General features: G+C 45.0%; 3 protein-coding genes, 1 long non-coding RNA gene and 1 pseudogene across 6 annotated transcripts in view; 3 read left to right on the top strand and 2 right to left on the bottom strand.

Annotated features, from left to right (window-relative positions):
• The first annotated feature begins 26,830 nt into the window (after nt 1-26,830).
• Nucleotides 26,831-59,225, top strand: SLC1A4 (solute carrier family 1 member 4). The gene is made up of 9 exons (XM_032177613.2): nt 26,831-26,959; nt 27,416-27,988; nt 39,218-39,260; nt 41,715-41,777; nt 48,297-48,463; nt 54,177-54,410; nt 55,800-55,994; nt 56,273-56,407; nt 58,637-59,225. Exons 2-9 carry the CDS (start codon nt 27,462-27,464, stop codon nt 58,869-58,871), a joined length of 1,599 nt encoding a protein of 532 aa, XP_032033504.1. The 5' UTR covers nt 26,831-26,959; nt 27,416-27,461; the 3' UTR covers nt 58,872-59,225.
• Nucleotides 32,238-32,354, top strand: LOC116484322 (U6 spliceosomal RNA; annotated as a pseudogene).
• LOC131381296 (uncharacterized) lies at nt 36,456-98,708 on the bottom strand. The gene is made up of 4 exons (XR_009209934.1): nt 98,448-98,708; nt 98,071-98,163; nt 90,475-90,734; nt 36,456-37,238 (listed from the first exon to the last, which is right to left on the bottom strand). It is a non-coding gene; the product is annotated as an uncharacterized LOC131381296 (long non-coding RNA).
• Nucleotides 98,709-98,964: 256 nt separating this feature from the next.
• On the top strand, nt 98,965-126,463 carry CEP68 (centrosomal protein 68). Of its 2 annotated transcripts, XM_032177610.2 has the most exons (7): nt 98,965-99,049; nt 111,931-112,333; nt 113,988-115,514; nt 116,816-116,938; nt 120,405-120,501; nt 125,048-125,221; nt 126,144-126,463. In XM_032177610.2, the coding sequence occupies exons 2-6, from the start codon at nt 111,977-111,979 to the stop codon at nt 125,215-125,217; spliced, it is 2,274 nt and encodes a 757-aa protein (XP_032033501.1). In that variant the 5' UTR covers nt 98,965-99,049; nt 111,931-111,976; the 3' UTR covers nt 125,218-125,221; nt 126,144-126,463. The 2 variants fall into 2 exon arrangements, with proteins under 2 accessions (XP_032033501.1, XP_058284255.1); XM_058428272.1 differs by lacking the exons at nt 116,816-116,938; nt 120,405-120,501; nt 125,048-125,221; nt 126,144-126,463 and adding an exon at nt 115,626-116,541.
• Nucleotides 126,464-129,109: 2,646 nt separating this feature from the next.
• Nucleotides 129,110-132,484, bottom strand: part of RAB1A (RAB1A, member RAS oncogene family) — a 47,957-nt gene continuing 44,582 nt past the window's right edge. For both annotated transcript variants that reach the window (XM_032177611.2, XM_032177612.2), the window contains 2 exons: nt 131,438-131,569; nt 129,110-131,195 (listed from right to left, as the gene is read on the bottom strand). In XM_032177611.2, the coding sequence (XP_032033502.1) occupies nt 130,998-131,195; nt 131,438-131,569 (330 nt within the window). In that variant the 3' untranslated portion in view covers nt 129,110-130,997. The remainder of the gene's footprint in view (nt 131,196-131,437; nt 131,570-132,484) is intronic.

Here is a 132,484-nt window from a genome sequence, read left to right as displayed (position 1 = left end):
GACACTCAGTCTGTGCTGGGTGTCTGGAGCCTGCTCTCTGTGAATTTAAACTCAACAGGGAGAATTCTCTCACTGAAAGTTCAGTTATGGCACTTAAAAAAAAATCCAGTACTCAGAGTAGTTCCAGAGGAGCAGAATCTTAGGATGATCTCTTTGAATTGGTTCTGGCTTATCTAGAATTGATTTTCTGATCTGATTAGATTTACAGGCATTAATGAGCCTATTTCTAGAGGTAAAGAGGGCACTGATACTTTATGGCCTGCAATGACAAGACAGTAATGTAAAATTATTACCTTTAGGGACCTGTAATCAAGTTTTATAGAAAGCTAGGCTCTAGGTTACTAAGCATTTGATGCTGTAGTTCCTTTTAATGAAAATAAGGAGGACATGCTTCTCATTGGGCTGGAGAACATAAGGAAAGAAAATGATGAGCTTGCGACTTCAAATTTCCAGTTCAAGGCTCACGTTAAGAATCTGGAAGCTCCAATGACTACTTAAAGAAACCCTAATCTCCTGTAGCCACAGGGAAACTAAATCCAAAGTCTAATTTTGTGGGTGGCTGAATTACAAGGCAAATTGAATTTGCAGCCATGTAGTACCTCTTTTATTAAAGAAAGGGTACTGATTGGGAAGGAGAGGGGCCCTGAGAACTGGAATGGGATATACGGGGAGATTCCAGTGAAGCTGGGAACTTGAACCCCAAGTTCTGCTGAATCTTCTTTGCTAGTAGAAGCAACCCTTCCATCATCTGAGAAGACTGGTTCCCCCTTGTCTAAAGATCCTGTAATAATCCCCTGCAGAACCCACCCCCACCACCTCTCTGTTTCCTAGGTTTGTAACTAGACTTAAGTCCCCAAAAGCCCCAGAAGGTAAGGTATAAATTATGGATCATGAGGAAGTGTATTAGTCAGGGTTCTCCAGAAGGACAGAACTAACGGGATATACCTATATATAAAAAGGAGTTTGTTGGGCTGGGCGCAATGGCTCACGCCTGTAATCCCAGCACTTTGGGAGGCTGAGGCGGGTGGATCACGAGGTCAGGAGTTCCAGACCAACCTGGCCAACATGGTGAAACCCCATCTCTACTAAAAATAGAAAAATTAGCCAGGTGTGGTGGCAGGCACTTGTAATCCCAGCTACTTGGGAGGCTAAGGCAGGAGAATCGCTTGAAACCAGAAGGCGGAGGTTGCAGTGAGCCAAGATCGCGCCACTGCACTCCAGCCTGGGCAACAAGAGTGAAACTCCATCTCAAAAAAAAAAAAAAAAAGAGAAAAGAAAAAAAAAGAAAAAGAGTTTGTTGAGGAGAATTGACTCACATGATCACAAAGTGAAGTCCCACAATAGGCCTTCTGTAAGCTGAGGAGCAAGGAAGCCAGCAGTGGCTCAGTCTGAGTCCCAAAACCTCAAAAGTTGGGAAGGTGACAGTGCAGCCTTCAGTCTGTGGCCTAAGACCTGAGAGCCCCTGGCAAACCATTGGTCTAAGTCCAAGAGTCCAAAAGCCGAAAATCGTGGAGTCTGATGTTCGAGGGCAGGAAGCACCCAGCATGAGAAAAGATGAAGGCCGAAGGACTCAGCAAGTTAGCTCCTTCCACCCTCTGCTGCCTGCTTTTTCTTTTCTTTTTTTTTTTTAATATGTTTGTAATATATTTACAAATATAAAATTTTGACATCACCAGACATAGTACTGAATGTCATTTTCTTGAAAGCTTGCCAGTTTTTGTACATTTTTGCACAAATGTACATGATTGTACATTTAGGCATCATAAGTAGTATCAACACCATAAAAGCATATATGAAATTTAAGATTAATATGCTTTCTGCCTGCTTTTTCTAGCCGTGCTGAAAGCCTATTGGATGATACCACCCACATTGAGGGTGAGTCTTCTTCTCCCCATCCACTGACTCAAATGTTAATCTCCTCTGGCAACACTCAGAAACACTCAGATACACCCAGAAACAATACTTTACATCCTTCAATCCAATCAAGTTGACACTTAATATTAACCATCATGAGTCCACCCTTTGTCAACTTGAACCCATAAACACCTCCTGAAATCATACTTATCCTCCAAATAAAGACAATAATAAGGTCATAATTACGTCTAACATAATACAGCTATTCTTTTACAACTGGAAACACACTAATCCTTAAATGCTATTACATAAAGTTAACAACACTTAAATGCAGATGTGAAGTCAATAAATTTTATGTCACATGATAAAGGAAAAAGAAAGGAAAAAAATGAAGATATTTTATTATTACAAGTGTATACATGCACAAACACATTCTTAACAAAATAAGGAGGAAATACTCATGACAATTACAGTTCTCGTTTCTGCAACTGGTCACGTGGTTGTAACTGGTATTGATAACTACCTTCTTCTACTACCCACTCTGTATTCCCTTTGCCTTCAGCAACACCTCAGTGGGTTGTGGATTTTTACCTGGTGGACTGACCCAAACTTTCATTCCTAAAGGGTCTGGGCCATTTGTGGTCCTGTTTGGATTGGATTGTTGTAGTTTCCCATTGACCTTAATTACAGACATTCCTGGGAGGAAGAGCTGCTGACTCAAGGGGTAAGGGCCTGGCAGTAGAAAGGGCATGCCTGCAGCTACCCCATCCATCTTACTCTGCCCTAGTGACACCCAGGTTCCTGCCTCTCAGAAAGCCTGGTCTTGTGACCTAGGGGACTTTGCTGGAGGTAAGGCGACTTGCTGAGTCACCAGCTCCTGGACTGACACTCTACAGCTCAGTTCCCGGCAATTATTAACAGTTGAGTCCCCAAGATGCAGGTGGTGATCAGCAGGCCCTAGGCAGCAGCCACTGGCCAGGGAAGCAAACTCAGAGCAGAAGAGGGAACAGGGGCAGAGGGAGACACAATTCTGTCTGGCTCTAGGAGCCTCCACCAGATGGTGGTAGGAATGGATTTGCCCCATCCACTTTAGTTTGCAGGTGTTCATAAGCTCCCAGATAAGTTCTGCACATTAGCAGGAGTAGTTAAGAGTTTTGTATCTGGAGTCAGATGGGCTAGATTTAAATCCTGGCTCTGACATCTACTAGCTTTGTGATTTTCACAAGCTAATGATTCTCTCCAAGACTCGGTTTTCTTCCCACACATAGAGTGATCTTAATGGTGTCTATCCCATAAAATTGCTGGGGAAATTAAGCCATATAAAACGTGGTGCCTTGCACATGGTAGGCACCAGTGTAAGGCCCCAGTGTAAGGTAATCATTATTATTATTAGCTTTGATATGTGGGACATATTTTAAAAGTGGTTAAGGGTTTGCTGTCAACATGCAATAAGGAATGTGATAAGATAATTAAGTAACAAAAAATAGGTTAAGATGAACGTTTATCCAAATCATCTTATATTATTACTGATAATAAGGGGATAATAGTTGAAACAATTTAAAAGATGGTTTCATAGAGATTCCTCAGAGGAGCTAAGAACCAAAACATCAACAATGGAATATAGAAACCTATTAGCTAGGCCGGGCATGGTGGCTCACACCTGTAATCCCAGCACTTTGGGAGGCTGAGGCAGGCAGATCACTCGAGGTCAGAAGTTCAAGACCAGCCTGGCCAACATGGTGAAACCCCATATCTACCAAAAAATACAAAAATTAGCCGGGCATGGTGGCATGTGCCTGTAGTTCCAGCTACTCAGGGAGGCTGAGGTGGGAGGATTGTTTGAACCTGGGAGTGGAGGTTGCAGTGAACCAAGATCTCACCACTGCACTCCAGCCTGGGTGACAGAGTGAGATCCTGTCACAAACAAACAAACAAACATACCTATCAGCTAAAAATCCCATTGACATTTAAATTGCTAAGTAAAGAAATATAAGGCCTGGTCACCATAACACTCTGCTTGGAATTACATCCCATTACCAGAAAAGCCTGAATTACTAACGGTAACACATTAGATGACAGGAACAAAATATGAGGCTTTCTCTCTCTTCCTGCACTGAGTCCCCCACCACTGGACAGACTCCATTGACCTGGGCCAGGCAGCCATACAAGGGTCTGGAAGGCCCACAGAGCACAGAACACAGGGACGGAAGCCAGAACTTGACTAAGCCTCAACTCCAAACTAGACTGAACCCACTGACGTGTGGGATCACAAACCCAACCCTAGCAAGCCTCCTTTGTCTCTTACTTGGAGGGGGGATGTGATGTGAGATGTAGTTTAGAAAACTAAGGTTTACTCCTTTTAAAGCCCTAAAGCTTAAAAATAAACTTAAATCATTTTGGGAATGTCTTGCCTATTCTCTTGCCATCTTAATTATACCATAAGAAATCCAGCACTTTGAGGGGCTGAGGTGAGCAGATCACCTGAGATCAGGAGTTCGAGACCAGCCTGGCCAACATGGTGAAACCCCGTCTCTACTAAAAATACCAAAAATTAAGCGGGCGTAGTGGCAAGCGCCTGTAATCCCAGCTACTCAGGAGACTGAGACAGAAGAATTGCTTGAACCCAAGAGGCAGAAGTTGCAGTGAGCCAAGATTGCGCCACTGCAGTCCAGCCTGGGCAACAAGAGCAAAATTCCATCTCAAAAAAAAAAAAAAAAAAAGAAAAGAAAAGAAAAGAAACCTATTCAGCTTCTTTTTGATGTGGATGCATCATCACTTTGAATGTCCATGCCATAAATACAGCAGGCGAGAATGTAAGCCTATTTTTCCTGAAACTAAATGGCTCCAAAATACCATTTGTTCAGACATTCTTTCCTTTGTTTTTGTATACTGTCTTACTGTTTCCTCCTTTGCTGATATGCACCAGTTAATATTTTCTGCTTCTTTTAAGCAAACTGGCCAATATCCCTGGCTTTTACCCCATCGTGTGGCCATATGTCAATAAAATCATGACATCCTATTTATGCCTTTTCATTGTAGATGTATTTTCAGGACCACAACAGACCCTGCATCCTGATGCAGAAGGGAGGTTTGATTCCAATCCCACTCCCATAATCAAGCAGTGTGACAAGTGTTTCAGCTGTTCAGTATTTGCCTTTTTGTTTGGCAAGGTTTGACACAAAAGGGTATTTGGGGTTCTTAAATGTCATTTTTGCCTGAGTTGAAATTACATTCTTTCCCTACATTCGTTTTCTATTGCTGCTATAAAAAACGAACACTAAACTTACAGGCTTAAAACAACACAAATTTATTATCTTACAGTTTTAGAGGTCAGAAGTCCAAAACAGGTCTCACTGAGCTAAAATCAAGGTGTGGGCAGGGCTGTGTTCCCTCTGGAGGCTCTAGAAAAGAATCCATCTGCTTATCTTTTGCAGCTCCTGGAGGTGCCCACATTTCTTGGCCTGTGGCCCCTTTCCAGCTTCAAAGCCAGCAACGACCAGTCAAGTCTTCCTCCCATCACATCGCTCCGACACTCACTCTTCTGCCTCCTTCTTCCTCATTTAAGGCCCTTGTGATTGCACTGACCTCACCTGGATGACCCAGGCTATGCTCTCCCTTTTCAGGTGAGCTGTCTGGCAACCTAGTTTCATCCACAGCCTTCACTCCCATTTGTCATATGAGCTGACATATTCACAGGTTCTTGGGATTAGGACTCAAACATATTTGGGGGACTACTATGCAGCCTACCATAGCCCCCTTTTTATGATAAACATCTTAAAGCGTATTAATAAAAAAAAACTAGAAAATACTATGAAGCAGGCCAGGCACAATGGGTCATGCCTGTAATCCCAGGACTCTGGAAGGCCAGGCCAGGAGGATCACTTGAACCCAGGGGTTCAAAACCATCCTGGGCAACATAGGGAGACCTTGTCTCTACAAATAACTTTTTTTAAGAAAAGTAAAATACAGTGAAGCAAAGTGGAAGGGAACAGTAATTCAACCTGCGTTAGAGCCCAGCTGCACTCATTCTTTTAGGGGCCTGTGAAGTCGTTTTGATTTCCATGAGGTGTAGTTGCTGGCCATCTTTCAGAATGAACTTTAAAACAATGAAATACCTGTAAACCACTATACAGTAATTTGCTATTTTTATCGGAATGGTGCAGGTTAGGAAACCAGATCATTTATTTTGGACTTGTATCAAAAATTCGCATAACAAATATTTACACGATGCTCATCAGGTGTCAGGAACTGTCCTAAGAGCTTTTGTGTATCATTCCAATCCTCTCAGAACCTTCAGAGTATAGGTTTGCTAACCTCCTTTTACAGATAAGGAAACCGAGGCTTGGACAGCTGCTGCTGCTAATTAGCGTGGATTTCCTTTAAAGAATCAACAATCGAGGCAAAAAAACAAAAAACCCTCCTAGTTATCCCATTTAAATGAAGACCATAAGCCATAATATAACTGAAACATGACTTGAGAGAGTTTGCAATTATATAACCCAGTAGTTTGGGGAGCGGTCCCGTTGGCAAAAACTATTGGTTGCTTATCCAACAGCCTCGTCCTCACTCACTCTCACCTGGCACTTCCCTCCCAGCCACTTGGTTTTCTTCCCCTCCTCCCAGGCGCCATGTTCTGATGTTCCTTAAGGAAGGCAGAGGGTGGTTCTTGATTGGCTTGAGCCTATCACAGCTGTCTCATTCCTGGATTTCTGAGTGATGGTTTGGACAAACACTTGGATGTGAGTGGAGCAAATGAGATATGAGGGAAGTCTGCAAGAGGATTTGGGGGGAGAGTTTCCTCACTTTCAAAAGGGAACAGATGATAGGCACAGTTCCTTTTTCTGTGTGGGAATGTCATTCTATGAGTATGTGATGCTGCAGCCATCCTATAACCAAGAGCCAATCACTGAATATGGCAGAGCAGAAAGATCAGGAGAACCAAGGTCCTTGATAGTATCACTGAACTTCTGGGCTAAGACCAGAACTACCTTTACCCCCAGACTTCTTGGAATGAGAGACAGTAAAAATTCTTATCTTAAGCCAGCCTGCAATGGGTTTTCTATTTCTTACTGTAAAAATGATCCTAACTGATACATTATTCAACGTGCCAAAACAAAGTTGTCCCTTAAGGGTAATTCTGAAAATTTTCTGACACAGAACAAAACGTTCTAAAACCAATCATTACCCAGAAAATTGGTGTGTTCTGATACCTGATGCTTCAAAATTAGGGAAGACCTAGATCCCAGCAAATTTATTTCAAGTTTAAAAGACTGAAAACATTTATTTGGAGTGAGATGCAGGATTGGATACCCTGTATCCAGTGTGGCATCGGCAAATTCTTCCTTCAAACCCAAAGTCCCTGAGGATAGGACAAATGAAAGAGAAAGTGATGGCCGGAACTAAGGTGGAGGGAAGGCACAGAACAGCTCTGCCAAGGAAGGCTGAGGAGGACACTGCATGTTAAAACACGAGACAGAGCCTCTGAGGGCTTTGTTTATTTTATGTATTCTTTTGCCTACTCAGAGATCACTTTATTATAAAATGCTGAATACAAAGAGAAAAAAGAATTGAGATCTGAGTACTTATACTAACTCTTCTTTTAAAACCAACAGGGAACAATATTGCTAACAAAAAGAATAGGTTAGCTTAATTTAAAAGTGTATCAATGAGGCTGGGCACGGTGGCTCACGTCTGTAATCCCAGCACTTTGGGAGGCCGAGGCGGGTGGATCACCTGAGGTCAAGAGTTGGAGACCAGCCTGATCAATATAATGAAACCCCGTCTCTACTAAAAATACAAAAATTAGCTGGACGTGGTGGTGGGCGCCTGTAGTCCCAGCTACTCAGGAGGCTGAGACAGGAGAATTGCTTGAACCCGGGAGGTGGAGGTTGCAGTGAGCTGAGATCACACCACTGCACTCCAGGCTGGGCAACAGAGTGAGACTCCATCTCAAAAAAAAAAGTATGTTAGTGAAATGATCCATCCAAAGGAATTCTATAAAGCCCCAAAGTAACAATATGGGTCTTTATATATTAATATGGAAAGACATGCAAGATATATGTGAAATAAAAGTTGCAGAAGTATCTATAATATAGGGGCAACAAATGGTCCAGGTTTTCTAGGGACTAACGGGGTTCCTGGGATATGGGACTCTCAGTTTTGAGACCTGAAAAGCCCCATGCAAACAGGGACAAACTGATCAACCTAGACAATGACATTTCACTTCTGTAATGGTGACAAATATAGTCTATCGATTAAGATTTTTTCAGGTGCAAAACACAGAAAACCCTGCTTATTTGACTTAAACAATGAGGATGTTTGCCATCATGCCCTTAAAGAAGTCCATATTCAACATGTCAGCTTGGTTCTCTGGCTCATTCCCTCATAGACACAGATGGCTGTCATGGTTCTAAGTGTCCAGTTCAAATAAGGTGACATCCAGCAGAGGAAGACAGGCCAGAATTGCATTGTGGGCCCTCTCTTAAGCCAGCCTTTGGCACAGCAATTAGCTTGGATTTCCTGAACAAGATGGGGTTGTTTAGAAAAGAACAAAGGTAGATGTTATATAGAGAGTCAACAATGTCTTTTATGTATACATTTTTATATATCACATATATATATATGCATTGAAAAATTCTGCAAGAATATAAATAATGTTAATAATTATTATGAGAAGGAACTTGTGCTAGTTGAGACATAAATGTGTGTGATGTTTTTATTTTTTTACATAAGCTTGTATTATCTTGGTAAGTAACAGGCATTATTTTGTACATTTAAAAATGAAGTCAGCTGGGCATGATGGCTCATGCCTATAATCCCAACACTTTGGGAGGCCGAGGCAGGAGGATTGCATGAGGCCAGGTGTTCAAGACCAGCCTGGGCAACACAGCAAGACCCCTGTCTTTAAAAAAAATTTTTTTTTAATTAGCCAGGCATGGTGATGCTTGCCTGTAGCCCTAGCAACTTGGGAGGCTGAGGTTGGGGGAAAGATTGCTTGAGCCCAGGTTCAAAGCTGCAGTGAGTTATGATCTCATCACTGCACTCCAGCCTGGCCTGTGCACAGTGAGATACTTTCTCTTAAAAAAAAAATCATTTAGGATTGAGTGCAGGAAAGAGGATTAATTTCACTCCAGATGTGGACGAGTATAGATAGATAGAATAAAAACTGATGGTGGCAGGAAGAGGCCTTCATCTGTAAACCTAAGTCAGTACTGAGGTAAAGAAATACATTCCAAGATGCCATTTTTGTCCTCAGGTCAAATCACACACTGTTGAAACCACATGAGAATGCCAAAACAGTGAAGCAGATACTAAAAAGATTCAGGTGAACAAATTATCATTTTTGTTTTCAGAAGAGTTATCCAGAAAATGTACAATTTGTTACTACTTATCCATTTGGAATTTGGAAACGAAAATTAGTGGCCCTAAGTAGGATACAACAGGTTTGGTACTGAGATATATAAATAGGTTTTTCTTTTTTTTTTCTTTTTGAGATGGAGACTCGCTCTGTCACCCAGGCTGGAGTGCAGTGACGCGATCTCGGCTGACTGCAATCTCCGCCTCTTGGGATCAAGTGATTCTCCTGCCTCAGCCTCCTGAGTAGTTGGGTCTACAGGCACACACCACACCACCACGCCCGGCTAATTTTTGTATTTTTAGTAGAGAAAGGGTTTCACCATGTTGGCCGGGCATCTCAAACTCCTCACCTCAAGTGATCCACCTGCCTCGGCCTCCCAAAGTTCTGGGATTACAGGCATTGAGCCACTGCATACGGCCTATAAATAGATTTTAAAATTTAAAGTTAAATTAGATTTTTAAATTTAAGAGATTATTTAAAGAAATCTTTAAGTAAGTTTTGGCTGAAGTTCAGTGGCGTGATCTTGGCTCACTGCAAGCTCTGCCTCCTGGGTTCACGCCATTCTCCTGCCTCAGCCTCCCGAGTAGCTGGAACTACAGGCGCCCACCACCACGCCCAGCTAATTTTTTTTTTTTTTTTTTTTTTTGTATTTTTAGTAGAGACGGGGTTTCGCCGTGTTAGCCAGGATGGTCTCGACTTCCTGACCTCGTGATCCACCCGCCTCAGCCTCCCAAAGTGCAGGGATTACAGGCGTGAGCCACTGCGCCCAGCCAGTTTGGGGTTTTCTTAATATAAAATACAGCTGTCATTTGGAATAGGTTATTTCTATGACTTAGGCTGGAGTTTCCTAATCTGTACTCTGAAGAAATTTAATACATGTTCCATGAAAATGACAGATGCCAATGCTATTTTTTCCTACCAAAATTTATTCTAGAAAAGCACATATGTGAAAAATATTGTTATTTTAATCACGTAGTAGTCTGTCTTTACCAGAAAGAGCTGGAACAATCCCTGCAGAATGTTTGCTCTGTACTCCAAGGACGGAGCAGTGTTTACCAAATGCCTTGTAAGCTGATGGCGGCAGGCCCTGAGAGGCACCTAAACAGCATTCACTCTCTCTGCCTTCCTTTTCAATAATAGAACCATGATTTTGTTCAAGGTGCCCATGGGACCAGCTACAGGACTTGCTTTTTCTCAGCTCCTTTGCAGCTAGTAGTGGTCACGTAACAGCATTTAGGTCAGTGAGATGTAAGGGGACATCTACTAAGTTGGCTTTCAGAGAAATGTTGTTTTTCTGGTGGATGAGAAAGGCACATTTTGCTTCTTATCCTTGTCCTCCTTCCTCCTGCTTGAGATGCAGACTTGACACCTGGATGTGCAGTAGACAACTGGTGACCATGAGACAAAAGCCACATGCTAAGGATAGTCACCCAGGGATCCAGATGAAGCTGGGGTCATTGATGACATCATAGAGTTACTGCATCCACCCTGGACTGCGCACCTCCAAATTTTTTGTCATAGGAAAACAAACACCCCTATTTAGTTAAGCCATTGGTGTCAGATCCCTGTTACATGCAGCCAAATGCAATTCTAATGTATATGTACCTTGTCACATAATTTTAGCATCTGTTTTAGTATCTGTGATACTGAGCAATGCATATTGAGCACTAAACAAATATATGGCACTAACTTGTTCTCCTTAGATCTATGGCTAAAATAAGAAAGCTTTAAATGAAAAGAAGGGTCTTCACTTGCTAGATGATATCCGAACCAAATGCAAATATAGAATACTTTAAAGTAGAGATGAGCAATTGAGCTTGAACTTTCTAAAAGGAAAAAAAATCTAGTTGTAAATGGCCCAAAATGAAACAATGAACAGCATTTGAAGTAGCCTAATTTAAGAGGGCACAAATATCACACAGCATACAGCTCTCATCCTTGGTCCCTTGGCTGCAGTGTATCTAGGCAAAGTGGACTTTTCCCAACACACTGCACTGAAAGTGTAGATCCAAAGCTGTGCCTCATGCACCTCTTGGCCACAGTGATGCTGTTTCCAACATGGAGATAAGTGATTTCTAAAAGATAGAAAATATTTAAGAAATACATAAAAGACACAAAATAGATTTAAAAACTCATTTTAAAAGTTTTACAAGAACACGTGAAATAAAAGATGTCTTGATTGAATTTTTTTCCTTAAGGAAATTCATCTAGGTGGCCCTTTTCCTGGCCTTCTTTAATACAAGTTTGCATTAGAGCATATGCATATCTGCTGTTGTTCTGTCAATATTGTATTATTTTTAATGTACTCTATGGTCAAGGTTAAGTAAGTTTGGGAAACATCATTCTAAACTGACAGAACTCTAGTCTAGACCTAAAAACAAATTTAAAAACCATAGTCCAAGAATAGGTAGCAGTGTGTCCAAGGAAATCTATTTTTTTTATTTTAATTTTTGGGGGCCCTGTGCTTCCCTCCCTTCCCTTCCCCTCCGTTCCCTTTACTTTTCCTTTCCTTCTGACACAGACTCACTGTCACCCAGGCTGTAGTGCAGTGGCTTGATCGTGGCTCACTGCAGCCTCAAACTCCTGGGCTCAAGCCATCTTCCCACCTCCTCAGCCTACTGAGTAGCTAGGACTATAGATGTGTGCCACCATGCCTGGCTAATTTTTTATTTGTGTATAGATGAGGTCTCCCTAAGTTGCCCAGGCTGGTCTCAAACTCCTGGAGTCAAGCAATCCTCCTGCCTCAGCCTCATAAAGTGCTCGGATTACCGGTATGAGCTACCACACCCAATCCACATTAACATTTATAAGGAGAATCTGCTCTTTCTCACTTGTATTTAGCTTTATGTTGTACTTTTTTTTCATAAAAAATCAGATTTTGAAAGTAGGTCATGTGCGTGGGAGAAAAATTCAAATATTATAGAAGTATCAAAAGCCCTTCCCTGCTGGCCTCTAAACGCTGTGAGGGCAAGCATGTGCCTTTCATTCTCCTCAATCTCTCCAGCCCCTAACCCTGCACACAGTAGGGGCTCAAAGTGGCAGCTCCCCACCCCCAACCCCTTTCCACTTCCTGGAGACAACCTGGGTTAACAGGCTAAGGTGTATTGCAGACCTGTCTTATGCAAAGTTTTAAAAATAAACATTTTAATTTTAGAATTGTCTTAGACTTACATAAAAATTATGGCAATAATACAAAGAGCTCTCATTTTCCCACACCCACTTTTCCCTATTATTAACATCTTATGTTAGTATGGTACATTTGTCACAATTAATGAACCAATACATTATTATTATTAACTAAAGTCCACACTTTATTCAGACTCCCTTAGTTTTTGCCTAATGTCCTTTTCTGTTCTAGGATCCCCTCCAGGAAGCTGCACTACATCCGTCCTCATGTCTCCTTAGGCTCCTCTTGGCTGTGACAGTTTCTCAGACTTCCCTTGCTTTTGATGGCCCTGAGAGTTTTGAGGAGTGCCAGTCATGTATTTTGTAGGATGTCCCTCCGTTGGGATTTGTCTGCTGTTATTCTCATGAATAGACAGGGTGATGGGTTTTGAGGAGAAAAATCGCAGAAGTAAAGTGCCATTCTCATCACATTATTATCATGGTACATATATTATCAACATGGCATCACTGTTGATGCTGATCTTGCCTCTGCAGATTTAACAATTCCTCATTCCTGCTAAATGAAGTCCTTTGCCTTTCATGTCAAGGTGGGGATCTTGTTCCAGTTCCGACAGTCAGTCTCCCTAGTTAGCTTGGACACAGGCAGCCTAAACACGGAGATGACTCAAAAGAAAGACATGTGACCTTCACACTGGCCTTGGGCATGGGAGGAGGGTGTGGGGTGAAGAGTCAGGATGACTTGCCCACTTCTGCCACTTGCCAAACTCACAATGGATGCTTGCCAAGGGCCAAGATTGGCTGCCAAGCAGGGACGAATGCCCATTCCTTTTCCTGTTAACTAGTGATGACCTTTCATAGTGCCACTTGGATTTTTTAACTCCATCTCATCTACACGTGCCTTCTTGCAGATGATGACTTACTCCCCAGCACTCAGCAACAGCAGCAAGAATCCAGGAAAGCTGCGCCAGAGTAGAAGAGAAAGGAAAAAAGAAAACAAGAATTTGATCTGAAAAATTTACCAGAAAATGCCTAACCTTCTCCCATGACACAGCAAGATTTTGCTTGGATTCTTCCTTGCATTATTCAAACATATAATGAACAAGAATTCAAATTCTTTTTCCTTAGATGGAAGTAGAACTTGGAGTATGTTTTTTCTTTATTCTGACACATTAACTAGTTAAAGTAACTGAACTAAATCACACACAACAATAACAAATTTTGTTACATAATTATTGTTTCAGTTAATGTTCATGAAGCATTTGATAATGTATCGGGAACTGTGCTAATTATTTTGTGCGCATCATTCATTTGATTCTCAGCAACACTATGACATTGTCACCCCCATTTTATAGAATATAAAGTGAGGCACAGAAAGGTTAAGTAACTTGCCCAAGATCACAAGGCTCCTAAGTGGCAAAAAAGAGATATGCACACGTCAGACTTTCCACTTCACACTGCAGAGCCATTCGAAAAACCGCATGCCATCCTGCTACACCATTCAATAAACCTGTACATCAGACTGATGCACCATTCAACAAACTATACCATACCGCTAAGCCATTCAAAAAACCCCTATATCATACTGCTGTACCATTCAGCAGACCTCTGCACCATACTGCTACATCATTCAACAAAACACTAAACCATACTGCTATGCCAATCACACTACTCCATACTGCTGTCTCATTCAGCAAACCACTACTCTATACTGCTACACCATTCAAAAAACAACTGCACCACTGCTACACTGTTCAACAAACTTCTATATCATACAGCAGTGTCTACAATGCTCCCAGCAACTTGCAAGGTGCTGAGGATAGCAGGGTAAATGAAACAGGGTCCAGGCACAAAGGATCTCACAGTTGGTTCAGTTATCCCCAGAATGGCCGGGGATCCAGAAGTTCCCACACAACCATGAGCAGACTCAGGGGTGTGGGAGAGTTGGCTGTCTAGAGGAGTCCTCAAGTCAGGATAAAGAACTTCAGCATGTGTTGACTTTGAGACCAAAGGAAATGGCACAGAACATGACCACAATCCAAAATAACCAGTGATATTTAAAGTGTCTAGTAATCAGTTTGGTTCCAGCCAATCAGAAAAGACATCCATCCACCAGGATGAAGGACTGGACAATCTTTCAGTGACAGCTATGGACAACCGGGAGGGGCTGAACATTAGTCCTGAGGCAGCCCCCAGAGATGGAGCAGTAAGTGCCCAAGGGGCCTGCATCACCACAGGGTTACTTAGGTGCCTTCCCCATCCCATCATAAGGAGGATGGTTGGGTGGGTTTTCAGCATCCATGGAGTGCTATTGTGTATGGAGAATGCTAGATGTTACTAATGTTTTCTTTTCTTTTCTTTTTTTTTTTTTTTGAGACGGAGTCTCGCTCTGTCGCCCAGGCTGGAGTGCAGTGGCGCAATCTCGGCTCACTGCAAGCTCCGCCCCCCGGGTTCACGCCATTCTCCTGCCTCAGCCTCTCCGAGTAGCTGGGACTACAGGCGCCCACCACCACGCCCGGCTAATTTTTTGTATTTTTAGTAGAGACGGGGTTTCACAGTGGTCTCAATCTCCTGACCTCGTGATCCGTCCGCCTCGGCCTCCCAAAGTGCTGGGATTACAAGCGTGAGCCACCGCACCCGGCTAATGTTTTCATTAATATCAAATTAGCTTGTAAACCTATAAACCTCATTTCTCTCTCCCTCCCTCCCTCCCTCCCTCTCTCCCTTCCTTTCCCCCTCCCTTCCTCTCCTCTCCTCCCCTCCCCTCTCCTCCTCCCCTCTCCTCCCCTCTCCTCCCCTCCTCCCCTCCCCTCCCCTCCACCCCTCTCCTCTACCCCTCCTTTCCCCTCCCCTCCACCCCTCTCCTCTACCCCTCCTCTCCCCTCCCCTCACCTTCCCTCTCCTTCTGACACAGTCTCACTCTGCCACCCAGACTGTATTGCAGTGGCTTGATCATGGCTCACTGCAGCCTCAAACTCCTGGGCTCAAGCCATCTTCCCACTGCACTCTAGCCTGGGTGACTGAGCGAGACTCTGTCTCAAATAAATAAATAAATAAATAAAATAAAAATTAAAAAAAAACCCAAAAACAAAAAGCTCTTGTTCCTTTTAGTAGAAAATAGAGACTGAAATCTAACTGCTATTGGGATCCATATCAGATTCTGCCCTATGAGTACAGATAGAGGCAACATCACTACTGTACCACTTTGTTGACAGAGAAATGTGTATTTTTAAGAGGTTTCATTGGTCAGTGTCCAGTCAGGAAAACAGAAACCACACTAGGAATTTCCAACAGAAGAGATATAATATAGGTAATTGATTACAATGATGTTAGGTATCTGGGGAAAAAAGCAAAAAGAGAATGCTGAGGCAAACCAGAGATTAATAACCAAAGGGAGAAGCTACCACCTCTAGGACTGGGGAGCAAAAGGGAAGAGGTGGTGTTACTAGAAACCAGGACTTCAGAGGACAGGCTCCACAGGGCTGATGCTCAGACACCTCCCCACACATCTGGTGCTCAGTCTTCCAACGAAGGGTGAAGCTCAGTGTGACCTTGGGCTGCTGAGGAAGGAGTATGTATAGATTGTTTTGTTTATCCATTCATCTGTCAGCAGACACCTGGGTTGCCTCTACTCTTTTGGCTGTTGTGGCTAATGCTGCTATGAATGTGTGTGTACATTTCTCTTCTCTTTTATAATCTTTATGTAGCTTTTTGACCCCCATTCTACAGGAGTAGTTCTACGCCATGGGAGACCTAGCACGTTCTTTCATCCTAAAATGAAGTACTTAAGTAAAACAGCCTACCAACCACAAAATTTCAAGAAAATCAATATAATAAAATTTGTTTCATCATCAGTGCCCAGGAATGATCATGCAGGGCAATTTAACAAAAGCGCCAGGCCAGGAGCGGTGGCTCACGTTTGTAATCGCATCACTTTGGGAGGCTGAGGCAGGTGGATCACCTGAGGTCAGGAGTTCAAGACCAGCCTGGCCAACATGGCGAAGCCCCATCTCTACTAAAAAAATACAAAAATTAGCCAGGCGTGGTAGTGAGTGCCTGTAATTCCAGCTCCTTGGGAGGCTGAGGCAGGAGAATTGTTTGAACCGGGGAGGCAGAGGTTGCAATGAGCCAAGATCTTGCCACTGCCCTCCAGCCTGGGCGACTGAGCTACTGATCGTGCCACTGCACTCCAGCCTAAGCGAGACTCTGTCTCAAACAAACAAACAAACAAACAAATAAACAAAAAAGATCCAGATGCTCCACGTTGCACATGGTGGCCACAGTCACAAATGCAGACTGTCCCAGCAGCACTGCACTGGTGACTCATACACCACAAGTAGTGATGCTTACTGGCATGATTTCCTAAAATAGGTAACCAACACTTAATAAAGTTTCAAACAAAGCACTCTTTTTTCAATATGCACAGCAATTGCAATCTTAGAAATTCAGTGCATATTCATCTTAAGGAAGAAATATTTGATGTTTGTGTATAAAACAGAATCAGATTATTGGCTCAGATAATTTTCAACAGATTATTTCCCTTGTGGATTTCATACAGGACATTGGAAACCCACAAAGGACACAGAAAGATTTGCTGTGCAGGACCGTCCAGTGAATTGCAGGACATCTAACATCCCTGGCCTTCAAACATTGTGACAGCTAAGAGACTCCCCCAGACACTTCCAAAATGTCCTTTAAGAGGCAGTACTGCTCATACTAAGAATCTTCTACGGTAAGTAGTCTCTGCCTGTATCAGTTGTCTTCCCATAATAATGCAGTGCAACTGTGGCAGCCATGAGAAAGACCTTGCAGACTAATTAGTCTAATTCACCAGTTGGTGTGCTCTGAAATCCACTGCCATGTTTGTGTCAAGGCCATGCCTCCCACAGGCTGCTCCCAGCCAATGGCTGAATGCAGTGGGGATTCTGCTGTTCCTAGGAGGCTCAAGACTCCTCTGACAGCTGGCTTTCACTTGAGGTTCCCCAATAGCTTTGCTACACCTTCCTGCAATTGCAGGACAGTCTAGGACATTTCTGTTCAACCTTCCTTCCCTCTTTCCTTCACCAGGGATCAGACTTGCACTGCCTTCTGACAGCATTCCTAGCTCACAGCTCCCTCTCTATTTTCTCTTACATAAGAAAGTCCCTAATAAAATCCCTTGTACATTTTATTCTATCTTCTTTTTTTTTTTTTTTTTTTTTTTTTGGTAGAGACAAGGTCTCCCTGTGTTGCCCAGGCTGATCTCAAACTCCTGAGCTCAAGCGATCCTCCAGCCTCAGCCTATCAAAGTGCTGAAATTATAGGCAGGCATGAACCACTGCACCCAGCTGGCATCTGCTTCTTGGAGAACTTGGACCAATACAGTTAAAAAAAAAAAAAAAAAAAATGAAACCTCTGTGGCATTCAACAATAAGTGTTTCTTTCTCATGTTTCAGGAGGTGGGGTGGGGGGCAGGAACTAGACAGCTCTCCTGATCTTGGATGGGCTTGCTGCCATATCTGCAGGTCTAGAATGACCTCTACTATGATAGCTGGAGGACTCAGTCATGCTCCAGGTGACTCTCATCCTCCATCAGGCTAGTCCAGGCATGGTCTTATGGCAGTGGCACAGGCACAAGAGAAAAGCTCAACATGTAAGCCCATTTCAAATCTCTGCTTGTCTCAGGTCAGCCATATCCACTGGCCAAAGGGAAGCACATGACTGAGCCCAGATTCAGAATTGGAGGGCCCTGAAAAGCAACATGACAAAGGGTCAGGACACAGAGAAGGTTAAAAATGGGACTATTTTCATAATCTATCACAATATCCATGCATTTGTCTTACAAGTGAAACACTCTTCTTTCTCAATTTTTAAAAAATTGTAACTGTCCTTACAACTTTCTATAATCACATCATTGTAGAGTCACTTGATAGAGAGGAAGTCTAAAACACTGTGTATTTACCAAATGACTCAGAATTATTCACGAGGCTCTCTAAGCAGGAAAAGACTTCCTCTATATTCACTAGAGGGTTAAAGTCATTTTCTCTTCCATGCAATGACCCAGGGCCATGACTGCTCATGACAAAGATTAGGTCAGTTACAGATAGCAAAGGATCTAAATTTTCTTTGTACATTCGAATGATTTATTGCATTTTCAAACTCCTTCCACACAAATGTACAGAAGTTAAGACATTATTATTTTTTAAATGAATTTGAGTGAATTCAAAGTTATCCCTATGATAACATCCTTTCCTTGCAGGCCAGCATTCTTCCTTAAGTGGAGAGAAAATCTGTTGTATTACAGGCTGGTAGCCAGGAATTACCTCTAAACCTAGGTCCACCTGTGGCTGTAGGCACTGTGTGTAAACATAATTTGTCATGTGTGCCCTTGGAGAAAATGAATGGCGAACCACAGTTCTGGGCCCCTGTGACCTCTCACTGCTCCGAGCTTCTGTGATACTTACCTTTCTACTAAAATTGCACAACTCTGCTGTGATACAAAATCAAATGTGGAGTCTTTTGCTCTATCATTATTCTTTCCTGTAAAAACAATGTTTTATAATTTTGAAAATTTTGGGCCTGGAGTGGTGGCTCATGCCTGTAATCCCAGCAGCACTTGGGAGGCCGAGACGGGTGGATCACCCGAGTTCAGGAGTTCGAAACCAGCCTGACTAACATGGTGAAATCCCGTCTCTACTAACAATACAAGAATTAGCCGGGTGTGGTGGTACGCACCTGTAGTCCCAGCTACTCAGGAGGCTGAGGCAGGAGAATAGCTTGAACCCAGGAAGTGGAGGTTGTGGTGAGCTGAGATCGCGCCACTGCACTGTAGCCTGGGTGACAGAGTGAGACTCCATCTCAAAGAATAATAATAAATAATAATAATAATAATTTTGAAAACGTTTAAATCTACTTAAAAGTTTCAAGAACAAAACAACACCCATATATCCTCATCTAGTTTTACCAGGTATTAACATCTTACCTCCCCCACTGCATCATTCTCTATATTTGTATACATTTCCTCTTTGCCAAGCCACCCAAAAATTGTGTGCAGGCGCCATGACACTTCACCCCTAAATATTTCTTCATGGTCTGTCAAGAACAAGGCTATTGTGTTAATATCCAGAACACCATTGTCACCCCTTAAAAGAACTCAACAAGAAGTTCAACATATAGTCCACACAAGATTTTCCTTAATTGCCTCAATATTGTACTTTTCTTTTAATCTAGATTCCATTGTATTTGGTTGTTATATCTCATTAATTTATTAACCGGAAGAATAAAATATATATAGATGTTTGGGTCCTATCCCAGAGCTACAGAAACAAAATTTCCAGGGTAGAGCCCTGGAATCTGTCCTTTTCAAATTCTTTCTAGGTGACTCTGATGAAAGTTAACCCTGAGCTCTGAGCTCTACTTGTAAGATGAGTTATCTTTTCAGGAGTCCATATCTTTTTCCCCAAATAGACTTTAGTCCACTCCAGTGAATTCTTACGCCAAGCACAATAAATTCTTGTGAGAACTATAACTCATACTAATTGATACCCATTTCTTCTCCACCCTATCCAATCCCCCTCTCCTCTAAGTCCACCAGCTTCTCACCTTTTAGCATTGCACTTAGTTGGAAGGACTTGACTGGCAGGCTTTAAAGGCCTAGCTCTAGATCTTATTTTGTTCTTTAATGCTGAACTCTGTTCATTCAATGCCCTTATAAATTCTTCTTGATTGAATAATACGGTGTGGGAGGGATTGGCTTGTTGAAATGCAGGTTCCAAGGACCTGCTCCAGGCTCAGGAATATGCATTTTATCAGCTGCTCTAGTAATTCTTACTCCCAAGTTTTGTATTCATTCTACGAGCCCTGCAGAGTGATTTATTCTTAGTAGGAAACTACATAAACATCTGATTGTGTTGTTGAATTAAATCCCTAGCCTTAGAACTGCCACCCACAAAACCCAGACACCAACCTAACTGGCGTTCCCATCTTCTAACTTGTCTTCTGCAGTGCTCTTATTTCACCAGACCCTTCTACAAAGAAAATGTCAGTTATTATATCTTTAGCTAGTCTCTAAAACCATGGAGACAGACACCTTACTTCAGTTTCATCCTGACTTTTACTCCCATTCTGACCAAATTCCTTTTTTAGTATTGACTCAAATTGTTTATCTGAGTCTGTGCCTGACCTTTTGGTTCTAGGGGCATTTCTATGGCCCCTTTTTTTCTCTCTTTTTTTTCTTTTTGGTTTGTAGGGATGATACTGAGGGGAGCCTAGAAAAAGGATTACTGATTACAAAGTCATCAGTACTTTGATGCCAGTATGCCACTCTATACTAAATTATTCACCACAGGAGAAAACGAATTTATTTATTACTTTGGATTTTGTCTTTGCTTGCTTTGTTTGCTAAGTACTCAGATCTATTTGGAGAGCAAATATTCTTTTTTAAAAAAATCACATCGTACTTCCTACAAAGCTGTGTTTTGCTGATATGGAAAGAACTAAACTGGCATTTAACCTTTTTAATATAATTGTTACTTAAACTATCTGGTATCTCTTAGGAAAAGTAAAAAGTACTCCAAAATCCAAATTTGCCTGTGATGAAGGATAAAATTTTCTTTTTTCAGTCCATTCATGGCAGAAAAATAACTCCTGCTCTATGATTTTAGTGATGTTCCTGGTGACTCTAGTGAAATAACGTGAAAAATATGTAAAGGTCATCAGATGTGAAGATAGAGCTGAGACAACGTCTGCTAGCAGAAGCTGGCATGTGAGTACAATACACTATTCGTGGGTACATAAGTATATTGGGAGTGGCAGTCACTTTGACAAGAAAGGAATAAAACTATTGTTATCACTCTGTAAGTAAAAAATCTATAGCCATTCTTTAATGAGGGAAACTGAGTCTCCTTCATGATGGATGATGCAGTCCTGGTTTTAAGAACATCACTAAATCATGACAAAATAACTTTCTTTTATTTTATAAAAAATTGTATGTATTTATGGTGTAAAATATGATGTTTTGATATATGTATACATTGTGGAATGGCTAAACTATTTAACATGCACATTTCTGCAAAGACTTATTTTTTGTGGTAAGAACTCTTTGAAACTACTCTCTTAGCAACTTTCAAGTATATAATATATTGTTATTATCTACAGTCACCATCATGTACAATAGATCTCTTGAACTTATTCCTCCTATCTAATTGAAATTTTGTTTCCTTTGACCAACATATCTCCAATCCCCCCAATCACCAGCCTCTAGTAACTACCTTTCTTTCTGTATCAGTGAGTTCTACTTTTGTATAATAAATTCTACATATAAATGAGATCATATGGTTTGTCTTTCTTGCCTGCCTTAACAAAATATCCTTCAGATTGATCCATGTGGTTGCAAATGACAGGATTTCCTTCTTTTTAAAGGCTGAATAGTATTCCATTGTGCTTATGTACCACATTTTCTTTATCCATTCATCCTTTGATAGACAGGTTGTTTCCATATCTTGGCTATTGTGAATAGTGCAGCAATGAACATGGGAGTGCAGATATCTCTTCAACATACTGATTTCATATCCTTTGGATATACATCCAGGGATTGCTGTTTTCATTTCTAATTTTTTGAGGAACTCCCACACTGTTGTCCATAATGGCTATACTAATTCACATTCCCACCAACAGTGTGCAAGTGTTCTCCTTTCTCCACATCCTCTACAACATTTGTTACCTTTCTTCTTTTTGTTAATAGCCACTCTGATAGGTGTCAGGTGATATTAATTTGCACTTCCCTGATAATTAGTGATGTTGAACATTTTTTATATACTTATTGGCCATTTGTATACCTTCTTTTGAGATATGTCTATTCAAGTCCTTTGCCCATTTTTTAAATCAGGTTATTTGTTTTCTTTCTGTTGAATTGTTTGAGTTCCTTATATATTTTGGATATTAACTGCTTATCAGACGTCTGGTTTGCAAATATACTCTCCCACTCTGTAGGTTGTCTCTTCCTTCTGTTGATTGTTTCCTTTGCTCTGCAGAGCTTTTTAGTGTGACATAAAGCCTGTGCTTTGGGGTCATATTTTTAAAAAAATCATTTCCCATACCAATGCCATGACGCTTTTCTCATATTTCTCACATTTTCTTCTAGTAGTTTAACAGTTTCAGGTCTTAAATTTAAGTTTTTAATCCATTTTGAGTTGATTTTTGTATATGGTTTGAGATGAGGGTTTAATTGCATTCTTCTGCATGTGGATATCCAGTTTTCCCAGCACCATTTATTGAGAGACTGTCCGAAGCAAATTTCTAATAGAGTTGTCTAAAGAAACACCAGAGCTAGGGCAAGTAGTGACTCGTGTGTGCTGCTCTGGCCCACAAAACACAAGTATTTAAGCAGAAATGTTACTGTGGATTGAAGATGGCTGCAAATTCTTGGTTATTCCCACCATGGAGTGATGGGGTCTAATTCTCCTCCTTTGAATTTGGGCTGGCCTTAGTGATTTGCTTGACTGACAGAATGAGAAAGAAGTAATATTCTGGGACTTCTGATGTTAGGTCAGAAGAAGTCTTGCAGCTTCTACCTACATTTCTCAGACACTCACTTTGGGGGAAGTCAATCGCTACGTAAGAGATTTGACTTCACCAAGATTGCCATACTGTGAGGAAACCCAAGCTACCCACACTGAGAGAGCAACAGATGCCCAGCTAGCCCCAGCAGATCCAAACCCACTAGCCAAGGTGCCAGTTGTGTGAATGAAAGAGGCATCTTGGACATTCCAGACTCAACAGATGCAACGTGGGAAAGAACTGAGGATCCTAATAGATAGCCAGAACCTAGGCCACAGGCAGAGGACCCCAAGTGAGCTGTCCTAGCCATCTCTAGCCATTAAGCCACCCCAGCTTGTGGTTTCAGTCATTGTGAAACAGAAATGAGACCTGTTATGCCCTGTCTGAATTTCTGGCCTATAAAATCATGAGCATAAAAAATTGGTGGTTGTTTTACGCCACTCCTTTTTGAGATGGTCATTGCTTTATGCCAGTGTGGTTTAGGCTGGTTTGTTATGCAGCAATAGATAACTGGAACAGATGCTGAAGTGAGCATTTGTATTACTCAGTTATTGCTACAATAATGCAGTATAACACATGACTCCGGAACTCAGTGAGTTTCAATAAGCATTTATTTTTCTCACGCATGGGTCTGTGGGTTGACTGGGGTGTTCTTCTTTAGGCTATGAGGCAGCTGGGTTTGATCAGGACTGCAGGCTAAATTCAGGCACACTCCTGTCTTTGTTCTGGTGCCAGGCTGAAAGGGCAGCATCTACCCAAGGCATGTTGGGTCACACGTATGCAGGAGTCCACATGCGATTGTGTGAAAACATTTTGATGCCACCACTTGCATCACATCCACTTAGTCCACTAGCCAAGGAGCTAAATGGCAAAGCTCAAAGGCAATGGGGAAGGTAAACTCCTATCTAAGTGGAAGAAACGAGGGAATAAATTTTGGCTGAGCAATATTTTAGCCTATCATGGGATCAGATGACAGTAGTGGTAATGCTGTCAGGCTGGATCACTTGTAAGGCGTTGCTATAATTCAGTACTTATGCATCTAGAAACCAGGGAAAACACATATAAGTACTGTGGGGGAAGGTGTCTAACACAGGAATCAACTTTTTTTTTCACGAAATACCTACAAATAGGAGGCATGTAAAATTATCAAAAGACCAAAAAATGCAAAAGGAGAGGAAGAAAGAGGGAAAAAGGTGGCAGAAAGTGAACCCTTTCATAGAGAGATATAGTAATACCACCAAATGTCGCTGAGGCCAGAAGAGGACACCTATTTCTTGGTTTGCCTCACAAGTAGGCAGAGTGGCTACAGGGCAGCCCTCTGGAGATAAAAGGCCCCAAGAGACCTTTTCGCTAATTCAATGACAGATATATGTGGCATAGTATAAGGCACCCCCAAACAGTGCTCTCACACTCAGCACCACACGATGTCTAGTAGTTCAGGGAGTTCCCCACTCCCAATTGAGGGTTGACTGACTATTATTGCAGCTTTGGAGTGCACAGGTACAGCACAAAAAGCTGCAGGCGGCAAGCAGAGTTGGTGCAAAGAGGATTCAGAAAGGCTACGGGAGGAATGTGGTATCTGAACTGGGACTGGATGGAGAGGCAAAACAATGTGGAAGGAGCACACAGCGCCATTTTTGCAGGAGGCATAGAGGGCACAAGGCTAGAGAGCAGGCTGAGGCCAGATCATGGTAGGCCTTGAATGCCAGGATGAGGAACACATTCTTAATTCACTGGGAGCCACTGAAAGCTTTTGAACAAGAAGTGATATGAAGGAGTTGTCCTCCAATATCATTTTTCTGTGTTTCCTTAGTAAGAGAAACTCCTATTTTTTAACTGGGTGCATGCCTGTGTAAAACAAAAATTACATTCCCTAACTTTTCTTGCAGCAAGTTATGGTCATTTGACTAAATTCTTATCGATGAAATATAAGAGAAATAATGTGTATGGCTTTTAGGAAGTGTTTTTAAAGAGAGAAGTCATGCCCTCATTGCTCCTTCTTTCCTGCTAGGCGAAAGCTGAACTTTATCCTAACGTGTATATTACTCATTAGGAAGATTAGCCTGGGGCAAGGCAAAATACAGGATGGTTGGAACAAGAGGAGCATTGGAGGTGGGAAGACTAATTAGAAGAACATTTCAATAGCCCAGATAAGAAGTGAGGAAACAAGAACTGAGCCAGTGTGGTAGCAGTGGGAATAGATGGGACGGGCAGATGTGATAAATATTGTGAAAGGAATCTCTGTGGGACTTGGCAATTGATTAGATGAGAGAAGGCACCACAGAGGGAAGAATCAAAGTTCACTTTGAAGTTTCACACAGAGGTGACTGGGTCATCAATTATGTTTTAACAGAAAGGATGAGCAGGTTTGAGGAAAGCAACCGTGAGTTTGGTTTTGAACATTTCCAGTTGGGATGCCTGCAGGATATTCAGGTGGAGATGTAAAACAGGCAGCTGGAGACTCATTTCTGGAGCATGATTTGAGAGTCTTTTGCATAAACGTGGTAGTCAAAACAAAGGGAAGGGCTGATTGGCAAAACACGGTGTCTGTCTGTAGGAATTACTCTTTCTTCAGTGCACATAGAGAAATGAACTGCATTCTGGAAAGCCAGATACAAATATGTGCAGCTCTTCATCTGACACTACCCCCCCCCCCCCCACACACACACACAATCCCTACAAGTTCTAGCCAATAGCTGGCTGGCTCCAAGCAATAAAATACTCACTGTCTCAAAATTCGGACAGCTCCTTAAAGTTCCTTATGAAGGCATTTTGATTTGCACAAATATGTCATGACATGTTTTAAGATTACTCCTTTTTAGCAAGAAATCTATAGTAAATTGCCTTCCTCCTTAATTGAGGTTAGCCACAATTAAGTCTTCCCTTGCCTGGCACAATGGGTGGTGCCAGCTACCAAGGAGGATCCCATAAGCCCAGGAATTGGGAGACCAGCCTGGGCAACACAGTGAGACCTTGTCCCAGAAAGAGAGGAAAGAAAGGAAAGAAAGGGGAGGAAGGAAGGAAGGAAGGAAGGAAGGAAGGAAGGAAGGAAGGAAGGAAGGAAAAAGAAAAAACAAAAGACCACTCACGGAAGTCTTTAAAGAACAATTCACAAGCAGAATAAGAAAATATAAAAATATAATAACTGTGACACAGTAAAAAGACTCAGCAGAAGTTTCCCTTGTAACTCGCGTGGCCAAAGCAGATATCAAATACAAGATGAAATAAACAGGAAATCCATAGAACGTGAACAATAAGGACCGTTCAGGATGGCCAAACCGCCGTCTGCGCTGTTTTCTCGTCAGGGCTCAGGCCTGGGAACGGAAGAGGTTAAAATCCAGTGGCTTGTGTGTCAGCTTTGGTTACGTGGCAGAAAACAACTGGAAGTGGTGGCGTGAGAGCTCTGTTTCTTCTAGAAGAGTTTTGCGTCTTAAAACACCCATACCGCAGACAGCGGCCTGGTGGGCGACCCAGCCCCATCCTGGTGGCCCCAGGACACACGCCCAGGAGCGCCCCGGTGCGGCCCAGGCGCGCCGGGTTTGGTGGCACCGCGAGCCCCCTTTCTCTCGCGGTATGGCTGCGTTAGAGCCCTAATGAATGCATGCGAAGGCTCTCCTCATTCATCCACATCCTCTGGTCCGTCCTTTGTCTCAAGGCCGGGGCCTTGCTGGGCACCATGGCGTACTTTACCCCACAAGCCCCTGAGGACCCCTGGAAGAAGGGATCTTCCGCAGGAGGGGACGAGGCGGCAGGACCGCCCCGGGCCCCCTCACCGCGCCCGGCCCCCTGGCGGGAGAGGCCGGCGAGCTCTGGAGAGGAGCGCGGGCGGCGCGGGAGCGAAAGCACCACCCGGGAGAGACGGACCCTCCCCTCCCCTCCACTCCTCTTCCCTCCTCTCCCCTCCCTTCCCCTCCCACAGTCCTCAGGAGGAGGAATGCCGCTGCGTTCTAAGTTCTCCCGGGCCCTCTGGCCCCGAGGACTCAGATCCCGGCCGCGGGAGAGGGCCCGGCAGGTGCCAACGAGCCCGGGCGGTCCTTCAGCCCGCACTTCCCCGCGGTCGCCCGGAGCCGGCCTCCGTTAGCCGGACGGGTAGGCGGCTATTGGCGCCAGGATTGGCCGGCGCCGCCCGCGCCCCCGCGGCCTCGGGTGGAGCCTCCCGCCCGGCCGCCCCCCGCAGCACCCGCGACGCGGGTGGGGACCAGAGGCTCCCGGCAGCGGCTCCCGGGCTGTGATTGGCCAGCGCCGCAGAGGGCGGGACGGCGGGCGTGAAGTGGGCCGGCTGGGGCCGCTCGCGCTCCCTCCTCCTTCCCCGTCTGCGCCCGCGCTCGCGGCTCGGGTTTGCATCATCTCCAGCCGGCGGCTGCTCCAGGGAGGCTGGGCGCGATCCTCTCCGCCCGCGGCTCCAACCCGCACTCTGCGCCTCTCCTCGCCTTTCTCACACCTGCTCCTGCGCCAGGCCGGGAGACCCTCGGGGCGGCTTCCCCAGAACCTGCGGAGCACAACTGGCCGACCGACCCATTCATTGGGAACCCCGTCTTTTGCCAGAGCCCACGTCCCCTGCCACCTCTAGCTCGGAGCGGCGTGCAGCGCCATGGAGAAGAGCAACGAGACCAACGGCTACCTTGACAGCGCCCAGGCGGGGCCTGCGGCTGGGCCCGGAGCTCCGGGGACCGCGGCGGGACGCGCGCGGCGTTGCGCGGGCTTCCTGCGGCGCCAAGCGCTGGTGCTGCTCACCGTGTCCGGGGTGCTGGCGGGCGCGGGCCTGGGCGCGGCGTTGCGCGGGCTCAGCCTGAGCCGCACGCAGGTCACCTACCTGGCCTTCCCCGGCGAGATGCTGCTCCGCATGCTGCGCATGATCATCCTGCCGCTGGTGGTCTGCAGCCTGGTGTCGGGCGCCGCCTCCCTCGATGCCAGCTCCCTCGGGCGTCTGGGCGGCATCGCTGTCGCCTACTTTGGCCTCACGACGCTGAGTGCCTCGGCGCTCGCCGTGGCCTTGGCGTTCATCATCAAGCCAGGATCCGGTGCGCAGACCCTTCAGTCCAGCGACCTGGGGCTGGAGGACTCGGGGCCTCCTCCTGTCCCCAAAGAGACTGTGGACTCTTTCCTCGACCTGGCCAGGTAACACTCTCCACCTCGCTCAGGGCCCAGTGGGAGACGCCAGCTCTAGGATGCCCTCCAGTTCATACACCCATATGCTCATATACTCCTAAGAGTTAATTCTTAGCTGGCTGCTGGTGGCGTTTGACGTTTTAAAAATATCAAAATGACGTCTGGAGTCTTTGCGTGCTGACCACACCTTTGCAAACAGCTGGGGCGCACCGCACAATCGAAAGAGGGCCGCATCTTTGAGCAAGAACCAGTCCCCACCGTTAGGTGGGCGTGTGTTAGGGAAGAGCCAGCCGACCCACCTGTTCTTTACTCCTTACACTCTCGCGCTGCTCTCTCCGGTAAAAATGTTCCGACCACGCCCCAAAGGCTTCGCCTCATTTTCTCCCACATGGTGCCTAAAAGCTTCTGGGAGCATTGGTTAAGTTTTGCCTGTTGGGTCATCCGGCTTGCAATCTATGGCCTTCTCTGTTACAGTCCTTGGCTGCGAAGGAAGCTGGCAATTTTCTGCAGTTATCAGTGGACCCACGGATAATAGGGCTGGGGTTAGTTGAGTGAGGCATACTGCCCAGAAATATGCCTCTCCTGAGGACTTGGGGCTTGGGACAGGTTGCTGTCCACCCCAGTAAAGACCACTGCAGAGTGCTGTGTTTCAAAGGCCTTTCTTTGTGCAAAAGTGTGAGTTCTAGAGCGGAGGGAGAGAAGCATCTTCACTTAGTTTTGCCTGCTTTTTGTAATTCTTAGAAGTTGCATTTCATCCTTTGAGATGATGTAGTATCCTTTCTGTGACTTATCCAAAACCTTGGTCTCTCCTGGTTTCTCCATTAGCCCAAAGTTCACAAATGGGGAAAATGCAGCCGGGAGGCATTTACTGATCTAACCAGGTTCAGTTGAGTGAGGAGTCCAGCTGGCTCCTTCTCCAAATTTCTGATGATTTTGGATTCTGAGCCTTGGAGTTATTAATATATTTTGTCTTGAGTTATTGAGGCAAAGCTCCTCATTGCTGAGGTTGTGAAAAACAGCAAACCCTGGGCAAAGTGACTTGCCTTTCCAACTGTTTCCATTTCTCCTTCTGGAAAATGTGATGGCTGTCTGCACTTAAGAGAGAGATTGTTCACTTAAAACAACAACAAAAATCTAGGACATCTGTATTAAAAAAAAAAAAAAAAAAAAAAAAACACTCATGAGGGAGACCAAAAGTTGTTGCCAAAAGGGCAGATAGTGGTGGCCTATTAGGACTTTTAAGGGGATCACAGCTTTTTTTTTTTTTTAAGAGTCTGGGTCTTGCTCTGTTGCCCAGACTGGAGTGCAGTGTTGGGATCCTAGCTCACTGCATCCCCTAACTCCTAGGCTTCAGCGATCCTCCTGCCTCAGTCTCCAGAATAGCTGAGATTACAGGTGCACACCACCACACCCAGCTAACTTTTTAAATTTTTTTAGAGATGGGGTTTCACTATGCTGCCCAGGCTGGTCTAGCTCACACCCTTTGTTCTATGACTGGCAGCTTGATATTTGGAGTCCAAACACTTTTTAAGTTTGGAAATTAACTTTTAGGTGAGTGCTGAAAAAAAGTCTCCTGAGGTTGAGAGCACCTTTAGCCTATTATCTGTAGGATGTCAGTCAGCTCTCTCAGGGAGGAAAGGCAATTATGGGGTTAAAGGATTATTCTTTGCAGGGATCTGTGGCCCAGGGAGGGAGAATGGATGTTCAGCTCTGCCCTGCTAGTGGTCCCGCACCAGGAGCCTCAATAGGATCTTTTTATCTCCAGAAGAGGGGGCAGTGGTGGTAGGGGGTACCTCATTACCTCCAGCTCCGGAAGGGACTTCTTGTTTCCTGATCATGGTTTTCTAGTTTTAGACCCAAGCCCCTTCACCTCCTGCTTCTGACATGGATGGTGACCCAGCATCATAGCTTAGTAGTGTGGGTGGAACTTTTCAATGACTTGGGCTGCACCTGCATAGAGGGCTACGAGAGGCTTTGTTGTGGCTTGTTGGGGATAGGTAGTGTTTCACAATTCTTCCAACAGCCAACTTCATCTAATCCAGCAGCTCACGGATAAAGGTAGGGCAGGTGGTATATCCTATTTTACGACTGAGGAAACTGAGACAGAGATTAAGCGATTTGCTCAAGGTCATGGAGTGGCTTATAAAGAAGAGATTAGAAGGACTGTGGGTCTCCTACTCCATAGTGCAGGGTTCTATTTCTCCTAATCCCTCTTCCTCCAAGTCAACATGCCTTAGTAATGTCACCTGCCTAGTCTAATGTGGCTATCTCAGAAATGCTTTCTCTGGGCCCAGAGAGGAACCAGGTAGGCATACAACTGGGTAAAGACAAATGCCCCTTTCCTCCAGCCAGCGTGGAGGCTGAGCTCCTCAAGTGAAGGAAAGTATGTGTGCACCACTGAGGTTTGGTCTTAGGCTGAGCAGCTTGTGAAAGGAAACTAAGTCCCGAGCCACCCGGAAACGCTTCCTGAGTCTGGAGAGTCTCTGACATCAAATTTAAAAAATTGCTTCCTTCAAGGAAACTTCATGGATGTGGATTTCATGTGACTCTGGGCATCTTCTTTGGAAATGCAGTGCCCCATTCTTTTCTTCCTAGGGGCACATGAATGAAATGAGACTCTGCCAGTAAATGCCTCAGTTATCCAGCAGGCCCTCTCGAGGTAGCTGCTCAGAACTTAAACACCTGGAAGAGTGGGAAAGGCCTCTGATGAGTCAGCATAGCTGCTGTTGAGGCTTTGTGCTAAAGTCCATGCCCTTTCCTGATGGTAAAGTGCCCCCAAATTCCCCAGGGTCTCTCTGTCATGATTTCTAATTTGGTTTTTAAAGCTGGAACTACAAGTCAGAAAGAGATGAAGCTAGTAGGTATTCATTACATGTGTATATGTTTTTTTTTTTAAATTCAGAATGTCATTGCTGAGTGGTTTGATTTCCCAGAACACAATGGATTAGAAATAACAGTGTAGAATAGAGAATCGGGATGAGAAGGCTGGCGCTAGAAGCACTGAGAAGGGATGGCCAATAGTAGCTGGCAGGTGGAAGAATCATAGTCTCTTCCTGAGCAGCCCAGAGTTCTGTGCCTGGGAATCCAGAACAGTATAGGACTTTCAGAACCATTGTGACCTAAGTGGTTGACTTGTGACTTTTCATCCAAAATGAAATGGTTGGGCACCAAAGAGACAGAAACAGGTTATCAGGAAACTAGTCATTGTGGAACTTCTTGGTCCCTAACAATGCTTACTGGTTGTGGAACATGTCCATAACTTTTCCGTTCCTTGGTTTCCTCATCTTTATCATGGGAATCATGATGGTACCCACCTCGCAGGATTGTTCTGAGGGTTAGCTGGGTTGTGTCTAAGAGCTCTAAAGCTCTTCTGGGTTCTAAAGCTGTTAGAACAGTGCTGGCCCAATACACCTGTGCTCTTGTTATAAATAGAGTGATTGGGTTTTCCAGTTCACCTGAGCTAATGGGGATGGCCCTCTTTCCATAACCTGAAATAAACGAGGGTAGATGGGAAGAAAAGGAATGTTTAGGGGAACTCAAGAAGACTTGAAGCTAAGGTAGTCTTTAGGTGTATTGGGAACCACATGGCATCTGGAGGACAAGTGAACAGTAACTGACTATGTTTTAGACTACTAACTAATAGAGTCACACTATGGAAAATTTGGAAAGGGAGAGAAGTCAAAACTAAACACAGAAGAGCCTTCCATTCTGAAATGGGACAGAAGTCCCCACAGATCCTCACTGACATTCTGGTTTCTTTTTCCCCTGCCTTACATGCTTATGATCTCTAGTTGACCTCTGCTGTAAATTGAAGGGATTGAGGCAACTGGTTTCTAACATTCCTTTGGGCTCTAAAGTTTGTAGTTTTCAACTGGAGAACCAGGGTGTAACTGCCAAGGAGGCAGGTAGGGACAGAGCCTAGGCCCGGGGCTCTGGTCTGTGCTGGCAACCAGAAGAATGGCCGAGGGCCACCATCTTGCAATAGCACAGTAGGGTGCGGCCATGTATATGGTAAATACAATTAGGATTTTGTCTGTTGCCCAGTTTTCTAGGGTTTTTTTTACTGCTCGTGCTAATTTTCTTAATAGCAAACCATGCTCTGAGCCTTTCCCTTCACAGAGGGAGGTGTGCTGGACTTACCTCCTTCTCAAGGACTGGTGTGAATACGTATGATGCTTCTCAAGCTGCAAAGAACACACTACTTGAATAGGTGCAAAAAAAAAAACTATCAGAGACTGAGATTTAATATTAGCCTCCTGTGCTTGCCTTGGCAGCACATATACTAAAACTGGAACAATACAGAGAAGACGAGCATGGCCTCTGTGCAAGGATGACACACAACATGATGTTCCAGTGTGAAGCGTTCCATATTTTTAAATTTAAATAAATAGTAATATTAGCCACCAGATGGCAAAGTTGAGGAGTTGTGAACAATTTCTTTACATTATTGACTGTGGCGGGTTGTTGTAACTATGCCCATGTCTCTCTCTTCTATAGGCAAAATGAAGACAGCACATCTAACAAGAATCCAAATTAATGGCATTGTCTCAGCCTCACTAGTGATGAAAGGAAAATAATAGCAGCTTGTAATTTAAAAAAAAAAAAAGGTTTTAACTCTTGACCATTTCTTTTGCCACCCAGGAGGACACCTGAATAGTTTAGAGACAGAAAAAAGCATCAACCTAGGGAGGTGGGTAGTGATGAAGAGGAGACACTAAAGCCAATCACCTGCGTTTGAAGCCCAGCTCTATGACGTACTTGCTGTACATGCATAAGTGGTTTGTCCTCTCTGTGCCTGAGTGTCCTTATCTGTAAAATGAGACTAATGAGACCTACGACCTAGAATGGTTGTGAGGATTAAATGAGTTAATATATGAGTGCTTTGCTAATATTCTAGTGTGTCCCAGCCTCTCAGGGACAGCTGAGGGCTATTTGATATTAAGCATGAGTGCTGCTCTTAACCTAATTTCCCCCAAAAGATCCCCACTTCAGGGGTTCAGGCTTACCCTTTCCAGCTGGAATCTAAAACTGGATGGAGGCCTTAAAGAGAGGATAGATTCACACCCCCATCATCAGAGTGCAAGTCCACCAGCCCCAGCCCTTCCTCAGCTCAGCCTTGTAGGGGGTACCAAGATCTGAAGGGTCACATCCCTGTTAACTGGCTCTGTAACAATAAATACTAGGGATAATAAATATTTATCAGGTGTACATACCATGCCATATCCTGTTGTGAAGAGTCTTTGAAATTTTAATAGATTTGGTAAAGAATTTTTGAAGTTAAATAAAAGGAAATAATTCTGGAACAAAATATGCCCAAGCAAAAGTAAATTGTTTTACATTCTTTTCATATAGAACAGAGAAATGCATACCACCCTTGACAATAGGATCAGAAGAACAAACAGTATCAGATGTTACAGAAAGAACGTTTTTGAAGTTTTTCACTGTGTGAGCTGCATGGGTCTGCACGGCACCTCCCACAGTGGTTCTGCACTGGCCAGTTCAACCTCATTTCATACCAGTTTTTCTGTTTGTTTTAAGTAATATATTCAAAAAGTCTTATAGCACTGGAAAAGCTTGTTCATTCATTATCTCCTGGCTCGGACTGACTTGGGCCTCTAGATTTAGTAGTGTATCTTAGACGTTTCACACGTTTTTAATTTTGACCTACCATAAAAAGTACATTTATACCCACCCCCCAACTCCCACATACTCAAACCAAAACACAGGTTCCACCAAACAATATTTTAAGTGTGATACATACTGATATTTTTGTCTAATGTATTTCATCTTTTATAAAATACTGGTTAAAGCCACATTGATTTAATGGTCTACTGATATTTGAGAAACTTTGGCCTAATACATATGTAATTCAGGTAGATCTCTCAGGATCAAACAACAGAAAAAGGAAATATTTGCAAACTTGAATAAGATGAGGAGAGCTCAGTGCTTAGAAGCATCCTAACACCCAGTGAAAGTGGGTGATGTGCAGAGGCGAACACAGGATGACCATTTGGTCCTCCTGACTTCTGGACTCTGGATTTCAGTACTCTATATCTGGGCTGTCCAATACAATAGATACTAGCCACATGTAGCTATTTAAAATTACTTCAAATGTAAATAAAACTTAAAAATCAGTTCCTTGGTGTCACTAGCCACATTTCAAGTGCTCTATAGTCCAACATGGCAGCACAAATGCAGACATTTCAGTTGGACAGTGCTGGCCTAGATGGAGCAGAAATGGGAGATGCTCAGTGACTGGGCATTGGTGTCTCTATGTGCTAAATGAGGGGCTAGAACTGGATCACCTCTAAAATCCCTTCCAGCTCAATGTCTCTGATTTCGAAAGCCCATGAAGCTACTGTGTGAATGTGAGGAGTTGGGAAAAATGCCTGAAGACAGAGCTCTGGGAAGCAAAACTGCCGGAGAGGCAGCTGATCCTGGATTAGAAGAGAGCTCAGGAGTAAGAACCAGAGTTTACCGCAGCATCTGTGTCTGAAAGCCAAAGGAGAGAGGGAAAGTAGAGGACAGAGAAACATGTTGCTTTATTCTGGCAGCCTCGTCTCCTTGCCCTTGGTGACAGCAGGAGGGCACTGCTCCTGCTCCTGGTCTGTGGCAAGCAGAGGATGAAAGCGAAGGAGGATGCTTTCTATGGTGCTTCAGCTCACTGCCACCAGGAGAGCCCTTCCCAGAGATAGTTATCTGAGAAATGAGCTCTATAATCTAAAAAAAAGTTCAGCCCTCCCATTGAATGTACATATTTTTTAGTTGGAAAATATCAGTTATTACCATACTTTTTTATATAAGTTTTTAAACAATTTCAAGGTATGATTTATATACAATAAATGCACCCACTTTAAAGGTACAGTTCAATGAGTTCTGACAAATGGATAACTCATGTGACCACCACCACAATCAAGATACTGAACTTTTCCATCACCTATGACTCTTCTCAGCAATCCCCATTCTCCACCCCTGGCCTCAGGCAGCTGACCTGCTTTTTATCACTATAAATTAGTTTGGCTTTTTCTGGAGTTTCATATCAACGGAATCATTCAGTATGCACTCTCCTTTGTCAGTCTTGTTTTGCTCAGCACAGTCTTGCTGAGATTATCCGTGTTGTCGCGTATATCACTTGGCTTCTTTTTATTGCCAAGTGGTATTCCGTTGTATGGAGTTTTCATAATCTTTGTATGCCTTCATCTGTTGATGGACATTTGGGTTTTGGACTATTATGAATAACGCTGTTATGCATACAGGTCCTTTTTGCAGGCATATATTTTTATATTTCTTGGGTAAATATCTAGGAGTGGGCTGGGCGTGGTGGCTCACACCTGTAATCCTAGCACTTTGGGAGGCCAAGGCGGGCAGATCACTTGAGGTCAGGAGTTTGAGACCAGCCTGGCCAACATGGTGAAACCCTGGCTGCATTAAAAATACAAAAATTGGCCGGGCGCGGTGGCTCACACCTGTAATCCCAGCACTTTGGGAGGCTGAGGGGGGCGGATCACGAGGTCAGGAGATCGAGATCTTCCTGGCTAACATGGTGAAACCCCGTCTCTACTAAAAATACAAAAACAAAATTAGCCAGGCCTGGTGGCAGGCGCCTGTAGTCCCAGCTACTCGGGAGACTGAGGCAGGAGAATGGTGTGAACCCAGGAGGCGGAGCTTGCAGTGAGCTGAGATCACGCCACTGCACTCCAGCCTGGGAGACAGAGCGAGACTCTGTCTCAGAAAAATAAATAAATAAATAAATAAATTAGCCGGGCGTGGTGGCGCACACCTGTAGTCCCAACTACTCGGGAGGCTGAGGCAGGAGAATCATCTGAACCCAGGAGGCAGAGGCTGCAGTGAGCCAAGATCTGCCACTGCACTCCAGCCTGGGCAACAGAGTGAGATTCTGTCTCCAAAAAAAATCTAGGAATGGAATTGGTGAGTCCTATGGTAAGTGTATGTTTAACTTTCTCAGAAACTGTCAAAACACATCACATTTTTCTTAGGAACTTGATTTTTGGGGGGCAGAAGTTGCTCTTTTGCTTCTGGACCCCTCTGTTCCCATTGGATTTTGTAGACTAGATATTGTAGACAGTCTGAAAACAGGTCGGTGTGCCAGTGGCTGTTAGGTGTAGAAGTTCTGGGTTAAGGACAGGGCCTGTTCTGGGTAAGATGTTACCAGGTTATTGCTTGTATGAAGAGATTGGGCAGGACAGATAGACGGAATTAAACAAATAGTGTTGTGCTCTTTAGAAGAGAATGCATTTCAAGGCTGTGGGAAAGGCTGTGCTTGTACCAATTGAGGAAACAGCTAATCCCTGAAGGATGTGAGGTATTCGCCGGGGAAATTGTTTCCCATGAGGAAAGTGGAGGGCTTCTAACCCAACTCTTTTCTGAACTTCCTGGTCCTCATGGAGAGAGAAACTTAGAGCAGCTCAGTCTGTCAACAACTGAGGATTGTTGTGTGGTGGATACAGAACAGAGAGACGTTGGCACAGGGCCCCTTGCTGCTTCTGACTAGGGCAGAAAATGGAAATGAAATGCCAAAGGTAGCCCCCAAGACTGAAATATGTAAGAAAGTTGCTTTGTAATGGAAATAATACCAAATGTAAGTTGTTATTCATCTATACTCTGAAAACTAGCCAATATAAGTTGCTAGTCTGTTTCTACTTTTTAAAAAGTAAATATAGCTGTGATAAGAATCAAACTTCTGGTCACAGTTTTGCAACAATTTAATTCAGCTAAAGATTAATTTTTTCTGCTTAAATGCAGACACGTACTCTGGTATTCTCTAAATATGCTAAAAGCAATTCAGGTTCTATGGACAAGTTTGGGAAATGCTGTGTTGCAGGCTGTGCATGCTGGCCGTCCTGTGAGAGCACCCTAAGTGTTCTAATGCAGTGATTTTTGCATCTTATTAACTTTGTTGGCTGGTATATTGCTGCATAACAAACTACTACACACTTAACAGCTTAAACAGCTTAAAATCTCACATATTTACTATCCTACAGTCTCTCTGGGGTCAGGAATCTTGGCACAGTTTAGTTGGGTCCTCTGCTTCAGAGTCTCTTACAAGGCTGCAATCGAGGTGTTGGTCAGGGCTAAGTTCTTACCTGCAGGTCCACCTGGAGAGAGATTCACCTCTGACGTCATGTTGTTGTTGGCAGAATTCAGTTCCTTGAAGTTTGGACTGGGAGCCTCAGTTGGCTCTTGGCTGGAGACCACCTGCAGTTTCTAGTCTCGTGGGCCTTTCTAACATAGCAGCTTGCTTCATCAAAGCATGCAAGCAGAAGACAATAAGAAGAGTCAGCTAGCACAATGGAAGCTACAACCTAATGTAACCAAATCGTGGATGTGACATCCCATCACCTTTGCTACATTTGTTCATTAGAAGCAAGTCATAGGTCCACCCAGACTAAAGGGATTACCCAAAGGTGTGAATACCAGGAGGCCATCTTAGACTCTGCCTGCTACAGCTGGGTTGCAGCCAGACCTGCCTACCTCTGAAATCCAATGCACTACAAATAGTTGCCTGGAGATGCTGGTGAGCAACCCAGCTTCTTACAGAAGTAAGAATTAGTGGATAAGTTTGACACAAATTGTTAAGAATGATCCAGAGTCTTTTGCTCTTCTAGACTTACTCTTCTCGCAGGAAGTGAGAACAAATGGACTGTCAGCTGGAATAGAATTTCTTGTATATCGGCCGGGCGCGGTGGCTCACGCCTGTAATCCCAGCACTTTGGGGGGCTGAGGCAGGCGGATCACAAGGTCAGGAGATCGAGACCATCCTGGCTAACACGGTGAAACCCCGTCTCTACTAAAAATACAAAAAATTAGCCGGGCGAGGTGGCAGGCGCCTGTAGTCCCAGCTACGCAGGAGGCTGAGGCAGGAGAATGGCGTGAACCTGGGAGGTGGAGCCTGCAGTGAGCCGAGATTGCGCCACTGCACTCCAACCTGGGCGACAGCAAGACTCCATCTCAAAAAAAAAAAAAAGAATTTCTTGTATATCAAGACCAGCATCCTACACAGAGCCCTCAGTAAAACTATTTGCGTGAACAGATTTTGGGCTCCATCAGCTTGATTGCCCTCGTTTTATAACAAATGTTTATAATATCCTTAATTCTAAGATGAAATCCATAAATAAAATGTCCCTGCCCACATAATTTCAAAATATCAATATGATATAACTGTAATATACAAAACAAAAGGAAAATAATTGTAATAAAAACAATATGTTTCAATATATACATGCTCTAAAATAAAGTGGTTGAATGCTTACTCCTGAACTCGGAATCACTGCTAATGAGATAGTTATAAATGCAGACTGTTACTTGACACTGGGTGTGGAATTAGGGACTCAGATTCTACAATTTGCACTGGTGGTGTGATTTTCCAGGAAGACAAATAATATTTGGAAACATTCTGAACAAAATAAAACAAAAATCACCCCATAATTTACAAGTAGTTACACTTCTGGAAAATTCAGTATATGTTCAAATTGTGAAAAACAGAAACTTGTTTTGGAATTAGTTTAGTCTTGAGTAATTATAGATAAAGTTTTTATCTACAGGTATGTCATGCAAGACATTGGAGGGCCTTGAGACAATTCATTATACAGGACTCTACTGCATTTAACAGAACAAATGTGTGGGGCCTGGCATTTCTCCCCACACATTCCCCCCCAGTTCAGGAATGCCTCAATTTTGCAACAACAAAAACGCCCTTGGATTTCACTAGTGAGCAGCACCACTTGACATTGCAAACCACTGCAATGGTGCCTAACCTCTAGGTGAGAGGAAAGCAATGCAGTTATAGACTTGGTTGGACACAGTTAAGTTCAGATATCAAGGAGTACCATGAGAGAGATGAAAATGAAAATCAGTGGCTTCAAAGTATCTACTGTGGCCCAGCAGCACAGGCACAGTTAGGGTGCTTAAATCAAGCAAAAGATGCAGTGTCAGCTGGGGGTGGAGAGAGAACACCATGTTAGGGTTTTAGAAGTGGACATCTCAAAGCAGATACTTTGCACACCGAATTTTAAGAATACTGATGAAGCCAGGCTCCAGGGCTCACGCCTGTAGTCCCAACACTTTGGGACGCTGAGGCAGGAGGATCACTTGAGCCCAAAAGTTCAAGGCTGCAGTGAGCTGCAATCACACCACTGCACTCCAGCCTGGGCAACAGGGACCTCAACTCTAAAAAATTGTTTTAAAAGAATACTGACAGAATGCTTTCTTTTCCAACAGAAACCTGTTTCCCTCAAATCTTGTGGTTGCAGCTTTCCGTACGGTAAGGCTTGATACTTTGCTAAAAATATGAAACTTTGATGGAAGAAATGTATCAATTACTGCTATAGAGTTAGGTAAGGTAGAACAGGGAGAGATGGTGGTGTTAACAAAACTTGGTAAGATTGGCCTAAACTTTTATAAATGGATACCTAGAGTTAAAAAACAACAACAACAAAATAAATAAATAAAGACTGAACAAACAAAACTTTCCAAAATGTCCCACTGGTTCCAAAATTTGTTTATATTACCTAAGAAATACCCTCAAATCACATTTTGGGGATGTCTTAAATATTGTAGACTTTTTTTAAACAATACACTTTTATATTTTTCTCTGACTATAAAGATAATATGTGCTCACTGCAAAAAAAAAAATTAAAATACAAAGACGTGTCAGAAAACAAAAATCATCCATAGTCACTGTCTAGAGCTACCCATTATTTTGTTATACCTCTTTCAGATATGTTTTTTCTACGTGTGTATACACATACATTTTAAAAATAAGCATACAGGCTGGGCGCAGTGGCTCATGCCTGTAATCCCAGCACTTTGGGAGGCCAAGGTGGGTGGATCACTTGAGGTCAGGAGTTCAAGACCAGCCTGACCAACACGGTGAAACCCAGTCTCCATTAAAGATACAAAAATTAGCCGGGTGTGGTGGCGTGCACCTGTAATACCAGCCACCCAGGAAGCTGAGGCTGGAGAATTGCTTGAACCTGGGAGCTGGAGGTTGCAGAGAGCCGAGATCACACCACTGTACTCCAGCCTGGGCAGCAGAGTGAGACTCCATCTCAAAATAAATAAATAAATAAATGATAAAATAAAGATAAGCATACATAGTATGTACACACACTACACAACGCGCTTCATAGCCTGCTGGGTTTTTTTTTAAGGCAGTATATTGTGAATATTTTCTCTTGTCGGTAGCTACTCTTCTGCATAACACCACGGCCGTAGAGTATTCCATTGTAAGAGCATAACATAATTCTCCTCTACTAGTCCCCTACCGATGGATGTTCAGGTTGTTTCTGATTTTCCCCTATTTTTTGGCAATGCTGCAAGTAACATTCCTGTGACCATTCTTTTTTTTTTTTTTTTTTTTTGAGATGGAGTCTCGCTCCGTTGCCCGGGCTGGAGTGCAGTGCCAGAATCTCGGCTCACTGCCAGCTCTGCCTCCCGGGTTCACGCCATTCTCCTGCCTCAGCCTTCCAAGTAGCTGGGACTACAGGCGCCTGCCACCATGCCCGGCTAATTTTTTGTATTTTTTAGTAGAGACGGGGTTTCGCCACGTTAGCCAGGATGGTCTTGATCTCCTGACCTTGTGATCCGCCCGCCTCGGCCTCCCAAAGTGCTGGGATTACAGGCGTGAGCCACTGCGCCTGGCCTCCTATGACCATTCTTTACACAGAGAAGGAATATAAAGGCCTAGATTATATGGTCTAATCTGATTGCTTTTTACAAGCAAAGACTTTTCTGTTTCTACTTAAACCTCTCTGTTTTGTTTTGTTTTGTTTTTTGATCTGCATATAAGCACAGGAGTGACTTGTATATATAATATGAGGTAGGAAAAAAATATAGGTATATGGGACTTTTTTTAGTGCCTGTCACAGAGGAGGCGGGTGGGTTTGTTTGAACACCTCTGCCTTTCTGTAACACTGATAAAGCTGAGAGAAACCAGAGCCCAGCAAGGGCAGGCAGAAAGCAGGCCTTCGTGTCTATACTTCCTAATTGCCTCCTCCTGACAGTTCGAGGACCAGGTGCCCTTCGAAGGGGCCAGGAAGGACTGTACTAACAGATTCCACTTGTTAGTACATACTGCCACAGGCAGACACCTATGTGCACCATGCAGAAGCATGCGAAATCAACCAGGGGACCAAAGCTAGAGAGACGTCTCACTTCTGATAACTGAGTCCCCCTGAAGGCTCAGTTACATGACGCCATCTTGCCTCACATCCCTGGCTTTCAAGAGTGGAGGCTCAAGCCAGATTAGAAAGAGACGGTAGAAGCAGTCATGCTCAAATAAGTTCTAGAACAAAGTGGGGCATAAATAAATGAATGAAAATAAAATGATACAATGAAAAATGAGCTTTGGCATTATGCAGTTAATGCCAAGGTTATTCAAATAATGACATATAAGGCTGAGGAAATATCAAACTATAAGCATAAAATTGTGCAGCCCTCCTTCTCCAAACCATTGCCCAAAGAACGTAAGGAAATTCTGTTTCCTTGGGACAGTAAGCAACCCAGAGACCTCTTGAAGTATCTGCTGACTTGGTCCTAATGTAGCTTTTGTACAGTTCTCAGAGGCTCTTGTCAGGCCAGCCAAGTGAGGAATGCCCAGGACACTCAGTGTGAACAGTGACAGAAGTAGCGAGAGCGCAGCAGTGCCCTTGGTTCCTCTAGATCGGTCTTCACCTGTGCACTAACAGTGGGTTTTTTTTTTTCCTCTTGATTACAGTATGCAACTGATTATAAAGTTGTGACCCACAACAGCAGCTCTGGAAATGTAACCCATGAAAAGGTAAAGCTTTTTATAAGGTCACTTGTAAAAATATGTCTAAAGCAAATCTTATTTCTTCTTTGAAGGAGCATACAGGACGTGGGCTGAAAACTTTGGGGTTTGAATGGGCTATTGGAGTGAACAGGTTAGGTTTGCTCCTTTGGTTATTTACATGGCCAAATACCATGTTGCTCTCAAAGCACTAGAATCCTGAGAGGATCCGTAAAACATTTTGTTTGTTGATTTATTTGTTGTTTGTTTGTTTGAAACAGGGTCTCGCTCTGTTGCCCAGGCTGGAGTACAGTGGTGTGATCATGGCTCACTGCACTGAACTCCTGGACTCAAGTGATTCTCCTGCCTCAGTCTGCCGAGTAGCTGGAACTACAGGCGTGTGCCACCATGCTCGGCTAATTTTTTTTTTTTTTTTTTTAAATGTTTTGTAGAGACAGAGTTTCACCATGTTGTCAAGGCTGGCCTTAAACTCCTGGCTTCACATAATCCTCCCACCTTTGCCTCCCAAAGTGCTGGGATTGTAAGTGTAAGCCTGTGCCTGGCCCCAGAAAACATTTTATAAAACCTTTTCTACCATCTGGAAATGTAATTAATAAGTGATTTAAACTACCCCTACACCTATTACATTTTTTAAAAAATCAACATAAGGGAGAAATAAAAATAATTTCTAATAAAATAATCCATATTTTACCATGTAAATATACAACTATACTAGAAGACATAATGAAGTTTTCAGATACTTGCATTTACTTAGAATAAATAAATTGACATTTAAAAGCAGTGAGATAGAAGTCGACTAAATATTGTAGGCACATTTTTTGCTATTTTTCTGCACATTTTGAAATACATGCTAAATAAATATTTTTGTATATGTATACAGAATTACCCCAAACACAACAGCTACAAGTGCAGACCAACATTATGTCTCATACTAGTGACTTGGATATTATTCTAAAATGGCAAATAACACTTGTGGAAGTTCGGAACAAAATAAAGTCTTCCTTCAGTTTACATCCACTTGATATTCTTGGAAAATCCAGTGAATACTAAAACTATGCAGAAAAAATATTTATGGGTAAAATGGAGTTAATCCTAGCTCAGTGCATTTTAAACAGCTTTTTCTCCCTATATGACTGTCTGATAGGATGCTCTGAGGCCTGGGGGATGTAGGAAAGTCTGCATTTGGCTGCCTGAACATTTCAGAATGGTTGGCATTCTTAGTACCCTGCCTACTATTTCCCAGTAAGACACCACAATCATTATGACAACCAAAGTGCCCATACACATTCCAAAAGTCCCCTAGTGAATGATATCCCCCCTGTTCATAAATGTGAATCCAGTCAGTGGCTCTTGATTTTAAAAAATGGAGGTCACTTCCCTCTGTCTGGCCAGAGGACGTGGCTGGACGTCCAACTGGGCCCCTTCTGACAGGCCCTGGATTCCACAGCTGGGCACATTGGGATGTGGGTGTCAGATAGGCCTGCTTTCCAGGTCAGTAGCTCACTTCTGCATGCCACCCTCTTGGCACAGACACTTTCCGACGTTATTTCATTTGAGCCCTAGGACAACCTGATCAGGTAGGATTTAGTACCCCCACTATAAATTACTTGAAATGATGGTCTTCCAAGGTTGATCAAGGCCATTTTGGCCAGTTTAAAAAAACTAATTGTTGCCCAGGTGCAGTGGCTTACGCCTATAATCCAAGCACTTTGGGAGGCAGGGAGGACTGCTTGAGCCAAGGAGTTCATGACCAGCCTGGGCAACATAGCAAGACCCCATCTCTACAAAAAATAAAAATTAAATAAAAGTTAGCCAGGCATGGTGGCACATGTCCATAGTCTCAGCTACTTGGGAGGCCAAGGTAGGAGGATTGCTTGACCCTGGGAGGTCAATGCTGCAGTGAGTCATGATCGTACCACTGCACTCCAGCCTGGGCAACAGAGCAAAACTATGTCTAAATAAATAAATAGAAAGAAACCAAGAGTGATGAGTAAATGCTAGAACACTAATTGTCTCTGCAATAACTTTAAGTTTTGGCAAATATGGCTGCTGTGACTTCTCCACTGGAAATACTGGTTACCTGTGAGCATCCACCTCAGCTGACATACACTTGCCTTCACTGTAAATTTCACCCAGGCATTTAAGGAGTCAGGCTTTAAGAAAGAGGCTGGGTGCAGTGGTTCACGCCTGTAATCTCAGCACTTTGGGAGGCCAAGGCTGGCAGATCACCTGAAGTCAGGAGTTCCAGACCAGCCTGGCCAACATAGTGAAACCCCATCTCTACTAAGAATATAAAAATTAGCCAGGCATGGTGGTGGGCACCTGTAATCCCAGCTACTTGGGAGGCTGAGGCAGGAGAATCACTTGAACACAGGAGGTGGAGGTTGCAGTGAGCCGAGATTCTGCCACTGCACTCCAGCCTGGGCAACAGAGCGAGACTCCGTCTCAAAAAAATAAATAAAAAAAGAAAGAGGGGCAGTGTGTCCTCGCTGGTTCCAGGCTTTCCTAAACCCTGTGGTGAAAAGACTGTGTAAAGGCATAGCAGGTGAGGGCCTTGTCCCCAAGGTTGGGATATTGGTGACAGATGAAGTCAAGGACCTAGCCAGGCATCGTGACTCACGCTTGTAATCTCAGTGACTCAGAAGGCTGAGGTGGAAGGATTGCTTGAAGCCAGAAATTTGAGACCAGCCTGGGCAACATAGATATGTATCTAAAAAAAAATTTTTTTTCTATACTAGCCAAGTATGGTGGTGTGTGCCTGTAGTACCAGCTACTTGGGAGGCTCAAGTAGGAGGATCCCTTGAGCCAAGGAGTTTAAGATTACTGTACTCTAGACAGCAACAGAGGGAGACTTTGTCTCTAAAAAGAATGAAATCAATCAAGGACCCAGAGGCTCAAGGACACTTGGAAGGGTGCCTCTGACCCGTGGATCTATCTCCATGGCCACTTTGATCCCATGTAATAACTTGCCACAGACACACTCCTCCTAGGCTTTAGTTGAATCATTAATTCATCAAACAGTGATTTATTTGGCAACAGCCAGGTGCCTTTCCCAGGTGCTGGACTCCAGTAGTGCTCAATACAGTCAAAGCCCTGCTCTTACAAAGCTCATGTTCTAGTGGAGGGAATCATGTAATAAATAAGTATATGTCAGCCAGTGATAGGCACCAAGAAGAACATTAAAGCAGGGCAAATAGGAAGAGTGTGTTTGTGTTTGTGTGTGTGTGTCTATGGTGATGGGTACTATTTTAGCAGAGTGGTCAGGGAGGTCTTCTGATCAGGTGAGGGAGGAGCTACGGGGAGATGTGGGGGAAAAGTGATGTAGGCAGCAGGAACAGAATCTGCAAAATCCCAGGGAGACTGGCCGGGATGCAACTCTGGTTGTTTGTAGTCCCCTAGCCCCACTTAACGCTAAGTTTGCCCAGGTGTGTTACAGCCAGCATACCTTGCTCCAAACCCACCTGCCACCAGCCTCCTCTACAGAAAGGGAGTCACTTCATTGGAAAAATTATTGTAATTGTCCTCAAATCTGAGAGTTGGTTCGAAAGCTGGAACTGCCTGACCTCAAATGTCACACCTTAGAATTGCAGACCCGCTAAAACCAGCTCTCTTAATTGTTAAAACAATTTTCTTACTGATGTAAGAAATTACATAATAAATGTGCATAGTTTGGGGGTACATGTGATAATGTAATACATTCATATAATTTGTAAAGATCAAATCAGTGTACTTGCGATGTCCATCACCTTAAACATTTGTCTTTTCTTTGTGATAGAAATATTATAATTATTCTGGCTATTTTGAAATGTACAGTAAATTATGTAAAATATAGTCACCCTACTGAACTATCAAACACTAAGTGTATTTCTTCTATCAACCTGTACATTTGTATCCATTAATCAACTTCTCTTTGTCCCCTTTCCCCCTACCCCTCCTGGCCTCTAGTAACCACCAATCTACTCTTTGTCTTCATGAGATCCACTTTTTTAGCTCCCACATATGAGAACATGTGATATTAAAACCAACTTTCAAATAATAATTGAATTTTCTGGTTTCATTGAATCTTGACCCTTAATTCCAGTTAGGACTTGGGACATTATCAAAAAGCGTGAGTTGACAGCCCCAAAGTCAACACCAGGTGTTAGCCATCCAGTTCATAGAATCCTAGTAGGCCAGTAGCAGAGCCAGCAATAAATCCCCCAAATCATCTCTCTCCCCCAGCTTTCAGCTGTACCCACTGCACCCAGCTTTAATAAGTCAAGTCCCGGGAGACAGTAGTGATATTCAGAAGTCTTGGCCAGGTGCAGTGGCTCACACCTGTAATAATAACACTTTGAGAGACTGAGTTGGGAGAATCACTTAAGCCCAGGAGTTTGAGACCAGTTTGGGCAATTTAGGGAGATCCCATCTCTATAAAATAAATAAATAAACCTAACCTGGCATGGTGGCACATACCTGTGGTTCCAGCTACTCAGGAGGCTGAGGTAAGAGGATTGCCTAGACCCTGGAGATCAAGGCTGCAGTGAGCCGTGTTCACGCCACTGCACTTCAGCCCGGATGACAGGGTATAACCCTGTCTCCAAAAAAATAAATAAATAAAAACAGTCGTCTTATTGTCTATGGAATTAAAATAACATTTTAAGAGGAAGACACTCCAGACAGAGTGAGCCTAGAATGATCTCCAAGATATTCCATTAATATAATAACAGTTCTTGTTGGTTTTCATTTGCCAGACACAGTCTAAGTACTTTACATATGTTAACATATTTAATCTTCATAGCAACTTTACATATTAGCTATTGTGACTATCTCCATTTTATAAACGGGGAACTGAGTCACAAAGAGGTTAAATAACTTACCTAGACTCCCACAACTAGGAAGTAGTGAAAGTCAGGCTCCAAAGCCAGTGCTCCTTAATTACTATTACTGCTGCTCCTCTGTAAGTGATATCTATCAACATAAACAAAAGCGCCCTATATGGTGAACACTGTCCTCACAATGAAGAGTTGGAAGAAAGGCCAGGCGTGGTGGCTCACGCCTGTAAACCCAGACTTTGGAAGTGCTGAGGCAGGCAGATCACCTGAGGTCGGGAGTTCCAGACCAGACCAGCCTGACCAACATGGAGAAACCCACATGGAGAAACCCCTTCTCTACTAAAAATACAAAATTAGCTGGGCGTGGTGGCACATGCCTGTAATCCCAGGTGCTTCAGAGGCTGAGGCAGGAGAATCACTTGAACCCAGGAGGTGGAGGTTGTGGTGAGCTGAGATCGCCCCATTGCACTCCAGCCTAGACAACAAGAGCGAAACTCTGTCTCAAAAAAAAAAAAAAAAAAAAGAAAAGAAAAGTTGGAAGAAAACGAAAAGCTACTCCATCACAATTTTTATGATATATATGAATCCATGGCTTTTGGTACATTTCATGTGAATCACACCAGCCACCTAGGTATCTCCAGTTAATTTGGAAATTAGAAAAGTATTTAGAAAGAAATTTGTGATGATTTTGAGTACCTATCATTTGCCAGACACTTGGGCTAGGGCCCAGCCTTTGCGCTCAAGCTGCAAGGGCTAGGGAATACCAATGATTATTTCATAACATGTGTTGGTGGGATAAAATGTTTGTCTAATATATGCTTGCAGTAAGGAGATTCAGCATTGCTGGAAAAAATTAAGAATATAGAATGTCTGTGCATTTTAAGTCACTGATTTAGGAAAGAGTATCCTGAAAAAGTCCAAGTTGATCGTGAAAATCTTCTGTGAAGTTTGTTGGCTAGGAGGTCACTGTAAGAGCCTCACAACAAAACTCTGTGGACATTTAGGAGTCAAAGTTACAGTCACTGATTTGTTATCTGAAGGAAATTTTTTTTTTTTTTTTTTTTTTTTGAGCCGGAGTCTCACTCTGTCGCCCAGGCTGGAGTGCAATGGCATGATCTCAGCTCACTGCAACCTCTGCCTCCCGGGTTCAAGTGATTCTCCTGCCTCAGCCTCCCAAGTAGCTGGGATTACAGGCACCTGCCACCATGCCCAGCTAATTTTTGTGTTTTTAGTATAGACAGGGTTTCACCATGTTGGTCAGGCTGGTCTCAAACTCCTGACTTCAGGTGATCCACTCGCCTTGGCCTCCCAAAGTGCTGGGATTACAGGTGTGAGCCACCGTTCCCAGCCTGAAGGAACTTTTGACTAACCAGTTCTTCTTTTAAAAGCAGCCCTTGGAGGTGGTTGTCCAACCCCTACTTAAATATATTTCCATGACAGGGAGCCCACTACCTTCCACTTTAACCTATGCCATTTTGGGCAGCTTTCAGAGTTAACTAGAAGAAATTTTTGCTCGTTGGCTTTCTGTATCCTCAGACTACATCTCCCCTTAAGTTTCCTACCCCTTTATTTGCAGAATTGCTATTGTTAAAGAAAATATGAGCTTTTTCTCGTTCTGGGTACAGTGTTTCAGTCTGGTGGGGACACCAAGCAAATCCATCTTTAATTCTCACTCATCTGTTGTAAACTTGTTCTATCCTCTCTGATCCTGCAGATCCCCGTAGGCACTGAGATAGAAGGGATGAACATTTTAGGATTGGTCCTGTTTGCTCTGGTGTTAGGAGTGGCCTTAAAGAAACTAGGCTCTGAAGGAGAAGACCTCATCCGTTTCTTCAATTCCCTCAATGAGGCGACGATGGTGCTGGTATCCTGGATTATGTGGTGAGTGCTGCCCTGCCACCTACTCTCTCTCTCCTTCCTCCTGCCATCCAGAAAAGAGTCCACCTTGCTGTTCTAGGTACCTGTGTGGGGCCACCTGGCACAATGCTGTGTATGTGGTTGATGCACCACGGGCCAGGCTTGGTACAGGGGATGACGGAAGTGGGGACAGTTTCTCTTCTTGTCCAGGACCTCAGAGAGCCAGGCATGCACCACAGTTACCAGTCATCTCCTCAGTGTTCACACTGACCCCTTGGTGTTTCCATCACTGGGATCTGTTTATGGGTTCCTACCACCAGCCAGTTCATGTGGGTTGCCCATGTCATCTTGTGGGGCAGTGAATTCCATTAGTTTGCTACCTGTTGCATGAAATAAGGTTCATTTATCTGAAAATGATAGACTTGAAGCTTCAAAGGGAGCCTTTACTATAGTAGTTCACAGCATAGAGGACAAGGACAAGTCCATTTTCACCCCATGCATATATAAAGTTGGAATGCTCTTCTTTTATGTAGGCTTTTTTTTTTTTGAAACAGAGTTTTGCTCTTGTTGCCCAGGATGGAGTACAGTGGCGCGATCTCGGCTCCCTGCAACCTCCACCTTCTGGGTTCAAGCTAGGTTCTCCTGCCTCAGCCTCCCGAGAAGCTGGGATTACAGGCGTCTGCCACCATACCCAGCTAATTTTTTTTATTTTTAGTAGAGATGGGATTTCACCATGTTGGCCAAGCTGGTCTCAAACTCCTGACCTCAGGTGATCCACCTGCCTCGGCCTCCCAAAGTGCTGGAATTACAGGTGTGAGCCATTGCGCCTGGCCCTTTTATGTAGGCTTTTAATTTGTAAATGTTTCTTTGTATGATATCAATGAAAGCATGATGGTTAAGTAACAATTCTTAGATTATTTACTAGAAGGTAAAAATTTGACCAGCTCCCTCACTCCAAAATCATACCAATTCCAGTATCAATCTCTCATAAGCTTTATCCTGCTGTTTTACCCAAACCAGACCTCTGTGGCTTCTACTTAATTTTTTTTTTTTTTTTTTTTGAGATGGAGCCTCTCTCTCTGTTGCCCAGGCTGGAGTGCAGTGACGTGATCTCAGTTCACTACAACCTCCACCTCCTGGGTTCAAGCGATTCTCCTGCCTCAGCCTCCCGAGTAGCTGGGATTACAGGCACCCACCACCACGCCCGGCTAATTGTTGTATTTTTTAGTAGAGACAGAGTTTCAGCATGTTGGCCAGGCTGGTCTCTAACTCCTGACCTCAGGTGATCCACCTGCCTTAGCCTCCCAAACCGCTGGGATTACAGGCATGAGCCACTGCACCCAGCCGCTTCTACTTAGTTGTTTTTTTGTTTTGTTTTTGTGTTTTTTTGTTTTTTGAGACGGAGTCTCGCTCTGTCGCCCAGGCTGGAGTGCAGCGGTGCGATCTCGGCTCACTGAAAGCTCCACCTCCTACGTTCAAGCCATTCTCCTGCCTCAGCCTCCTGAGTAGCTGGGATTACAGACAACCACCACCACGCCCAGCTAATTTTTTGTATTTTTAGTAGAGATGGGGTTTCACTGTATTAGCCATGATGGTCTCGATCTCCTGACCTCGTGATCCGCCCGCCTCAGCCTCCCAAAGTGCTGGGATTACAGGCGTGAGCCACCGCGCCCGGCCTACTTAATTTTTAAGAACTAGTTTCTCCTTACATGCACAAAGCATTTTCCTTATTTTCAACCCTTAAAGATCCCAGAACTTCTCTCTCTCAGATAGTGCTGGATGACAGCTGGACTGATTTTAGGAGAAGTTTGAAATTGAATGGGAGGCTAAGTTTAGACCCCCTACCAGTGATGTTTCTCTTGTTCAATCTGAAAATTCCAGAGCCTGACTCTATCACTGCCAATACGATTTCATGTGATTGTTGTTCTAGGGAGAGAACTGATATTTTCAGAAAAGAAAAGGTATTTAGATGTCAAGTTCTTTTCTTGGCTTTTTTTAAGTCTAAAATATTAATATTTTCCAAAGTTTAGACTAAAAAAAAGAAATTGGGGCAGGCACAGTGGTGGCTCATGCCTGTAATCCCAGCACTTTGGGAGGCCAAGGCTGGAGTATTGCTTGAGATCAGGAGTTCAAGACCAGCCTGGGCAACAAAGTGAGGCCCTATCTCTACAAAATATAAACAATTAAATTAAATTAAAAAAAGAAACTGATTGTATTAGTCTGTTCTCACACTGCTATAAAGAAATACCTGAAACTGGGTAATTTATAATGAAGAGAGGATTAATTGGCTCACAGTTCTACAGGCTATACAGGAAGCATGGCTGGGAAGGCCTCAGGAAACTTAGAAGCATGGCAGAAGGCGAAGGGGAAGCAGGCATGTCTTCACATGGCCAGAGCAGGAGGAAGAAAGACAGGGGGAAGGTGGGGGATTACAATTCGATATGAGATTTGGGTGAGGACATAAATCCAAACCATATCACTGATACTCCCATGTTAGGACATTTGCATTTTGTTTTGTTTTGTTTTGTTTGTTTGTTTTTGAGACAGAGTTTTACTCTTGTTGCCCAGGCTGCAGTGCAATGGCACAATCTCGGCTCACTGCAACCTCCGCCTCCCAGGTTCAAGCGATTCTCCTGCCTCAGCCTCCCGAGATGCTGGGATTACAGGCATGCGCCATCATGTCCGGCTAATTTTGTATTTTGAGTAGAGATAGGGTTTCTCCATGTTGGTCAGGCTGGTCTCAAACTCCCAACCTCAGATCATCTGCCCACCTTGGCCCCCCAAAGTGCTAGGATTACAGGCATGAGCCACTGCGCCCAGCCAGACATTTGCTTTTAATCTGGAAACTAATTTAGTCATTCCTTCAATTTGATGTACCAGTCACATAAGCAGGTATTCAGTAGGGCAGATCCTGCTGAATGTCTAACTGCAGCAAGAGAGCGAGAGACCTGTTGCTCAGAAATGTATATTATACAGAATTGAAGTTTAAAATGCCTTAACTAGTTAAGGGATCTCAACCAAGTATGGGAGGCATTGTTAGTATTACCGCTTTCTGCAGTCTTTCCTTTACTAACTACCCACTGCAAAACCCTAGTACCTGCCTACCCTACACTATTCACAGAAATAACTTTCAGATGTATTAAACCCAGAGTCAGCCAACTTTGCAAGCCACATGCTCTCTATTGCAACTACCCAACTCTGCCACTGTAAGAGAAAAGTTCCTATTCACAATTCGTAAATGAAAGAGCATGACTATGTTCCAATAAAACTTTATTTACAAAAACTCACGCTGCTAACTCCTGGATTAAACTAACCAGGGAGGAAGGAAGAAAAGAAGGAAAGAAAGAGAAGAGTCTTCTGAAAATATTAGAAGAAAACATAGAGGCAGGGAAAGTCTTCCTAAACAAGATATAAAAAGCAAAAGCCATAAAAAGCTGCTAAACTTAACCACATCAAAATATAAAAAGTCTGCATGCAAAAGATACTTTGAACAAAGTTAAAAGTCAAGACATTCATTTCTAAAAATTGATACATATATTTGCATACTGTGTATATAGAAAACAAAAGTTCTGATTACTGAAAAACAAAAATCACTGAACAAACTATCAGAAAATAGACAAAGTATGTGAAACCTGAATGACCAGTAAACATTTTAAGGGATGCTCAACCTCATTAGAAATAAAGGAAATGAAAATTTGGTTTTATCAGGCATTGATAATGGTGAGGGTGAGGTTTCTCACCCATGACACTATTGACATTTTGGGCTGATCAGTCTTTGTGGGAAGCTATCTCATGACTGTAGGATGTTTAGCACCATCTGGCCCCCACCTGCATGATGCCACTAGCACCATGCCCCAAAAGTTGTGACAACCAAACTGACTTCCAGACAAAATCGTCCCTGGATAAGAACCACTGTTGCAGAGGGAAGATTATTCTCCTGGACTGCTGGTGGGAATGTGATATGGAATAACCACTTTGGAGAACAATAGGGCAATATCTACTGAAATTTAAAGTGTGCACATCCTATAACTTAGCAGTTCACTTCTTAGCATCTCTACCTAGTGAACAAAGGCATGTGGTTACCACAAAGCATGTCTGCAATGTCATTTGTAATGATAAACCTGGGAACAACTTAAACGTCCACCAACAGGACAATGACAAAATAACCTATGGTATTTCCGTTCTGAAGATAGTATTTAAAGACAATGAGGTAAAGGTGGAAACAACCCAAATGTCCATCATTGGCTGAATGGATAAACAAAATGAGATAGAGACGTACAACAGGATATTATTCAGCCTTAGAAAGGAGTACAATTCTAGCTCATGCTCCAATGTGGATGAAGCCCGAAGACATCATAAGTGGAACAACCCAGACACAAAAGGACAAATACTGTATGATTCCACCTTTGTGTACCTAGAATAGTCAAATTCAGAGAGGAAGTAGAACAGTGATTCTCAGGAGCTGTGAGGAGGGGAAAACAGGCCGTTATGTTTAATGATTTCAAAGTTTGGGATGATGGAAAAGTTCTGGATTTGGATAGTGATGATAGTTGCAAAAGAATGTGAGTGAACTTCATGCCACTGAACTCTACACTTAAAAATAGTTAAGATGGTAAATTGTATGTTATATATATTTTACCACAATAAAAAATGAATGGGGTAGATTTCTATGTATTGATATGAAAAGATTTCAAAGATATAATATAGGGTGAAAAAGAAATAAACACAGATTTAAATACATACCTATGTATCTAATTGCATAGGAGGTAGGAGTGGTTATTTGAGGAGGATCCTGGCTTGAGGACGGTACTTAAAGAGGATTTTGGTGTCATCTACGTTTTAATTTTTTGAAAGGAGAATGTATTTATGTATTACTATCGGGTTTTTAATTAATAATTACTGCTTAGAATATCTCTAGAAAGAAAACTCAAGAAACCAGTGACATTGTCTCCAGGGAGGGGAAATCTGGGTGCTTGGGAGACAGATGAGAGGGAGACTTCATTCTATTCACTCTTTTGTACCCCTTGAAATTTGAACTATGTGACATTATTACCTACACAATTAAAATTTACAAATAAAGTCAGCAGTTAGAAAATCTTCCTGAATTTATATTAATTCAAAACAACTGACTTTTGTTCTTTGTAGCTCCCACAATCCATTCCTTCCCATCCTGCCTTTAAAAAACTCTCACGCTCCAGGCGTGTTCCCAGAGTGTCATTGTTAATGACTTTTTCCCACGGAATCATGTTGTCTAAGCCACAAAGAATTTAAAACTTCACAAAAGTCCTAGCTTTGGCTCAATTTTCTATCACGGCCACTCTGTGAAATAGGTGTTAGTCTTTTGTGTTTCTAAGTTCTCAGAACAAGCCTGAGCAAAGCCAAAAGTCAGGCTCACAGTCCTGGAGGCTTTGATCTCGAGTTCCTTGCCTTTCCTCCTGGGAATCCCTGTGACTAGTAGCATCCTTCTGTTAAGGACATACTATATCCAAGGGGAAAGACGTCTGGGTTCTGGTCCTGACTCTGTTACCCTTGGTGAGTGGTCATCCTCATTTTACCCAGTCTCACGGCCTGTAAAATGGGGATGGTATAACCCTGACCGTTTCGGTTCCCCGGGGTTATCCTAGGGAGAGATGAAGACGGCCTGGTTGAAAGTCCCTGCATTCTGCCTCAGGAAGGACCTGCATCTCTCACCCCAGCCTTATCCCCTACCGATGAGTACCCTGTGCTTGTGCCCTAGGTACGTACCTGTGGGCATCATGTTCCTTGTTGGAAGCAAGATCGTGGAAATGAAAGACATCATCGTGCTGGTGACCAGCCTGGGGAAATACATCTTCGCATCTATATTGGGCCATGTTATTCATGGAGGAATTGTTCTGCCACTTATTTATTTTGTTTTCACACGAAAAAACCCATTCAGATTCCTCCTGGGCCTCCTCGCCCCATTTGCGACAGCATTTGCTACCTGCTCCAGGTGAGTGGGTTTTGGGTCTCTTCACTGCTCTGAGCCATATTAGCATGGAACCAGGTGAGCCTAGTGGTAGATGCACAACCAGTGCCTTGACATAGTTTAATTCCTGGAAAACTCTAAATCGGTCTTCTGTTGTTGTTGTTGTTTTTTTCTTTTTAAAGAGACAAGATCTTCCTGTGATTGCCCAGGCTGGTCCTGAACTCCTGGGCTCAAGTGATCCTCCCACCTCAGCCTCCGGTATAGCTGGGATTACAGGCATGCACAGCCACACCAAGCGTCACATGATTTCTTAAAATGACCAGCCCCAAAGCTTTTCTGTATTCCCCTGGGGTGGGTTTCTGTTTCATTTACTATTCTACTGAAGTTACCTCATTCTCTTCTCCCTCTTGCTCCTTAGAGGTCATTAGATCATTAGTTAGCCCAGCTGCGGGTCCCTCACCCTAATTAGGAAGACCTTTGCCTGAGTAAAAGAAGGCAGCCCACCTAACTCAAAATGCATTGCAGGGAAGTTTCTAGAGTGGTTCCTGCCCAATTATCCCTTTCTGGATATGTGAATTAGAAAACGAGTCTAAGGCACCGTGGTGAGGGATGCATGCTCAGCCCTCTAGGAGTCCACAATAGTGTGGGATTATCTAATTTAGCACAAGAGATGCATCCTGTCATTCACTGGAAAAACTTCAAAAAAAAAACGGGTTTTCCAAATATGTTAAAACTTTCAAAGGATGGCAGCACGTCGTTTCATTCACACATTTAGTTTTGCCTCTACTGCTCACTTCCTCCCAATCTGGATGGCTATTTATATAACACAGAGGTGGGAGTAAAAAAAAAAAATTAGGGAAGGAATTTCCTCTGGCCTAGACAAAAACCTGTTTCTCAGCTGCACCAACTAACCTCTGCAGAGCCTGCAGAGCCAGCTAGAGCGAGCAGGTACTGTGCTTATGGTTACCTACTTAGTTATTCTTTCCAAGCTCACAGAGCCGTTTCTGGGTTTTGGCCTAAAAGAAAAAAAAATCGTAGTTTACCATTTACTTTTGGGAGCGGAGCACTCAAGAGAGGAGATGCACATGTAGAGTAACTAGTTGTTTGTTCTCTTGGGAACATTTTGCACCAGGAGGCAATGTGCAGTTCTTAAGAAACTTGGAATACGTCAATCCAAGTAAATAATAGAATAGGTAAATGAAGGCAGTCATATTTTAGGTATCTTGGGAGTTGCCAAAACCTCATGTTGTGACAGAAGTTTTAAGGTGATTCTGTTTTTTTCCCTTATTTCAAGAGAAGAAAGCCAGAAACGAAGATGGTGCTAATTGCTCTGTTCTGGGGTCTGGGACAAGACACATGTTAGCCTGCCAGGGACTGTTGTCATGTCTGGCGGTTTGTTTTTCCCATTTCTAGCTCAGCGACCCTTCCCTCTATGATGAAGTGCATTGAAGAGAACAATGGTGTGGACAAGAGGATCAGCAGGTTTATTCTCCCCATCGGGGCCACCGTGAACATGGACGGAGCAGCCATCTTCCAGTGTGTGGCCGCGGTGTTCATTGCGCAACTCAACAACGTAGAGCTCAACGCGGGACAGATTTTCACCATTCTGTAAGTTCCTCATTCTTTCCCTGGCTCAAAACTGAAGGCTTTTCTTGTGATTTCCTTTGAAAAACCAATCTCACCACAACTTGTGTCTCGCTCATAAAATGAGGACAGTGGGGATTCGTTACTTGAAGAGCGTGTGTTGACTCTCAAGGGCATAGCCAGCAGAACCTATGGTGGGGTGGTTTTTAGTTTCCAGCCACACTGCAGCTGCATGGTCTGCATTTCTCTGTGTCCACTCCATGCTCTATGTTAATGGCTGGCCCTGCTCTGCTGTCCCTTAGAGTGACTGCCACAGCGTCCAGTGTTGGAGCAGCAGGCGTGCCAGCTGGAGGGGTCCTCACCATTGCCATTATCCTGGAGGCCATTGGGCTGCCTACTCATGACCTGTCTCTGATCCTGGCTGTGGACTGGATTGTGTAAGTAACAAGTCCTGAGAACACTAAAAAGAGTCTGCACCGAGTTCCCTAGGAGCTTAACACTGCTGGGCCTGGGGCATGCAGAGAAACTTCAGACACACTCCAGCCTTGTGAAGGAGGCTACAACAGAGCTAAAAGGGCAAGATTTAGAGCTAGGAAAAATTAAACAATATGAGAGTCACATGCCCCCGAACATCCAGGAATGACCATGAGATATCATTACCAAGAACTTGCTTATAGCATCCGGTAAAGTAGGGGTCCACAGCTGAGGCCCTCAGCGCAGGCCCGAGGGACACAAGGGTCTATGGAGTTGTTGACTGCATAGGAGTAATAAGTCGATGGAGCAGTGATCCTTTGGGAATGATTGTCCCTGGCCTGGAAAATTCCAAGGAATGATTTCCGTGAGGGGAGAGAGGATGAACCATGCCAATGTGAGTGACTTGGGCTTGGGCTCAGCAGAGGAGGAGGTAGGGAAGAAGGTGTGATCCAGACCACATCTCTGGGGCTGCTCTGAAGACACTAAACAGTTTCTGTGCATGGATTCCTTGAGTCACGTGATACCTTTTGCAGTCATGAATAATATCTGTTTTATAGGGAAGGCTGGCTGAGGTACTAAAGTTGAGACAGTAGAGCCTGTGGGTACGAAAATGAGCCCTGGAGCCCAGGTGCCTGGATTGAAATCCCAGATTTGCCATCTAGTAGTTGTGTAATGTGCACTGTGTGTGCTTTGATCTGCTCATCTGTAAAATGGGAATGATCATAGCACCCACACCAGGGTTGTGGGGAAGATTGAGCGAGTTAGCATGGGAACAGCACACAGAATAATGAGCATGTGGTAAAACATTCAATTCATGTCAGCAAAGAAAGACACTCCAGACCAGGTTCGTCACAGGCAGGGCCTGGCACTGAGCTCGTGGACTGGCCTGCTGCAGGTGGGAATGGTGGTTTTTCCAACTTGAAGGGGCTTCTCAGAGCAATGAGGGTAAAATCTGCAAAAGAGACCCGCATTGTGCAGACACCTTATCAGAGGGAACTCTGTCCCTGAGCTGGCCAGCTGGAGACAGAGCTGTCACCAGAGCTAACAGAGGCCCCCTCTCCCTCACCCAGCCACCTCCTGTGCATGGAGAAGAGGCATCCAAGAGGTGCTTGGCCAGGAACAGGGAAACAGGGCACCAAGCTGGCTGCCCAGTGGAGACCTGGAGTCACACAGGCCTGCCAGCCACCCCATCCCCTCTGATTCTGCAGACAGCAGGACCACACTCTGCAGGGAGTCAGCTCCCCAGTGCCCTCAGGGAAGACCACATTTTTCCCTCTCTTCAAAATGTGCACAATACTTCCTCTGAGCTCCAGGGACAGGGGAATGGTATTGGCTAATCTATAACACAAGCTAGCTTCTGGAAAGGATAGTGATATTTTCTTTGAGATGGTATTTATATTTGCCGATGGCAATGGAACACATATGAAGATTAACATCCGCAGTAAAGTAGCATTGAAATGAGAAGGGAAACTCCCACAGTGTATTATTCAGTGGAAGAAAAGCTAGACACAAAACCATATCCACACTATTATCCCAATATGTTTGTTTATTTGTTTACTTATTAGAGTCAGGGTCTTACTCTGTGGTCCAGGCTGGAGTGCAATGGCATCATCATAGCTCACTGAAGCTTTGAACTCCTGGACTCAAGCAATCCCCCCACCTCAGCCTCCTGAGTAGCTAGGATTACAGGCACACAGTACCATGCCCAGCTAATTTGTTTATTTTTTTGTAGAGATAAGATCTCACTACGTTGCCCAGGCTGGTCTCAAACTCCTGGCACTAAACAGTCCTCCCACCTCAGCCTCCCAAATTGCTGGGATTACAGGCATGAGCCACTGTGTCTAGCTTATGTGTGATTTTTAATTATGGTGTCTAATACATAAAAAATACGTGTATTGAAAGGTGACTGGAAGGAAATAGATTAAAATGTGCATACAGATTCACTCAGTTGTGGACTAGGGGTGAGTGGCTTGTTTGCTTCTTTATGCTCCTTTTTATTCTTTCTATAAAAATAAAAAGTGTTTAAAGAAAATCAATTTAGAATAAGGTAAAGCCTATGCCTTAGAAGCATGCTGTCCAGGAAGCAACAGGGCCCCTCACAATCATGACTTTCCCTCGGCATCCAGGCTGCCTGTGACAGGACCCGATTGCCCAGCAGTAGATGTAATAGCTGCCTCTTTTTTTCCCACCAGGGACCGGACCACTACGGTGGTGAATGTGGAAGGGGATGCCCTGGGTGCAGGCATTCTCCACCACCTGAATCAGAAGGCAACGAAGAAAGGCGAGCAGGAACTTGCTGAGGTGAAAGTGGAAGCCATCCCCAACTGCAAGTCTGAGGAGGAGACATCGCCCCTGGTGACACACCAGAACCCCGCTGGCCCCGTGGCCAGTGCCCCAGAACTGGAATCCAAGGAGTCGGTTCTGTGATGGGGCTGAGCTTTGGGCTTCCCTGCCAGCAGTCATGTCTCACCCTGTTCACCCAGCCGCCAGTCATGGACACAGGGCACTGCCCTTGCCAACTTTTACCCTCCCAAGCAATGCTTTGGCCCAGTCGCTGGCCTGAGGCTTACCTCTCAGCACTGGCATCGGGCTCCCCAGCCGGAACTGGTTACCAAGGACAAGGACACTCTGACATTCGGCTTGATCCATGTCCAGGTGCAACTGTATGTACGCCAGGGATCTGTTTGGAAACAACCCCTTGAGCTGCCAGGCTCAAGAAATCATGGACTCAGGGTCCTGTATGGTTACACCTTGGAAAAAATGCAGATGTATTTCACTCTCCCCGGTCAGCTCTGCATCAGGTGTTTTCTGAGCAAACCAAGGCGGTTTATAGTCATCTGTCTCATTGCCTCGAGTTGCAGTAATTGAAAAAATGCTCAAATTCTTAGCCATGGCTGGACTTTGCTGAGCTGGGACTCAGGTGTTTACAGAGTTTGTGCTATAGCTAGGTGTGGATAGCTTCTGATCCCTGGGTTCTGGGAGACTGCAGGTGCCGCACATTGTCAAGTTAGAAATACTCCAGGTGGGTGTTAGCACTGTGGGGGTCTCTGGTCTACAGCCTTAGGTAAAGAACTTAGATTCTGAGATCAAAGAAAAAAGGAGAGGGAATGCAGCCTTGTGGGGGCGAAGCAGGGCAGAGCGTTCTCTAATCTAATCAGGACAGGACAGGTTTCACACACAATTGTCCCAGTTCTCATCCCAGCCCTGGGGCACTTTTCTGCTTCCTTCCAGAGGCCTGGGCCTCTGACAACACTTTAGCTTTTTCTCCATTCACGCTGATTTGGCAACAGGCCAGAGAGGGGCCTCCTTCCCTGGGGAGGTGTGATGTAGTCATCACATTCAGGACCCTTGTTGATTTATCATCTATTATTTGAATTCAACTGGACACTGTAAAATGCTGCACTGCAGCAAAAACCAAACCACCACCACCCCAGAGAACACCATGTACTAATTGGAGTGGGGTACCCCCATTCACAGGTTCCCTGGCTTTGGCTGATTTCAAAATATAGATCCCTTTCTTGCCAGTACATCCAAGTTTAAAATTATCAGCGAAATGGTCCATGTTTTTCCAATTGCCTGCTGACACGGTTCTAAGCTAAGTGAGGGGGAAGATCTGAGAGCGTGCTGTTTGTGGCTGTTGATGCATATTCATGATGTAACAGGTCCTGGGGCCTCACTTTACCCCATTTGTAAAATGGGGCTAATGTCACCTGCCTCTTACCTACCTCAGAGGGATTTGGTGAGGCAAACTGTTAATCTTTGAAAATGACCATTTCACTTCTTGGATATCAAGTGCTAACCCAGTATGCTCTTCTTTTTTATGTAAGGGACAGCTTTCTCCACAGAGTCCTTCTGCTGGTGAGGACAGCGTTTCTGAGCAGGGCTTTGTTCTCTATGTGCATTAGGACTTTTATCATGCCCTTGTTCTGTGTGTAGTTACTTGACAGCATCAAACGCAGCCTCTTCCTAATGTCTTTCAAGTTTTCATGAACTAGCAACCCCACCTTCCACCATGGTTCTGGGCGCCTGATTTTGCTGTGACTCCCAGACCCAGGCACTGTTTCTGCCATCCTGTAACAGGCCATTAAAGCTCCCCAGTGTTCAACCTCCTTCATTCCCTTGTTTTCCCTGTTGCTATGTGTCACCTGGGCCCTACAGACAGGGGCACACGTTTATGATGTGTGTACCATTGAGATGAGAATGGGTAGATGGAATGGAGACCATCAAGCCACACCTCCTTCTTAAAATTGGGGACATGAGCCTGAGCAAAAAGGGTGAAGAAGAGCCATGGGACACAGAGTTGACCCAGCCAGGGGGAAAGCCCAGCCCTCTTTAAACCAGCTAAGCCATTCCAGTCTCCTGTGAAGCCAGAAGGGACCAGGAACCGTGCAGAGGAAACTGGAAACTTTTCCCCGCTGGGTAGAGCACGTTGCTGATACTCGTTTTCAAAGGAAACAATCACATTGTTTGATTCCAAATGGCAAATGAACACTCACTATTTTTCAGGCTTCAGTAAATCTTTTTTTCTTCCTTCATATATATATATATATACACAACACACACACACGTATGTATATCTATACACACGTGTTGTGTGTGTTGTGTGTGTGTGTGTGTGTGTGTGTGTGTGTGTGTGTGTGTGTAGTTTTAGCTCCAAGCCAAGCAAGTTTGTGTTTGGATAGAGGTGAACTTAACTATTAACTACAAGTTGTATGTCTGTGGTATCTTGATTTTCCCGTTTCTAAAGATGAATTTCACAAAGCCATAAAGCGTGAAATTAGAGCTGGACTTAAGACTCATTGGCCGACCATCCTGTGTCCTGGCCTGGCCCTGTAGTAAGAAGCGTGTCTCGGTCTGGAGAAGGGTGCTTCCGAGAGTGTGCAGGTGGCCCTTCCCCTTGGAGGCAAGAAGAGAGAATGTGCCGTGTATCTTCCTGGTTTTCAGTCCACAGAGTCGGTAGACCAGGGGTTACCTGACTGGGGAAAATCTCACATCTCCTTGTCTGAAAACGTTTCCCCTGCTGTTCTCTTCCTAACATGTTGTGGTAAATCTGTTCAGATACTGTTCATCTGACTGTTTTGTACATGTGACAATTGCCTTAAAACATAGCACAGTCCTCAGAAATGAATACAGTGTTTCCACTGGAATCTGCAGTTCCTTTATTCCCTTCTCGTGTGTTGAAGTGGTACTTGCTGATGGAGGAGCTGTTGCTCTTCTAGGAGATGGGCTTTGGGTGACCAAAGGGCTTTGTTTTCCTTGTTCCTTTCATCAGGCACGAGCCCCTATGGCAGGGCAGGCATGCTCAGGGGGCAGTGCTACTGCCGGAGCTGCTGTTGCTGATCCTTTTGCGGCCACCAGCTTGCAACTGGGAAGCATCAAGCTGCTCAGGGGCTTCCCACTCCACACCGGCAGGGCTCTTGTAAAAAGTGTGTGGTTTTGCCACATACCTCCATAAAGTTATGTCTTATCAGAACGACTAGGTCAACAGGCCCTAACTGAGCATCTACTGTAAGGCAAGCATCAAGTAGGAACAACAGGAAGAAAGCCCCAGGCCCTAGAATTCTGGGAAAGTCCCTGAAAGACAGCAGTTGCCCATGCCTCTACTATGGCACCACCACACCTCGCCCATGCTTTTATATAATCTTGTTTTCAATGACACCACATTCCAGCAACATTAGGGAATCTAGACACCTCTCATAATAGGATTATCCTACAAACAGACTGGAAGCCTCTGAAGAAACAGATCCCCTCTCTGACCTGAACATTTCCAGCTCTCATATAATACAGGAACCGGTTTTCATTTCTGGGCAATCCCCAAAGGATGAGGAGAGAGTTCACACCGATCAGGGGCCTGATGGGGCCTGCTGGGAATAACAATTTGGATTCTTACCCTGGAGTGTGGTTGCCTTGATTCTCTGTCGTGGAGAGTGTTTGGAGGTTGTGATTAGTACTTGATGAGTCAGCTTTCTGATGTAACCAAACCAAGAGGAGCAAATCTACACTCTCAAACCATCTCTTCCCTGGGGATCAGAAGGAGTGCTGATCTGATGAGCCACTTGAGCCTGCTCACAGGAACTGTAAATCGTGTTTGAATAGCACAGACGATGTAACAGGGAGGACCATGGGCTGTCTGGGTTCCACTCCCAGCTCTGCTGCTTGCTTGCTGCACGACCCTGGGCATGATAACCTCTCCATGGCATAGTCTCATATTTAAAATTGGGAGACTGAGTGCAGTGGCTCACACCGCCATCCCAGCACTTTGGGAGGCCAGTGCAGGAGGATTGCTTGAGGCCAAGAGTTTGAGACCAGTCTGGGCAGCAAAACAAGACCCTGTCACTATAAAAAAAAATTAAAAAATTAGCTGTGCATAAAAAATTAGCTGCACACCTATAGTCCCAACTACTCCAGAGGTTGGGGTAGAAGGATTCATGAACCTGGGAGGTCAAAGCTGCAGCGAGCCATGATCATGCCATTGCAGTCTAGACTGGGTGACAGAGTGAGAGTCTGTTTCAAAAAATATATATTTTTTTTAAAAAAAAGAAAAGCCTTGGCTGGGCGTGGTGGCTCACACCTATAATCCCAGCACTTTGGGAGGCCGGGGTGGGCGGATCGCTTGAGGTCAAGAGTTCGAGACCAGCCCGGCCAACATGGTGAAACCCCATCTCTACTAAAAATACAAAAATCTAGCCAGGTAGGGTAGCAAGTGCCTGTAATCCCAACTACTTGGGAGACTGAGGCAGGAGAATCACTGGAACCCGGGAGGCAGAGGTCTCAAAAAAAAAAAAAAAGAGCCTTTTACCCAAACATGTATAACTGATAAAGTTCAACATTGTAAGTTAAAGTGTGGTCTGAATCTAGGCAACTGATTCTGTTTACATTGGCGGGGCTTCCTCAGCATGCAGTTCCGCAGGCCACCATTCATGTATTCTGTGCGAATGGAGCTTGCAGGAGTTGTGCGGTACATAGCCTTCATGGCTATAACATGGCAGCCCTGAACTGTGGGGTGAGTTGCAGTTAAAAGCTTTGACTCTCAACTCAAAAAGCATGTTGAATCTGTCTTCCCTATAAATTGTTTCCCTTTTAATAGTTATGGGCCAGTTTCAAAGCAATAGGGTTGCAGTCTAGAGGAACTTCCTTAATCAGCTTCACTAGTCATAATTTTTCCATTTGTGGTGTTCCTCTAACAAAGCATCTGTGTTTGTGGCTATGCACTTTGTGGTATCAATGAACCTTTTCTCTCTCTAGTCCTCAGAGCACCCTGGGTTGGCTAGATGGATTGCTCACAGACCTTCCTCACCTCCAAGCCCCTCTAGGAGAACCAATCTCATGACAAAAGGATGGCCCTGAGGTCTTGTGAGTGGTAGCCCACTCCATTCAGTCCTTCCAGAAACACAATACAACAATGGTCAGGCCTGAAAGAGCCCCGATGCCAAAGAGCACAGTGTTATAAACCCAACAAACTGATCTATGGGGAGGGGGAGAAGTCAGTTTTGTAGTTTCCTTCAGGTGCAGGGAGAGCAGCCTGTGGAAGTGCTGGGAATGCTCTATTTCTTGATCTGGATAGGTGTTTGCTTTGTGATAATTCATTAAGCTATACACTTATGTGGTTTGTTTGCTTTTGATGGATGGAGTCTCACTCTCTCACCCAGGCTGGAGTACAGAGGTGCCATCTCAGTTCACTACAACCTCCGCTTCCCAGGCTCAAGTAATTCTCCCGCCTCAGCCTCCCGAGGAGCTGGGATTACAGGCTTGCTCCACCACACTCGGCTAATTTTTGTATTTTTTTAGTATAGACGGGGTTTCACCATGTTGGCCAGGGCTGGTCTTGAACTCCTAACCTCAAGTGATCTGCCCGCCTTGGCCTCCCAAAGTGCTGGGATTACAAGCCATTTATGTGTAATAAGTGTACGCTTTTACTTTTCACAAAGTGAGAAGAAAACACCAGGGGTGTAGGAGCAGGGTGGTAATTAGGGCCCAATGGGAGACTCTCTGTAGCAGTTACTAGTCACTTTGGATGACCATGTCTTTTCTTGGCTGTCCTGTGAGCCATCAGAAATTCTCTCAGCTAATTGCACCTTGGTCATCTAGAGCAACGGCCAGCAAACTATGGCTCACAGGCCAAAGCCAGCCCACTGCCTGTTTCTGTATGGCCCGTGGGTAGTGCCCCAGCACATTAGCAGCATGAGCCACAGAGGCCAAGCTTGGGTGTTTCCCTCCACCCCTGTCAGGGCTGACCTGCCCATGAGGCACAGGACTCGCAGGGCCTGAGGCCCACAATGCTTTTAGGGGCCCATAAAATTTTCTTTATTATTATTATTTTTGAAACAAGGTGTCGCTCTGTCGCCCAGGCTGGAGTACGGTAGCGTGATTACAGCTCACTGTAGCCTCCATCTTCTGGGCTTAAGCGATTGTCCCGCCTCAGCCTCCCAAAGTGCTGGGATTACAGGCATGAGGTACACTGCTCCAGCCCCACAAAAATATTTTCATTTACTTTTAAATCAGAAAAATGTCCCCAGGACATTGGGATGACGCGAACAGGTGGCTTGACACTCATAGCAGGAACGCATGGATGATTTTCCTATTAATCAGTTTTTGGTCTGCAACAAAATGAGGTACTGAAATTCTGGCAAGTCTTTGCCGAGCCCTGGGATGACTTGGGCTTGTAGGGCTCCCCAGGGGAGAACCTTGGGCTTGTACGGCCCCCATTAGCAGAACCTACCCCCACCCCCCATACCCCTACACACAGAGAAAGTGGGCATAGCAGGGCCTCTTCCTCAATAAAGTGTTAGCTGAGGAGTCACTTGTCCAGGAACCCCTGATCTCACCCATTTCCACTTCACTAAAGCACACTGAAAAGCATTAGCCTGATACGTACAAGATACCTGATGTATACATATCCATGGAGATTTAAGAAAGAAAGCAACCATTAACTGCTAAAATACTTCCCTGGAAGCTCAGCTCTTCCATCAAAACCCAAATCCAATCCGTCCCTAAGAGTGAGAGTCAAGGACAAGAGCACACCCATTTTTAGTAAATCCATGGCCTGCTGGGAACATGAGTCATTGCCCCTGGGTACCCAGCACCACTTTATAAATATAGAAGATAGTATGAAGTGACAAATGGATGAAGAGGTTTAAAAATCTTTAGAGGACTGAATCGTTGTTATCATTCCTTATTTCTAATGTATTGTAGCGTTTTCCTTCAGACAAAATTCCCTGTGTTCCCCAGTAGGCCGCAAGATGGGAGCAGGACCATGAGAGAGTGAGCCGGCTGTACTCTGGGGCTGACTCAGTAGTAGCCGTGTGTCCTTGGGCTGGCCACTTCTCCTTCTTGGCCTCGTTTTCCTCACCTGTGAACTGTGGGGTTGGACGAGATGGTCCCTGAGTTCTAAGTCTCTTCTGCTCCACTGCTGATAGAATGTGAAGGAAAATTGGAAAGGAAGACTTTCCAAGAGGGACAGCAGAACAGGAATAAGAGTCCAGAGTGGCACTTTTCTTTCCTGTGGTTCCCAATCTGGATGCATATTACACTACTCTGGGAACCCTGAAAAATCCCATGCCCAGGCCATACCCGAAAGCAAATAATCGAAATCTCTGGGAGTGGGACCCAAGCACCAGTATTTTCAAAACTGCCCAGGGGTTTCAGCCAAGGCTGAGAACTGCCGGGTCAGCAGCACTGTGGGCAGCCTAGGAATTCTGCATTTAACAAGCTCCTGGCAAATACTTGGGCATGTGAGTGTTTGAGAATCACAGACCTAGTACCCTCAGCATCTGTGGGCACCCTGGTTCATGGTCTTTTCTGGAAAACTCCATTCTAGGTAATATCCCAAAAGCCTCTAACTACAGTGGCCATGGATGACCTCATTTGAGGGGAAATCTGCTCTTGTTTACACTCTGTCGGCCAAGGAGATGATCTTTCCCCAGACAAAACTGAAATGCAGGCCGGGCATAGTGGCTCACGCCTGTAATCCCAGCACTTTGGGAGGCTGAGGCAGGTGGATCACCTGAGATCAGGAGTTCAAGGCCAGCCTGACCAACATGGTGAAGCCCCGTCTCTACAAAAATTAGCCAGGTATGGTGGCGTACGCCTGTAGTCCCAGCTACTCAGGAGGCTGAGACAGGAGAATTGCTTGAACCCAGGAGGCGGAGGTTGCAGTGAGCTGAGATCACACCACTGCACTCCAGCCTGGGCAATAGAGTGAGACTCTGTAAGTGCCTCTATTGGTGTCTTGCAATACAATGTCTCAAAAACAAAAAACAAAAAAACTGCAATGCAATTCATACTCTGGTTGTTGTAACATCGACAATTACAGAATCATCATTTCCATTTTTCATCTTGCTGACTACCTGTGGTTCCATTAAGAATGAAGAATTCTTTTTTTTTTTTGAGATGGAGTCTCGCTCTGTTGCCCAGGCTGGAGTGGAGTGGCTCGATCTTGGCTCACTGCAACCTCTGCCTCCCAGGTTCAAGCAATTCTCTTGCCTCAGCCTCTTGAGTAGCTGTAACAACAGGCGTGCGCCACCATGCCCAGCTAATTTTTCTATTTTTAGTAGAGAAGAGGTTTCACCATATTGGCCAGGCTGGTCTCAAACTCCGGACCTCATGATACGCCCGCCTTGGCCTCCCAAAGTGCTGGGATTACAGGTGTGAGCCACCAACCCTGGCCAAGAATCAAGAATTCTTTAAGAAGAGACAGTCTTTGAATGGGAAGCTGGCCTCTAGCCACAAATGCTACTTACTACAAAAACCCACGAGGTTACTTATTTGAAAGCCTCAGACAATGCCTGTGGAAAGAGGAAGAAAAGCCACATTCACAAGGATAAATAGGGCAGAGTAGAAACCCTATCTACTGGTTCTCAATGTTGAAGGCTCATTAGATTCATCCACGCTAAAAAAAAAAAAAAAAAAAACACCAGCACTCGGCCCACAAAGATTCTGATTAAATTGATTTGGGTTTGTGCCTGAATACTGGGATTTTCTTTTCTTTTTACATTTTTATAAAGGGGAAAGTGGCCTGGTATGGTGGCTCACTCCTGTAATCCCAGCACTTTGGGAGGCCAAGGCAGTAGAATCACTTGAGCCCAGGCGTTCGAGACTAGCCTAGGTAACATAGTGAGACTCTGTCCCTACAAAAAATTTAAAAAATTAGCCAGGTGTGGTAGCACATGCCTGTGGTCTCAGCTACTCAGGATGCTGAGGTGGGATGATCATTTGAACCCAGGAGGTTAAGGCTGCAGTGACCCATGTTCATGCTGCTGCATTTCAGCCTAGGAAACAGAGTGAGACCTTGTCTTAAAAAAAAAAAAAAAAAAAAAAAAGCCAATACACCACTAGGGTCAGTAAGGTGGGTGGAATCCTGGGGTCCTCCAAACTTCCCTGGCCTTCTCTCCACTTTCCTCTTTATTTTTGTTTTGTTTTTTGCCATATACTGGCATTTTAAAAAAGAGCCCAGGCATTGTGCAGTGGCTCACGCCTGTAATCCCAGCACTTTAAGAGGCTGAGGCAGGCGGATCACCTGAGGTCAGGAGTTCAAGACCAGCCTGGCCAACATGGTGAAGCCCCATCTCTACTAAAGATAAAAAAAAAAAATTAGCCAGGCATGGTGGCACTCGCCTGTAATCCCAGCTACTCAGGAGGCTGAGGCAGGAGAATTGCTTGAACCCTGGAGGCGGAGGTTGCAGTGAGCCGAGATTGCGCCACTGCACTCCAGCCTGGGCAAGGGAGAGACTCCGTCTCTAAATAAATAAATAAATAAATATGTTTTAAAAGAGCCCAGGCGATTCTACAGTAACACACAAACAAGGCTGCAAACCCTGGACTGGCTGCTTCACGTCCCTTTCTTAGTACAGGTGCCTTCTCTTCCTAGTTAGTGCTATTTACATGAAGCATCTCCAGGTGACTTTCAACTTCCCTATATTCAAATGTCCTGCCATCTGCTCTTTTGCATAATAAAAGTACATATACCACACTGAGTATTGCTCTGTGTAAAGCTGACGGTGCTGTTCACATCAGAAATTGCAGCACTGAAGAACAGAGTTCATGCAGATTTTTACAACATGCATCAGCTACAGTGAGTATTCTTGCATGCTTTTAGCCAATGCAAGCTCTCACGGCACGCTGTACTGTAAGCTCCGGGTCGGTGTGCACTTCTGTTTTGTTCCTGCATTTCAAGCCATGTGAACTGACATGTTTTCTTCCCCATGGCATTTGTTTGTTGATGGTACCAGCTGTCAAAAACCAAGCAAGTGGCAGTGCTAGAGGTGCCACAAAAGTGCGAAGGAAGTGTTAGGCTGGATGTCAAAATGAACACCTTGGAGAACTAGATGATGGAACAGACGGTAAAAATCAGCTAAACATCAGAGAAAATGGAGGAAGAGGTCAAAACTGTGAACAGCAACTAGAAGAAAGTGTAGCAGAAAAAGACTTGTCACAAACTTCGAGATATTTGGAGAAAATGATGTCAAAACACATCTTCTTCAAGCCTATGCTGAGTATCTCTGATTTGGTTAATTTCTTGGTAAGTGTTCCAAGTACAGATAACAAAGCAGAAAAGCACTGATTACAGGGAAGAATTAAGGAATGTACAGAATTTCAGGGAGGGATAGGGAAACAGGTGGGTGGCTAATAGCCAGGAACAATGTAGTTAAGAGTTGTGAGTTTCCGCAGCAGGTGCTTGCCCACACCTGTGACATTAGGAACTGGGCAGTGGAGCCTCCCTCAGAGCTACCCCAATCAGATCTCCCAGCAAGCTCTACCCCATACGGCCCATGCCCACCTTCCCAGCTGCAGCTTCTGAGTTTCACACAGGTGCTCTGCTTGGCAGACCTGCAAGGAAGTCTGAAAAAGCAGTTTGTGGTTTTCCGACTCTGCAGCTCAGGAAGGTACACCTGATGGGAGTTAGCTGGGCTTTGGATAGCCAACCCACAGAGTCTGGAACTGCTTCTGTTTGCAAGATGCATCCCCCTATTCCAGACAAGCTCTAGATTCCCCTAAGTGCCTATTACATGACAAAGGCAGGCTTTGTGAATGAATACGTCAAACCCTCTCATGGTGCTGCTGCCTACCAGCCAGTGGGTCTGTTTCTGTGCTGCCACCAACTTTGTTGAGCAATATTGGTCTTACAGCTATTTTGAGTATTTTATTGCACTGCCTTTGTTCTCTTATTCCACCCCTCCTTCTTCTAAGTGAAAGAAGTGAAGTAACGATATTTGTGATGAGAAGTGTAGGTCGCATACATTTTATGAAACTGAAACAATTAAAATTACCAGTAGTATCCGAAGCAGCCTATCTATATCCTCAATGAGACCTCAGTGGGAAAAAAGATCTACTGCCTCTTCACCTGTAAATAACATGTGAAACTGCTAAGACTGTGTTACTGAAGAATGTGGCTAGTGGGCAAAGTGCCATTTGGAATTTTATAGTCGTCATTATCTTTCTGGGAGTGGAACCTCCCTTATAATGTGGAAGGCTATTTTCAACTTTTGCACGTTTTTACTTGGATGCCTTTTTCAGACTCTGTTAACATTTGGAATTGGGTTTCACTCTACAGAGAAGCAGGAGGACAGGTGTAGAGGGGAGGAGAGGGAGGACCGTGGGTCGCAGATCGGGCCTATTCCCCTGCACTCACCACTTTGTCTGTCACTGCCAGCCCGCTCCCCCCTTTTCAGATAGCAACACCAGGCCAGGGGTGACAGCCCAGGAAGGTGGCATCCGCAGCCCTCAGCCCTCTGTCCTTGTCATTCATTCCTACCAGTCCTCAGCCTTCTTATCTGTCTAGGAGATGAAGGGCAGCTGGAAGCGGGAGGAAAGCTCCTCTCCTCTCCACCACAGTGACAAGAGGTTTGGAGGAGCTTCGGGGTGAGGCTTAGGGGGTGTCCCTCCTGTGCAAAGCGGCATGGGCTACAAAAGAGTGGATGTTTGTCCTGTCTGTGGGTCCTTCCTGGGGGCTAAAATGAAATCTTTCATTTTCTGATATCATGTCATCTCCGACTTACAAACCTACTTTCCTGTGCCATTTCTAAGACAACAGTCACTTCTAACAGAGCCAGAGTCCTACATTACTGAGGAAACCACCACCATATCCCATGCATGAAAGGGCTGGCCTGTTGTGAATAACAAACTAGTGGCCTTACAGCTACATTTAAAGACAGAAAGAGAGAGAGAGAGAGAGAGAGGCCGGGCACGGTGGCTCACGCCTGTAATCCCAACACTTTGGGAGGCTGAGGGGGGCAGATCACTTGAGGTCAGGAGTTCAAAACGAGCCTGGCCAACATGGCAAACCCCATCTCTACTAAAAATACCAAAAAAAAAAAAAAAAAAAATTTACCCAGGCATGGTGGCACACGCCTGTAATCCCAGCTACTTGGGAGGCTGAGGCACGAGAATCGCTTGAACCTGGGAGGAGGAGGTTGCAGTGAGGCTGAGATCGCACCACTGCACTCCAGCCTGAGCAACAGAGTGAGACTCTGTCTCAAACAAACAAACAAGCAAAAAAAAACAAAAGAGAGAGAGAGAGAAATGGCTTGGAAGTTCTCCAAATAACAAAAGGTGTTTTAATGGGGTGGGAGTGGGGGGCTATGGAGTAATTATTGGAGCTAGGGGGCCACCCTGTGGCTAAGTATCAAAAAATGAAGTCCAGAATTTTTTCCCCCAAACGCATCTGCAATCTGGGCAGAAAGGAATACCAGGCCAAAATCTGTCAAATTTCTCCTCAGAATGGCCAGTTGGCCTAGAATCTTTAAGCCAAAGTGTATGCCTGACCAGCATCACCTAGAAACCTGTTAGAAATGTAAATTTTTCTGGAGGTAAGGCCTCCTGAGTCCATCTGAGTTTTAGCAAGCCCTGCAGATGATTCTGATACCAGGTAAAGTCTGAGAACCATGGGTTTACACCAGTTGGTAAAAGAGCATCTCTCTGGGCAGGGCTAGCATATAGCTGGTACTAACTGTAATTGATTATAATTATCATAAAATTCATTCATTCATTTACCAACCACTGTATTCCATTCATACAAGAAATATTTAATTTTTTTTTTTTTTTTTGAGACAGAGTTTCACTCTTGTTGCCCAGGCTGAAGTGCAATGGTGCGATCTTGGCTCACTGCAACCTCTTCCTCCCGGGTTCAAGCGATTCTCCTGCCTCAGCCTCCTGAGTAACTGGGATTACAGGCACCAGGCACCAGGCCCAGCTAATTTTTGTATTTTTAATAGAGACAGGGTTTCACCACGTTGGCCAGGCTGGTCTCGAACTCCTGACCTCAGGTGATCCACCTGCCTCAGCCTCCCAAAACGCTGGGATTACAGGCGTGAGCCACCACACCTGGCCAAGAAATACTTCTTGTGTGTTTAAAGAGCAGAAAGAAGGCTTATGTGATGGGTAGAGTGGCTGAGGGGAGCATGCAGGAATAAGTCCTGAGAGGTAGGAAGGGCCAGACGGCATGTTGAGGACTTGTGTATCACAAGAGCCACTGGAAGATACTGAGCAGGAAGAGATGTGATGAGACCGTCTTCCTATAAACAGTTGCTGCAGCTACTGGATACAGAACAGACAGTGATGGAAGCAGGAGATCGGCTAAGAGGCTAATAAAAAGAGAGTGGTGACTTGGATCAGGGTGTAGCAGTGGAAGTATTGAGATGGCTGGATTCTGGATAGATTTTGAAGATAGAGCTAACAGAATTTACAGATGGATAGGATGTGAGATGAGGCCCAAAGGAATCTAGGATGACTCCAAGGTTTTGTGCCTGAGCAAAACTCTATTTAGTGAGAAATAATTAACTGCCCACTAAGGATGCACTTAAGATGTATCTCATAGTTCAACTTCAGTAGTTTTTGTAACATAGTTAAAATGTGTCAGTAGGAAAGACCAATAAAATTAAGATTATGGGTCAATTTTGCTTCCACCCAATTTACCTGTTTCTGCATTTTAAATATGTCACCTTCTTTTATAAAAATGTGCTTGTATTTCAGCAAGTAGCTTTGAATTTCATAAACGATCCTTTTTTCTTTTTTTTCTTTTTGAGATGGAGTCTCGCTCCGTCACCCAGGCTGGAGTGCAGTGGCATAATCTCAGCTCACTGCAATCTCTGCCTCCCAGATTCAAGCAATTCTCCTGCCTCAGCCTCCCAAGTAGCTGGGTTTACAGGCATGTACCACTATGCCTGGCTATTTTTTGTATTTTTAGTAGAGACGGGGTTTGCCATTGTTGGCCAGGCTGCTCTCAAACTCCTGACCTCAGGTTATCCACTCACACCCCTCACCTCAGCCTCCCAAAGTGCTAGGACTACAGGCATGAGCCACTGTGCCTGGCCTTGACAATACTTTTATATCCTGGTATACTACAGTGAAGGTAGGGGTTGTACTTAAGGTAATCAAGGGCTATTGTCTTTTAAATTGATATATAATAGTTGTACATGTATGGGGGGTATGTAGTCTTCATTACAGAAGTAGAAATAGGTCTTCTTTATCAATTTGCTACTTTTATTCTTCCTGTGGTACAAATTAGCAGCAATTATGTGTGCCTGCAAAGACATATTTTCATGTATAATACAGCCATACACCCCGCTTAATTCAGCAGCCCAGATCCCTGACAACCTCAACCATTTGGAACTCAGGTATGAATTCCCAAACTATACTCAGGAGCTTAAGGGATGTGTCTAAAATTAAGGTTAATGAGTTAACAAGCTTAATTATTTTGTTTCCTCTGGCAAACTTCCAGTCTTCCTGGGTTTAATCCAATAGAAGAAATGGTTATTGAGTGCCTACTTGTACAGGGCACCCTGTTAGGCTGTGAGAGGGGTACAGGGAGAGCTGAGAACAGATCATAATTCCATGGGGAGGGAGGAAGCAGACATGCTGACTGCAGCAAGATGGAAGGAAACAGAATGATCGCCAGCTAGAAAAGAATAAAAGCCTCTGAGCTCTCGAATTAGCACTAATAACACCAGAAAATTAAATAGCCCCCAAGGCTGGAGTACAGCCACGACAGTGCCTGGGGTTTCATAACAATGACTGAGTCGTAAAATTAAAAGAACAGAAAAAGTTAAGATGTTACTAACTCAATTTCCTATGGCACAGAATGATATCAGACATTTTAGAAAAAAGTCTAATTAAAACAATTAGCATTTAATTTCAAGGGGTCACTTTAAATTGCCTGAATAATTAATTACATCCAGACTTTCTTTTTTTTTCTTTTTGAGACAAAGTCTCCCTCTTGTCCCCCAGTCTGGAATGCAATGGCGCGATCTTGGCTCACTGCAACCTCTGCCTCCCGGGTTCAAGTGATTCTCCTGCCTCAGCCTCCCGAGTAGCTGGGATTACAGGTGTCTACCACCATGCCCAACTAATTTTTTGTATTTTAAGTAGAAATGGGGTTTCACCATGTTGGCCAGGCTGGTCTCGAACTCCTGACCTCAGGTGATCCGCCTGCCTCGGCCTGCCAAAGTGCTGGGATTACAGGCGTCAGTCACTGCGCCCAGCCCAGATGATCTCATGTTACAGGAATTAATAGGATAGGCCGGGTGCAGTGGCTCATGCCTATAATCCCAGCACTTTGGGGAGGCCGAGGCAGGCAGATCACAAGGTCAGGAGATCGAGACCATCTTGGCCAACATGGTGAAACCCCCCCGCCCCACTAAAAAAATACAAAAAGTTAGCTGGGTGTGGTGGTGCATGCCTGTAATCCCAGCTACTTGGGAGGCTGAGGCAGGGGAATCGCTTGAACCCAGGAGGCGCAGGTTGCAGTGAGCTGAGATCGCGTCACTGCACTCCAGCCTGGTGACACAGCAAGACTCTGTCTCAAAAAAAAAAAAGGAATTAATAGGGTTACTATAAAGGAAGAATTTTTTTTTTTTTTTTTGAGACAGAGTCTGGCTCTGTCACCCAAGCTAGAGTGCAGTGGTGCAATCTCGGCTCACTGCCACCTCCACCTCCCGGGTTCACGCCATTCTCCTGCCTCAGCCTCCCGAGTAGCTGGGACTACGGGTGCCCGCCACCACGCCCAGCTAATTTTTTGTATTTTTAGTAGAGATGGGGTTTCACCGTGTTAGCCAGGATGGTCTCAATCTCCTGACCTCGTGATCCGCCCAACTCGGCCTCCCAAAGTGCTGGGATTACAGGCGTGAGCCATTGCGCCCGGCCTAAAGGATGAATTTGAAAGTGGAATCTTGATGGGCCAAATAGACTGCTAGTCTTTGGATATTTTTACATTAATGGGCTACCTTAGAGATGAGGGTTTGGGAATAGAAGGAATAATTGCTAACTTTAATTTTATTTTCTTTGATTTGCTCCCTAGAATTTTTTTCTTCTTTTTTAAAAACCTTTATTAGAGAAATTTAAAAATATAAAAGTAAGCAAATAGCATAAAGAACGTTTCGTACAGTATTCATCACCCACTACTGAATCCCACTTCATCTAAACCCATCCACATCCTCCTGCATTACTTTGCAGCAAATCCTAGATATCATATAATTTTATCCATAAATATTTCACTGTGTATCTCTTAACAGTCAAGGGGTCTTTCTTTAAAATCCTCAAAATTCCATTATCCTAACCAAAAACATCAATGGTGATTATTTAATATAATCAAATATCTACTCCAAGTTCAAATTCCCAATTGCTTTATAAAATTATATATTTTTAAGAGACAAGGTCTCGCTACGTTGCCCAGGTTGGTCTCCATCTCTTGGGTTCAAGTGATATTCCTGTCTCAGCCTCCCAAGTAGCTGGTATTACAGATGCACACCACCACACTCAGCTAAAGTGATAACTTTTAAAGAGTTTATTTGAATTAGAATCTGCAACTGATTGATATGTTTCTTAGTCTGTATGTTCCCCCAACCCCATTCAAAATGTTTTCATTGAAATTAATTTTTTGAGTCCAGCAGGACATTTGGCCTGGAGAGTTTCCCACAATCTGGTTTTGGCTGATTACAACTCTGGTGGCATCATCGAATGTGTTCCTCTCCGACTCCTTTGAGTTCCTATAAATTGGTTGTTGGAAAGAGAGGCTCATTTAGATTCAGGTTCCATGTTTTTGCAAGACTACTTCATGGGCAGTGATGTGCTCTAGCAGAAGGCTCCTCGTGTCCATTTGTCTCTTTTTTTTCTTATGATGACAATTCATACTTGATAGCGAGAGCCTTTACTACATTAAGGGTTGTCAAATGATGAGAGACTAATTCCACAGTTCCTTATATAATATAGCAAGCTCCCTATACTTAAAGAGAAAACACCCTTCATCTTCTATTTTGTTCCCGTGGTACAGTTCATACAGAAGAACAAGATAAATACTTAAATTTTTTATTTACGAGTATTCAAAATAATGAGTTGCTTTCCTAGCATCCTCCAACAGAAACAACACATTTCTTTTTAGCAATATTATTAACTCATAGCTTTAAATACATTTGATGTGTTTTAATCCCTTGCAGTTTTTAATCCATGTTGATGTTGAAATCACCCCATCTTTGGCCAATCAAGTCAGCTCCCGAATCCTTTTAGCGTGACCTCAATTTTCATTGAAAGCTTCAGAGTGCTTTGGTATAACAAGTTCTTCCAGGTTCATCTCAGATGTTTCCTGCCCAAGACCTGGACCCAGTGATTTCTCCAAATAGTACTGGTTCCTTTTAGTGGGAAATGGTCTTGTGAGACCACAGTCTAGAGGCTGGGGGTGCTCATTACTGTAGGATTGGTCACTGTTTCTAGGTATTTTCCATAGAGAGAGCCAGGAAATACATTCTGAATTCATACTGATGGTTCCTATTCAACATCGGGGCAATTTCAGTTTTGTTACAAGTGTAAAGAAAAAAGTTAATAATAATAATAAAATCAGGATAGCAGCATTTTTACTTAACCCCTTCTGTCTTACATCTACATGCCCTTTCTCCCACACTGAGAATTCTGGTATTCATTGACTCTGAGAATGACAGAATGATAAGGTCACATATTGTACTGCTTTATCATATATCATACCACAATAAATACTCAACAATCAGAGTAACAATTCTGCTGGCAAAAATACGATTGCGATAAACAGCTTGATACATCATTATTTAATGTTTTAAAATATGTATGTGTTTATATCTTTTAAAAATATAGTTGCATATTCTATATACTTTTTTCTACCTTGTTTTTTGTTTTTTTTTTTTTTTTTGAGACAAGATCTCACTCTGTTGCCCAGGCTGGAGTACAATGGCGTGATCACGGCTCACTGCAGCCGCAACCTCCTAAGCTCAAGGGATCCTCCCACCTTAGCCTCCCAAGTAGCTGGGACCACAGGTGCCTGCCACCATGCCTGGCTAATTTTTTGATTTTTTTAGAGATGGGGGTCTCACTTTGTTTCCAGGCTGGTCTCAAACTCCTGGGCTCAAGCAATCTTCGCCTCAGCCTCCAAAAGTGCTGGGATTACAGGGGTGAACAACTGCAACTGGCCCTACCTTGCTTTTTTCACTTCACACTGTATCTTGAAGATCACTCCTTGGTAGTATTTAGATACAGTTTTCATGCTTGGTTTACCATGTGCCATATACTGTGCTAAGTGGTTGTATTAGGCCATTCTTGCATTCCTATAAATACCTGACAGATTGGGTAATTTATAAAGAAAAGAGGTTTAGGCTGGGCACGGTGGCTCACACCTGTAATCCCAGCACTTTGGGAGTTCGAGGCAGGCAGATCACAAGGTCAGGAGATCGAGACCATCCTGGCCAACATGGTGAAACTCTGTCTCTACAAAAATTAGCTAGACTTGGTGGTGCGTGTCTGTAATCCCAGTTACTTGGGAGGCTGAGGCAGGAGAATCGCTTGAACCAGGGCAGTGAGCCAAGATCATGCCACAGCACTCCAGCCTGGCAACAGAGCGAGACTCCATCTCAAAAAAAAAAGAGGTTTAATTGGCTTACAGTGCTGCAGCCTGTATGGGAAGCATGGCCCCAGTATCTGCTCTGGAGAGAGGCCTCAGGAAGGTTTTACTCATAGTGGAAGGGGAAGCAAGAACAGGCACTTCACATGATGAAAGCAGGAGCAAGGTGGGTGGGGTGGGGACAGGTGCCACACACTTTTAAATGACCAGATCTCGCAAGGACTCACTATCATGAAGACAGCACCAAGCCATGAGGGATCTGCCCCCATGATCCAAACACCTCTCACCAGGCCCCACCTCCACCATTGGGGATTACATTTCAACATGAGATTTGAGTGAAGACAAATATCCAAGCCACATCAGTGGTTTATACAGATTATCCCATTTAATCCTCAGAATGATCCAGTGAGGTTGCCACTGTTATAATTGCCATTTTATAAATGAAATTTGAGTTTCACTTGAAACTCAACATGTAACTCAATTTCATTTGAAACATGAGAAATTGAAAGTTAAGTAATTTGTCCAAGGTCATCAAGCTGAGAAGCAGTGAATAATCTTTTTTTTTTTTTTTTTTTTTTTTTGAGATGGAGTCTCACTCTGTCACCCAGGCTGGGGTGCAGTGCTGCAATCTCAGCTCACTGCAACCTCTGCCTCCCGGGTTCAAGTGATTCTCCTACCTCAGCCTCCCGAGTAGCTGGGATTATAGGCACTCACCATCACACCTAGCTAATTTTTTGTATTTTTAGTAGAGACAGGGTTTCACCATGTTGGCCAGGCTGGTCTCAAACTCCTGACTTTAAGTGATCTGCCCGCCTCAGCCACCCAAAGTGCTGGGATTACAGGCATGAGCCACCACGCCCAGCCCAGTGAATAATCTTTTAAGATAGAGGGAGAAAACTGATAAATTTTATATATTCATTATTCACTTATATCTATATCTCTAGTTAGCATAGAGGCAGAGAAATAATTTACACCAGTAAATTAGCAGACATCAGTATATCAGAATACTCACAGCCCTGTCTGGTTCATAAACAAGGGTTTGCGGAGAAGTTTCCAACAGAGGGCTTATCAAGTAGGCAAAAAACTTAAATACACACAAAGTAACTTGAAAACCATTTTTTTTTTTGAGACAGAGTCTCTCTCTGTCACCCAGGCTGGAGTGCAGTGGTGTGATCTCTGCTCACTCTAATCTCCTGGGTTCAAGCGATTCTCCTGCTTCAGCCTCCCAAGTAGCACGTGCCTCCACACTCGGCTAATTTTTGTATTTTTAGTAGAGGTGGGGTTTCACCATGTTGGCCAGGCTGGTCTCGAACTCCTGACCTCCAGGCACGTGCCTCCACACTCGGCTAATTTTTGTATTTTTAGTAGAGGTGGGGTTTCACCATGTTGTCCAGGCTGGTCTCGAACTCCTAACCTCAAATGATCCACCCGCCTCAGCCTCCCAAAATGCTGTGATTACAGGCAAGAGCCACAGTACCCGGCCTTGAAAACCATTTTTAAAATCTATCTAATAGATGGGGGGAGAAAACTGTGTAGATTAACAATATAAATGATGAGATAACTTGGAATAAATGAGAAATCAAAGCGGGCATATCATAAAACTCATTTTGGGATTGTAAATCCTTTGGGCACAGAACCATACTCCATCTTTGTCCATTTGTTGCTGTTCTTTCTTTTATGTGTATGGTGTTTTATAGCAGAATCTCTTTCTGCCTGCCATCTACTGCGGCTGGTCCCTACCCTGGGGTGGGTGGAACAGGTTCTAGAGAAAGGGAAATGACTTGGGGGGCTGGGATGGCACCCCAGAAGGCATCTGCCCCAGGCCTTATAATTCTTTGGATTCTAGTTCTTTGGATTCTAGTTATTCACGTGCTTCTTTTCTCCTTTCTTGTAGGCTGCTAGCAAGTTTAGGCAGGCCCTAGCACACCCATCCCTGTGTGCTCCCCCAACCTCAGCCTAGCAAATGAACCAGGTAAGCGTCTGACTCAAAAGAAGCCAATTAAACTCCTGTTGGAATTTGCCTTTTGGACCCAGAGACGCTGGGTGGCCTCTGGCCGCTGACCTCCTGATTGCCATCCCTCCCCCATCACCACAACTCAATAATCAAACCAGCAACTGAGGAGTTACTCTATACTCTTCTGCTTTACCTCCCAACCACCCCGTTCCAGCCGCTAGTCATCATGCTGATTCTACCTGTAAAATACAGCTCGATTTGTTTGGTTTTCTCCATCTCCACAGCTGGCACCATCTCTACGTCTCCGCCATCTGTCACCTAGATAACACAGCATCTTCCAAATGAGTGCCCCCATTTCCAGGGTGATCTTAAAACAGAAATCAGATTTTCACCCCTGCTGAATATCCTTCAGGGCTCCTCTCTGCACCCAGCTGGAATCCAAACACTGGTCCAGGAAGCCCTGCCTGCCTCTCCTGCCTCATCTAGGTGGCTCTACCCTTTGCCCACCTCACTTCAGCCACAGTGGCCTCATCTAAGTGCCTCCACATTTGGTATCTATTCATTCTCTAGCCAGTGCACCTCAGAATGCCTGGAATTCGGCCAGGCACAGTGGCCCATCCCTACAGGAATTCCAGAACTTTGTGAGGCCAAGGTGGGTGGATCCCTTGAGATCAGGATTCAAGACCAGCCTGGCCAACATGGTGAACCCCCGTCTCTACCAAAAATACAAAAATTAGCTGTGCATAGTGGTGCGTGCCTGTAATCCCAGCCACTCTGGAGGCCAAGGTAGGAGAATTGCTTGAACCTGGAGGCAGAGGTTGCAGTGAGCCAAGATTGTGCCACTGCACTCCAGCCTGGGCGACAGAGCAAGATTCTGTCTCAAACAAACAAATAAAAAGAATGCCTGGGGCTGGGTGCAGTGGCTCACGCCTGTAATCCCAGCACTTTGGGAGGCTGAGGCAGGTGGATCACGAGGTCAGGAGATCGAGACCATCTTGGCTAACATGGTGAAATCCCGTCTCTACTAAAAAATACAAAAAATTGGCCGGGCACGGCGGCTCACGCTTGTAATCCCAGCACTTTGGGAGGCCGAGGCGGGCGGATCACGAGGTCAGGAGATGGAGACCGCGGTGAAACCTCGTCTCTACTAAAAAATACAAAAAAATTAGCCAGGCGTGGTGGCGGGCGCCTGTAGTCCCAGCTACTCGGAGAGGCTGAGGCAGGAGAATGGCGTGAACCCGGGAGGCGGAGCTTGCAGTGAGCCGAGATTGCGCCACTGCACTCCAGCCTGGGCGACAGAGCGAGACTCCGTCTCAAGAAAAAAAAAAATAATAATACAAAAAAATTAGCCGGGCGTGGTGGCAGGCGCCTGTAGTCCCAGCTACTCAGGAGGCTGAGGCAGGAGAATGGCATGAACCCGGGAGGCGGAGCTTGCAGCAGTGAGCCGAGATGGTGCCACTGCACTCCAGCCTGGGCAACACACAACAGCAAGACTCTGTCTCAAAAAAAAAAAAAAAAAAAAGAATGCCTGGAATTCCTGTCCTTGCCCATCACTTGTCTCTTTCTCATCTTTCCAGCCTCAGCTTAAATGTCACCTCCTCAGGGGAGCCTTCCCTGGTCACATGATCTTTAATAGGTCATCCATGTTTTTCTTCTCTCAGCATCTCATTTGTTTCCTTCCTAGTACTTAATGTAATAGATCATTATTCTTTGTGTACTTAATTGTCTCCCCATGGCGGGTGCAGTGGCTCATGCCTGTAATCCTAGTACTTTGGGAGGCTGAGGCAGGAGGATCACTTGTGTCCAGGAGTTCAAGACCAGCCTGGGCAACACAGTGAGACCCCCATCTCTATCAAAAAATTAAAAATTAGCCAAGTGTGGTGGTGCAGACCTGTAGTCCCTGCTACTCGGGAGGCTAAGGTGGGAGGATCACTTGAGCCTGGGAGGTAGAGGCTAAAGTGAGATGAGATAGTGCCACTGAACTCCAGCTTGGGTGTCAGAGTGAGACCCTGTCTAAAAAAAAAAAGTTAAATTAAATAATTGTTTCCCCAACTACACTATAATCTCCATCTTGGGAACTACACCATCTTGTTGGCCATCATGTTGTATCCTCTTGGGGGAATAAGGACAAGCTTCAAAGAAAGAGATGGCACTTGGGAAGAAGGTGCTAAATTTTCTCCTTCTTCCATTTAGCACTGCTGCATCTTGATTCTGTTCTGGGGGAACCACCCTTTGCCTATTTCAGCCATGGGGTTTGGCTTGAAGTGACCCACCCTTGGCACCAGGAAAGTCTCTTATTAATTTAGGCAGGTTACGACTGAGGCCAAAAATAATCAAGATGTTTGCTGGGGTCAGGCACGGTGGCTCACGCCTGTAATCCCAGCACTTTGGTAGGCTGAGATGGGCAGATCACTTGAGGTCAGGAGTTCAAAACCAGCCTGGCCGACATGGTGAAACCCCGTCTCTACTAATAATAGAAAAAATCAGCTGGGCATGGTGGCATGCGCCTGTAATCCTAGCTACTCAGGAGACCGAGGCAGGAAAATGGCTTGAACCCGGAGGGGGAGGTTGCAGAGAGCTGAGATCACACCGCTGCACTCCAGCCTGGACAACAGAGCGAGGCTCGGTCTCAAAAAAAATAAAATAAAATAAAATAAAAAAGAATTTAAAAGATGTTTGCAGGGCAAGAAGCATACTCTCTCTCTTTCCTGTTAAAATGGCCAAAAGAGAACCTCTTTCTCTCGCCTTTCTCCCACTGAGCAGTGTAGTGTGAAGATATGTGATTCGGGATTGCTATATCAGTCAAGGTCCCAGCAGGAAGCAGATGGCACATTCAAACTGGACAATTTGAGGAGCAATTAGTAAGTGGACTGTTGGCGGTGCATACCTGTAACCCCAGCTACTTAGGAGGCTGAGGCAGGAGGATCTCTTGAACCCAGGAGTTCGAGGCCACAGTGAGCTATGATCTCCGGCCTGGGTGACAGAGTGAGACCCTATCTCTATTAAAAAAAAAAACAAAAAACCATGGACTGTTTGCAAAAGTGTGAGCATGTGTACGGAAAACTTAAGGAATAATGAAGTATCTTGGGGCCATTACCTAGGCCTACAGAGAATGGTTGCTGGAATGCAGAGATAGAGAGAGATATGGAGACTGTCACTTCGTAGATGAGGGATGAAGGCAGCCTGTGCTGTGCACCATGGAGGACAGAGATTTAATTAATAGCCCAGCCATCCATGGAGCCCATGCTGGTGCTCCTCACTGGCCAAACCCAAGTGGAAGACAGAAGGCAAGGAAGCCCACATATCTAAGCCAGGTCATCCTCCAAGGGCACTGAGCAGGGAGGAGAAGAATAGAGACGTAAAGAGGCAGAAGGAAGATACGGAGCACACCTACCTGCTAGGGTAGGACTGAAAGAGCCACTGGGGGTTCTGAACGCAAGCCAACACGGCAAAAGGCAGAAGACAAAAATGTAGTAAAACCAAGTCACCTATGGTGCCATCCAAGCTGCTGAACAGATGCCACCTGAAGCTAACTAGATACCTCAGTATATTTCTCAGTATAGGAGCCAATAGATTCCCTTTATTGTCCAGATGTTACTTGAAACACAAAGAGCCCTCACAGATCTAATGATTTCTTCGAGTATTACTGAGGTTTCAATAAGCAGAAATGGAGAAATCACTTTCCAGAAACAGGGAACAGAATAAGCAAAGGCCAAGGTGAAAATGAGGGGCATGTTTGGGGATCCGTGAGTAGGCAGTTGACTGGAGCCTATAGGCCAAGTATTAGCAGAAGATTCCAGAAAGGTAAGTGGGGTCTCATAGACTGGAAGTCCTAGAACTGGAAGTCAAGGAGTTGGGAGCTCATGCAACTGGCAATGGAGAACCACCAAAAGGTGAACTGTTGTGCTTGTAATTATTTTCTTCATGGTTTCTTTGGGGTCCTGGGACTGTGTGGTGGCTCGTATGTGTAACTGTGATTAACTTTACATCGTGAAAAGTCAGTCACCAAAAGGCAGGAGAAGAGGCTAGATGAGACTCGCCTGCAGAACTGGACGGAGGGCTCTGCGGCTGCCACCGAATCTGCTCCAGGATCCTGCCGAGTCTCCTCCCACTCAGGGTAAACCATTTCCACTTACTACGGACTCCACCTTGTGGTCATGCTTGAGAACTGCACCACTGCCTCCGCAGTCCTACCCACAAGGGCAACAGGATCACCACCCTCTTTCCTTGTCCCTCTCATACCTTTAGGTCTCTTAAAAAAAATGAAAGCAACAGTGTACAGAAAGAAGTATAAAGGAAAAATTATTTCAAAATTAAAGTTTAACAAATAAAAGCATACCAAGATAAAGTCCATTTCGTGAGATTTCATGCATCTTAAACAAATGGACCTCAAACCAAATATATTATTTAACCCTCTGTACATCCTCTTCTATTAGTATTATCTGTTTTCATTAATTTCTTCAAAGCCCCAATGGGTCAGGCGGCTAAAGACATTTTCACACTTATGGCCGGGCACTGTGGGAGGCCAAGGGGGGAGGATCGCTTGAGGCCAGGAGTTCAAGACCAGCATGGCCAACATGGTGAAACCCCGTCTCTACTAAAAATTCAGAAATCATCTGGGCGTCGTAGTGCATTCCTGTAGTGCCAGCTACTTGGGAGGCTGAGGCAGGGGAATTGCTTGAATCTGGGAAGTGGAGGCTGCAGTGAGCCAAGATCATGCTACTGCACTCCAGCCTGGGTGACAGAGTGAGACTGTCTCAAAAAAAAAAAAAAAAAAAAATTCACATTTAATCCTTACAGTTGTTTGGTAGGCACAAACGCTACTATCCTCATTTCACAAATAAGGAAATCTAGGCATATGGGCTCAGAGAGTTTTAACAACCTGCCCAAGGCCACACAGCTAATTAGTTGGGACAGTTGGAATTTGAACTTGGTCAGTTGGATCCAAAACACAGGCATTTCCCACCAAGCCACATTGCCTCTTAGTTGACAGGATTTTCATCTACTCGATTTTCAACTGGAAATTAGTAAGGGGATCTTGATTGTTGCCTCCCCTTCACTGCTTCACCCATATGCAAAGATAGGTTATTGATAGCACCTCCTGACTGATATGGGATTTTGCCCCTTTCTCTCTCCCCATGGCCATAATCTCAGTCTGGCCCTTCCTCGCATTTCATATGAAATATTGCAATTGCTTCCTACGAGGTTTCCAGTGTTTCCTCCATCCCACCCTACTGAAGAGAGGGTTCTAGTTTTAAAATCCAAATCTGAAAAGACTCAATCAATTTAGGCCATACATGTGGCATTTAAGCCACATGTATCAAGATGCTTAAAAATGTCTATATCCTTTCAATCAGTAATTCTACTTCTGTGAATCTTTCAAAAAAAATTCCTGTATATAAAAAAGTTACATGTACAAAGATGGTCAGGCAGTATTATTGATGTAGTATAGCTATTCCTTACAAAATTTTTAAATTTCCATTATGAGGCTGGGAATGGTAGCTCCCATCTGTAATCCCAGGGCTGTGGGAGGCCAAGGAGGGAGGATTGCTTGAGGCCAGAAGTCTAAGATCAGCCTGGGCAACATAGTAAGACCCCATCTCTACAAAAAAAATTAAATTAAATTAAATTATAATAGCCAGGCATGGTGGCGTGCACCTGTAGTCCTAAGCTAAGGCAGAAGGATCACTTGAGCCCAGGAGTTTGAAGCTGAAGTGAGCTATCATCATGCCACTGCACTCCAGCCTGGGATAAAGGAAGACCCCTCTCTAAACAAAACAAATAATAAGGTCAGGCGTGGTGGCTCACGCCTGTAATCCCAGCACTTTGGGAGGCCGAGGCGGGCAGATCACAAGGTCAGGAGTTTGAGACCAGCCTGACCAACATGGTGAAACCCCATCTCTACTAAAAATACAAAAATTAGCCAGGTGTGGTGGCGTGCACCTGTAATCCCAGCTACTCAGGAGGCTGATGCAGGAGAATTGCTTGAACCCAGGAGGCAGAGGCTGTAGTGAGCAGAGATTGCACCACTGCACTCCAGCCTGGGCAACAGAGCGAGACTCTGCCTCAAAAAAAAAAAAGGAAACAAGAAAAACAAATAATAATAATAATAAATTTAAACCAACTTAATTTCTACTCCAAACCCAACAGGATTTTCTACTTCAGGCCGTCCTTCAAGGTCCTAGGAAGACCCTGCAGTTATAGATCATTACTGGTCACTGTCAAGGCCACCAGGGCCCAATTTATCTGGTTCCCTCAGTTCTAACAGCCCACTAGCCTTCACGCCACCCTTGGGACATATGGATATCTGGTGAGGCTGGGAGCCCTGTAACTGTTCCTCTCTGAGATCTGGCCACTCCCCTGGGATGCTGACAGAGGGCAGGGCACAGGTCCCTGCTATTGCAGGACCCTGGACCCCTCCCCTGGCTTGGAGCAATCTTTTACCCTGGGGGAAATCCACCACTGCCTGCTAGGGTTTCCATCAGAGCCACTTCCTGTCTCCTCTCCCTCCAGTACACTGTACACTCAGACACTTCAGGGGACTTAGGCTTTTGAAAACAAAGCCAGGAAAAGAAGTGTTTTGCAGGCAATTTCTGCCTTCAGCCTGCCAGCTCCTGAGGAAAGTAAAACGAAGCCTGCCCGAGGAGGAAAAGCGGGGAAATACAAGGGGAAATTCCCCATTTGTAGCTCAGAAAGTTATCCTACCTCAAGATGCTTAACAATGAGACAATGTCATAAGATGTGAATGTTGGACATGAAGTCTGTGGGTTGCACGTAGATGTTGATGCAGCCTGAACCATACAGTTGGCAAATCTAATTCACTTCACCTACTCATTCCAGATGCAAATTTCCAAAGTTCTGTTGAAAATGGTTGAAGGAATAGTGTTACGGCAACTGCCCTTGGCTTTTCCAGCTTTACACTTCCATGCCTATGGAAATCTCCCTGTCTGTAGCTTTAAGCATTACCTCTACATGATCGACCATCCCATCTTCATCTCCATCCCTGACGTCCTAACTTGAGCTCCATGTCTCCAACAAGACAAAAGGCAGGGCCGGGCGTGGTGCTCATGCCTGTAATCCCAACACTTTGGGAGGCTGAGGCTGGCAGATCACAAGGTCAGGAGATCGAGACCGTCCTGGCTAACATAGTGAAACCCAGTCGCTACTAAAAATACAAAAAATTAGCTGGGTGTAGTGGTGCTCGCCTGTAGTCTCAGCTACTCGGGAGGCTGAAGCAGGAGAATCGCTTGAACCCTGTAGGTGGAGACTGCAGTGAACTGAGATGGCACCACTGCTCTCCAACCTCGGTGACAGAGCAAGACTCCTTCTCAAAAAATAAAAATAAAAAAAAGACAAAAGACAGCACCACCTGGGAATCTCACTTTCACTTTCATGCCCCAAATCAACTCATTGTCTTTATCCCAAGTCAGCTTCCTCTGCACATGTCTCATTCCATCAGCGAGACAGGAGGGTAAGGTCCCAGCCAAGTTCTTTCCTCTATGGAAATGCTTGTTCCCTGGTGCCACGAAGAAACAGCACTCGAACATAAATTTAATTTTCTCAGCAAGGCAATTTTTACTTCTACAGAAGGGTGTAACTCGCAAATAGAGTAATGGTGACAGCACACCTGGACAGGGAAGGGGAAGGAGTTCTTATTCCTGAGGCAGGTAGCCCCTACTGCTGTGTTGTTCCCCTATTGGCTAGGGTTGGACCGCAGTCTAAGCTAATTCTGATTGGCTATTTTAAAGAGAGCAGGGGTATGAGCCAGAGTGGCAGGGTGAGTAGTGTGGCAGGAAGGACAGTTAGGAACAGGTAACTAAAGGTGACTTAGGTCACAGCAGGTGACCAGGGGTGACTCAGGTCAAAGCAGGTGACTGGGATGAGTCAGGATGAAGCAGGTGAGCAGGGGAACAGATGTGAACTACTGATCAGGACTGGTGGGAAAGTTGTTTACTGAAACTAGAAGCAAAGGGGCGAAGAGAACCAGGAAGTTAAACTTTAAAATTGAGAATCAAAGAATAAGAGAGCTGAACATACTGACATACTGATTCTTTGAAGAGAAACTTGGGGTTCACTATATTTAACAATCCCCCTTCTTGAATTTTTATAGTTCTTCTCTTCAAACTTCCTTAACATGTCTTGGCTTAGTTGTTCTGCTTGATTCCCTAAAAGAAAAAGCTTCTCTGAATAAGGTGGAGGAGAATTAAGGGAGGTTTTAGTAAGTGCTGCCTGTATGAGTCTGTACACCAGCCCATGGATGCTTGGTATGACACAACACCCAACAAGAATGAGTACACCTACTACGGCTGCAAGAGAAGTAAGAATTGAGGCTATGATTCCTTTCCATTTACCAAACCATTTTTCTAGCCACCTTGTAAAGGGATCATTTATCCCTGGGTTTTTGGCTAACTCACTGGACAGAGCAGTTAGACCTTGCAATGCCTTTGTTATACTTCCATCAGGGGCGGTGGTGTTTGGGATGAAGGTACAACCTTGAGTTTTAATCACGACGCAAACTCCTCCTCTTTCTGCTAATATCATGTCTAAGGCTCTTCTACTTTCCCAAGCCATCTGGCTAGTAGCCCCTAATTGCTCACCTATTCCTTTAACAGCATCTCTAATGTAGTTAATAAACCGCTGTTGGTTTTAATAAATGTAATTTATCTAATCTATGTTCTTATTAATTGTCACCATCAAAATATTGACTTAAATTCTGCAGCTATTTGATCTCGGGCTTTAAATTCATCTGGTACTCCTTGTGGAGGTCTAATAGCATTTACATAAACATGGGAGTCAAAGGACCCATGTGAGGCACTTCTTTTTTTTACGCTTTTCTCTCTTTTTTTTTTTTTCGTGTTGACGGAATGCTAGGGTAAAAGGGATGGCCAGTTGGACTAGGGCACAAGTGCTGCTCTAATTACTTGGCAGAGCAGAGTACCCAGCAATAGTTGCGTGCAATACCACCACACATCTGCTTGGAGATGAACAAGGGCAGACGGATTGGTAAGCTCTTGAAAAGGCTTGGTTTCACTGCACCGTTAAGTCTTCAAGGAATGCTAACTCCACCCTCCACCCCCGCCCCCCGCAGAGAAAGGCGCGAGGTGAAGTTAACATCAGGGGCTGGCGGCAGCCCAGGGGCTGACCCACAGGGCTCTTAACCTCAGGGAACCACAGTGAAAGAGTCTTGCATGACTTATCGCCCCAGGCTGTGGGGTTCTGGAAGAGAGCTACCATACAGCTCATGCCCAGTCCATGAGAGGACCACCCAACTAGAAAGGGGACAATCTGGGTCTCTGGCCTGCCTGTCGCATAAGTGTTAACAGTCGCTTTTGTTTAGCATGCGAACAGAATATTTAATCCATTCCAGCCAAGCATTTGCATCCTGATACTCTGTTTCAATTGCTATAGTTTGTTTTAAATCTTTAACCTCTACAGCAACTACTTTGGTTTCATCATTGGGTAGATAACAAGAGGTTTGGTTAGCAGAGAAGTTAGGAGAGGGAGAAGGGGGTGCAGGAGGTGACAAGGCAATGAAGTGCATTTCAAAGGATCCCGAGACTTCTGCTCCTATACCATAGAAGAACTCTGGGGAGCAAGGATGGTCATCTGTACTCAATTACATTGGTCTAACTGACAATGGGGAGGGGTAACTCCTTTAGTAAAATGAATATATGGTTTTAAGAAACTGCAAGTGCTAGTTGGGGCAGCCAATCCTTGCTCTTTAGTATTTTAGAGAGCATTGGACCAACTTTGGCAGAGAAGCTCTGCTCTAGGAGGACAAGATTTCCAGTTTATACTGGAATCTTCGTCAAACTCTTCTCAAACTAATTTATCCCAGTTAACAGATTTTTAGTCTGAAGAGCGCTAGGAAGGATAAAGATACTTTCCTGAAGTGGAGAGTTGCCTCTGACTTGGCAAATCTCCACAGGGTGTAACAAGGCAAGCATCAAATGTAATAGTTTGAGGCGAAATTGACTTGGTTACATTAATAACTAGGTGGTCAGCAATAGAGCGAGGAAAGAAGTCATAATCAAATGGATGAAAGAGAGTTAAATTTTTCTTAGCTTTAGTTTGGTAGGGTTTTCCCCTGGGACCGTGGCCCATGACTCTGGAGGGGGTGGCACTTTCCTGACTCAGGTGTGATGGGTCCATCCTTTTTCTGCTGTCCAGACTGCCGTTTCAGTAGTTAGGATCACTAGGTAAGGTCCTTCCCAGGCCAGTTCGAGCTCCAACTCAAGTGCTATTTCTTTGCAGCACTGGGGAAAAAGAGTTTCTAACACTGCCCCCTTACAAAAGCCTCAAAATGCCTGTACAAGTCCATGACTTAGGGGTCTTAGGGGCTCCTTTGTGGAAGTTTCTGTTTGTTACCACCCCGCAGGCAAATAAACGGATTGGACAGAGCCTAGTCCCAAGGGCATCCAAGCTATTGGCCAATCCAGACCTTCTGAAGTAGCCTAGAGTGAAAATCCAGACCAACAAGAACACCTTCTATTAAACAGTGACCAGCCAAACCATCAGATTATCTCTCTTGGGGCTTTAAAGAGACACAGACAGAGGGGGGTTGTTATTGGCAGGAGGGTAAAAACAGAGACAGGAAGAGTCAGTAGTTGAGCTACCTTAATGAGTGTCTAAGCATGAAAACTAGGTCATCAGGAACTCTGCTGATCTGATTCTCTCCTAAGCAGGGGAGCTTTCTGGGCAGTTGGGAGTAGAGGAGTAGAAGAAAGTATAGCAGATGTTTCTCTTCTTTTCAGTTTCTCCTCCCTCTTTTCTTATCCACCCCCCACCTTTTTTTTTTTTTCACCTACTCAGTGTCTGAATACCTCCCTATTTGAGAGACAGGGCCACAATTCTCACTATGGAAGCTGAGAGGGTCAGGTACTTTCTGGCCTCACACCTTGGAAGCTGGAGCTTGGGCACATGATCCTGCTAGTGAACCAGAGACTCAGAATCATTTGAGAAATAACTTACTGCTGCAGCATCAAATGTTAGCATGACAGCATGTAGTATGCAGTGGCCATGGTGCCAACAGCAGTGTGTTCACCTGACTGTCAGCATGTAAAACTGCAAATCTACAGAAAAGTTGAAAGATTACAGTGGATACACCCTTTACCTAGTGAATTAGTTACCTATTGCTGCAAAACAAATTATCTAAAACATAGCTTTATGGGAAAAAACATTTATCATGCCAGTTTCCATGGGTCAGGAGTGCAGGCACTGCTTACCTGACTCTTCTGGCTTGGGGTCTGCCACAAGGCTACAAATCAAAGTGTCAAGTGGGCTGCAGTCTCACATGAAGGCTTCACTGGGGAAGGACCTGCTTCTAAGCTCATTCATATGGTTGTCAGCAGGATTCAGTTCCTCACAGGCTATTGGACTGAGGGTCTCAGTTCTTCACTGGCTGTTTTCTGGAGGCCTCCCTCAGTTCCTCACATGTGAGCCTCTTCCCCATGGGGCAGCTCACAACATGGCAGCCCATTTCCACCTGAGCAATTGATGGAGAGAGAATTCAATTACGGAAGGAACCTCCCACATGCTATTTGCTAGAAGCCAGTTTCTAAACCCAGCCCTTACTCAAGAGAAAGGGATTACACAAGGTGTGAATTCCAGGAGGGAAGGTCAGAATTCACTGAGTGCCAACTTAGAGTCTGCCAACCACAGATTCATCAATTACTAACATTTTATCACATTTGCACGCACTCCCCCTTAGATAGATAGATAGCTACAAATACAGATATACAGTTTTGTTTGTTAAACAACCAAAATTAAGTTAAAGATTGATATGGTTTGGCTCTGTACCCACCCAAATCTCAACTTGAATTCCCACATGCTGTGGGAAGAACCTGTGGGAGGTAATTGAATCATGGGGGCAGGTTTTTCCCATGCTGTTCTTGTGGTAGTGAATACGTCTCACAAGATCTGATGGTTTTAAAGAGGGGAGTTCCCCTGCACAAGTTCTCTCCTCTTGTCTGCTGCCATGTGAGACATGCCTTTCACCTTCCACCATGATTGTGAGGCCTCCCCAGCCACGTGGAACTGTAAGTTCATTAAACTTCTTTCTTTTGTAAATTACCCAGTCTCAGGTATGTCTTTATCAGCGTGTGAAAACAGACTAATACAAAGATATTATAACATTTCACCTCTAATTACTTCAGCGTGTATCTCCTAAGAATAAAAATATTTTTCTACATAACCACGATGCCATCACCTCCCCTCAAATTTAACAATTGTGCCATAATATCATCTAGTATCAGCCCAAATTCAACTCTCTCCAGTTATCCCCCAAATACCTTTTATAGCTCTTTTTTTTTTCCTGCTCCAGTATCCACTCAAGTTTCCTGTATTGTTTTTGGTTATTATCTATTTAGTCTCTTTTAATCTAGAACCATTCCTTCCAATACCATTTATTTCTAGGTATTTTTTTCCATACTGTTGACATTTTGGAAGAGTTCAGGCCAATTGTTTTGTATAACTGTTGCCTACACAACAGGTGGGCTAGGTCACTCGGTAAGTGACAACCCAATGGCCACAACCAAGGAGGATTTAACAAGAGGATTTTATTACTTACAACTAGTAAAAAGAACACGGGGTATAGACAGCTCCCAAAGCAATGCCTCCCTGAGCTCCAGGCTGTGTCAGGTTTTATAAGCATAGGGTAATGAGGCATGATCTGACTGCATCTTGCAATGAGGTAATGCCAGGAGGCATGATCTCACTGGATCCTGCTAATGAGTGATGCCAGAGCTCAATGTGATTGCATCATAGATCCAGCCATGCAGTGTCAACTTCCTAATTCAGTCCCTGCTTCTCTGAGCACTTAGGTTCCCCGCTGTGGCTACCTACTTGGTTCATCTGGGCCTGCTCAGGTTACATGACCTGAGGGTCCATCATCAACTGAAAAACAACTCATAACTTTTGTTACATAAAAGTTGAACCAAACTGGTCTAGTGCAGCTACATAATATCCCATATTCTGGAGATGATTACTTCCTAATGATGTTCATCTTATACCAGTATCTACTGTATTTCCGGTAAACAGGAAGTTAGGTTAAATATTTTTGGAAAAATTCTACTTAGGAGGCACATGTCTGGTAGTTCCATTATTGGTGATGTTTGATCACTTGGTTATGGTGGTAACTGCTTGATCTTTCCATTATAAATGCATAATTTCCCTTTTGTAATTAGTAAATAATCAGTGGGGCAATACTTGGGAGTCTGTGTGAATACCTTGTTCCCAGAAACTTTTTTCCCAATAGTTTTAGCATTCATTAGTAATCCTTATCTTGGTTAATTGGTTAATTATTACATTTGAGTTTCCAAAAGGGTAATTGTCTAATCTAAAATTCCTCTTACAGTTATCACTCTGTAAAGATGAGCTTTTCTTTTTCTCTCTGTTTTCTTATGTTTTGTTTGAGATTGACTATGGACCATGATTTTCAAAAAATTATTATATTATAATCAATTATAATTATAGATTACAAATATTTATTTTACATTAACATTTAATATATTTATTATATATTTATATATGGTTAAATGTATTTATTATATAGTACTATATATTAATATACTTGTTAATATATTTTATAAACATATTTTAAATATAATCATATATTAAGCATATATACTTAACTATATACCTAATTATATTGAAGTTAATTATACATTTAAGTATGTAATTATCTCAAATATACTTAAATACAATTATACTTAAAATGTAATTAAATAGTAATTAACATTATTTTTTATTTGCAGATTGTCCCAAATTTGGCCAATGAAAAAGTCCTTCAAGGCCGGGTGTGGTAGCTCATGCCTGTAATCTCAGCATTTTGGGAGGCTGAGGCAGGTGGATCACCAGAGGTCAAGAGTTTGAGACTAGCCTGGCTAACATGATGAAACCCTGTCTCTACTGGAAAAAAAAAAAAATACAAAAATTAGCTGGGTGTGGTGGCAAGCACCTATAACTCAGCAGGCTGAGGCAGGAGAATCACTTGAACCTGGGAGGCAGAGGTTGCAGTCAGCTGAGATCATGCCACTGCACTCCAGCCTGGGAGAAAGAGCAAGACTCTGTCTCAAAAAAAAAAAAAAAAAAGAAAAGAAAAAAAAAAAGTCCTTCAAGTTGACTTCTATATCTTTTTTTAAAAAAAATCAGCTTTATTGAGATCTAATTTCCCTACCATACAGTTCACCCATTTACAGTACACAGTTCCATGGTTTTAGTTTATTCACAGAGTTGTGCAAGCATCATCACAGTCAATTTTAGAACAATCAAATTTAGTTCATTACCCCTAAAAGAAACTGTTACCCATTAGTGGTATCTCCCATTCCCCTCAACTCTTACAGCCCTCGGTAACTGCTAATCTACCATCTCCATAGATTTGCCTATTCTGGATGTGTCATACGAATGGAATCATCCATGTGGTTTTCTGTGACTGGCTTCTTTCACTTGGCATGTTTTCACGGTTCACCCATACTGTATAAAAATGTTCATCTGCATTCTGTAGCATTGATTTTACTGCCATTTTAACATTCCATATTATGGATATACTGTATTTTACTTACTCATTCATCAGTTGATGAGTATTTGGGTTGTTTCCACTTTTTGGCTCTTGTGAATAATGCTGCAATAACCAATCATGTATAAGTTTTTGTATGAACATACGTTTTATCTTGCATATATATATATGTGGAACTGTGGGTCAAATGGTAACTTTATGCTTAATCTTTTGAGAAACTTCCAGACTGCTTTCCAAAGCAGCTGTATTATTTGACATACTTTTTTCTTTTCCTTTCTTTTGAGACAAGGTCTCGCCCTGTTGCTCAGGCTGGACTGCAGTGACCTGATCACAGCTCACTGCAACCTTGACCTGCTGGGCCCTAGCGATCCTACCATGTTAGCCTCCCAAAGAGTTGGAATTACAGGTGTGAACCACTGTGTCCAGCCTCCATTTGACATTCTTACCAGCCACGTATGAGAGTTCCAATTTCTCCACATCTTCATCAACACGTTACCTTTTTTATTATAGCCATCCTAGTGGCTATAATTGTGGTTTTGATTTGCATTTCACTGAGGCTAATGACACTGGGTCAGTTTTTCTCAAGGTACCTTTGGTCCCAAAAATTCATGTTTTATTTTATATCCAGAAAACTGTCTTCAGTTATAGCTTTGTTTCATTGTTATGTTTCTTTTCTTTGGAGACTTCAATGACGCATATGTTAACGTCTGTCGATCTTCTATATCTCTCACTTTTTTTCTAATATTTTTCCTTCTTTTCCAAATTTGTTTTAGGTTCTCTTGGCTGTTTTAAATTTATCAATGTTCCTTCTTGAATTTTTAGGCTAACCTATTTTCCCGTGGACACAATGTAATTTAGTTTCCATATCTCAAGATTATTTTGGCTTTTTCTTCTACTTCTTTCCTGAATTTAGTCAGTTCTCATTTTATAGTTTTCTGCTTTGTGTCCATTTCTATTTTGAGTTTTTTAATGTCTGATTTTTGGTATTCTTTATGGCTGCAGCTGCTTACTAAGTGATATTTAATTCATATGAAGAGTACTATGTTAGTTTTCCTCTGCTTTTTGGCTGTTGGATGGAATTGTGGTTAGTGGGAAGAATTTTTATTAGTTAAAACGGTTTTTTATTTTTTTCTTATAGTTACTTTATATGGATGTGGGTTGCTGTTCTGTTTAGTTCAAAATACCTTGGATCTGACCAGGTGTGGTGGCTCACACCTGTAATCCCAGCAATTTGGGGGACCAAGGCAGGTGGATCAACTGAGGTCAGGAGTTCAAGACCAGCCTTACCAACATGATGAAACTGTCTCTTCTAAAAATACAAAAATTAGCCAGGCATGGTGGTGGGTGCCTGTAATCCCAGCTACTCAGGAGGCTGAAGCAGGAGAATCCCCTGAACCTGGGAGGTGGAGGTTGCAGCGGGCCAAGATCGTGCTACTGCACTCCAGCCCCAGCTGGGTGACAGAGTGAGACACTGTCTCAAAAAAAAAAAACAAAAACAAAAACAAAACAACCTGTCAATATCACTGGGGAAAGAGTTTGTCAAACTCCAAGGCAATTTTCAGTGAGAATGACACAAAGTTTCAGATTTCATGGCAATAGGAATGATGTCAGACTTCAGTCACATTCCCCATGAAGAACCTGACAGCTAGAGTGTCACTATGTATTTTTAAAAGATGACTGAGGATGGAGACAAGTGAGTTGGCAGACAGTGGCAACCTCTGGAAGATGGAATCTTCTCTGCTGGTTCCCAGGCTGCTGCTCTGAAAGTCCCAAAACACACACCTGGCCTCTCCTGCATTCCCACTGGCTGCGCCTTGCTCCTGCCCAGAATGGAATCTGGCTCCCGGCCACCAAGCAAGAAACCACCAGCTGGCTAAAATTTTTAATTAAAAAAAAAAAAATTAGTTCAAGTGCCCACTGGGAGACAAAACTCTGAACCAATGACCAATAGTTTCCTCCACAGCAGAATATCATTGCTGGTAACAATGGGTGTGGCACTTCTCAAATCATACCTAATGATTCTCCTCAAAATTTATACTTTGCTTTTCCTCAAACCAGCTGGTTTAGATATTTTAGTACAATGCTTTCACCAGAACCTACAACAATGGTTCCTATTAACTGGAAACTGAAATTGATGTGGTCTCCTCATGCCACAGATCACATGTTGTTTGGTGACTGATCTTGACTCTCAGGAGGAAGTGGGGTTGCTGTTATGCCACTGAGACAAGAGAAGCAGTAATAGAACCCAGGAGGTCTCCTGAGGCACCTCATCACTCTCATGCCAGGGCACAAGTTGATGGCAATGTACTGTACCACCTACAGACAAACTACAGACAACCCACCTACGGGCAACCTCCTCAAGAACAAAAGCTTGCTTAACCCAACCAGGCAAAGAATCCTGGACAGCTGAGGGGTTGCGTGAAGGAAAGAGGGACCTGGAATGGGTAGCGGACAAGGAAAATTGTAAATGACAATAAAGCTTCATTACCAGTTACAAAAATGAGGACTGTAACCTCTAACAGTATTTCCCTTCTTGCTGTATTATATATAAATGGAGTTTTTAGCTATTGTCCTTTTCTTTCATTTCCTTTCTCTTCACAATTGTATCTAAAGTCTATCAGTGATGCTTAACTTTACAATTTAGTCTACACATTACAACGATGGGATGGGATGATGATGAAACTGAAAGGAAGAATGGAACATCACCTACAGAAGTTAGACTTGGGCCAAATACAGTAAATGAGGAGACTTTGAGATGCCCTGCTTTGGGGAAGGGATAAGTAAATTTTGTTATAGGAGAGATGCTCCCATTTTGTTGGATGGTAGCATTTTCATTTACCTTTGAAAGCACTTCTGTGAATGTTGGGCAGCCTAAGAGACGGACTATAGTGAAGCAACTTTTGGCAACCCAGCGTCTCATTCTTCTTATTTGAGGGGAGGCCCCCACACACTGAGTCTTGGTATGAGGCTAGGCCTCCCAGACTAGAAGCCACAGTAGAAACCAGAACTCTCTTTGCCTATTGGCAATTATTTGCCTATTGGCAATTAGAACACAGGCACACAACCTAGAATAGGCCAAGTAAATGGTCCTTCCCAAAACTTGAATCTTGAGTGAGAAGAGTTGAAAAATAATTCATGTCACCACCAAAGGAGCTGGTACGCATCCTAATCAGAGTACCAAAGCAGGATGGCTTAGCTGGTTCCTAACATTTCCAGGCCTGGTTCTCCAGCATTGCTGGTGCAAGGAGTACAACTACAGACAGCTCTAGGCCTACTTTTCCCATGCTCAGAAACACCAAAGGAAAGAGCCTCTTTCTCCCAGCCTCATTCTCTAAAATCACCGACAAGGGCTCAGATCATCTCAGGTTTGGTCATGTGCGCATCCCTGGGGAAATCTGAAAACAAGAGGAGGGAGACTATAGTTGGCCAGGCCTGGGTTCCACACCTCCCCTTCTCCACACCCATCCTGCCTTGGGAGACCAGAGAAGTGTGGTGCTAAAGAACCATCTGACCCAGGGGACTGCAGACAATTCCCCAAAGGAAAGTTTTCCCGTCAGGCAAAAACAAAAGCTGCTCACAACACAAAATTACAGAACATCAGAACCAAAAGGAACCTTGGGACTCCTTCATCCTATCCCCTCTCTTTATAGATGAGGAAACCATACAGGATATGTAGGCCTGTTTGGACTTCGTACAATTCTCTGTCCAGCAGGGGTGACTTGGCTGTGGGATTAGGTGACTCCACTGGAGGTCTTCTGTGTATAGAAAAGATCAAGGGTCACAAACACAAATGCCTTCAGGTAGGCAGCAAAAGTGTGAAGGCTGGCTGTTACTTAATGGACCAGTGGTGTTGGTGGGATTCAAATTCTTATTAAAAAACAAAAGCAAACAAAGAAAACCTATGGGATGCCCAAACAAAACCATCTGTGGGCTGGCTGCTGCTGTCGTCAAAAGTTTGTGGCCCCTGGGTTAGACAAAACCTCTGAGCTGTCCTGACAGGTCTGGGAAAACCAAACAAGTCCTCGTCTCCTAAACTACCTGGGACTCAAGAGCTCTGTAGGAAAAAATTTGTACCCTGCACCCAGCTGGGGTTGACATTTACAGACGCCTGTTTTATGAATTGGGGAGATATTCAGTGGAAGCCAGATTGCTGAAAGTGCTGCTGAGAGAAAATCATCAGAAGGGAGGGCCCCTTCCCCATGCCAGCCTGGTGGTAGTTCCTCTATGCTTCCAGATTCTGCTAAGTAGTAAAAGCTAAAGGGCAGTGTCATTAAGCTCCTAGGGGATGGGATGCAGTGGCTCACACCTGTAATTCCAGCACTTTGGGAGGCCGAGGCGGGAGGATCCTCTGAGTCCAGGAGTTCAAGCCCAGCCTGGGCAACACAGCAAAACCCCATCTCTGCAAAACAGATAGAGATGTATGAAAGTTACTAGGTCTCATGCTGGCAGGGGAGAGAGTGAGCACCCTGGCCTCCCACAAGCTGCCTCCCACTTCCCTCCGACTCCATCACCGATTTCCCATCAGAGCAGGCTGCTCACAGTCGCTAAGCAGCTCCCAGTTCATTTTCCACACCCTTCCCATTCTCTACGAGCCAGAGCTCCACCTCCCCACCGAAGCTGTCTTCAACCACCCGGCCTGGGGAGCTCCCCTCAGCACTGGCTCCCCGCCCCGCCTCGCAGCACCTGTTCGGGCCTCGGTCGCGCCGCCGGGTCGTGCAGACGCAAATGTAAACAGAAAAACAGTGAAAGGCGTTCGGACAGCCTAGAGGCGGCCACGCGCCTGGAACATCAGTGCGTCCAGAGCAAAATGGACGAATGTACGCATGACTCCTGGCGCGACCTTCACGCGGGAAAGCGCGCCCCCCGGCACCCACCCCTAAGCGCCCCAGAATGACCCGCCCTTACACAACCCAGCTAGCAGCCGAAGCTGAGGTCGGAGCTCCAAAAGCGAGGGAGGACAGCCGCTGAAGAAGTCCCGGCTTCCCATAGGCCAAGACGAAGTAGGGGGCGGGCTCATCTTGCAGGAGCGTCCACGTATTGGTGGAGCCCCGGACTTAGGGCTGAGATTGGCTGCGCGAAACTGCCGAAAGCCCTCCCGCGGAGGGAGAAGGGGCGGGAATAAGGGCGTGGTCAGCGCGGCCGGAGGGCGTGGTTGGCGCTCGGTCCCGCCCTGCGCATTTTGGGCTGCGGTTGGAGGGCCGTGGTTGTAGTCAGGGTACCCCAGCTCGGGGCCACCGCATGGGGCTGCTGAGACCGCTCCGGATGTGCGAAGCGTTCGCGGTGCGGTAAGTAGGCAGCGTCCCGCGCACGGGTACTGGTGTCGAGGGTGCCCGCGGCGCTGGGGGCGGTGGCCCGGGCTAGATCCGCGCGCGCGGCCCGGCCACCTCCACCTCCTCTCTTCGGTGCCTGCGGGGCCCTTGCGGTGCGGGCCGTCTGGCCTCGCGTCCCCGCCGGCAAGGGCACAAAGGCTCCGTGGGGGCGGGGGCACCTTGGGCCTTCGCCTCCATCTTGCGGGCGGAACGGCGTGTGCTGTGGCGGCCGAGGGGTCGGGGCCGAGGCGGGCGGCTGGGCTTGGGAATGCCCGGGCGCGGCGAGGAAGCGCGCGAGTCCGCGCATCTGGCGGCCGAGCAGCTGCGCCGCCGGTCGGCCTGGGCCCCGGGGGAGGTCACTTTCCCTCAGGCCTCTCCCGGGCGTGGGCTGTTTACCCAGCTCCCCAGTGGGGGCTAATGCAGCTCGGGCCTTTCCCCCTGGAAAGATGGAGACCAGTGATGTCTTCTTATCGCCGTGGATGCAGCAGCGCCCAGATGCGGAGAGAAAAAATAAAGATGTCTCATTTTTTTGCCTCGGAGGGCTATCCTTTCTAACTGTCATCACTAGAACAGTTCCCAGCAGCCTAGGGACGAATGTCCAAAACCTGTTCCAGGCCGTTGATGATTAGTAAGTTGGGTTTAGTGTATTGTTTGTAACAAAAATGAGCGGAAACCTGCCAGGGCAGATTGGACCTCACTGGGAATTCATCAGGACCACGAAGGGAGGTAGCGTTTGTAAATAATCTAACAGTTCTCAGATCTAGGGTGTGAAGAGTGTTGTGTTAAAGTGTGTGACAAAGGGTGTTGGGTCAGTTTGCCTTGGGTTTAGTTGAAAGATCTAGAAGCCACCACTTTTTACTTTGTTCCCTCCATTCCCCTTTCCCACTCTCTGTTGAGTCAGTTCTGGCCCACTTAGAAAACAGAACAACAAAAAACCCAAGGAATTCAGTTTAACCTCTTTTGCAAAGCTTTTTAAAGCGCTTCCCCACCCTGCGACTGATAACTCTTCCCTTCTTTGCGCTACCTTCTGCAGCCTCTATTTTTACTCATCACACTGTATTGTGGTTTCCCCAGCCCCTACCTAGCACAAGGCGTGGAACATAAAAGGCACTCAATGATGGAAGGAAGCCAAAAGGAAACAAAATCAGCGTGGTAGCCCAAAGGTGACACAACAGAAACATTTATTTAACTTCTTGAGCGAGTTATTCTTACAGGTTAGGAAGGCAGCTAAGCTCAGGCTCTCTAAGTCAAACAGACTTTAGCTCTGCCGTGTTACTAACTCTGATTAATTTTTTTTGTTTTTAATGGATGGGGGTCTTGCCATGTTGTCCAGGCTGGTCTTGAACTCCTGGGCTCAAGCAGTCCTTCTGCCTCTGCCTCCCAGAGTGCTGGGATTACAGGCATGTCATTAAGTTATTTAACTTCTCTGTGCCTTGGTTTCTTCATCCTTAAAATGAGAATAATAATAGTACCTATGTGGTGGGTTATTAGGATTAAATAAGATATTGATGTAAAGTGCCTACTGTAGTTCCTGGCACAAAGAAAATGATCAGTAGCTGTTAGCTGTTAGCAGTTGTTAGGAGAAAAATAAATGGATACTTGAATACACTCACCAGTATGAAATATCTGTATAGTACTTGACCCTTCGGCATCTCTCTGCTTTTTGGTCCTTATCCGATCCCTTTTTTTTGAGACAGGGTCTCACTCCATCACCCAGGCTGGAGTACAGTGGCATGATCTCAACTCACTGTGACCTCAACCTCCTGGGGTCGAGTCCCTCTCACCTCAGCCTCCGGAGTAGCTGGGATCACAGGTGCACATCACCAGGCCCAGCTAATTTTCTATTTTGTTGTAGAGATTACGTCTCTCTATATTGCCCAGGCTGGTCTTGAACTCCTGGGCTCAAGCGATTACAGGCATGAGCCACGGTGCCTGACACCTCATCCGATGGCTGATTTTTTTCTTTTTTTTTTTTTTTTTTTTGAGAGGGAGTTTCACTCTTGTTGGCCAGGCTGGAGTGCAGTGGCACAATCTCAGCCCACTGCAACCTCTTCCTCCCGGGTTCAAGCAATTCTCCTACCTCAGCCTCCCGAGTAGCTAGGATTACAGGCACCCACCACCGTGTTCCGCTAATTTTGTATTTTTGGTAGAGACAGGGTTTCGCCATGTTGTCCAGCCTAGTCTTGAACTCCTGACCTCAGGTGATCCGCCCACCTCAGCCTCCCAAAGTGCTGGGATTACAGGCATGAGCCACCGCGCACAGCCTGATGTCTGATTTTTAAACATCCCTTTAGCCTTTCCTGACTCTTTCCACAGTGAAAGTATTCCATAGAAGATTATCTGTTTATGTGTCTGGAGTCTCACCACGAACTAAAGATTGATTTGGTGCCAAATAGCAATTTGGTCAAGAGTTACAGTAGTACTTGATACATTCTTAATGGGGTCTGTTATCTGAAATGGTCATATAAAATCAGAGGAGCTAAATAGATGGGGGCCTCATGTGGCTGACAAAAAATCTTTACATGGTTGATCATCCAGAGAGAAGCAGAGCTCATGGAGGTGGACTCTCCTTATAACTTAAATCTGTTCTCATGAAGAAACTACTATCTTTAATGTTGTTCACCAGCATCGTGAAAAGCCCAAGAAATGTTCCTGTTGGCTTTAGACCTACCTGTCTGCCAGCTAGAAGTGTCAGATACAACTCCTGGGGGACACTGCGTCACTTCCAGGTTTTCCTGCACCACTTTCTGGTTACAGGAAACAGGTTAAGTTGCACATTTCCTTGTAGCTGTAAGCTCTCTTGGCATACTGGTTTCTCTTAAATTATTTCCAGTTTCCAAAACAAATACCTTTCCCCTCCTCACTTGTAACTGGCACAGGAGAAATTCAGGTCTGTGATTCTGTTTTTAACATAGCCACCATGAATCTCAAATTCTTTCTAGGGAATGCTATTATTTCTGGGGACTCCCTTTCAGCTGTGGTATTCTATAATTAGCCATTAAAAACCTGCCACAAGGTGTAAGCCTTTTCTAATGTCCTGTTGCAAAGGCCTTGAAGACAAGGGCCATAAATTTTCTTCTTGTGTGTGGCTGGCATATAGGCACCCAAGGAATGGTTGTAAAGCTATTTTAGTTCTTCCTTCTCAGGGTGCTGAAACAGCCTTACTTACCAACCCAGTGCCTCTGAAACATTGTGCTTACCAAGTCATCTGGGGATATTGCTAAAATGCAGGTTCTCATTGCAAGGTTCTGGGACAGGACCTGAGAATCTGCATTCCCAACAAGCTCTGAGGTGATGCAGATGCTGCTGGTGCTGGATCACACTTTGATAGTGAAGTGCTAACCCTAGTATCTACATTTGCCTTTTAGAAGTATTGGGTAAGTGGGTTTTATTTTCTTATGGTATTGGAATAAAATCTTGAGTTTAGGAGCTTTTTTCTATTTTTTGTTTTAACAATTTCTCTATCTTGTTAAAAAAAAGCTATTTGAGGAATTGTTCCAACATACTTTGATGTAACAAGATTTTTAATAAAAGCAATTGAGGCACATGGAGTGAAAAAAAATAGGAGAAAGTCAAGGAAGAGATTAGCACAAAAAGGCAAGTACCTCTCTGTCCTATGCATTTTACTTAGGTGAGATTGTGTATTTGGCCCCGAGCTTTGTAGCAGCCAAAGCAAAGAGGGAAATTTTTTTTTTTTATCAGTTTTGCCAGTACTTATAAAGTGAAAATGTCTGCTGAGTGGAGACAGATGTTTCTGTTATTGAGGTCAGGGAATTCTCTCATGGGTTCTCCAAAGAGAATGCTGTGGTACAGTGAGTGGCATTCTTAATAGTATCTCTTGACAGCGGTAAGATTCTTCTCGGTCTTCATACGTGTAGCCTGATGACCTCACAAAAAAGTGTCAGGGCCGGGCACAGTGGCCCATGCCTGTAAACCCAGCACTTTGGGAGGCCAAGGAGGGAGGATTGCTTGAGTTCAGGAGTTTGAGACCAGCCCAGGCAACATAGCGAGGCCTTGTCTCTTAAAAAAAATAAATGAATAAAAATAAAAACTCAGTATAGTAAAAGCAGTGGTCTGTGGAAATGCAGCCATGTGGTCCAGGTACAGCCTCTTCTGACAGTGATTTTTGTTATAAGGAAGGTGTTCTTCTGCTTTGCTTTTTGGTGGGAAAAAAGGTGCAGTTGATTGACATATTCAGCCCTTAGTATCCTTGTACGTTGAGCTTTGTTACACATGGACACTCTGCTGACTGCTGAGGAGGCCAGAGAGCTTGGGGTTGAGGGGAGGAGTAGCTGGGACTCAGTCAAGCTCCTTGTAGATGTGACTTACATCTCTTTAAAGGCTATTTAGGTTGGGCGCAGTGGCTCACGCCTGTAATCCCAGCACTTTGGGAGGCTGAGGCAGGAGGATCACATGAGGTCAGGAGTTTGAGACCAGCCTAGCTAACATGGTGAAACCATGTCTCTACTAAAAATACAAAAATCAGCCAGGTGTGGTGGTGTGTGCCTGTAATCCCAACTACTCAGGAGACTGAGGCAGGAGAATTGCTTGAACCTGGGAGGTGGAGGTTGCAGTGAGATAGCGCCACTGCACTCCAGCCTGGGCAACAGAGCAAGACTCCATCTCAAATTTAAAAAAAAAAAAAAATGGCTACCTAAAGACCTTGCCCTGTAAATGAGAAGATTGGCCTTGCTGGGAGGCTGTCTGGTGGCCCTGGTCAGTCAGCCAACAGATAAGTGAGTGAGAAGGCGAGGGAACAGACAGCCAAGCAGCCTAGCCCACAGCCCTCCCTACCGCATTGATCTGCAGGGACCCACTGGCTCCTCCTAGGGCCCTGGGAGATTCCTTCTGTTCTTTTGACTCTAAGCAAAACCTCCAGAAGCAGCCCTGGGGAGAAAAGAAGGGGCTCCCGGTGCCCAAGGATCCTGGGGATGGCCTCGGCCCATGGCCAAGCCACAGCAGACACAGTCTACCCTCCGTAGCTTTGAGTCTTTTCTTAATTTTCACTTTACTTTGACTTTACCTGCAGAGAAGGGGGACAAAGTGCTCAGAGTGACCTACCCCACAGTGAAAGACAGGGCTGGTGTGGGGGACTGCGGGGCTCCAAGGGGACTTCCCAGCAGGGCGGGAGCAGGTGGAGCAGCAGTTGCTCTTTGCTGCTGGCCTCCCAGTCTCAGGCCTCCAGCCACAGTTTTCCTGGCACCCACCCCACCCTGAAGCAGGCCTCAGTCGCCTCTTGTGACTGGCCCCTTTGTTGGCTTCCCCTACGTGTCTTTACCTCCTTTCATGTGGCCTCTGCCTTTAAGCTCCTTTATTCCATAAATCTAGTTCCCCCAGACTTCTTCCAGCAACCTCTGCTGGGTCCTGCCTTCTGTTTCCTTGTGGACAGTTTCATGTTATTGGAGAAGGAGCAGCAGGGAAAGCCTCTTTGTCTGGTTCTCTGGGCAGGTTCTGCCACTGTGCGTTCATGGCAATTATCACTTATACCTGTGGCCTCCTGTGAAAACAAGTTTGGAGGTTTTGGCCCTGAACTCATAGGGCTTGCTCAGTCTAGCAACACCTGGCCTCTGTGGCTGGCACAGGTGACTGTGCGCTCAGGTAAGAGACAAGCCCTTGCCAGAACAGAGCTCCCTGGGCAAAGTTGGTATAAATGAGATTGTTTCAAAGGGAGCTCATGACTTAGAGTCCTGGCCAGGCGCGGTGACTCCCGCCTGTAAGCCCAACACTTTGGGAGGCCGAGGCAGGCGGGTCACTTGAGGCCAGGAGTTCAAGAGCAGCCTGGCCAACATGGTGAAACCCCGTATCTACTAAAAATAGAAAAACTAGCGGGGCATGGTGGCATGCGCCTGTAGTCCCAGCTGCTTGGGAGGCTAAGCCAGGAGAATTGCTTGAACCCGGGAGGCAGAGGTTGCAATGAGCCAAGATCTCACTGCTGTACTCCAACCTGGGCGACACAGTGAGACTCCATCTCAAAAAAAAAAAAAAAAAGAGGCAGGGCATGGTGGTTCATATCTGTAAACCCAGCACTTTGGGAGGCCTAGGTGGGTAGATTGCCTGAGCTCAGGAGTTCGAGACCAGCCCTGGCAACATATCGAAACCCTGTCCCTACTAAAAATACAAAAAATGAGCAATGCATGGTGGTGCATGCCTGTAATCCCAGCTATTTGGGAGGCTGAGGCACAAGAATCCCTTGAACCCAGGAGGCAGAGGTTGTAGTGAACCGAGATCCTGCCACTGCACTCCAGCCTGGGCGACAGAGCAAGACTCTATCTCAAACAAAAAAGAGTCCTGCGGGAGGTCCTTTTTTGTTGAAAGGAGGATTGCTCTCTGGTTGATCATCTGTTTGAGGGGTTTAGTCAAGAGCAAGAGCAGAGCCTCACCCCTCCCACAGTTCCCAGTCCTCCTCTCTCCATCCTGGACAGAAGTGAGTGGGAGGAAGCCCGGCAGCTGTGACAGGAGTGTCCTAGGGTGATGCAGCATATACCAAGAAGGGTCAGATGTCCAGGCTTAGAGTTTGTGTTACCACGTGCATGATTTGTGGGCGTATTTTTACTGTAGGGCAAGAGTAAGCCAAGCCTACATCACTCCTAATTATATCTGGTGGATCATACAGCCTCTTCAGGTTCTGGAAACTAACAGAGAATTTTAATAGCAAAGTCCAGATGGTCCCTAGAATATCCTGAAGCTTATGTGGCTTGTCTCTTGGTTTGACAAAGGACAAGGCAGTTCTGGTGTGTACAGACCTTTATCAGAGGGTAAGGTTGAGTTCACTGTCTGTGCTCTGATGTCTCCTGTCATTCAGTCCAACCTCCTAGCACTTCCTTCATTTGGGAGGAGACGGGCCTGTGCCCCATGGTGGAGCTGCTGGCCTCCAGGAATACTGTAAAATGTGTGATCCGAGCACAGGAGGCCCCACATTAGGAAATTGTTTAAAGCTGATGACCTGGGAGACAGTGTGGGTCCAAGACAACAAGTGCTGTTCACCAGTCTGAGAAGGATAAGCTGTCTCTTATTAGAAGGTGCAACCCGAATCTGTCGCCCCCACCCCTGCCCCAGAGGGTTAGAAGGAATGATATGTAAAATCTCGGATCTATAGAAATGAAGACCAGACCTTCATGCAGTGTTACAGATGGCCACCTGACAGATGCAGACAGGGTTGAGTCCTAGGAATCCAAAACTTGTGCGTTTATCATAGCCTGGGCCAGTGTTTTCTTTGGCATGATTGCTGTTTTAAAAGTGGTTTGTCTTCAGTCATTACTTCAGGAAGTTTTCCCAGATTATTTTTATCCCAACTGATTTCTCCCTTTCGTTGCTTTTTGGTAACATTTCATAGACAGTTTTGAATGCATTATAGATTGGTTTTTATTTTCTTTCACATGTGTCTGTCTTGGTTCTCATAATAAACTTGTATAGTACAGGGGAAAAAGCATGATTTGTCAGGCAGATTAATAAGATTATGAAGGGACTGTTTATCCAGTCTAAGAAAGTAACTACCTTCATTCCGTCTTTACAGACGTACAATTTCCTCGAAAACCATTGAATTTCAGACCTTCTTACCTGGTTGCTGAAGGGACTTTGGCCACACTACTAACCTAGTTTAGGTTTGTGTGTATCCTTGTAAGTTACTTAGGGATGTCAACTGAATAGTTTGTAATAGCTCACCACTCCCCATCTCTCCAGGATAAATAGATACCTTCTTTTTTGAATAATGAGGTCCAGACAAGATAAATAAAAAATACATGAACAAAACAAAAGGATAATTTGTTTGCACCCCTCCCTTGCCCCATCATCATCTTACTCCAGCATCCTGTCTCAAGATCACACCCTTTAGTGAGGGGTGTGGGGGATCTCTAGCCATTGAGAGTTTTTAGAAATGGAGCAAGAGGCCGGGCGTGGTGGCTCACGCCTGTAATCCCAGCACTTTGGGAGGCCGAGGCGGGCGGATCACGATGTCAGGAGATCGAGACCATCCTGGCTAACATGGTGTAACCCCGTCTCTACTAAAAATACAAAAAATTAGCTGGGCGTGGTGGCGGGCTCCTGTAGTCCCAACTACTCGGGAAGCTGAGGCAGGAGAATGGCATGAACCCGGGAGGCGGAGCTTGCAGTGAGCCGAGACAGCGCCACTGCACTCCAGCCTGGGCGAAAGAGCGAGACTCCGTCTCAAAAAAAAAAAAAAAAAAAGAAATGGAGCAAGAAGTCGCAATTGGGAATTATGGGCTATACCCAGCCTTCACCCTGGTTTTTCTAGCTCACGGGCGCAGCATGTTCCCCTAGTTTTGAAAACACAACTTGCCTGTAAACGTCTTCATGTGCAGTTTCTTAATGAGCCACAAGGTGAGGATGTGGCTCCGTAAGATCTCTGTCTCAGCAAGACCTGTCACTCTTCTCTTTGTCCCTCCACCAGCCTTCTCTCTCTTCTGCTTTGTGGCTTAACTGTTTGATCAGTTATTCCCCAGTTGGCTCATAAACTGCTTGGGCTCTGGAGTTGGGCAGTCCTGGACTTGTCTCACTCAGAGCCTTCGTTTCCCCATCGGTGACATGAGGGTTAAAGACCCTGGCTCCCGTGGGAACTAGCCCTCACATGTGCTGGTGGAGTGTAGAGTGATACCACTCAGCAGAGGGCCACTTGGCAGTGTGTGCCAAAAGCACCCTTCACCTCAGCAGCTCTACTTCTGCAATTTATGCTGAGGATGTGCCAGCACAAATGTGTGTGCATAGTGACTCATCATAGCATTGTTTGGACTAGCAAAAAAGACTAGAAATAACCCAAATGTCCACTAATAAGGGACAGGTGAAATAAACTAGTACGTCCTTACACCAGAATACAGTACTGGTCAGTAATGAAAAAAGAAAGAGGAAGCTGTCTTTGTACAGTAAGTCCTCACTTGATGTCGTCAGTAGGTTCTTGGAAACCGTGACTCTGCCACTTGAAAGGACATATAACGAAACCAATTTTACCATAGTCTAATTGATATAAATAAGAGTTAAGCTCCTATGGCATATTTCTGGTCATGAAAGCATCACCAAACTTCTAAATAAAGACTAAAACACTTCTAAATTAAATATTGAAATAAATGTGAGCTGTACATACATTTATGAAAGATGAATAAAAACAAGTAAGATGAGCCAGGCATGGTGGCTCATGCCAGTAATCCCAGCACTTTGGGAGGCCAACTAGGGCAGATCATTTGAGGTCAGGAGTTCCAGATCAGCCTGGCCAACATGGTGAAACCCAATCTCTACTAAAAATACAAAAATTAGTCAGGCATGGTGGTGAGTGTCTGTAGTCCCAGCTACTCAGAAGGCTGAGGCAGAAGAATTGCTTGAAGCCAGGGGCCGGAGGTTGCAGTGAGCCAAGATCACGCCACTGCACTCCAGCCTAGGTGACAAACCGAGACTTCATCTTAAAAAAAGAAAAAACACACAAGATTATGATTTACCTGCTTACTCAAATGGGTTCAAGGTCGCAGGTAGCTGGAGCCTGTCCCAGCAGCTGAGGGTGTAAGGAGGGAACCAATCATGGGCAGGACGTCATCCCATGGCAGGGCACGCTCACTCATATACCCACACTCAGACCAGGACCATGTAGTCAGCCCCATTCACCTAAGTATATATTTTCAGGATGTGGGAGGAAACCTGAGTATCCAGATGAACTGGATCTCATCCAGGCAGACAATGGGGAGAATGTGCACACTCCATACAGACAGTGACCTCAGTCAGGAATCAGGGTTTCTTATCAATGATATAATGAAAAGACATTGGACCGGCTGGGCGGTGTGGCTCACGCCTGTAATCCTAGCACTTTGGGAGGCTGAGGCGGGTGGATCACGAGGTCAGAAGTTCAAGACCAGCCTGGCGAAGATGGTGAAACCCCATCTCTATTAAAAATACAAAAATTGGCCAGGCGCGGTGGCTCACGCCTGTAATCCCAGCACTTTGGGAGGCTGAGGCGGGTAGATCACAAGGTCAGAATTTCAAGACCAGCCTGGCCAAGATGGTGAAACCTCATCTCTACTAAAAATAGAAAAATTAGCCAGATGTAGTGGCGGGCACCTGTAATCCCAGCTACTTGGGAGGCTGAGGCAGAGAATTGCTTGAACCCAGGAGGCAGAGGTTGCAGTGAGCCGAGATCACACCAGCCTGGAAGACAGAGCGAGACTGTCTCAAAAAAAAAAAAAAAAAAAAAAAATATATATATATATATATATATATACACACACACACACAAATTAGCTGGACATGGTGGCACATGCCTGTAATCCCAGCTGCTTGGGAGGCTGAGGCAGGAGAATTGCTTGACCCAGGGAGGCGGAGGTTGCAGTGAATTGAGATCGCACCAGTGCACTCCAGCCTGGGCAACAGAGTGAGATTCTGTCTCAGAAAAAAAAAAGACATCGTACCAAGTGACGTTACTGAAGGACCTGCTGTATTTTTTAGGAATGATCCCCTAGATAGTTTTTGTAGAGAAAAGAAAAGCAAGGTTCTGAATAGTATCACCTATACAGTTTGCTACATTTATGTAAAAAAAAAAAAAAGGGAGGGAAGGATAAGCCTGGTACAGCGGCTCATGCCTGTAATCCCAGCACTTTGGGAGGTGGGTGGATTGCCTGAGATCAGGAGTTCGAGACCAGCCTGGCTAACATGGTGAAACCCCATCTCTACTAAAAATACAAAAAAATTAGCCAGGCGTGGTGGTGCATGCCTGTAGTCCCAGCTACCCGGGAGGCTGAGGTAGGAGAATTGCTTGAACCCGGGAGGTGGAGGTTGCAGTGAGCTGAGATCACACCACTGAACTCTAGCCTGGGTGACAGAGCAAGACTTGGTTTCCGGGGGGAAAAAAGGAGGGGGGAAAGGATGAAAATAGATATTTGCATCAGGAAACAAGGGTCATACACAAAACTAGTAAGGCTGGTTCACTGTTTTTGTGGGAGTATCTAGTAGTAAATATTTTGTTTGATTTATATTAAAAAATGGGCTGCTTTTTCTCCCATTTGGCTTCTTTGTCCTTCCTTGTAAGGTGACCTGTTACACTGATTCTGTCAACGCCTCCCTGTGACACTAATGACAACAGCCAACACTTAATGTCCATACCATGCCAGCCACTGTCATAGATGCTCTGCCTGCCCTGGCTCATTTTAGCAAAGGAATGGGGGACAAGGGCAGAGAGGGACTTACATCTGTTGTGCATTTTACATTTGAGCTGTATATTACCTGTCAAAAATAATTGTTTTTCTGATTAGTTCCTGCCCCACCTGGTGGTTATGGGACTTAGACGAGAGTCCATGCAAAGGGCATGCTCTTCTCCAGGGTCACTTCTGAATCAGGCTGGAGCCTGGCGTGCCCCATCAGGCAGGGTAGGGAAGGGCCCTCTTGGATTCCAGTGCAAGGTGGCCTCAGTGTGTGCAGTGCCCATCTAGGTGGTATTTCCCAGCGTGAGAGCTGAGTAGGATGAGCCTGCAGCCATTCCCCCTTTGCAGGCTCTCCACCAGCATCTCCCCTTACCATCTCTTTGCCTCCTGACTGAGGAAACAAGGCCATTTCTGCCCACGTTTAAGCTTTGAGGTTGGCCCAGTGCACTCCAGGTGGCTGCCGACATCCTGGACATTCATGGTTCCGTTACCTCCCCTTCCATGTCCTCCCAGCATTGGTCTTCCTCCTGTTGGCCTTTTGGCCCCCTGCCCCATCCCACCAGGGCTCCCAGCACCAACTCTTGCTGGCATGCTTAGGCTGAGGGCGATGTCCCTCTGTTGTTCCTGAACCTCTTTGTGTTGGAATGGTCCTGTTTGCAGATTCAGCTCCCAGATCATCATCCTTCCCTGAGTGCTCAGCCTGTGTTCCCTCGCCTGCCTGCCTGCCTGCCGCCTGGCTCTTGCTCTCATGTGCACACATGCTGTGTTACACTTAACCCTACCACTGTTACCCACCAGCTTTCCACAGCTTCCCTCCGTCACCAGGTGCAGCATAACCCGGGCCAGCCTGAGAAGAGTTGCTGATCTCTTTCTCTTTGGTCACTGGCCATCCTTGGAACAAGAAGCCCTCACCTGTTCCACAGCCTGAATGTGGTTTCTGTGCTTTGAGAGGGTCCCAGCCTGGGCAACATGGTGAAACCCCATCTCTACAAAAAATGCAAAAATTAGCCAGGCGTGGTGGCATGTGCCTGTAGTCTCAGCTACTCAGGAGGCTGAGGTGGGAGGATCACCTGAGCCCAGGGAGGTTGAGGCTGCAGTGAGCTGAGGTCACGCCACTGCACTCCAGCCTGGGTGACAGAGTAAGACCCTGTCTCAGAAAAAAGAAAAAAAAAAAAGAAAAAAGAGGGTCCTGCCTCCTCTGCCAGGCAGAGCCAAGCATCTTGGGGGGCATTCTTCCAGTGCCCAGCTGAGGCCTGGGCATGCCCTGACTTGCTGTTCTCTAGGATAGAACAGTCAGAGCCAGGCCTGAGTTGCTTGCTGAGGGGACCATTACGATAACAGAACCACTATGGGCCTGTGCACAGGAAGGGTCCCACCAGGCCTCTTACCCAGTGGGGTTGGGCTAAAAGGACAAAAAGGTGACTTAGGCAGGACCCCAGCCTTGATTGGACTTTGGACCTGTGTTGACCCTCCTGGGTTTCTGCTGGTGGGGATGGCACCATCCACCATGAAAGCAGAGGGGAAATGGTGTGCTTCTGCCTCCCCTTTGGAAAGGTCTGGGGCCAGGGAAAAGCCGGAACTCGGTGCTCCTCTGAGGAAGTAGTCACCATTTGTTTCCTTTTTTCTTTGGCCAAAAATATGTTTGCCTTAATTGTTAAAGAGGAAGACTTCCTGAACACAGATGTAGAAGATTTATATTTTTCTCTCCCCTCCCCTGTTTTGTAGGCAGCTGAAGTCTTCAGCAGAACCCTGACCTAGATAGGGAGTCTCAATGGCCCTGGGTGAAGAAAAGGCAGAAGCAGAAGCATCTGAAGACACAAAGGCCCAGTCCTATGGGAGAGGGAGCTGCAGGGAGCAGGAGCTGGACACTCCAGGGCCCATGAGTGGGGAGCAGCCCCTACGCCTGGAAGCTGAGGGAGGGCTCATCTCCCCTGTATGGGGGGCAGAAGGGATACCTGCCCCTACTTGCTGGATTGGAACTGACCCTGGCGGCCCCTCTAGAGCCCACCAGCCACAGGCCAGTGACGCCAGCAGAGAGCCCGTAGCTGAGAGGTCTGAGCCTACACTCAGTGGCCTGCCTCCTGCCACCATGGGGTCTGGAGACCTTCTGCTCTCCGGGGAAAGCCAGGTAGGTACTAAGGCAAGACTGTAGATGGACTCGTTGCTGTCCTTTGGGAGTTTGTTCCAGGATTTCCTCACCATCTTGCATCCTTTCCTGGCTACTGTGCAGGGTGAGGAATTGGAGGGGCCTGAGTATGATGATTTCTGTTTTGCGGGTTCAACTGGAGAGCTGGGCCTCAGGACCAGCCAGGGGGACTGTCCATGGTATCTCCTGTTCCTCAAGAGTGACTGGTGACTTTTTAAGAACCAGGGATTATAGGCCAAGAGGCTGCTGCCCAGAGGTCTAGGCCAGGGGAATTCTGGCAAGGAGAGCCCTGTCCTGTTTCTGACTTGGTGATCTAAAGGCTTTAGGGGTACCCTGAAGAGACTTGGGAAAGGAGTGTCCAGGGCTTTGGGCTCCTGGGGGCTCTGAACCTAAATCCTCTTCAGACCCAAGGGACATGTCAGAACCTTGGAGCCCTGTAGTAGGCAGCACTGTCCCTGCTTAAGGAGAATTCCTTGGGCTTCTCTGACTGCCAGGCAGCTTCTCCTAGTGGGAGTCACATGGGGCAGGGAATCCTACCTGGTTCTGTGATTGCAGGCAAATCACCAGATCTTTCAGGCCCTCAGTATCATTGGGAGGTGACCGGAATGATCTGTTCTGCCCAGCTCTTACATTCTTTTCTGTTCTGCTTGCCAAGGCCTTTCCTGGGAATGGCTTTGATCTTCTCGGTGTCATTGTAGCCTTGGCTGCTGCAGGGTCCCCTTGTGGAGCTGCATCCTGTGAGGAGGCTCTGAGCGGGACAGGGAGAGAACAGAGGCTGGGCCCCACCTGCCTGGGAGCAAGGGGCAGTGGGAGGCTCTGGCACCTGTGAGTCAGAGATTCGGTGAGGCAGGAAGCGAATAATAAACAGACATAGAAATGGCCTTTCACGAGGATGAGTCTGATGCTTATTATTAGAATTCCTGTTGTTCGTTAAGCTCTTACCATGTGCTTTGCACACATGGGCATATTTAATCCTTACCTTCTGAGGAGCTGGTGCTCTGAGGGGAGGAAAGTGAGGCTCGAAGTCATACATCTGGAAGGTGGCAAAGTTAGGGGCTGGCCTCAGGTTTGTCTGGCTCCAAAACTCATGTCCTTCAGCACTGTGCTGTCCTGCTTCCCTTGGGGGTGAGTTCTTCATCAAGCAGATAAAAAATTCAGTGAAGAAGCTGAGATGAACCAGTCATTCTGCTAGTGTTCAGTTAACCACTGGCATGTGAACTGAGCAGGATGGGGTCTGGGGCAACCTCCTGGGTTTGGACATGTCCTGTTAGCGACAGAGTGATTGAGGGTTTCGTCTGCCAGGAGACGCTTCTCAGAGGTAAGGGACTGTATTCCAGCTTCAGCATGACAGAGCTGTCCGAGTTCTGCTTGCTGACACCCTGGATACCTGTGGAGGAAGGAAGAACCTTGGAGAAGACTGGAAATGGGAGTCACCTTGCTTCCCAGACAGGCAGGGTCTCAGTGCTGCTGCTGGCAGTGCACACTGCCTGGTTCTTGCCTCAGGCGGCAGACTTTTCATTTTAAGGTCTTTCCTAAATACTGTCTAGACCCGCAAGGAAACTCCTGGGTTGTCATCTAAGAAAGAAATTGGGTTTGATTTTCACCCGAGTGCTTTTTGTCCCTTTGATCATTGCAGGTGGAGAAGACCAAGCTTTCTGCCTCCGAGGAGCTCCCTCAGACTCTGAGCCTTCCCAGAACAACTATTTGCTCAGGACATGATGCTGATACCGAAGATGATCCATCCCTAGCGGATTTGCCCCAGGCACTGGACCTCAGCCAGCAGCCTCACAGCTCAGGTCTCTCTTGCCTGTCACAGTGGAAGTCCGTGCCGAGCCCAGGTTCTGCAGCTCCTCAGCCTTCCAGCTGCAGCATCTCTGCTTCCTCCACAGGCAGCAGTCTCCAGGGTCACCAAGAGAGGGCGGAGCCTCGTGGTGGTTCTCTGGCCAAGGTCTCCTCCTCCCTGGAGCTGGTCGTCCCCCAGGAACCCTCCTCTGTGGTGGGGCTAGGACCTCGGCCCCAGTGGTCACCACAGCCTGTGTTCTCTGGGGGTGATGCTTCTGGGCTAGGCAGGAGACGCCTCTCCTTCCAGGCTGAGTACTGGGCCTGTGTGCTGCCAGATTCCCTGCCTCCATCACCCGACCGCCACTCCCCTCTCTGGAACCCAAATAAAGAGTATGAAGATCTGCTTGACTATACTTACCCACTGAGGCCCGGGCCTCAGCTCCCAAAGCACCTTGATAGCCGTGTGCCGGCTGACCCTGTCCTGCAGGACTCCGGGGTAGACCTGGATAGCTTCTCTGTCTCTCCAGCAAGTACCCTCAAATCACCTACTAATGTCTCCCCCAACTGCCCACCAGCAGAGGCCACTGCCCTGCCATTTTCTGGGCCCAGAGAGCCAAGCCTTAAGCAGTGGCCCTCTGGAGTATCCCAGAAACAGGGTGGCAGGGGCTTGGCATCTTGGAGCCAACTTGCATCTACCCCCAGAGCCCCAGGCAGTAGGGATGCTCATTGGGAGCGCAGAGAGCCAGCCCTGAGGGGCGCGAAGGACTGGCTGCCTATAGGCAAGCACCTTGATATGGGCTCTCCCCAGCTAAGGACATGGGACAGAGGGTGGCCCTCGCCCAGGCCAGAGAGGGAGAAGAGGACCAGCCAGAGTGCCCGGCGCCCTACCTGCACAGAGTCTAGGTGGAAATCAGAAGAGGAAGTGGAAAGTGACGATGAGTATCTTGCCCTGCCTGCTCGGCTGACACAGGTTTCTAGCCTGGTTTCGTATATAGGATCCATTTCTACCTTGGTTACCCTGCCCACTGGGGATATCAAAGGGCAGAGCCCCCTGGAAGTGTCAGACAGTGATGGGCCAGCTTCCCTCCCTTCAAGCTCCAGCCAAAGCCAGCTTCCCCCTGGAGCTGCGCTCCAAGGATCTGGGGATACTGAGGGCCAGAACCCCTGTTTCCTGCGCTCCTTCGTCCGTGCCCAGGACTCCGCAGGGGAAGGCAGTCTGGGGAGCAGCCAGGCCCTCGGGGTCTCCTCTGGACTGCTGAAAACACGCCCCTCCTTGCCAGCTAGGTTGGACCGGTGGCCATTCTCAGACCCAGATGCTGAAGGACAGCTTCCCAGGAAAGGAGGAGAACAGGGAAAAGAATCACTGGTGCAATGTGTGAAGGTAACGACACTCAACATTAGGAGGCTTTGTGTACAGGTGTCTTGTCTCTTCCCCCAATCCACTATCATAATAAAACATGTTCATGTTGACAAGGCACTTTTTATTTGCCAGGCATTGTGCTGTACCTTATCTTATTCAGTCCTCACAACTTTTACCAGGTAAGCACTGTTCTCATTTTACTTTTTGGAGAAAAGAACAGAGAGAGGTTAGGTAACATGCCCACTTGTAATTAGCAAGGGCTTGAGCCAGGAATCAGACCCAGGTAGACTATTTGCAGAGGCTGAGCTTTTAGCCACAACCCTTGGCTGCTTCCTAACTCAGAGGTATTCTGAACAAAAAAGGTTTTGTGCACAGATGCCTTTAGGAAACACTGGGCTAAACAAAGGTAAGTGGTTTTCTTGACTGCAGGACTTCTCAGAGCTTCATTTGCCAAAGTGGTTTAAGCGCAAAGTTAGGGGCATTGCATGTACTGTTTCCTAGACTTTGTGGCCACCGGACCGTCTTGTGGACCAAATGTCTTAATATCTGGAGGTATAAAGAACACTGCGTGGAATAGGGTTATCGGTGTCAGGCATCTGAATTTGAAACATGGCACTATTGTCTTTGGAATGTTGGCTCAGCCTCTTGAGTTTGCTCGTTTGTAAAATGTGGAGCCCTGCCTTCTTGGGATGTTGTGTGCATTAAATAATTGATGTTGAGGGCTTCGGTGCATTCCCAGACACATGTTGAAGGTTCAGGAATGTGCCTGTCCAGGAATGTGTCCTAGCACTTGCGGAGGGCTTTCACCTTCCCGGGAGGTGACGTGGTTATTTTGTCTTGTGAGGTAGGTAGGACACATTATCATGGACCCTTCTTTACTGATAAAAGATTGAGATGCCATGAGGTAAAGTTGTTCTTGGCTATAGCTTCAGGTTAGTCATGATTTTAGTCATTTATTTTACATTGACTTTTCCAGAGAAACATGGACGTATCTGGCTCCAAGATGCTGATTCTAGTTAGTAATGGTGCTGATCCAAGAATTGGTTTCCATGGCAGGCACGCCTCTTCTGGGCTGCTCCATTCCCACCTGCAAGGCTGGGTTTTCTCAGCCTGTCATTTTTGATGTCACACCAGGCTGTGGTTTTCATTGCTCTGGCAGAGGGAGGTCTAGAGTCATGGAGTGGGGACAGGTGAGCAAGGAGGAGAAAGGAGACTAAAGGTGCACAGTCTGTCTCCAAGCCCTCCTGATATTTTTAGCCTTTTGATAACATAAATAGCTGTTTGATCAGTAACACCATGTGTCCTTTTATTTGTCTCTGCAGACATTTTGCTGTCAGCTGGAAGAGCTGATCTGCTGGCTGTATAATGTTGCAGATGTTACCGACCACAGGACTGCAGCCAGGTCCAATCTTACAAGTCTCAAGTCTTCTCTGCAGCTTTACCGGGTAATATGCGGTCCTGGCTCTGGCTTGTTCCCTCACAAGAGTGGTGGCTAAATTACTCGATTACAAAGTAAAATCTCAAATAACCAATGTCTGGTATGTTATAGCTCAGTTGACTATTATACCTGAAATCTAATTAGAGCTTCACATTCTTAAAGCGGAACGCTTTGTAAAATGCATGAATTATTTCCCAGGCCAACTAGAGCTTGAAGATATATTTATCTCAAATCAAAAATACTTTAGGTTTTGGGCTGGCAGGTGCAGTGGGACAAGTCTCTTATCCCAGCTACTCTGGAAGCTGAGGCAGGAAGATTGCTTGAGCCCAGGAGTTCGAGTACAGCCTGAGCAACATAGCAAGACCCCCCTCTCAAAAAAAAGCTTTTTCTTAATTAAAAATAAAAACAAAAATACTTTAGGGTGATTTGCAATATAATTTTCCAAATGTCTCAGGGATTATAAAGACAGACTTGCACTATTATGACGCCTCTAATTACGTATGGCTATTGAAGTAAAATTAAAGACTCAGATTTTTTTATTTGCACTAGCCACATTCTGCGTGTTCAACCATCACATTTGTCTAGTGGCTACCACGTTGAACAGTGCAGATGTAGAACACTTCCATCACCACATAAAGTCCTATTGGACTGCACCGCTATTTAAAGATCTGAGTTGAAATTGTACTGACTCCAGAATCTACAATAGGGCATTTTGATGGTATTTAAATAGAAATCTAGGCCAGGCACCTTGGCTCACACTATTAATCCCAGCACTTTGGGATGCTGAGGCTGGAGGATCGCTTGAGCCCGGGAGTTCCAGACCAGCCTGGGCAATATAGCCAGACCTCGTCTCTACAAAAAAAAAAAAAACAAAAAAAACACATGCAAAATTAGCTGAGTGTGGTGGCATGCGCTAGCAGGAGGATCACTGGAACCCTGCAGGCAGAGGCTACAGTGAGCCAAAATCACACCACTGCCTGGGCCACAGACTGAGACCGTCTCCAAAAACAAACAAACAAAAACTGACATCAGTTTGTGTGCATGTGTATGTATTTGGGTTTGATTTTAGTTTTCTTCTTTTTCATTAAGATTTTGTTATTTTGAAAATACTAATGTGGATTTTTGTTAACTTGGTCCTAGATTTAGGATGACTGCGTCCCAGTTTGTGCCTCTTGTTCTGGCATAATAATAGGTCCCCTTTCAGTCTCAGAAGTGTCCTGAATTGGAGGATAAATTATGTAGTTGTCATCCCTAAGTCTAACGTTAACCTTGGCTGAACTCCTGCCTTCTAGCATATCTGGTTGGCTGCACCTTTCTAATCTCTTCGTGAAAAAGCAGAGGGATATCCATGGTCTGAGCCTGAGGCTAGTCTGGAAGGAGTTTTCTAAAACAATTCTTTGAATTCCTACAACCTTATAACCTGACCATATCTTCAGCAGCAGAGGACACAATTTACATGTGCTTGGGCCAGGGCTGAGCTGACTGAGGGCCTTCCTGGGACCGCACTCCAGCTAGAGGGAGGGAGAGGCTTTGTTTTCCAGCTTGGGGCCAACTAAAGTGTAGGGAGAAGCCTTGCTTGACCTGGGCAGGCTGGGCCAGCTGCTCCACCCTACTGGGAATCTGTTTCCTGCAGTGTGGAGAGAGGTTGCTTTGAATTCCTCACTTTGAGGAACTCCACAATGAGTTCCTCTCCACACTGCAGGAAACAGCATTCCCACTAGGGTGGAGTGAGCTTGAGGAAGGAGAGAAAGGCTGACTCCAAGGGTCCTGTATACAGACTCCACGTGCATGCACACAGCTGTGCAGGGCCCAGGACCAGTAAGTACCACTACAGGGAGAGGAAGCTGCCCTGGGAGACCTAGCTTAGTGGCCTTTCCTGGCTTGTCAGAGCAGGTGCAAACAGAATAATTCCATCCCTCCATCTTACCCCTCCTGCCAGCCTTCTGTACCTCAGCTTCCAGGCTAGACAGAAACAACCAGCTTGCTTTGTAGGTAGAGCTGAGATTTGAGCTGCGAGTCACTCCTGCAGGTCAGTGAGGCATAGGCCTCTTGTGTCACCCATACAGCTGTCACAAAGTGGGGCTGTACTGCTAGCCCCTTCCCCGCACAGAATTGTGCATGGCTCATGCGTATGTATGTGCTATCTTGACTCCTGCTTGGATTAAGACCTAGTATAAGCGAGCGTGTGTGTGTGTGCACATATTTTAACTGTGACTCATTTTCTTATATACTTGTATTTTGTCTTAACACAGGGGGGTTGCAGCAGCACATAAACCATGCTACAGTACCAGAGAATAAAATAATAAGTATAGGTATCAGGGTAAAGGAAAACTGAAGACAGGAAAATAGTAAATCCAAGGGTAAAACTATCACTTCAAAATGGTAAAACACCAAGTTCTGGCTGGGCACGGTGGCTCATACCTGTAATCCCAGGACTTTGGGAGGCTGAGGCAGGTGGATCACTTGAGTTCAGGGGTTTGAGACCAGCCTGGGCAAAATAGTGAGACCCTGTCTCTATTTCTGTTAAAGATTTAAAAATTTATAAAAATCAGTCACCAAGTTCTACACCCTGTAGAAGAGGTGGTCGTGGATTTGACCTTTTTTTTTTTTTTTTTTTTTTTTTGAGACGGAGTCTCTCTCTTACTGCCCAGGCTGGAGCGCAATGGTGTGATCTCGGCTCACTGCAACCTCTGCCTCCAGGTTCAAGCGATTCTCCTGCCTCAGCCTCCCGAGTAGCTGGGATTACAGGCATGCGCCACCACACCCGGCTAATTTTTTTGTATTCTTAGTAGAGACGGGGTTTCTCCATGTTGGTCAGGCTGGTCTCAAACTCCTGACCTCAGGTGATCCACACGCCTTGGCCTCCCAGAGTGCTGGGATTACAGGTGTGAGCCACCTGCGCCTGGCTGACTTTACACTTCTTAACTGCTAAAGGAACATCAAGAACACCAGCTCGGTAGCCAAGAGGGGAAAACAAATGAGTTGCTTGGGAAACTCACAGCTTCCCAGATGTTGAGGTAGTTACCCTTGTGGTCTGCATAGAGCGAGGACATGGAGGGAGGAGCAGCGGTAGAGACAGTGGCTCTCTGCGGTCAGTTTAATGGCAGATCTCTTGTGGTGCATTAGAATGGAATAAATTCTGAGACTCCCATAGCCCTGAATTAGAACCCCATGAGGTGAGAGCGCTAGAAGGGGACCCTAACTCCAAGCTGTTTGTGAGCCAGCCTCTGTCAGGGAAGATGCTTCTGATGTCAAACTAAACAGGAAAAACTACTGACTCTATTTACCTTGGGTTCAAAGAAGCTGAAGTTAAACTGTTGCACTGTTTACATGGGGAATTCTGCAGACCTGATGGGGTGAATCTTCCACATTAGAGGGGAATAAGGCTACCCTGCATGCTGTGCTTTTCAAATAATGTTTACAAAACAATAGTAATGAAGCTTCTTCCTTTTCTTTTTCTGATACGCCTTAAGCAATTTAAGAAAGATATAGATGAACATCAGTCTCTGACGGAGAGTGTCTTACAGAAGGGGGAGATTCTTCTTCAGTGTCTGTTGGAGAACACTCCAGGTGAGATGCTTAAGGTTTTGGATTTAGCCAGAGCTTAATCCCTGTCAGCAGCAGGCCCAGGGACCACACTATCCCTGGTAAGGAGCCAGTACCACAAGAGCCCCTGCCCACACCCACTGCCCGAGATGCCCCATCTGCCAGCTCCACGCATCGCTGCCCATCACTGCCCCTACACACCTGCTTAGAGGCAGTCATGGTCATAAAACCAAGCCCATTAGAAATGAGGCATTGAGCCTGCAAGAATGACACTATCTTTTGCTTCTGCTTTTGTATTTTTCTGGTGGTAGTCTGGGTGGGAATCCTAGTTTTAATCCACCAGCCTTAGTTTGTGGCTAGGGTATTTAGTCGGTATCCCTTTGGTTCCCCACCTTACCTAGCCCAGGTTGAATTCCTCTCTGATTATCTGCCTTGTGTTCTGCTTTGGGGAAATAATTATTTCAGAAAAGGATTGTATTGCTCAAAAGTATCTGAGGACAGTCAGTCTGTCCTCAGGGAACAGACTGAATAAAGAACTGATGAGAGGGGACAGGGTGGCAGTAGTGTGCAAACCAAGCTCAAGCCCCTTTTTTTGTTTTGCTTTTGAGATGGAGTTTCGCTCTTGTTGCCAAGGCTGGAGTGCAGTGGTGCCATCTTGGCTCACCGCAACCTCTGCCTCCCGGGTTCAAGTGATTCTTCTGCCTCAGCCTCCTGAGTAGCTGGGATTACAGGCATGCGCCACCATGCCCGGCTAGTCTTTTTGTATTTTTAGTAGAGATGGGGTTTCTCCATGTTGGTCAGGCCTGTCTTGAACGGGATCCCGATCTCAGGTGATTTGCCTGCCTCAGCCTCCCAAAGTGCTGGGATTACAGGCGTGAGCCACCGCACCTGGCTACTTGAGCCCATTTTGTAGGATGGGTTCCCCATTTAGGAAAGTGAAAATCACAGACCTCAGGCATATATCTAAGCATGCTGGGTGCCAAGGATTTACAGTTTTCATTGTCTTTACAGGATGAGGGCATGGGGGATGAGGATATGATAGGGAGGATGAGCTAAGAGAATGATAGGGTAAAGCCTTGAACTGATGGCAGTTTCCTGCAAGACTGTAAATCGAGTGCTGACAGAGCCTGCCTATATTATGCCTCATTTTACGTTTTTGAGTGAGATGGGATTTATACTGGAATCCAACCGCAGAAGCAAAGCTGGGCAGGTCCCACAGGCTTGAGAGGCAGTGAAGAGGCACTTTCCTGACCAGCATGGTGGGCAGGTGCATACTGTGAAGGGTGTACAGCAGGATTTCTCAGCCTTAGCGCTTTTGCCATACTGGCCACATGATTTTGTGGGGAGTTGTCCTATGCATTGCAGGATGTTTAGCAGCACCCCTGGGCCCAGTAAATCCCTGCTTCCCCCACAGTTGGGACAACCCAAAATGTTTCTACACATTGCTAAGTGTACCCTGGAAGAAAAATCTCTAGGGTTGAGAGGCATCAGTGGACAGGGACCACTGAATGGTTTTCAGCAGGTAAGTGATTCTCTAGTGTGAATTTTGTGGGCTCTTTGCAATCCCCTGCCCTTTTAAGGCCTTTGTTTTGGCTCTTCTGGCATTTTCACTAGGGTTCTTAGATTTTTTATTGGGGCAGAAATTCCATGTGCCAGGCTCCTTTGCTGCATGTAATTTACACCAGCATTTTACTGAAGCAGTTGGCACATCAGTGTTCTCCATTTAATCACAGCCTTGTGAGATGGATAGTTGTGGATTTGCCTCAGGCCACAGGAGAAGTGGCAGCCTGGCAGAGCCCCTGGGCACTGGCTTTCCGCAGCTTCCCAGTGTCTGGAGGTGCAGAGGTCTGAGCAGCTCCTCTCTTCACAGAGGCCACACGTAAAAGTAGGCCTCTAGTCCGGACGCGGTGGTTCACGCCTGTAATCCCAGCACTTTGGGAGGCCAAGGCAGGCAGATCACCTGAGATCGGGAGTTTGAGACCAGCGTGACCAACATGGAGAAACCCCATCTCTACTAAAAATAAAAAATTAGCCGGGCGTGGTGGGGAGCACCTGTAATCTCAGCCACTCTGGAGGCTGAGGCAGGTAAATCGCTTGAACCCAGGAGGCGGAGGTTGCAGTGAGCCGAGATTATGCCATTGCACTCCAGCCTGGGCAACAAGAGCGAAATTCCTTCTCAAAAAAAAAAAGTAGGCCTCTTAAAAGCTTCAGGTTTTTTGACCTTCATTTTAAAATCAATTCAATACTACTTTTCTGTGCTTAGTCTCACTTGCTCTATCTAGAGGTTTTTTACCGGCTTCGGGGTTTTCTTTGGTTTTCAGATATGTATCCAGACTCTTTCAGATTGACACATAGCCCTTCCCCATCCATCTGCTTGAAATAATCAGGAATGTGGCTGTTTCCCCCTTGAGACGTCAGTGTCTCTCTCCAGCGGGTGCAAAACTTAACTTTTCTTCCGCCAGGAGCACACTGTCAAAGTCCATAGAGCCAGCCTACAAACATGTTTATTCCAATCCTTCCCAACTTCTTTTATTTGGCCCCAACCAAACATTCTAACAGTCTAAATAAAAGTTCAAAAGCGTCCGTGTGCGGTGGCTCACACCCGTAATCTCAACACTTTGGGAAGCCAAGGCGGGCAGATCACCTGAGGGCAGGAGTTCAAGACCAGCCTGGCCAACATGGTGAAACACCATCTCTACTAAAAGTACAAAAATTAGCTGGGCATGGTGGTGTGCGCCTGTAATCCCAGCTACTCAGGAGGCTGAGGCAGGAGAGTCACTTGAACCCAGGAGGCGGAGGTTGCAGTGAGCCGAGATCACGCCACTGTACTCCAGCCTGGGCAACAAGAGTAAGACTCCGTCTCAAAATAAATAAATAAAAGTTCAAAAACATAAAGGTCCCTGAACCAATAAAGGTTTCTGTGACATCGCACAAGAAGACTGGGCAAAGGTCTAATGAAACTGGAGGGGTTAGCCAGCTGCAGTGGCTCATGCCTGTAATCCCAGTACTTTGGAAGGCCAAGGCGAGTGGATCACCTGAGGTCAAGAGTTCGAGACCAGCCTGGCCAACATGACGAAACCCCGTCTCTACTAAAAATACAAAAATTAGCCGGGCGTGGTGGTGGGTGCCGGTAATTCCAACTACTCGGGAGGCTGAGGCAGGAGAATCGCTTGAACCTGGGAGGCGGAGGTTGTAGTGAGCCGAGATTGCGCCATTGCACTCCAGCCTGGGTGACAGAGACTCCATCTCAAAAAAAAAAAAAAAAAGAAATACTGGAGGGTAGGACCCAGCCCAGCCACCCTTACGGCCAAGCTTTACCGTGCGCTCTGACTGCAATCCTCTGCCACACTTTGCCAACTCTTTGTGGACAGCACTTTGCCCTGATGACACTGCACTGATGTGGCTTCCCTAGGAGATCTCAATACAGCCAGCCTGTGTTCCTTCTCCTTCCACCCATCCAGTCAGCATTGTCTGCAGATAGGCAGCTTCCCCTTTCCCTTCCTCTACTGACAGATGTTACAGCTGTGGCAGGAAACTAGGGAGAGTATAAGCACAGCTGATGAAGGCACAGGAAACTAAGACAGCCTTTGTGCTTAACAAAAATAAATTTTTGAAAAGAGAAAAAAGCCTGCTGTGTGTGATGCACTCTGACCCTAGCCCATCCCTTCCTCACATGAACAGTTCTGACACTGTGGGAGTGAATCTTCCCTTAGCCTGCTCTCAGGTCATTTTTTTGTTTTGTTTTGTTTTTGAGACAGAGTTGCACTCTTGTTGCCCAGGCTGGAGTGCAATGGCACAATCTTGGCTCATCGCAACCTCTGCCTCCTGGGTTCAAGCGATTCTGCCTCAGCCTCCCGAGTAGCTGGGATTACAGGCATGCGCCACCACACCCGGCTAATTTTTTTGTATTTTTAGTAGAGATGGGGTTTCTCCATGTTGGTCAGGCTGGTCTCCAACTCCTGACCTCAGGCAATCCACCCGCCTTGGCCTCCCAAAGTGTTGCGATTACAGGCGTGAGCCACTGCACCTGGCCAGGTCATTTTCTTTTTCAGTCTGTTCACTGAGGCCCACAAAAAAAAAGGGGGGCCTCAAGCACTCCCAAATCTATTACCAGACCACCCATGTGAAATAACATTCCTCCCAGCCAATAGAAACTGATAGACCTGGTAGCAGGGGTAAGCATCTGAATCTTGGCATGTCGTTTTATTTAAGCCTTATGCCCAAGAGGATCTGGATGTGCCCTTACAGAGATACCTGTCTTACCTCTAAAGTCAGGTAATACCAGCCATCAGAAAACCATGTCTCTGTGCCCTTCTGTGAATTATGTAATTTCAAAGTGGAGTCAGTGAATTCTTTTCTCAGCTTTAATCAGAATTTAACAACATACGTTCTCCAGTGCAACAGAAGTTCCTGGAGAATCACTGTTAAAAAAGGGCAGACATTGAGAAACTACTGCCAGGTCCTACTTTGCAAAATACTATACCCTTGTATGTTCTTTTGAAAATGCTTAATGGACAACACTTGGCATGGGTTTTATTTCTGGTTTAATTTCTTTGAACCTCATTGTTAGTGTTAGAGGATGTCCTTGGGAGGATCGCGAAGCAGTCTGGTGAGCTGGAGAGCCACGCAGATCGCCTGTATGACTCTATCTTGGCCTCTCTGGACATGCTGGCTGGCTGCACCCTTATCCTTGACAAAAAGCCCATGGCGGCAATGGAGCGCCCATGTGAAGGGGTTTAACCTGGTAAGTAGAGGAACTCAAAAAGAAAATTTGCCCACCAACCCTGCTGTAACAGTTGGCCACTACTTAGAAGCTTGTTGAGCCAAGAACTATTATTGAAAAAACTGAGATACTGGAAGAAGACAGCCAATGGTACTAAAAAAGCAGTTGCTGGTCTTCCTATGATGATGAAGGCTCACTGTGGTGCTTTCCATTACTGTTCACCCCTGCTGCCTGCTGAGGATGAGGGTGCCTCTGTGCTGCCATTTCTATGGCACTTTCTTCACCACCAACCCTGTTATCCCAAGACAAGAGCAGCAAAACTTATCTGTATACCTACTTTATTTCTGCACAGGTACACTTTTCCAGTATGGGGCCATGACTTGGCCACCCCTGTTCTGCAGGATCTTTTCCCCAGCTCATTTGGTACTCCATCTCCAAGCATCTCTGACAGCACCAAGTGCCCAGAGAAACCCAGAGTTACTGATAACTTTGCACCACCACCCCTGCCCTGCACAAAGGGTCTCCACATATCTTCCATACCACTCCCTTCCAAAAAGGGGGATGGAGGGGTTAAGACACCTTGGAGACTTAACGGGTAGTACAACTTTCTTTTGCTTCCTTGAGAAAGTCAAACAGAATGACAGAAAAGGAGCTAGGAGAGCAAGGGTGGGTGTGTCCACCACAGAGTTGCTACTGCCAATGCTTTTCATAATTCTGCAATTGGACTGTCCTTTCTCTGAAACGTCCTGTCCTACAACAAAATGTTTGTAGTGCTTAACTCATAGATTTTCTAGGTGAGCACTATAGGTATGTTAAGAGCAGGGAGTCCCTGTATTTTTATCAGAGCAACTGTGAGACGTCATCTTGGTTCTAAAATGAATGCAGAGGACTCGTTTCTTCCTCTACATTATGCCTGTAACAAATGCTGCCTTTTCTCTTTCAGGCATCTTCTCAGGCAGAGATGCAACCTGTCGGCCAAACACTGGCTGGTGAGAAAAAAAAAACCTTCAAGAAGTCCTTGCAAGAGCCATTCAACACTGAAGTCAAGGGGGAAACCTTCAACATGCTAGCTTTAAAATGCCTTTCTCCTCCCTGAATGGAGGGCTGAGTTACTATTTTTATTTATAGTGAATCCTTCCAAACTAAGGTTTTCCTTTTGGTGCTTCTCCACAAAGAGCGTGTAGCTTTGCAATTTTTGATAAAATAAGATGTGTTGCCTTCCCCTCTATCCCATTAAAAAAGAGCCGATAAAGCTCAAACTATTCCACCTGGTATAAAGCTCAAACTATTCCACCCGGTAAGGTCATTTACCAAGGGCTGCTAGGAGATTCCGAATACTCATACTCAGGCATGCAAGAGGACCTAAGAAACCGAAAAAAGTGAATTGTTGGTCAGAAACCTTGGGTCTTTTCATAAAAGGAAATTTGGGCTTGTCAATCCCTCTTTGAAGATACAGGTGGAAAGAAGAGATTTTTAACCCTTTGCACAAGAAAAAGGGTTAAATGAAGCACCTCTACAGATGACTTTGGGAGATTATGACACCTTTTGCCATCTTGAGGGCTTACGTCTTTACTTTCTTGGCTAACCAGTTTCTTAGAAGAGAATGTGTCAGGGACTTGGGGATCTACAGTCATGCTTTAGCATGGCTGTGGAGCTCATTATCAAGCTTAAAGGGTAACTCTGGGAGGACTCCTCCCTTCACTCCTAGTCTCCCCCTTGGAAGAGCAGTCCAGGCTCAGGGAAGGGAATGGATAGGATGACACAATAAGTACAGAAACTGAAGCTGTCAATAGTGAAGGAAAAAGGGGAATTCTTTGTTGCTTTGGCATTGACACATAAGTACTGTGATTTAAAAAAAAAACTATGGATCCACCATTCAAAGCATCAATTCTATCGTTTTTTGAAGCAAGATGATCAGTTATTGCTGGTAACTGCAGATTCTACAGAAAAGCACTTTTAAAGTTGTTGGGCCATGAATGAACCTGGAAGGAGGAAAGCACAGTAACAATGGAAACTAAAGTCCTATTATTAATGTGACTTTTCTGCTTCAGAATTTCTGAGACTTTATAGTCACTGGAAAATAGCCATTAAATTCTTTAAAGATTAGCTTTTCAACAGTAGCTACACATAAAATGCAGTATTTCAAGTGCCTGATGCTGCTGTGGTATGCTTTATCATAATGCTTAAGGGCATGATCAAAATTAAAATGGCTTATGAGTTTGCCATATTAATCTTAGTTCCATACACAGTGAGACTTTAAAAGAGAAAAACCACTCTAGCAAATAATTGTCAATTATAAACCTGTATGTAAAACATTCTTGAAAACATAGTTGGTTAAAAAGGTAGAGATGTCTGATGGCCTCTTCTTAAATTGATATATTTTACCTTCTCTTAGATGTATATTTGTAAGTAGGAACATGTCCTTCCACTGAGTATGTTACTGAATAACCCTTAGGAAATTAAATCCATTTATTTACTAATACTTGACAGGCATAGAAGTGTATTAATTAGCATAAAAGTTGGAGATGAAAACCCTATAGAAACAAACTGGCCAATATTATACTAATTGAATGCAGAATGTGGCATTCTATTCCCATTCAACCAATAATCAGCTTCAACTGACAGGAATTTGCACAGAATGTTACGCAATACCCTGTTTCCCAAGAAAGTACTACCTTACCTAGTGATGATCTAAGATATTTTTGTTCATCCTCTGAATAAGGTGTGACTAAAGGGTGCTAACTGCCTGGACCTGACTGTGAATGCTACTGAAGAGTATCAACACAACTGTTAATTATACCGCCGTGCTTTACGTTTAAAAGACTTCCCTTAAAATTCAAGCTGAAGGCCGGGCACGGTGGCTCACGCCTGTAATCCCAGCACTTTGGGAGGCCGAGGCAGGTGGATCACGAGGTCAGGAGATCGAGACCATCCTGGCTAACACAGTGAAACCCCATCTCTACTAAAAATACAAAAATTAGCCAGGCGTGGTGGTGGGCGCCTGTGGTCCCAGCTACTTGGGAAGTTGAGCCATGAGAATGGCGTGAACCCAGGAGGCAGAGCTTGCAGTGAGCTGAGATGGCACCACTGCACTCCTGCCTGGGCGACAGAGTGAGACTCTTGTCTCAACAAAAAAAAAAAAATCAAGCTGTTTCAGCCTAGTAAGATGCTGCCAGCAGCATTTCTATGAGCAAACATGGCCAAATTAGAGTCAAGTAGCTGAGCTTGCTAACTGCATTGTGATGCCACACTGGAATAACTTAGTAGTCCCTTAAAATTAATGGAAGTTAAATCCACAGGGAAGTGATGATACTCAAAGCTGGATCAGCAGTTTCAAGATCTGGGTTCTTGGGGATCCATGGGTAAGCTCAGCAAATGGAAGACGATGTCAACACAGGGCTGTTTTGAAGCTCAGGTGGAAATGGAACAAAGAAGGTTTGAGGTAAGATGCTGGAAAGGCAAGATATAGGCTAAGGGAAATTCAATCCAAGGTCAAAGAATAGGAAATTACTGCTCGGACCACAATGACTATCATTCTGAAAGGATTTCACAGTGTGCGCAGCTGCTTAGATTTAAGAACACTCTTCACTATGTAAACTAATTTATGGCAGCACCTTATATTCAGAACAAATGGTAATTCCCTTTACTAAGTGAACAGATTATTAAAGCCCATAGTAGCCTTGAACCGTTTGTACTTGAAAATGGGGGTATAAAGGGGAATATATTTTTTCCAGAACCGCATTTATTGGCATATACATAGAAGCAAACCTTGAGGCATGCTGAAATTTGTGGTAAATCCCAATCTTTACTGCCACGGGGAAAAGAACGCTGGAATTTTCCAAACTTAAGTCTGTAAATATGCTCATCTTAAGTTCATGTAATGTTTCCGCTAACTCACCAAGAATAAGCTGACGATTTAAACAACTTTTACTGTATAAAAATGAAGTGCACAGCATGGCATCACAGTATCTTGACATTTGTTTTGTGTCATTTAGCTACTTTAGAAAATAGTTTCTGAACTCTTTCCCCCTTTATACAGTATTAAGGCAAAAACAAAACTTTTGAAGCATTAAAGATCTTCACCAAAATAACTATTGGTAACTTCAGGAATTTGTCAGTTGCCTTATGTGAGGATGAATAGATCCACCAAGCACGCCTATAATACAAAGTAAACTATGATTTTTATTGTGAAATTTTCATAGATGGAAAATTGAATATTCTGTCCATTTCATTTTACAATTATCTTACCACTTATTTTTGTACCATGTATTTCAATTGCCTGTTCAGTGAAAAATAAAAATTAAAAAACCTATTAATTTTTGGCTTGTGTTTAGCTTAAATTTTATCATTAAATTAAGGAGCCCACAACAAAATGTGTTGCCAGCAGCCATATCCCAAGCCCCTGCGTGAAGAATGTTTTGGCTGCTATTTCAACCTAAGGAAACAACATTTGACCTCAGTCACCTTAAAATGCCAGTGTGGGCAGAAGATTTTTTATTCCTCACAATTAAAAAACAAACAAAACCCCCTAGGATCTTGAAGGTCCTATTTCAGAAAATCTTCACATATGCAAAATGTCACCAAAATAAATACATTTCCCTCAATTATTATTACCACCCAGTATTCATGTTTTAATTTTTGGGGATATAATTTCTAAAATTAGAGCAAATTTCCTGCTTCCTATCTTAATGCTTAAACCCTCCTCCAACACCAAGTTAGGCAACTGTGGAGGATAAAATAGTTGAATCTGACTGAAAGCATGGAAGAAAAACATTAGCACACATTAGTCCAATCATTTGCCAATTAGGAAAGGTGCTGCTTTCTACCTCTACCACAGATGCAGTTATGAAATGTTGATCGATGAAGCTATTTCAAATGGTTTTAGGGAAGGATCAGAGATAATGGGCTAGACAGCATACATTCTAAACTTGTTTTACATATAGTTTGAGCTCCCTGAACCACTGAAGTTAGTTAAATCCCTACACAGCACAGAAGCCTCTCTAGGTCATGTTATTGGGCATATTATCTAGAAAGCAAATACTGGATGCTGCTCTAAGATAGGTCTAGAATACCTTAGTTTGCACTGTGCACACATAAATGGCTGTGTTGAATATAATGCAAGGCTCTACTTCCCTTTAACCGTAAGAATTAAAACAATACTTATCACCATACAGTTTGATATTACTTCCAATAAGTACAATATTTATTAAACATATCTTCAGTTGTTTTGTTACATAGTGTGCAACAACTTAACAATATTCTGCAGCCACAAATTATATGCAGAGTATGAAGAAACTATTAATCAGATAGTGTAATCTTTCCATTTATAACTCTACAAGGAAGAACTAGCAAATCATATCTTACATATAACATCTCACTAAACTTTATGCATGGAAAGTGACAGACACTGCTTGTGCTGTTTGATACAAAATGGCTGAACTTCATCTTCAGAAGACTAAACCTGACATCTAAACATGCCAATATAAACATCAAAACAAAATATATTCTAACCAACCACGGGAAACAGTCTGGTATCAGGAAAGCAACAAGGATTACACACATTATTTTATAAACCAGCACACAAAGGTTTAAAACAGTTCTGAAAATGAAGTTAGCTGTCTTGAGTCAAGGGAATAAAAAAAAAGTCAGTATTGACCATTTACAATCTCTGACCTTTGTGGAGACGGTAAGAATCTGTTGTAGTGCAGCTACATACAGTACAATTCAGGCAATTTTGTTTTTTCACTTGGGTTCAGATTGCAAATTCATTGCTGTGAGAAAAGGATGGAGGCAAATTTTAGCAGCAACCTCCACCTGACTGCTTGACTGGAGTGCTCTGAATTTTAACATTGGACTTCTCAGCACCACCAGCTGTTGCTCCGGGACCCATTCGCTTTTTAATCTCAGCTGCCATTGTCATGAAAGACTGTTCTACATTCGTTGCATTCTTAGCACTGGTTTCCAAAAACGGAATTCCAAGGGAATCAGCAAATTCCTAAGAGAATAAGGAGGCACAATTAACACTGAAAAATCGTTTTCAGTAATTCTTAGTGCATTTCTACCATCCATAATGGAGCATGAGGAACTAAGTTCATTGGATCCAAACAGATGCTACATGAATTGTCACTGTCACAGTATTCTAGTGCACATATTTTTAAAAGGCTGTGGCCTTACTGCAGAACCCATATATAATTCAACACCTTCAAATTCAGTATGAAAATTAAACTTTAAACATACCTTTGCTGTTGTGTAGTCTACTACTTTCTTTGTGGTCAGATCACATTTGTTCCCTACCAACAATTTGTTGACATTTTCACTGGCATAACGATCTATTTCCTGCAGCCACTGTTTAACATTATTGAAGGATTCCTAAAAAGACATTTGAAAGTTTGATAATACAGTTCTGGAATAAACAGAAACATCCTGACCTAACAGACAAATAACAAAGAGCTAGTGAGACAACTCTAGCTACAAAATAACCACTGCTAAGGAGTGAAGAGATTTTTTTTTTTTTTTTTGAGACAGGGCCTTGCTCTGTCACCTAGGCTGAAGTGCAGTGACACAATCACAGCTCACTGCACCCTCGACCTCCCAAGCTCAAGCCATCCTCCTGCCTCAGCCTCCGGGATAGCTGGGACTACAGGCACATGCCACCACACTTTTTTTTTTTTTTTTTTTTTTTTTTGGATTTTTTGTATAGATGGAGTTTCACTATGTTGCCCAGGCTGGTCTCGAACTCCTGAGCTCAAACAACTGGCCCACCTTGGCCTCAAAAAGTGCTGAGTTTACAGGTGTTAGCCACTGTGGCTGGCCATAAACAGATACATTAAAATGACTATAAATATCTAAATGATGACAAACTAGAATTTACAGGCTTAACAATGAAAATACCTTATTTGAAAGGGAAATACAGCTTAATATTAAACTGCAACGCAGGCAAACCCAACTGCTTTGGAATATGAAATTTAAATGTACTACAAAACCTGGTTTTGAAATTTGATTAATTTTTTTTTTTTTTTTTTGAGACAGTCTTGTTCTGTCATCCAGGCTGGAGTGCAATGGCACGATCTCGGCTCACTGCAACCTCTGCCTGCTGGGTTCAAGCGATTCTCCTGTCTCAGCCTCCCAAGTGGCTAGGATTACAGGCACGGGCCCCCACGCCTGGCTAATTTTTGTATTTTTAGTAGAGATGGGGTTTTGCCATGTTGGCGAGGCTAGTCTCTTAACTCCTGACCTCAGGTGATCCGCCCGCCTCAGCCTCCCAAAGTGCTGGGATTACAGCCG

The sequence above is a fragment of the Hylobates moloch genome, unplaced genomic scaffold (genome assembly GCF_009828535.3).
Source record: "Hylobates moloch isolate HMO894 unplaced genomic scaffold, HMol_V3 SCAFFOLD_15, whole genome shotgun sequence".
Classification (NCBI taxonomy): domain Eukaryota; kingdom Metazoa; phylum Chordata; class Mammalia; order Primates; family Hylobatidae; genus Hylobates; species Hylobates moloch.
The sequence above is the reverse complement of the archived record's forward strand: the minus strand, read 5'-3'. Positions and strand labels throughout refer to the sequence as shown.

Bases quoted from the DNA above. Each gene is read 5' to 3' on its own strand.
- CEP68 (XM_032177610.2), top strand. From the start codon at position 111,977: ATGGCCCTGGGTGAAGAAAAGGCAGAAGCAGAAGCATCTGAAGACACA. The intron at 112,334-113,987 runs GTAGGTACTAAG...TGATCATTGCAG, and splicing joins TGCTCTCCGGGGAAAGCCAG to GTGGAGAAGACCAAGCTTTC. The intron at 116,939-120,404 runs GTAATATGCGGT...ATACGCCTTAAG, and splicing joins CTTCTCTGCAGCTTTACCGG to CAATTTAAGAAAGATATAGA.
- SLC1A4 (XM_032177613.2), top strand. From the start codon at position 27,462: ATGGAGAAGAGCAACGAGACCAACGGCTACCTTGACAGCGCCCAGGCG. The intron at 41,778-48,296 runs GTAAAGCTTTTT...CTGATCCTGCAG, and splicing joins GAAATGTAACCCATGAAAAG to ATCCCCGTAGGCACTGAGAT. The intron at 56,408-58,636 runs GTAAGTAACAAG...TTTTCCCACCAG, and splicing joins CTGGCTGTGGACTGGATTGT to GGACCGGACCACTACGGTGG.